The sequence below is a fragment of the Colias eurytheme genome, chromosome 4 (genome assembly GCF_061535395.1).
Source record: "Colias eurytheme isolate Ceu_HAF_F1 chromosome 4, ilColEury1 Martin Lab GWU primary, whole genome shotgun sequence".
Classification (NCBI taxonomy): domain Eukaryota; kingdom Metazoa; phylum Arthropoda; class Insecta; order Lepidoptera; family Pieridae; genus Colias; species Colias eurytheme.
In genome coordinates this window covers 3,510,740-3,612,071 of record NC_142983.1, presented here as the reverse complement: position 1 = coordinate 3,612,071, position 101,332 = coordinate 3,510,740, and the positions used below count along the sequence as shown (strand labels likewise).

The window sequence follows — 101,332 nt, the reverse complement described above, 5'->3', positions numbered from 1 at the left end:
CAATATCTATTAGTGGAGACAAGCTAGGTGCATATCGCCCGATATGTTAATCGTTACTCTTTAGATAAAGATAAGATGGTCGTATACAATGTAGGTGAAGTAGGTTCTTAAGAGTATGAAAGTTGATTAGATTTGGATAAAAATATGGGCAAAAATATGAGCCTGAACCTACTAAGTTATATAAGATCAAGAACAAACAAATTAGATTCGACCAACATTGAACAAACACAGCGCACAAACATTACAATTCGTCCAAAAACAAATGTTTCACTGACCTTTCTAAAAGTCGCAATATTTCATTAGTACCTATAGAGCCCATTGTTATTTCTATTCGGAAACAATAAATTTGGTAAAGTTAAAATATAATACAACAACGCCTAAAGATATATGGATATTTATCCTGTCTTCCCCAATCGAGATTAGAGATTAAGATATCTTGTAAGACAGCTTCCCTCGGGGTTAAAACATTGACTAAAAATATTTATCAGCTCAACCATTATTGTGATAAACAGATATTAGGTATTTTATAATAATTTTTGGCGATCATTATTATTTTACAATAAGAAATGTTTAGTACTAAAATCGGTAGTGGTAGGTATAATTTTTAATTGATATTGCCACTAGCTTTCCGCCCGCGGCGTCGCGTCGCCCGCGTTTTCTTGTTTTTGCCCGCGTTTTTTTTCAAAAACCCGCCCGCGTTTTTTTTCAAAAACCCGCGTAGTTCCCGTTCCCGTGGGATTTCCGAGATAAAATTTATCCTATGTGTTAATCCAAGTTATGTGTGCTAAATTTCATTGTAATCGGTTCAGTATATGCGTGAAGGAGTAACAAACATACACATACACATCCATACTCAAATTTTTGCATTTATAATATTAGTAGGACAGGATTATCCAATTAAATTGATAAATTGTTCGAGAATATTCGAGATAAAACAAACTTAGGATACTACTTAGCCTTTGAGTTATGAATTTCTTATGAAAAACACTTTCGCTTAGTGAAACGAGGAAAATGTTAAGAAAAGGACTCTATCAATCCAAATTGGGCTGTAATAGTGATTAATTCGATTGCTCAAAGACGGCTAAATACGATAGAAGCAGATAATCGAAAAAGATGGTAATTCAACAGTTGTAATTCTTCTTTTAAGGTGATGAATTAATTTTTCTAACATTTACGGCCCTTTTCAAACCTTCGTAATTTTTATATTATTAAAGTTGTCGTGATGAAAATTCTTGACAAGAAAGTTCAATAGTAACACAATACGTCTACCGTTTTAGAAACATGATTCCATGATATTTTCTCGATAGAAAAAAAATACAAAGTTCTCATTGTTATTTTTTTTTAATCTCTGGCATCTTCAAAATAACAAACGTAAAGTTACGACTTTTTGGATATTAACTATAAAATATACAACCTATACGTCTACCGTGTTAGAATTTTGAAATATGCGATGGTTTTGAAATAAACAAGAAATACTTGAAATTAGCGCGCGACCAGCCAATATAGCGAGAGCCGCCCTGTACCTTCCTACCCCGATCGCTGCACGAGTCATTCCCGCTACGGCCGTCACACGGGGAACTTGTGTCGCTCGCGCAATCGTAAAAAAGGGTGACAACACGATAAGACAAAATGAGGCAAATGGGGACAATAAAGAAAATAAGAAGAAGAAACATAAAGGTTGGAGGAAAAAGAATGCTTACAATTGGAACAAATTAATGAAGTAAGTTGGTTTTATTTTAAATTTGATGATAATTGTATTATAGACGATGTTTGATATGTACCCCTGTTTTAAGTACATAACGAATGTGTAAGATTTTTTCATTTATAGCATAAATAATCTGTTCAGAAATCCGGAATCCAGAAGGAAAATAAACCCACTGATTGTTCACAATGTGAATCCACTCCTTCGTAAGTACCTTTATTCAGTCAAAAATGTATGTTATCAAAGCTCTACTGGTTTTATCGCATGATTCCATTTTTAGCAAAAAGCAACAAAGTGCAAAGAAATAAAAAATCATGGTGAACTTAGTGGAAGTATGGCGGACATAATATGGAACAGGAGCTCATTGGAGTAGTATTATATTTAAAAAAAAATACGAAATAATTTCAAGAATTACATTTCTTAGAAGGTGGTAGATAAGTATGTTGTATAAAGAATTTGATGTTGATATTTATTTCATTTATACTTACTACACCTGTGCGGGAAATTGCTTAGTAATAAAACAGGTTTATATTCATATTTACATAGTAATGTGAGTTTTCATTTCGAAAAATTTTGTGTAAGTATATTAAATTGAGTTCCTGGGTGATCTGGAAACACAATTGGGCCGGAAGATGGCGCTGCAGTCACTCCTCCTAATGACATGAACCGATTTGGATGAATATTTGTGTGCACATTTCATTTTTGTGGGATGATTGGTTGATTCGCTTTCACATTAGCTAATATTATGTATTTTTGTTGTTAGAAAGTAAACTTAATTTAATGTTTATAATACATTATTATAGGTATAAATAAGCCAGTGTTCGTCTCACATTGCTGTACCTGCCTACCTACCCTACCAGGGCCTAACTTTGTTCTGGCTATTTTATTTTGATTATTTGTAATGAATAATTACAATTATAATAGAGTGCAAAAAATAAATACATGCGTCAATATATTTTGTGTTTTTTTTAACAATTTTTTTATTTAAAAAAATATCATTCCGACCGCGGCTTTGCCCGCGTGGAATTAGATTATATCGTGAATCCTGTCTTATCCCACAGAAGTGTTCAGTTCGGATAAAAAGTATCCTATGTGTAAATCCAGGCAATTAGCTATATTTTATCAAAATTGGTAATGTAGTCTTGACGTGATTAAGTAACAACTAACAAAAAAATATACAAATTAACATCCAAAGTTTCGCATCAGTTTTACTGTATTAGTGATATCTTCCACTCTTGACTTTGACTGAGAAGAATTAGGGTTTATAACAGCTTCTTTCAGAAATAATACCTTTCATTTCTGGGCATGACGTAATATCTACGTCAGCATCAAATTCTATCTAAATCCATTCAGTAGTCCGCGTTATTGAGTACCATTTCATTTTTTCAGAGTAACAATATTTTTTGTTATTTTAAAGATTATTTATAACCTGTATTATTTTGTAATAAAGTAAACATTACGAAATAATAATAATTATTAATAATGTCTAAGTAGTTGTTAAAAAGAAGATTATTTGTTTATAAGCAAGAAAATAAAACCAATAAATCAACAATTAAATATATATGTATAAGAATATTATAACTGTATGACGACTCCATACATGTTTGTCCCGAGTCGGCCAGCGGCAGCGCGGCGAGTTTGCAAGAATGACTTCGCGCACACCCGCGTTCGCGATAGCGAACTAAGACTCCGCCCGCCAAGCAGTGGATTTTATTTTGTGTATCGTCTTAACTGATTTCTGAAAAAGATGCTTGTTTTGAGTCAAACTGACTCACACACTGAAAAAATATGCATTGGTACGTGTATGGTCAGAGCATGGTCAGAGCTTTCATCTTTATATTTTTTAATGAGTACGATTAAAATGTTTACATAGGTACACCTTATATTCAAAAATATTAAATATGTAAATGCAGATTTCACTACATTTATCATATAAAAATGGATGGATTTCAATTCAAATACGTTTTTATTTTGTTTTTATACAAACATACCAATAAAGCTAATCTATCATATACCATTACACCGTAATGACTCATGCAGGGGTGAAATCAACCGACAATAGTCCAATCAGGACTTGATTTACGCAACTTCTAAGAAAGCTCTTTGTCCATATAAAAATACTCGCCTGCAATTGTACCGGTATGAGTCATCAAGTGTCCCCTTGCATGTTCTTAGCATCCCCCGATAAGGGAACAAATTTAAATGGGAAATGTGGAAATGGCTCACGCTATTGTCCAATACCCCAGGGGGAGATATCGAGGGTCCTTTATCAGCGGATTGTGGATTTTACATGTAGCAACCTCCTAATGCCGTAAATAAATTCCTGTCGTTTGATTCATTGATTGATATGCTAGTTGACTACTTCAAATGTTAGTCGTGGGATAAAATGTGCAATGCAATTTAAGAACGCGTTTTGATCTCAAATAATAAGAAGATGGAATGAAATCAATTTACCATAAAACTATCAATCAGTAAGTGTATCTAAAATGCTGTTGTTTGAAAATAATTTCAAATAAGAGGTACCGTACATAATATCTTAGTAAATACTGTTTAGTTTTTTTGACTAAAAAAAAGTTTCTTTAGAATGCTTTTTTTATCCCGAGTCAACCCCGACGAAGCCAAAGCTAGTAGCTAGTATATAATAAAGCTCTTTCTCATTTACCTTTTATAATATAGCTTCTAACCCGAGCCACAGCCTTGAAGTTAATACCTATATAATAATACTAAAGCCCAAAAATAATTAAATTCTGATTATTTTTCTGAAAAGTTCTTATTTACAACAGACATTTTATACCCTCACTGCTATTAATCTTGTTGATTTTTTTATAAATAAAACAATTACTGGTTTCTGAATATTCCAAGATTGCATATAAACTTTTAAGATTCATTAAAAATATTTGTATCTATAATATGTATAAGAAATAATTTATATTCATCGAACATGTCTACGTAGAAATAAGTATTTTAGTTGTCTCTACGTGAAAAGAAGTATTTTTGTAGTCTATAATGATATCCTAATCTAAAGATAGCAAATAAATCCTTATTTCAACAATTAGTGGGCTGTTTCTATAAAATTAATTTAGGAGAATTCAAACTAATAACCGTACAAATAACAGGTACAAATAATAGGTAAATATTGATCTTCAGTAGCTACAATTATTTGTAGGTATATTGTTTTAGTGACTACGCTTTATTTAATTTAACAGATAACTCTGAGTAATTATTATTATACGATGAATATTTATTTTATTTACAGAACATCAGTCATTAGTCGATCGAGCTGATAGAGTCAATTATATTTCACTTTTCTACCCATATCCGAAATTGATTATGAAACTTAATTACTGATCTATACTATAATTAATACGTAAAAGCAGTATTTTATTTTTATTTACCCTTACGACCTACATATTCGTAATAAAAAGAAAACATTAATGAAAATTTACTTCCCAATCAACGTAGGTCCGTTACTTTGTTATAAATGTAAACAACCAAAAAAATTAAACAAAGGAATATTGAAAACTGTGTACTGAATAGAAATTCAATTTATAAATAATTTGATTTCTTTTATTATCTTCACAATCCCCTCGTACATTAGCCTAATGTGCTGTAAACCAAAGAATTTTCTAAATCATTTGCGGATAATTGAATATCGTCTCGTATTAAACGTATTTCAAAGAAACGAGATTTATAAAATTATTATAGGAACGAGGATGATTTTTAATGTCTGAAAGGAAACGGCTTTATAGCAGTTATTTTTAGTATTTATAGTAGGTATTTAAGGCTAATTTTCTATTTACGCTATGGTGTAATAGTAATTATCTGTTTTATATGAAATAATGCATAATAACACAATTCAATTGACAACTGAATAGCCTTTGCATTATATTGTTAAAATGTTAAAATACAGCTATAGAGATAATTAACGCAATTTCATTTCAGCTCTACATTTCATTCGTGTGGTATAAAACCTGCCCGAATTAAACAAAACCTATTTTTCTTCATAACTAAGTATTTAAGGGATGGCTGGGTAAATTTTGCTTTATAAGAAAAAAAACGAATTATTTATTTGATTCCATCAAAATAAACCCGTAGTTTTAAAATAACAAAAAAGCTTAGCAGATAACATCTAATCCCTATCTTTACTAAAACTTTCCCGCAATACAAAAACGGTTCGTACATAAATCTTAAGCAACATTAACACCGTTTAATCTAAATATTGTGCTGAATCTCGCCCGTTTTATTACATCGGGTAATTAATTATTGTCCTAGATTTGTCCGTCATAACCGCAGGTGTTGAAACACTTCCAATTCACACAATGCGAGATATATTTATAACTGGATTATGAAAACATATAATATTAACGCAACCCTGCATTCGACTCCCGGATTTGAGTAATGGCCGCCAGAATATTACACAAACGGAAAATGGAAAGTAAGCTAGTCTGTCTAGATTATCGTCATTATTTATAAAAGTTATTGAAAGAAAACGGTATGTATTGTGTATATTTTAGTGATTGAGGATTTTTATTGCAATTTAACTCAATAAACCAACTGATTTTGAAAATTCGTTGCTCAGAAGAAAAGTTTTTGCTGCCGTTCAATTGCTGAGTGTCATAGTTATTTTTTATTTACTCGGGTAAAGCCGCGTTTCGCTGGCTAGTAAACTAACAAGACGCCACATTACATTACAACGTTTAATAAAAATTAATAATAAAATGAAGTTAAGATAATATAAGAGCCAAACTTAACGTAGGTATAGCACATAGGTACTTAAATAGTTGTACTGTACATGATTGAAATCAACACACAATACCTCCTAAATTACCATTTTTTATACCAGTAATAAATTTGGATTTATTATATTCTATTATTTTCGCTTTCTTTAAAATAAGAACAAATATGATGTACCTAACCAAAGTAAATGAGAGCAATTTTATGAATCAAGGATATTGGCTGAGAATTTTTCGGAAAGACATTCCTAAAATTTCTGAATACATAGTATTGTAGATGTAAAGACGCCTATAGATACTGTACAGGCAAACATTGATTACCTTTCTGTTTTAATAAATCTTTGTAATAAACTAGATATTAATATCTATACTCAAATAATACAATACTTAATTTGACGAAGAGCAGACATTTATGAAACTATGCGAGATTGTCTTCGGCAAATAATTCCGTAATCTCCCATTGACACCTGGGCGGGCCCCCAATGAATGTTAAACCTTATTAACACCCCGTAGGGGACCTGTTTACTGCTGTACACATAACTTTTGCCATCTCACGGAATTATTAAAGACTAGTGTATACTGAACAAAAGATTCAAATGTCGCGAAAAGAATGACTAATTAGCATCAATTATTGCTTTATCTTTAGGTTTTTAAAATGAAACTTTTATTACATCGTCTCAAACTTTTTGGTCTGTGTAGCGCATGTCGCGTGACGGTCGAACCGTACGAAGCCTAAGTTTCACTTTTACCGTGGTTTCATAAAACCATACAACATTTAAAAAAAAAAAAAAAGAAAATAAATACAATAACAATCTTCCCATTGTTCCAATTATTCTAAGAAACATTTCACCGTTATAAATTCTCTCTCACCTCTGGATTACGCAGCATTATATTTATGTGATTTACGTCTTTTGAGATTTTTTTGGAACGGCTCGCAATGTAATTTTCCCATTATTCGTTCGTCTCGTTTGTATTAAGTTGAATCTTTTATAAAGACGAGGCGTGTCCCGCAAGCGTGGCGCTTCTAATGATGATTTACTGGTGCGAGATCCCGCGGGCGGCGTAATTTTCCCTCAGTGCGGCAACCACACACTATCTACTACACTCGAGCAAAAACAAACCGAGAAGCTCCGTTTAATCATTCATTCCTAGTACAAGTAAGGTCGCTTCATTAGGATTTATTTCTTTTCCCGCCGGTCACGCCGTGTAAATAGTGTTATTTACTCCATGATTTTCTTCGCTAAATAAACAATTTTAATTTCGGAACGTAATTGTTGCTGCCGATAGCATATGTTTGGTCTTTGATTGAATGTAATGTGGGGCGAGGGTCGGCAAACAACAGACCACATAAGTTTGTCCGTCCCTTCGACCCTGTTTAATTAACGCGCCCCGAAGAGAATATGAAATGTGCTCAAATAGCTTTATTTACTGATAATCACATCCTACATTGTTTCTAACTTGTCAAAACTCAAAACATTACCGTATTCTCTTCTCCTATGAGTTTATTTGTTGGATCACTTTTACCTTTGTTATGGAGAAGGTTTACGATAATTATCATTTAGTAATTTATCTCATTCATTGTATTTATTTTGTTTATTACATTACATACGTTGTAAAGTAGAAATTATTTACTTTCTATATAATTTCTTATATAAGGTAAGTAGGTACTTATATAAGTATTTATCATTAATAAAAATTATAATATTTTCATGCTTGGATCCATCTCATAATTAGAATCCGTAGCGGGCCGGAAACTTGTTTTGTTAGTTTATTAACTCTGAAGTTTATTTTTCATTTTATTCATACATTTTCTCCCTTAGGAAGCGTATACCTAGTGCTTGAGTTACGTAAATTAAAAAGACTGCTTTGGCATGTCTTCAGGTATTTTATCATTTTATTTACCTATAGGAACTTAAATACATTTAAATTTAAAATTAATTAGCAATAGCTGTTTAATATTTATAATTTATAGGTTGATTGCCGTTCGCATTGACACGTCTATATTCAAAATGAATAATAAAAAATATATATGTAGAGTTTATTCCTTATTAGAAATAATCTATTAATACAGCGTAAAAGTCGTGTTTATTTTTGCTTAAGACATACAAAAGCCTTTCTAATACACTACACAAATTCGACTAGAGAACGTGTCATTGACCGACAGATGAGCTAAGGCTCCTAGAGCTTATAAAAGATAAATTATACTAAATCGCTTCAATATATTGTATCGTTTCATCATGAAACCAGACCCATTTATTAAGTACTTACATAAATAAACCCAACGAAACCGTGTAGAGTTGAAAATCTCGATCACAAGAGCGCTGCCCTACTACCTGACCTCGATGATAGCCAGCGGACCAAAGTACCTTTCGAAGAATCAATTTCTGCCAGAAAACAATATTATTTCACGAGTAGATACGTTACACCGGCGTACGATTCCCGGCTCCCGTAACATGTGAGTTTGGAAAACATCGGTTATTCATTGTTGTTTTTCAATTTCCGCCCGCTGACGCGTGGAATTGAAAATTGTGAACTTTTGTTAACTATCGTATTTCGGAGCGAATAGTTAGCCCATCATGCACGAAGCGAGTCGACTTGCGGAAACTTGTTGCCCACCAACATTTCCTTAGTGCTTTTCAATAGAATCAAACTCTATCAAAAACTATAAATCATTGTATTCTTTTTTTTGCAGGTGTTTCTTTTGTCACGAAACTTTTTCGATTCTTAGTAACATCATAACTAATTTGTTTAATATTTTCCTTTGTGTGTGTTCAATGTGTTGTATACAAATAATATCTCAATATTTTAGTACCAACAGATTTTTTTTCTCCCTAGCTTAATAATTTACATCATAATAACAGTAACACCTACCCACTTTAACAGCTTCTTAACAAAAGACTCGAACCTACAAATTTAATATCTATTTTACAGGATTATTTTAATTCTATTTCAATAATAATCTTTATCTTTAATGCTTTATCTACAAGAAATTAATTTAATATTGTTATTAATTATATTATGTTATAATTTATATAGAGTCCTGCATGAACGATTGAAAGACACAAATCACGCAGAAAACTTGTATACCTACTTCGCCAATAACATATCACATGCTATCCATACAACGTGACGTACATATAGAACATGCAATATGATTAGAATCCCACCTCTAGGGCCGCCTAGATCATGTATACCTAATTTGATAAATACGCGAATTACCCCAAGAAATAAGGCATTCTCTAGTGTATCCATTATAAACGGATACAAAAAAGATTTTTTATAGAAAAAGCTCAAATAATGATCAGAATAATCAACTGAAGTCGATCTGATATAGATATAAGATAGACTTTCATGTCGTATTATCATTTAAGAAAATGCTTTCTCATAATAACAAATAATTTTCTTTTGGTTCTATAATTAAAAGCAGTTTAGTTTATGCCCAAATAACCTCTTTCATGAAAAGCTTTTCATGGATCTTCTTTGTGTTTGTTAAATTGTCTTCACATCTTGTAATCTTTTTAGTATCCAAAATAAACAAAAAATGTTGCACAATACGTCAAGAAAAAGATCATAAAATTACGTTCTGAATGAATATTTCAGCAACATTATAATATTATCAATGTGCGTGCAACGTCCACTAAAGTTGAAGTATGACTAAAGCGCTGGAAAGTTCAATGAAATCATAGCATAACATTTTTAATATTCTTTAAATTCTTGTTCTATGAAATTCATTTTAAATGAGTCATTGAGACGGGCAATTATAGTATTAACTTCGTCACACTGTTCAGTGACTCCACCTAGGCTCTACACGCGAACGAACCCTGCGATTCTACGAACAATATTTTAAGGGAATTTCACAGAAAATTCAGCACCTATACCTATGTTATTCTTCTACTGTCTGGCTGTTGTTAATTTCAAATGCCGATAACAATATGTGAACTGCAGGATAAAGCTCCTATATCTCATTTAAAGCACAAAGGAATTCTCCTTAAAGCTATTTAAGGTACAGCAGATTTGAGCTAAAAGTAAAATCTAATTGATTAAGATAAGATAAATTTTCTCTATTAAAAATTCTTACAAATACTTTAGACTTTAAGAGTAAGTAAGTAAGTAAAGTATTTTCTCAGTAAAGACTTTTTTTTCAAACATATATAATCTTCATATCAAAATCTTAGAGCATCACATAAATAAAAACAAATTCTTTTTTTAAAATTTTAGGTACAATCATGTTGATGAATCAGTAATTAAGAATCTCATTATGCATGGATGAGTTTATTTTTTTGCAAGCTACGAGGCTTATAATTTCACCCTTTAAAATCCCTTTTACAAGGGTTGGATATTAATAATAATTTAAAAGAAAGGTGCATAAATTACGCACGCAACACACGTGGAAATCTAGCTGCGACAGATCTGCGCATGCGTTGGCCACTCAAGTTTTAAATTTAGACTCGTCGACGGAATTTTGCTGGCCTATTTATTCTGTACCGTCGCAAACCGAAGTTTTAACCATATAAAAGTCATAACAGATAACCAATTGGTTTTATAAACAATAAGATCTATAATTTATGAGTTTGTTTAAATTGATACATAAGTGTTGTGTGAAGTGATGAGGATAGTTCTTGTTTTATATCGTGTGTGATAAATAGTGATGATGGGTGAAAGAAATGTGTGTACAATATTGTTTTTATTGTTTATGAAACAAGGTAATAATAGCAATAGCGATGGCCTCCTTTCCTTTTTTTGTTCTATTTATATCATTCAACTTATAAACTCTTAATTAGTTCCTACATTTTAATTTAAATGTTATTTTCAATAATGTGATATAAAAAAGCTTTTTATAAAATAAGATACAATAAATGATTTTTGATAAATTAATATTAATAGATAATACAAATCGTTGGAGACATAACAAACATAAGCTCTTTATATTTTTATGAGTACTTTATTTGAAAAGCCCTCGCTTTCCATAATTATTTAATAAAATATTACTCATTCAACCAAGAGGTATTAAAAAAAGAAAAAAACTGTTCGAAGTAAAAAATTGTAGGAGAAAATTACATTTTAAATTCAAAGTCAGTGCAGGCAATGTCACTGCAACAGTTTTCAAACTTAGTTGAAGTTCTTATTGGCGTTGACTGCCGGCAAAATGACGATGCCTTCACCTAAAGTCTAAACTTTATCTTGGCCTTCAATATTTACCTTATCTAGCTTTAAGCGCACGTTTTGTTTACTATTTTTTTTATTAGATTAACGTATGTGAATTGTGAAACTAAATGATTATAAAAAAAGGGTTCATTAATATCAATATTTAAACACAATATTGTGTTATAATAATTGTGATCGTAAACGAGTTTTCATTATAGAGCAAAAGCTTTATCTAAAAGCAGCGCGTTCTTAGTCGGTTAGAAAGATAGATGATGTCATTTAGTGGTTTCTAGTTAGCATCGCCAATAAATAAACAGTGATTTCCACGGTGAATACAACTGGGATAGAGGATTTATTTAGGTGTTTATAGTACACGTAGATGCTACGAATTACTTTTTATTGAAACAATTAAAAAATTATGTAAATATGGTCTCTGATTATCAATTTAGTGTTATTATAGTACGTTATACATACCAAAATTGAGAAATTTAACAAATTGATTACATTTTTGAAAGAAAAAATTTTTAGACGCGTAGAGCACTTTTTGATAGAGAAAAGTCTCATGTGTTCGCGTCACTTTAATATACTTACATGATTTTTTTTTTCTTTTATTGGCAGTCTATATTTATATTTCTGCTCCCTTTTTGATGTTTCAATATTGATTTTATTAAAGCATTCGGCATACGAGTGTCTGAGCTCACAGTACCAAGTCATGCAGTAGAGGGCGGGTCTGTCCTGCTGCAGTGCCACTATGACCTCGAAGGTGACATGCTGTACTCTATCAAGTGGTATAAAGACAACCGGGAGTTCTTCCGATACGTTCCCAGCAATAGCGTGCCTTTCAGCTACTTTCCTCTGTCTGGAGTTAGAGTTGATGTGAGTATGATGTTAATTACTATTATTTTTGTAGTGATAATATATTTCATTTGTTTTGTTAAAAACGAATGACAATAAGTATAACAATAAAAAATAGACAGATATAAAAATAAAATAGGAAATAAATTTACAGTGCAATACTAACAGTATTTAAATGAATTTACGAAATAGATCACTGTTTGTCAACTTTCATTACCACAGTAGGTATTAATTGTTAAAAGTGGAGTTTACCGCCGTTACATCGTCTCCACATTATTGGGAAAACTTGTGCGCCCCAGTTCTCATAGACGAGGACCTCTCTAACCGTTAAACACTTGATACCATAAAACAATATTTAGGCAACGCTACTTGTTAAGTGTCTACGGGTTAAACATTAAAATGACGAACGTTTTTCTTCTATTTATGGTGGTTTGGATACACATTATAACGATGACTATTTAAAAATATTGGGAAGGAAATTACTTATTGACGAGTATCGACTGTCTGACAGTGACCTATTTCCAATATTGAGTCAATAAGGTCTGTCAGGATCTGACCCAGTAATCTTAATGTGAACATGCCGACCAATTAGTGAAATATTTGCTACTCTAATTGTTACTAGTCGTGTGTCCCGGTTCCTCTCAGATAACTTAGCTGTTGAAGCTTTGTGCTTGAAAATAGGTTAAGTGGTACAAACAAAAAATCTTTCCTCTTTATTAATAATAATATAGTTAATTGTCGATGTTAACAGTGGATTACGTCAATACTTAAATGTCAAGGAAAGCTCTACTGTTACCTTATCATTATATGTTTTATTAAATTAAATATTTCGTGAACAAAAACTTTCTTTTACATGTTACTACTTTCTTTATTTTCACTGCGATTTACAATATGTTCTTGGGGTCGTGGCTTAGTTGTTGAAATCTGCTCTTAGTGTGATAAAATATGCAGCTTCGTATACACCCTTAACCGTGGTTTAATATTTTTATTTATATCGTGACCCATCTATTTAAATGTTAGGTTCACGTTGTCTATACTAAGCCTCACTAATATGAAGATATTATGCATGCAATGCAAATGCTTTTAAAAATGGGATTTTCTTCATATATTACATAATTCCATACCTATAAGATCGGCATTTTTAGTCAAATATTATAAATTATAAACTCATTTTGGTAGATTATAACGCAATTTGAATTTATGCGGGATACAAATCCATATTTAAAATCTGTAGCTTTAAACATTTACCAATTGAGATTCCTGTCCCTCCTAATCTAAATAACATTAAAAGTTTTATTACAGGAAAAAGATTCATCAAGTAACGTCGTAAAGTTAGTAAATTTGACTCCCGAGTCTGCGGGGCTATACCGCTGTGAAGTCTCCGGCGAGGGACCGTACTTCGTCACTGTTTTTGATGAGAAAAATATAAGCGTACACCGTAAGCACATTTAAAACTTGTCATTCAAAAGATAATCCTTGTATTTTGTTTCTTTGAATAGCTTTAAATCATAACATATTTATTCTGAATACCTATTATACCTACCATTTACAGTAATCGTTGGTTTTAATGCGAAGTTACGAGAACTTCAATAATCCTGACGTTTCAAATTTGGCACCAACTAAGCTGAAGTCAAATAAATTATTCGAACCAATAATTGCGTAATCCGAGCCTGTATTTATGCCTTTGTATCGGTTATAAATTTAAAATTGATTCCTGAGCTGATTACATTACAATATAACATATGGTCATTTTGTAGAGCAATAACATTACCTTTGTGCGAATTTTCCAGAATTTCGCTCGAATATGGTAAATTAGAAGCCGATAATGATCATTATTCAAATTCAGGTTTCATCAATCTTATTACTTTATATATTATAGTTAACGCTCATTTGAAATGTATTACTTATGGGAAAATAATGAATTTCAAATATCATCACGCTTTATAAAATACTTTCAGTGTTGCCTTACGACCGTCCGCGAGTGATAGGCCTACAAGAAGAATACAAAGTGAGCGATATTCTAGCAGTAAACTGTACATCATCAAGATCTCGACCCCAGGCTCAACTAAAATGGCTGATCAACAATGAAGCAGCTCCTCGAAGACATATCACTGGGCCGTGGTACAGAATATCGGACGAGCGGCCTGATGCCAGAGAAACCATATTGCAATTGAGATTTATCTTGAGAGAAGAACATTTTAAAAACGGTCTTCTGCAGATTAAGGTAAATACTAAATAATATAAACTAATAGAAATTTGATTATATGAGAAAATATTGATAGGTTTCAATAAAGTTTTCCGAATGCTTTTTTCAAAACTAGTTTATGTTGAAAAATGCTCGCTGTATTGTATTTTTTTTTTGGCGATGTGCTCATTTGTTAGCAAAGAGAACAGAAAATTTTACATTATTTATACGTACATTCGTAGAATAAACTCCACAATTTTTAAAATTATCTAGTCCAATCCTAAAACTCTTAATACTAAGTTTAATTGCAAATACATATATATAATTGTTTTTGTTCCAGTGTCAATCTGCAATAGCGCCACTATACCAAGACGAAACAGTGCATCACATTATACGAGCAGAGGACAGCTTCTTGGATCCAATATCTGACGAAGTGATAAATGAGGAAGTCAACAAAATGTTCGGCCACACACAGAGAGAGGAGCGGGAGGAGATACCTATAGCAGAGTCACAAAATGATCGAGGTATTTTGAATTACTATAGGTATATTTTGTACGTTTATAATAATGAGTTTAAGCAGTTTGGATGTGATTTAATAAAAAAACGTTGACATTTTTTTGTTTCGATTAATTAACTAGAACTCGACACGAAAATATGTATTATAATATTAATATGTGTAATGATTTGTAAATTTGAGCTGATTTTTGCTATGCAAAAGTTTGTCCTTTATTACTAATTTAGGGACTTTAGTATGAAGACTAATTATTATTAATAAAATGTAATGTTTTTTTTTATCATTTGGTTATACTACTTTTGTTGTAATAAAGTTTCGTTGTTTCAGATTCTGCCGCGGTTTTACATGCGACGTATGCGTCAATTGTAATGATATTTTTACTACAAATTATTCTGTAAATTCATTTGTATATAGATATTTTTGTCCTAATGTAATATTCATATTAATGGAATTTCACGAACAACCCTGTGATTTTTTAAACACGATTGCATTTTAAATGCATTTAACAATAACTTTGATAATGCGTTAAAATACGAAATTTTATTTCCAAAACGAGCACGCATTTAGTGATATGTTTCTATCAATGTGATATTTTACGTAAAAATAATAATTGAAATACATGAAAACAATTATAATTTAAGTATACCAACTGCACAATTTGTAGGGTTTGCTAACATACCTACCAAGCAATTCCAAATGAGCTTTATAAGAATTTTTATAAAATGTAGTTTTGAATAAACGCTTGAATAAAAGACATGTTTCGTTTCATTGTTTATTACGTATTAACAAAGCATAAGTAGGTATTTGTTGAGCTACAATCGTATTGTTATTTAGTATCCAGATCCTCTGGGGCCGTTTGGGCCACCGCTGGGATATCCTTCATCACCACCAGATCCAAATCCGCCTTGTCCTGGGAAACCTCTACCGGGGTAACCACTTTGTCCACCTTGACCAGAACCTCCGAATCCTGGTCCTTGAGATCCTGATCCTCGTGGGTAACCTCCTGCAGATCCTGATTGTGGGTAACCAGAGTCACCACCAGCGAAGGCATTGGCACCAGCATTGGCTCCAGCATTAGCACCTCCTCGTGGGTAACCTTGGCTGCCACCACGACCGCCTCCTAATGAAAATAATGATTTTTAATATGATCATAGTATTTAGCTTTCCTTTTGTTTTTATATAGCGGCGATTTTTTGGGGCTAGTTAGCCAAAAGTTTTAAATTCATTCAATATAATACGAGTAATTTCTTTATGATCCAGAGATTATCTATTTTTATCACTATACAATAATAAACCAATAACAAATACAATATTATGCTAATAAATCACTCAATTAAAATGTGTGACTATAATTTTAAAGATTCTGATAATTTTTAAGGATTTTTGTTTAAGGATTTTGTACGATTCTTAACAGCGCTTTACAGGTGTGAAAATGTATGTCAAATGGAAATTGAAAAGAAAATATAAATATTTACCGAAACCAGATCCAGAACCGGAGCCAGAAGCATCACCTGTCGAAAATTACGAAAATATTTAAAACAAAATGTCAATATTGAGAATTTAAATATTATTTAATACGAAACGTCTCTGAATAGCGACCAGTAAAACAAAAGGAGACCTGGTTTGCAAACAAAGAGATATTTTTTAAAGATCCGTTAAAAGTGTATGTATTTTTGTAAGCATAAGCTGTATATTTATATTTCTTTCTCATTGAAAGTCTGGTTCTATTAGTGAATATTGCATAAAAATTAAAAGTATAAAAAAGTTCACATTACTGCCTGTATTTTGCAGTTGTCCTATATTAAATTTCTTTTTTATTATTTCCCAATCGTACCTAATATAATATTTTAATACAAAATTGATGCTATCCTGAACAAAATGAATAAATAAGCTATATAGAATGCGCAAACAAACCCTCGTATCGTATCTGAGGCTTATATCCATCTTGATCAGCCTCATACTCAACGATTTGTTTCCTACCGTCAGGCAGAACCACATTATATTCCCCTATCGCTACATCACCGTCCCTCTGCTCCGAGTGACCAAACTTTGTACCCGTTTCTGCGTCATCTACCTCGTAACTGAACTGATATTTGGCTGGTTCCTAGAAGGAAAATCTATCGTTAAAACATATCCTTTAGCATTTCTCTAACACGCATTTACTTCATCTTATATATAAAAATGAATCGCAAAATGTGTTGGTAAGCGCATAACTCGAGAACGGCTGAACCGATTTCGATAATTCTTTTTTTATTATATTCCTTGAAGTACGAGGATGGTTCTTATGTAGAGAAAACGTAAACATGTACCACGGGCGAAGCCGGGGCGGACCGCTAGTCTTATATATAAAAATGAATCGCAAAATGTGTTGGTAAGCGCATAACTCAAGAACGGCTGAACCGATTTCGATAATTCTTTTTTTATTATATTCCTTGAAGTACGAGGATGGTTTTTATGTAGAGAAAACGTAAACATGTACCACGGGCGAAGCCGGGGCGGACCGCTAGTATTATATAAATTTAATATTAGTTTCAAAATTACAAGCAATTGTGTTGACAGGTTTAGGAGGCAGTAATTAGTTTTGAAACAAATAACTTTGGCATAATTCATAAGATTTCGAGTGTTCTTTGATGATATATATTATGTTTGTCTTATGAGAATATACTTACATTAGAACCATCTACCCCTGATCCACGATAATTTTGACTTGTACCATCTAAATCATTACCGAAATCAGGGGTTCCATAAGACGACGAAGGCGAGCCTCGTTGTGGTTGACGTCCTCTACCACCCGGACGAGACGAACCAGGTCCAGACAAACCGTCAGAGCCAAAATCACCAGGTGACTGGAAACCGCTTGAGGGTGTTCCGTATGTACTGTCAGGTCGTTGCCCGTTACGGCCGCCGAAGGGACTACCACCACCTTGTTGGTTTGGTGTTCCGTACGACGTTTGAGGACGACCACCAGAGCCGAAACCTGATTGACCGTCACCAAAACCTGAAGGGCCGTTGGGAGTTCCATATTGAGAGTTGGGAGTGTTTCCTTGACCGAAACCGCGGCCAGAGCCTCTTGAAAAACCAGAACCCCGACCAGGTGGGCCATATTCAGAAGACAAGGATTGTCCTGAGCCAGGTGCGCTATAGCCCGACCCAGGCCCGCCCGACTGGCCTCGCCCTCTTTGTCCGAAGCCTGGTGCTTCATATTGAGAGGATGGTCCGGAGCCAGATCCAGATCCAGATGGAGGTAGATAGCTGTTCACAGGTGGCTCACATTTCGTTGCAGTCCACACTAATGCTGTTAGGCAGATTACCCACTGAAAATAATTAAACAAATAATAATTATTGTATTAAACTCATGCATATTTGTCAGGCCTTTATTAACTAAGTCATAGCTACAAGTTATTTACAGAATGGAACTTTTAAAATTTGTATTACCCTAATAGTAAATATGCTATAACCGAAACTGCAAGGCAGTAGGTACTAAATTCGATTATTATCTATTTACGGTTATATTTAATTTTTATTGAACTTAAAAGTATTCAAATATACAAATTAAATGTGAAAATTCAAATATACTTACTAAAATCATTGTGAGAAAAGTTTAAGGCTTTCTGAAATTGATGCACCCTTTGCTCTCACAAAGGGCTATGTATGCTTTGAAACTTGGATCCAGAATGTATTGAACTGGATTAGTTTGGACTTTATATAGGTACAATTGTAACGAAGAGCGTGATATCAGTAGTAATGCAAGAGTGTCTCACGCGTTTCGTGTCCCTATATTTAATTTCGTGCATCGGCCGATAGAAGCTCTTGTATAAATTATTGCGGCATTCAAAACAATTCAATTAGTGTAAAGCGAGTAATTTATTATTTCTGCAAGTTGAACTAAAGTGATCCTTATCATTCTATATTGCTATCTTAAGTTTAATGTACAGTTTTTCTTGTAATAAAAAATATATTCAAAATCTGACTTCTAAGAATTGTTATAATTTATAAAGAACGAGTAAAAGAGTAATGACCTAGACAATCTCGATTATTTAATGAAAACATTTTTTCAATTGCTATAAAAAACTAATGTGGCTCAGAAACTAACTAAGTACTACACTAAGAAAACTATACGTAATGCAATCTACAATGCCTACAAATTAGCATTAAACATTTTTATATCATTCCAATTAGCAATCTGATACCTACACATACATACATATTGAAGATACATATTCGACGATTATTTTTGAAGCGCTACCAATAGCTCATAAGCGTTTGCAATATTTCGTGACATGTGCCGATCTGTGTCATCCCGGTCGTGCACGGCTGTTGCGTCACCACGAAGCCTTCATTAGCTACATTCTCAGATGCATCCTTATATAATCCCTTTTGGCACGAGACTTCGCTTTCGGGAAACAATCTATATAATAAAAAGAATCACCATATGTTGCTTAGCGTTAAACTCGAGAACGGCTCGACAAATTCGGCAATTTTTTTACGTTTTTTGTTTAGGCACAAGAAAGGTTTTTATGGAGATAAATCATGAAAAAGAAGCAATAGGTAAACTCTTTTCTTAACCGTGAATATCTTTGCCACAAAGGACCAAAACCTTCCTAAATAAAAAATACCATTTTATTTTATTCTATGTACATTTTATATTGAAATTGCATATTTCCTTTAGAAGATAATATTATGAAATGAAGTGACCCGGACGCGGATGCAGCCGTAGGATTAAAATCACCACGGCATCCAATTATTGCGTGAGCGTCAGGTAATAGGTATTTATATTAATCTCTTTATAAAAAATATCTAAAAATATATAGTAGGTATATATTCTAGTGACAAACATTTTTTTCGATTACTGGTAGCAGATATATTACAGGTAGGACTTATTTAACAAAATTTAACGAGTAGAAGTAATACGTAATAAAATACACATAGTACGTACCATACTCGTTTAAGTTCAAAAATGTACCTACTATTGTCAAAATCATTTTGAATGAACATTGCGGATTCTGGATTATTCTAATTTTTTTTACTATTAAAAATTTTGAAGTAGATCTATGGATATGTCTCCTAAAAAAAGATCTATAGGTATTATGTACACTAAAAGCTCTAATTTAATTACCGCCCGCCCATTGAGTATATTATTATTTTATATCAGTGCCTTCTTTTAATTTTTTTATTTCATTTATGCTATAAAATAAAACAAACACATATGCGTCTGCACACTTGCAGCGCATCTTGATTAACTTTTTTATTGGATTGGACAGTTTATTGAGGATACAAATAAAAATACAATTGAGATTGAAATAAATATATTTCGTTTATCACATTCATAACTTTCATAGTTATCACATATACACAGCCGAGTAAAATTCTTGATAATTATACAAGTACTTACACTATAATAATGATCAAGTAATCTTATAATTTGGTCCCTTATTAACAAATAAATATTCACAACATTTTTTAAATTCAAATGTATAATAAAGTTTTTTTATTTATATATTTTTCAATACATACAGACTAGATTAACAACAAATATATTTATCACAGGTCACTTAATATTCACAATATTTGAACTGTTTTTAAAGACACATTCGTAAAAAGAAACTTATGTATAATTTTATTTGACAATTTTCAAAGAATCCATTGAATATTTTCATAGTTTTAAATTTGAGCGATCGAGCGATTTTAACAAATTATTTTCATACTTGATGATCGCCTTGATTTTTTGGTGTTATTCAATATAATATTTGTTAAAAATTGCAAATATCCGCACATTAATTAATTCAATACCTACTTCAAAAGTTTTTTTTTTCAATACAATTTCAAATTGAATGTCATAACAATACTAAATTATTTACGAATATTCGAAATACCAATAACATTTTACTGTTTACATATTATATAATATCATTACATACCCAAAAGTGTTAATTTTTCAACGTGCATTTTTATGTAAATATTTCTGAAAACTATGCACCTACTCTTGCAACCAAATAATTTTTAATATAATACGATTATCATCCATAATGATTGAAATCAATTAAGTCTAATTTCTAAAAGTATAATGCCGAAAGAGGAAAAATTAGGTATAAGTAAATTCGAGTTTCACAATACATGAAATTTCATACGACAAAGCTATTCCGGTGAGCGGCAAAAGTGTCGCTATTTATAGTAATGCTAAATTGGTGCTAAATTTTTAGACATTCGTCCTTTTGCTTTAAGCATACTTGAAGGCTTGAGAGCGTTATTATGTATGGGAAAATTATGAGAATATCAATAGATATATGATTAATTTACACATTTATTATTATGGTTAGCTATATGTATTAAGATTTATAGAGATTATTCGTTGAATGTGCTAATTTAAGGAACTGTAGGGGGAATCCGGGAGACTTGCCCAGGTGGGAGAGTTGAACCACTTTCAATAACTTTTTAAATTAGGTGCCAAATTACGCCAAGTGGCAAACAAATGAACGCGCGTTACCCGCCAATCACAAGCAACTCACAATTTTGAGTGATAACAGACGCGTTCGACCGTGAGTTCCGAAAAAGTGGTTTCATCGTCGCGGAGTGAATTTTTTTGGCTTTGTTGTTTTAATTGCTATGCACGCATTTATGAAGGAATATATCAAACACCTATGTTATTGCATTACTAGATTATCATATTTTGTCGTACGTTCAGTCTTGTTCTCCAGTTGATAGTGGATTTGTTGGAAAAAATCAAATGGCCTTGGCTAGGGTGCGGGAGAGTTGAACCAGTCTGCAGTCGGGAGACTTGAACAATGGTTTAACTCTCCCTTTGCAGTTTGTATACTATATAAGTTAGCTTTTGTTTTGTTTTAGAAAGAAAATGCCATTTCAGAATAAGCCTAAGGAAGGTAGTCGTCGCAGGAAACCGTTTAGGTACTAAGTCTAAGATTGAAAGCGCAGTCAGAGAAATAAAGAGTGGCAAATCTATTGGTCAAATTGCAATCATGTATGGGATAGGCAAAACCACTTTACGTTATTACCTGTTAGGTTGTACAAAAGTTAACACCTTTGCAAGACAAGGGGAGCCAATACAAATGCTCCCGGATTTTCAATGTAAATATAGAGAAATTGCTCGTTCGTTACTTATTGACCTGCAGTAGAATGCACTATGGTTTAACCATAAAACAAGTAATGCATCTAGCATTCGACTACGCCAAATTCCTCCAAAGTGAACATCCAAGAGGCAAATATTGAAGAAATAGGCAAATAGGCACATATTAATTAATAGTAAGAAATGTCTTTAAATTAGTTTTGTAGATTTATTTAGCAGTAGATACCTCAAAACGAGTATTTAATTAATAAAAAGAAGCGAATGTTATGTTTAGGAGTTGCTCTGAAAACATTTTTCACTAAATTGTTTAGAAGATGATTATGAATAATCTAGTTATTGTTAAATGTGTCTAAATAATACATAACTAATGAATAATATGCTTTATTTGCGTCATTTCCCCTCTCTAAAAAGGTATAGGCAAGTGTCCCGCACCTGATGGGCAAGTGTCCCGCCGGTTGGGGAGACTTGAATCAAAACTCATTTTTTATTACAACTTAGTTTACTATCTTCTCCTCGCAACTTTTATTTTCAGAATAGTATAAAATCTTAGCCAGATAATAAGGCTTCCATATGGTGTAGATCTTAAAGCTCTCCAGGTCACTGATCACATTTTATAGAGTTTTTAGTAAAAAGCGGTTCAAGTCTCCCGGACTCCCCTACTTGTTCGACTTGATAAATTATTTTTGTGTTGAATAGTCTCTTTCGAGAATGGCTACATCAACACTATGCTACGACTAATAAGAGCGGAGCAGTAATGGTTATTTTCTTGGCTAATATATTTATTGCGTAGCTAATAACATGAACGTATAATCTACGTACAAATTATTGTTACAAATATTTAATTACTCCGAACACACGATCCAATCAATATAGTGCCTTTGTCATTTCACCAAAATAGCTTAGACTTTAGAGGTTAATTACATATTACGTACATTATCGCAGTAAATTTCAAATAAATATTTTATGAGTTTAAATTAAAGAAAGATATGGCTTGTTATTCTTTCTATATACTCTATACATTAGCATAAATTATTAAAAACTAATACAGATGTCATCTAAGGTAGGAATAAGAAATGTAAAACAATCTTATAATAAAACTAGACTACACTTAATTTTACCAAATTTTCAATAGATCAAAAACGCGATTTGTTTCATTATCTTCCAATACATTAATTGTTTACTTATCAATAACTTTTAATTTCAATCATAACACATCTAAAGTTTCCTTAGTGACAAATAATAAATCACGTTTTAAATCTCACCTTTTCTATAGGTACTTTCACAAGCAATTAGGTACTTATCAACTCCAATACTAATCAATTACAAACAAAATCATTATACTTATAAAATTCTTCTAAAACTTAGTTTGTACATTTTGCAAGTCAATATCCTTATTCTTCTTACCTCTAAAGTGTTGTTCTATTTCTGCCAAAGATTTGCCTTTCGTTTCTGGAACCGCGAATAGAACGAAAAAGAAGGAAACTGCGCAGAAACTCGCGTACATCCAGAATGTTCCAGCTGATGTTAGCACGTGCTATATTGGAAATTAATTATATTATTTAAAAAAGAGCGTGTATGCCGAGCGCACGTGTCAGAAGTGAAACTTCTTTGGCAAGATTCGAGGATACCAAAATCGTCGCCTTACACCATGACGTGACGGTATTACCATGACGCGACTTTTAAATTTTACTCACATCACGCCTATAGAAGTTTCACTTCAAAAAATCTTGTGTGCAATGATATTATAATATTACTAGCGGTCCGCCCCGGCTTCGCCCGTGGTACATATGAAAAATAGATGTTGGCCGATTCTCAGACTTACCCGATATGCACAGAAAATTTCATGAGAATCGGTCCACCCGTTTCGGAGGAGTATGCAGACTAACATTGTGACACGAGAGTTTTATATATAAGAGATGTAAAAAGGTGTAGGTAGATAGATTTATAGCGCGGGTAGCACGTTGAAATGTGGCTAATTAGCCAAATTATACTTGAGTTTATAGTTGAATCATACCATCTCACTTTGACGTCTAATCATGTCTGTATGTATATTGTATGTATAAATCGTTTTCGAAGAATTAATGTTGTTTTGGTAACCTTTTTAATTATAATATCATCGCTTGTGTGATATTGGAAATGTTAATTATTATTATTTAAAAATACACATTAATTATTCCTTGATGAAATTGTATGTTATAATTATTTTATTTGATCGATTTATTTATTATATTTATATTTATTTATGTATTTATTTATTTTATTTACGTGGAAGTATTTATGGAAATTATTTTCAAATATATTACTTATTAATGTTATTTATCATTCCTTTTGAGTAAACACGTGATGCTTGAGTTTATTTATAACACAAATATATATTCAATAATATCAATTTAGAATAAGTAAATTAATTATATGTATTTGCATAAAATTGTACAAGCACATATAAAATATGTAATATTGTTCAAGTAGTAAAAGTAAAACAAGACGTGTATAATGTGATATATTGAATGTCGTCGTAAGCTTATTAAAATTATTAGATTATAAACTTATTAACGAGATTGTTATCTGTCGACAAATTATTTTAATAATTAATTTAAATTTAATAATTTCACATCAATAGAATAAAATTTACCGAAAACAATGTATTACTCGTAAGTGGCATTATACGAATCACAACACGTTGTTAGATTACAATCTCGGGAATTTAGCGCAAGATTATAATAGAAACGTCTTTACAATTTTGCGGTGACAAACAAAAAAACATTATTCATACAAACGAATACAATTTTACATTAACATATAAATAAATAAATATTTCTCACCTCCAAAGCATGGTACGACTTGATAACCGTGAACATGGACAGCAAGTTCACAGCACTTGCCATAGCCGATAGTTGCGAACGATATTGTGTGGGGAACAATTCGCCCAGTAGTAAGAATGGTAACCCGCCGAAACCGAGCGAGAATCCCAGCATGAACACCACCAGACTCACTATTGGCAGATACCTGGGTATAGACAAGTTCCTCATTTAAAATTAGTATGGTATAGACAATTTCCACCTGGGAAGAAATTCTACATTTGAAATTTTGCTGGGTATAGACAAATTCAAAGTTATTATAGAAATGCGCTAGTCTTATGTTTATACGAGACAAGTTCCTAATTTAAAATTACTGTAGGTATAGACAAATTCGAAGTTTGAAATTGGCTAGTTATAATTACGCTAATATCATTATAGGTAGTGCGTTGGGATCAACTCATCCAAACAAGAGAAAAAAGCTCAAGCCCCTGTGTCATTTAGAAAAGAATTTTACCTCGAGTGAAAAGTGAATATTAGACATTACAGTTATAAAGTGTTTAATATATCTAAAATACACATTCTTACTCTATATGAAGTAAATAAAATAATATAAATAAAATTACGATCATGAATGAACCACAACACGTTGTATTAAAATAGCATAATAGAATATGTATAAACAAAACATTGCGAATAAATAAATAACCAATTTAAATAAACATTAATTCTGTTATGTAAATATGTTATACAGGGTGTCCCAGCAACGGTATACTAAGCCCCAAGGAGATTATAGTTTTGCATACGCTGACTACGAAAAAAATACTTATAAAATTCCAGACGAATTTTTTTTGAAAAATAGATGAATTCTTAAAACTCTATGTGTACACCCATAACAAGCAACCCGCTCAACTTTACCACCAGCACGTGAGCTATCGTTTAAGATTATGTTTTCAAAGACAAAATGCTCACATTAGCGAAGCGGTATATGCCGGCTGCGCGAAGCTAGAGACGAAAACATGGATTTTAAGGAAAAATGAAGCAAAAAATTTTTGGCGTAATTTTGTTGTTTAAGTATTTTTTACGTGATCAGTGTATGCAAAACTACAAGTAACTTCGCGCTTAGTATACCAATAGTGGGACACCCTGTATATTAAAAACTGTCATAGTCACGGAATCTCAAGGATCGTTGACCTCCGTATAAACAAACAAACTCAATGTCTCAGGAACCAAATTCAAAGAGCACACAAGTGATTGTCACTTCGGTAACTACTAAAAATAGTTCAAACATTGCTCTGGTTTGATGCAGTTTTGGTCGTGAGTTACCGTTTAGTGACATAATGCTCAGGGTTTACCTATTATGACTAGTTTACATAAGTTTTTATAGTGATTTGCAATGTTTATTCGCTAAGTAGGTCAGAGATGTATCGATTTCTATTTTTTGTTGATACTTGAAATTTTTGAGAATGTGCGAATATAATATTACCCAACGCGCTTTCTGTTATTTACTTCTATTAACTATTCTATACAGTTTTTCGAATTATTAGTTTTATTTTTCATCTCTGCAGTCAGAGAGACCGACTTACATAAATAAAAAGCATTATTAGCGGCCTTCTGCCGGCTCTATCTACCAGCATTGTGCTTATTGTGTCAGCTCTAGCCACAGATAGAGTTAGTGGCTCTACACTGGTAGAGCTGGCTACTCACCCGAGCCACGACTCGTGCTCGAACTGGAAGTAGAACGCGACTCCCATAGACACCATAGAGAAGCACATGGTGACGGCGGAGAGCAACAAGAGCGGCCTTCTGCCGGCTCTATCTACCAGCATTGTGCTTATTGTGTCAGCTCTAGCCACAGATAGAGTTAGTGGCTCTACACTGGTAGAGCTGGCTACTCACCCGAGCCACGACTCGTGCTCGAACTGGAAGTAGAACGCGACTCCCATAGACACCATAGAGAAGCACATGGTGACGGCGGAGAGCAACAAGAGCGGCCTTCTGCCGGCTCTATCTACCAGCATTGTGCTTATTGTGTCAGCTCTAGCCACAGATAGAGTTAGTGGCTCTACACTGGTAGAGCTGGCTACTCACCCGAGCCACGACTCGTGCTCGAACTGGAAGTAGAACGCGACTCCCATAGACACCATAGAGAAGCACATGGTGACGGCGGAGAGCAACAAGAGCGGCCTTCTGCCGGCTCTATCTACCAGCATTGTGCTTATTGTGTCAGCTCTAGCCACAGATAGAGTTAGTGGCTCTACACTGGTAGAGCTGGCTACTCACCCGAGCCACGACTCGTGCTCGAACTGGAAGTAGAACGCGACTCCCATAGACACCATAGAGAAGCACATGGTGACGGCGGAGAGCAACAAGAGCGGCCTTCTGCCGGCTCTATCTACCAGCATTGTGCTTATTGTGTCAGCTCTAGCCACAGATAGAGTTAGTGGCTCTACACTGGTAGAGCTGGCTACTCACCCGAGCCACGACTCGTGCTCGAACTGGAAGTAGAACGCGACTCCCATAGACACCATAGAGAAGCACATGGTGACGGCGGAGAGCAACAAGAGCGGCCTTCTGCCGGCTCTATCTACAAGCATTGTGCTTATCCCGTTGCTGAATAGTTGTACCGCGCCCACTATTATGGTGGCTGTCATTGCGTTTAGCTTGCTTCCTGGAAATTAAGTAATCAAAAGTTAATAAATATTATATGGTGTGTACATAAATACTCAATGTTCAAATATTAATAATCTTAAATTAAATCTGTCAAGATCATTTTCAGCCCACATAATACCATTGCAGTCCCTGCAGTATATGCGTTCGTTAAGGGTATATCTACATATGTATATTAAAACCAAATATGTAAATGCAAAGCAGTTGTATCGTTTATAATGTTACCCTATACAAAAAAATGTATGCGTGTACTAGAGTACACACGTAAGAAGTAAAACTTCTTTATGACCTAAAAAATGTCACGAGTATGGCGTAACGCAAAAATGTCACGCGTACGGCGTAACGCAAAAATGTCACGCGTACGGCGTAACGCAAAAATGTTACACTAATTACTTGTCCAACCCCGATAAAGAAGTTTCATTTCACTTCAAAAAAACTAAAATATTCAGTTTCAACCGAATTGTCGCAGATTAGATTTTTTACTCGATTTTCATCATAGTTTCACTGTTGATTTAAATTCCTGCGAAATTATGAAAAAAAAACTGCAACATTGATTGCTGAAAGAATTTTTTATTGACAACTTGAAATACGATCAAATTTCTATTATAAAAAGATATTCTATTATCTATTACAAACCAATAGATATTTGTGTTTTGGTAAAAATAGTTTAATAACCATAAATCATCGGTTACACGGATGAAGTGGTACAAATAGGATAATTTGATTGAAGTCAGTGACTGAACTTGAAAGGGGCACTTGATTCGATAATTGCTTTCGTTTTGCCTGCCTCATCTTAGAATTTATTGTAGGAGATGCTATAAAATGATAAAGATATTGTATTTGTATAGACAAGTGAAAATTGTATAGTAATTAGGTAGGTAATTATTAGTAATTTAATTAACATTACGCGATCTCTTAAAGTAGCTGGAGGATAAATATTTTGAAAATTTTTCAATAAAAAAGAGCAGAAGTCAAACTTCTTTTGCAAAATTCAAACGTTTCACTTCAAATGTTGTATTTATAATTCTGTCTATAATGGACACAAATAATATAAATTTTGTCTCAAAAGGTGTCGCAATAACGAAAAACATCCAGTACAGCCTCGTACTATATACATTTGACATACCCTAACCAATAAAATTACAACGATTAATTATTAACTAAACATTTACAAAACTTACCAGCACTCTGAAAGATCTCAACAGTGAAGAATATAACAGCATCAATACCACTGAACTGTTGGAAGAATAATAGTGCAAATCCAACGATTAGAGGTTTTATCACAACTGACGAAAAGAATACTTCCCGCGAGAATAGACTCTTTGGTTCTGTTTCCACGGGTTTCCTGAAAACAGTTTAAAACCGGTTTTATCATTGACGTCATAATTTTTTTTCTTATTTCACAAGTAAGGTAAATATTTCCACTAAGTACAGCTAAGAACCATAATTATTAATCAGATTTAAATCTAAAATAAATCCCAATAAAATTACATTATCAGTAAATCTACAATAGAAACATTAGAGATATAAGCCTCTCGTTTTTACGTTAGGGCACAAATAATAAAATATACTATTACGGTTAATAAGCGATAGAGCTATATTTTGTAAAATTATGACACGGAGATTCAACTAAACTTCAATAATAAACAATTTGCTATTTCGTACATAAGCATACCATAACAAAAATAACAATAAAAAAAAACTCACTCTTCAGTATCATCTTTAACAACAGCAACGGCGTGTTTAGATAAATGCAACCATTTTATAGCATGCTCCTCATCTAATCCTTGAGTTTTGAGCCATACTGGAGATTCTGGTAGCGGGATTAGTATTACGAAGAGGGCAGCTGAAATAATTATTTATGTAGAGTATGATTTTTTTATTATTTTATAGTAAACTCGACTTCAAGTAGAGTCGTGTTTAAACTCTAAATTTGTAGAGTTTTTGGAATAATGCTGCAATTTGTAATGTAGGTTGTAAAACTGGTGGAGGTACTCTCAAACTTTCACATTTATAATATTAGTACGATATAAAAACAAAAGACTCACCACAAAAAGTAGCCGAAAGGAACGCTAAAGATCTCCAATAGAGCCAATTCCCGGCAACATAAGATATAAGTATGCCCATAGACATAGATAATGTTGGTAAGGACCCAAGTCGCCCACGGATCTCTGGGTCACAACACTCACTCACCTGAAATTATGTACACGACTATTTTAGATAATAGATGTATATTTAAAAAGGATGTTTTAAATTTAAGTCCGTGGATAATTTAATTCATTTGTTTTGAGGTAACCACACTTTTTCAATAAACTGATAGGAAAAAATATTGAAGAATTACGAATGCATAATCCGTGCGGACAAAAATAAACTTATTGGAGAAGTGAATCTATGAAATAAGGACCTAATAAACGTGGACGAATAACGAGGAGAAAATATTAAAATTTACTTCTAAAATAGTTATGTGGTACTACAATTAAATATTCTGCAGGTATTTTTACGCGATTATAAATCTAAATAGATATTATCAGAGTCGAAGTCGATGCTATGTCAGTTCTTTTATTGTAGATAAAACAATTTTCTAAGTTTATTAAAACCAAATTCATTCAGAATTCGAAACTGTTAAAGCAGTTCCGAATTCTCTGACTTAAAAAATATTAATGAAATAAAAATGTATCTAATAGTGATGCAAATATAGGAAGTTATAAATTATCAACTATCATTGTTTATCCTCAATTATAAATTATGCAAAACTAAATATTTTTATTGTAAGCTAAATGAATACAAATTACTTTGAAATTACGCGCTATGCTAATTTGTTCTTCATGACAAACATGATTAACTGCCTTTGCAATGAATGGAATATCAGTGTTTGTTTTTACATTTACAAAAAAATGTTTTGTTGAATGAATTTGTTTAATGATCGTGACGAAAAAATACGATACTTTATTTAATTACTTCCGCTATTTGAATTGAACTAGGTACACAATAATTGATTGCTTTTTTATTTTTTTTAATTAAAGTGAAAGTGACAATACTTTGAAGAATCCTTTAAGAACAAAAATTTCGCCTTCACTAATCGTTTAAGAATGAATTGTGAGGTGTCTTTTTCATTTTCTTTTTACTTTTTTAATATCCGTTTAGGTCTACATTTTAATTTAATTTTTACAAGAACGAAATTATTTTGTATTGTTTTTGAATAAGCTAATTTTAACAAACAGTTCGATGATACATTATACGCTTCCAAGGCCTTGACTATTCATATTGGTTAAATATTATCTAAAAAACAATCGTCATTTAAACCAGCTGTCTTAATTTATACAAATTATGAACGCATTTCAACGCACTTTAAACAGACTTTACATTTTAACATAATATCTGGCAGTCTGGCATTTAATAGAATATGAACATAGCATATGGATTTTACCATTCGGATCTCTTCAAAATATTGTATTAATGGAAACAGATAATTTTCTGTTGTCTATTTTGCATCAGTCAATTGCTACAAGAGGACATTTGGATGGATGGACATTTTTACAATTATTATGTACCTACCTATATTTTATTCTTATTTTTGTTTTAACTATTTAACAATTTTATTTTAACGTTACTATAAAATAAATTGTATGTAGCACACATTCCAAAAAATACAGCCCTATTTGATTTGGGTATTATTAATAAATTATAATAAAGATAAAAACAAATAAGAGGTTTCTCTAAAGTCAAAGCTGAAAAACTACAGACTAAATTATAAAGTTACATAATATGCGACAAAAACCTTTTATACATATAAATAAAATAAAATTCTTTGTTTTTGGGTATAATTATTTTAATCATTCACGCCAAGATAAAGTATAGACTTATAAAACTCGTATAAAAATACGAGGATACGCTATCCCAGCTAATACAAAACTAAAACTTCAAAACGAATACTCACATAAACTTGAGCAGGAGCCAACACGAATCCAACACACAGTCCCGATATAATCCTTCCCAAGAGTACGATAGGAAAGTTAGGCGCGAAGCCCAGTATCAGCCAGCCAGCAGCCCATAAGGGCGCAGCAAGTTGTAAGGTACGACGTCTTCCAGCACGCTGCATTAGAGGTCCAGAACACATGCTACCTAGAAACGCTCCTAACGGTGGAATCGCACCTAGGAGAAATAATAATAATATAATCACCTCTCTACACCCCTAGCCGTTCAGCTGATGTTGCCCCCTTGTTGCCATTCTCGGTAACCTTTTTGGGAGCCCATCGACCGAACTGGCGAGTCACCGTCTGCCATTATTTTCAATTTTTAATATTGAAAAGGCAGACGTCCATAGTCCCCATAGAACCAATATACCAGTCCATCTAACACCCCCTTCCATAACCCAGTTTTGTTTATTCCATTTTTCTGCAATAGTCCTACATTGGCCGCGGACTGCCCAGGGCTGTACCTCTATAGTGCAGTCATGGGCAGGCTGCGGCTGGTGTCCCACAACACATTAAATTCTCTAAAGGGCCTCTGCTTGTTGGACCTGTGTCCCCACGTAAGCCTTCCAAAGGACCGGGTATCTTCCTTCTGGTGGTACCCGTGTATTATGGAGAGAGACATAATAATAAAAATATTTTGCTAATAACTTTATTGCTTGCCCCATAAAAATACTTTATAATTGTACACACAGATGAAATTGACAGAAATTATTACCCATGAGCGATTTCTTCCAGGCAACCAAAAAGCAAAGGAGAGCTGAGAAGTAGGAGAGTAGGCGTGGTACAAGAATGAAAGTTCATAACATGTACAAATATTGAAACAATAAATGGCATGTACAATAAACAGCAACAATTAAAATAAAACTGGATGTAATCGCGAAGCATTCCGCCTGTAGCCTATAAAGATGCAGCGAGCTGTAAGGTACTACGTTTTCCAGCACGCTGCATTACAGGTCCAGAACACATGCTACCTAGAAACGCTCCTAATGGTGGGATCGCATCAAAATTTCTTGAAAATGAAGTAAGTAACGATGTAATCATTATCAAGAGTAGGTACGATAGGGAAGTCAGGCTCAACACCTAGTATCAGCCGGTTATTATCCATACAGAAAATAATAAATAAACATATTTCCTCTGATTTCTCCCCTTTACAATAACAAGCATCGTAATTATATCATGTCAGCGGTTTTAAGGAAATTGTTATAACCAGGTAATATGTATATTATTATGGTTAGTTAACTTCGAATTGCTGGTATGTAACGTAGGTAATTGTCAATTGTCTCGTAGTAATGCTATTCAAACAAATGTTTATGTTTATGTTTAAATTTTTTCTAATTTGAAAAAAATATTCTGATATTAGTTCCTCATGTTGCAGACAATATTACATATTTTTTTTTTAATAATTATACCATGGGTAACTCCCATGGTATAATTATTAATTCAGTCGTCAATTGGGGTTTTTAGAAGTAGGTAGCCGTTTTTTGACCCAGGCATATAAAAATGTATAGATTTATTATAATCTGCTATGATACTCGGAAAAGAAGCTTTTTAACGATATAACAATTATTTGAACCGGCGCGGTCGCGGAGTTTTAGGCTAAACCGAAACCGTTATAAACTAAATAATAATACCGTACCTATCCATGACTTTTGCTCACTATGCTGTATGAGCTCTGGATCGTTTGCTTCTATAGATGGAATGGCAGAGGCTGAGTACCCCCGAACCAAGCCAATGATGAGAAACGCCAACGATGCTCCGAAAGTCAACCATAACTGTAATAATAAATGTGATATACAATAACATATGTTTTTAAATTTCAATGTAAATAATATACAAGTAGTACTTATGACTATTACAAGTTATTCTACTACTAACTAGTAATAGCAAATTGATCATATTATGTTTAATTCGAATTGCTCTACAACTTCATGATATGAGAAATATTGTTTATTCTCAATAATTGAATGCATTATTAGTTGTACATACAATAAATGTAATTATTAAGTGCTATCTCCGACTTGTGAATTCCAATATCTACCCAGGGCCCGTAGACAAAGTAACAATTAAAAAACGATAACGAAGTTAGAAAAGGAAAAATGTATGGGATTGACATTAGATAGACCACGTGATCTAACGCGGCGTATGTCAATCCCATACATTTTTGCCTTTTCTAACTTCGTTATCGTTTTTTAATTGTTACTTTGTCTAAGGCCCCAGGTTATCTATTCCCAGATAATTAATTGTATAGAAACGGCACAACAAGAATTTTCATTGTGGTCTTCTTTATTTTACTATAAGTTAATTAACTACTTTATTATAAAGTGTCCTGTACACAGAATTAAAAACAAATTATGACATGCTAAAAATATAGATATGTACTTAAATATTTTTGCTAACTGCAGCCTCAATTTAGGGTTAACGTCCGAATTTTAAGAAATCACGATTAGACTTATCTCATCTTTAGAACTAATCAAAACTCTATAAGGGCTATAAATTGATGATTTTTTTATCGCATTGAATCATGTGATTGACAAAATCACAAACAATACTTGATAATCACGATGAATATTTAAGATAAATTCAACCTTGTGATACATAGAGATAGCCGATAAAGAGATGCACACGAGGTCGAAATATAAACCATGAACTTTATAAAAACTAATGATGACATAAATGTATTAAATCAATAGAGATAAGATTTGACCCAGGATTTCACTGCATTTTCCACTTCCAGTCCACAGACAAATGGAAATTTATAGGAGAGTAGTTTTGCGTCAGTGAATTATAACAATTGTTCGCTTGACGACCTGATTGATGTAACGGTTTAGCACCTAAGGTCATACCCATCTAGCTGCTAACATCTTTATAGCTCAGGATACGTCCTCAATCTGGCTCGGTAACATATGCATAACGCAGAGTCACGTAGCGGCATATTATATGGCTCAAATAGTGTAACAATCAATCGCTGATCTACGAGGATGCTGTGGTCACCAAGGAAACAGTGAAAATTATTAAAAGTGAAAATGCCTTATATGTATTTATATACTTAGTTTAACTTGCGTTGCTACTTATGTTTTGGTATATTATTGTAGTTTGAGATGTAACTGATTTTGGATTACTGTGCAAAAAAGGTCACGAATTCTACGTTAGAATTACTCAATGAAACGTGTTAATAGTAACCTTTCCTTATTACCAACTTATTTAAATATTTCTTTTTTTTTTAGATACGTAAATAGATGTTTCGACCTGAATACGAATGTTATATATAATATAAATGATAATATCGAGAAGAATACGTAAAGCATATAAAAAATTGTGACCTCTACAAATACCTGTACCTATTGTTAATTATTTTCCGCAGATAAACTGGCCAAAGAAAAATATTTTTGTAACATTGTTTAAAAAAATAAAACATTAGGAACAATCAGTCCATTTTTATATTACCGGCGTGATGTACGTATTACAATAATTCCTATGTGGCCTTTTATCTTTACGAAGTACATAATATGTATATTGAGTATTGTGGTATTTAATTGCTGGTAAAGGATTAAGAATTTCTTAATTTGCATAGATCATTAAAAAATAAAATATTTATTTAGATATCGTTTTCATCCTTAGTTTTCATCAATGAATTCGTTAATTTTTACCAGTTCCGTATTTAAGTTGTTATTTTTTTATAATTTCGATCTTCTTAAAGCATTTATTTGTCTTAGGATACCCATATCCGGTTTCTAAAATTATAGTTGTCACAATATAAGCTAAGCAATATTTTTATCAATTTTCATTGCTAACGGGAAGTAAATCGAATCAAGTTCCTTTCGATGCAACCGCTTAACGTATCGACACTTCCTTAAATAAAAATAGAACATAAACAAAGAAACATAAAAGAAACATAAAAGTACAAGAAAAAATATTAGTACTTTTTTCTCGCTAAACTTTAAATATTAAATTGATAAGAAATATTACAACTATAAAATATAAATTGAAATTCTACTATAAATTCAAGTCATAAATCTGACTTTTTGTGATGATGTTGAAAAAACTATTTATGTAAACCCTTTTGCATTTGCATTATTAATCCTGAAATTTATTTTAAATAGGTAGACAACCTTAAAACGCACTAACTTGTGTTTATAATCCGATAATGTATTATAATTTTTATCATGGTACGATGCAAGTACAATTAATCCTAAATTAAACAAAAGAAACAAAAAATGCCATAAAATATTAAGTAAGTATGTAACAGATATTACCTACACATAAAATTGGTGTAGGTAACTTTTTATTACATTTTAATGAGGTATCTTTTGCTATACATTATTTAATTAACTTTATGTTCTGTTGATATAGATATTATATATTGAAACATCAAACAATTTTTATGTTTATAGAAATTAATTCAAATTGTTATTACGCTTAGTCACGTTTGTTTGTAAACAATTAAAGTGAAACCGATATAAATACGAAAGTAATTTGGTTAAATTAAATAAAATAAAAGTTAAATGAAAAATATTATAAGACGAAATATATTTTGCACATACGTATTTCGAAACATTATTTTGGTATTCGCGAATTTCCCTTGTAACTAAACTAGTTAAGTACCTAAGTTTAGAAATAGAAATAAAAATGGTTAAAAATCAACACATAACCCACCTGTTTTAGGAACGCTGTTGAAATTTTAATCATGTTGAAGCAGGAATATTTTGAGAAGAACCGATAACAATCGCTATTGAATTTTCAGCGGTCGCTTTCCTCGCAATGAAAACTCATCGGCAAGACGCGGAGTTTTCGCGATGCGGATAATGTCACGAAACAAGACCGCTGCGCCTTAGTCCTGGTGGCTGACTGCACCTATCGAGGCTTCCGCCATCTACTTTTGTGATTAGTGATTACAATCGAAAATCTGCGTTTGCATGGACATCAGTCGTCATGTGATATACTACTACTTATCCACTAATGCAATAAATAATCCATGTAATTTGACTGGGAAAACAAACAACACAATTGATTGTTTTTCACTTTGAAATTGCTATATTGTCTATTCTGAATAAAGGTGTTACCTACTATTGTTATCTACCTACAATTTAAACTCGTGTAGGTATGTATATTAGTTAAGTAGTTAATTTTTAATTACAGAGCTATAAACCAGTTTCACTCTAATAAATAGAATTTAAATTAGCCCATAATAGTTAACACTTAAAAAGCAAAGAGCCAGTATAAAAATTTTGTGTATTCGAAACTGTGGTTTCACTTATTCGTTAACCTATTCCACTCAGATTTCACCCTCCAGTAGCGAATCAACATATCGCGATAACTCAGAAATGGTAAAGAAATTTTAAGAAAAAAAAGTAAGACAGGTTTTGTTGATTCTTTTAATTCTACAATTTTTATGCAAGCTTTGATAAAACTTACCGTTTAAAAAAAAACCTCAATTTCAAACCCAAATAACTTTAAAATTTTGCTCCCTATCTATCATTTTTGGTTATCATGAAAAGTCTATTTGGATCGGACTATTTAATTGAGTACATTAATAATAATTAGGTATTTGTGATAAGTACTTATTTATTTCTTGATTTATTACTTAAAAAAAAAACAAAAAAGTGAAAGTCAGTTAAAATATTTTCAACATGTAGTTAAGTTTTATTCATTTAGTTTTTTCATTTAGTTACCTACTATTGAATGATACTAACGAGTATAGTTGTTTTTTTTTCTCTATACTCAATGAATACATGATACACACCTCGGAAATAAAATTTTCATTACTTTTTTATCGTAAGAGGAAATTAAAAACGTTCATACTATACTATAAAAAACTAGTTTTACTTGTAGACAATGCTCTCATTATTTGCGAGACAATTTTGAGCCAATTATATTAATTCAAATTTTCAAGTTCATTGTCTAAACTTATTAAATTTTTGTTTGTTATAATTAAAGAATAAGTCTTACAAAACAAAAAATTAAAACTTGAAACCTGAATCAAAGGCTGTAATGACGCCGGTAGACGTAGAGTGGGTAGAGCCGAAATCAACTTCGCTACTTTCAGCTCTACCCTTAACGCGAGCTACAGCTAGAGTTGCATTTATTTACGCAAGCCAATAAGATATCCAACATCCATGATGTTTTAAGAGGAAATTAAACCTTAACATTGAAACATATAAATCACGCAACGAGATAAAACTTATCTTTATCTTTATGAGTGGTCTACTCAGAAAAATAGGTCTAGAATGAAAATAAACACTTTTTTCCCGATTGTTAGATATCACTCGAGTGTTTGAAGCATGTGAAAGTTGTTAATATATCTAGTAATAACGTTCGTTAATATATTATCATAATTAATAATACCAATAAACATGCTTTTTGTGTACGGGTACTAAAAGAAACATGCATAAAAATCCACTCCATCCAATTTCAATGGAAAATTCTTGGGAATGTTTTCCGTCTATTGCCTCCATCTTTTGTAAAGCGGAGAATATATGGCATAACAGATGAGGTACATAAGTATTGATTTATTTCTTATAGTACATGTATATGACTAATAATATGTGTTACTTTGTTGCTAAAATAATTATGAAAAACTTGTATAATTTCACGCTTTAAATAATTCAGAGCTTCGAATTTAAATAAGCAAGTCATTCCAAAAATGAACAATGTAAAATATTAACATTTTTTATCCGTTACATGTGTGTCGACTTATATACAATTTGAAATATTTAAATAAAACCGAATATAATGCAAATGTTAAGCTTTGTAGAATAAAGCGAAATTCAAATTACCTACCTACTTCTGTATACTAAAATATTGCTTGGGTATTGTTAGGGCCCACTAAATAATTAGTACCCTACCTAATCTCTTACATTTTTAATTTTTATAACTGCACGTCCTTAATTAATATGGTAATAAATTATTGACATAAAATTAGCATATACCATAATATTGCAAATTTGGATGATCCTGAAATTCATAGATAGGTATGAATAACAGTAAGTTCAAATAACTATTTGCAATGTAAATATCTGTGTCAGGTGACTTGGGCGATCTGCCCTTCACACCACGGGAAATTTATTATTTCAATAATATATATTATGTAGTTTATATTTAATGTTAATTTTTATCTCTCAGTTTAAATCTCAGTTATTCACTTAATAGATTAGTTACTTACTAGTAAATTAACAAAATCAATCGTAAAAAAACTTCTCGGGGTCACACCTTCCGAAAACTCGTTAACTAAGTATTATTTATATTTAAGTTAATAAGCAAGTATAAAATAAATTTATTCGATTTATATTGATCATTATTATGTGATAAAATCTATATTTAGCAAAATAAAGGTATATATTACGGATTTTTGTGATTTAAATATGAGGTAATTAAAATCACTACCTACCTCTTGTCAACATTTTGAGTCATACTGATACTGCTAATACGAGTAGTTACATTAAATTCAACATATTGGACCGAATATTATAGTGATAAGATATGAATTAATAAACCTAGATAAGCAATGGCTACTAATACAATTAAATAACTATATTAGTTCTTTCGATGCTTTATAATCGCTATGTTGTTATGCTTGTTGATTTTATCATTGTTTTCACCCTATTGTGTTCAAGGTATAGCATATTATGTATTAAATGTACCTACAATCTTAACTGATTTTTCAAAATTGTCACATAACGTTCGAGATTCATAGATTTTTTTTTCTCATATGATAGATTACGTTGATCATTAGGTATTGTTTGGGAATAGTTTTGATCAGTGCTTGTTTCAATAAAGATATTGCAACCTATTTCTAGTGATTTAGGTTCGAATCGTGTTTTATGTATTGAATTTTTCCTTCTATTTTTCTTTCTATACCTTTATTGCGTAATCAAAATCATATCAACTAGAATATAATGTAATTACAGCACAATATGGTGATTACAAACAAGACTTCGGTTATGTGGACGTCCGTGAGGGCGCCCATATGTTTTATTGGCTATATTATACCACGGCTGACGTCAAGAATTACACAGAAAGGCCATTAATAGTATGGCTGCAAGGTGGACCCGGAGGATCGTCGACTGGTATCGGTAATTTTGATATTCTAGGACCCCTCGATCTCACGTTGCAAGAAAGAAATTATACTTGGGTAAGAGATCATATTTTACGGATTACAATTTTTAAATTTCTAATCTTTAAAAGCATTCGTTAATCATTTATAAAATTTTAATTTTTTATAGATACTTATGATTCAATGGAATCTAGATTTTTTCTAGGAACATTTTCCATGCTTTGAATTTATCATATTATGCAAATAGTGATAGGTCATTTTCATTTTCTATGTATTGTGTTATTTTAGATTAAAAATTTCAATGTACTTTTCGTGGATAATCCCGTTGGAACTGGATTTAGTTACGTCGATGAATTAAGGTTTCTAACCAAAAGTAACGATGAAATAGGTAAATATAATCTTCTTTATGCAACCCAAAAAAAATTCTTTAATACAATTCATCTTCCCGAATAAAAATACCTCATCTAATTTTTGGGATAATATGATTAATCAATGTACTTAATTTTCTAACAATGCGGTACAGAACCTCAGCATTATTTTTGTGTAATCATCCTATTATTATGTAACACAATCACAAAATATCATAATAGCTGTGTTTTACCTGAAAATAAAACACATATTAAATACTTACCTATATTTGAAGCTTACTTATTGAGAAGGCACCTAGCTTTTTCCGCCTATTTTTCCCTCTCTTTCCGTTGTATATATGCTATCTCTCTCGCACATCTCTCCACCAGGTGGCGGGGCGCTCGATAATGTGCGGGCGCTGGATGTTTTTTCATTGAGTCGAAATCCACAACAGGTGGACGTTAAGTGTAAGCTTCAAATATAGGTAAGTATTTAATATGTGTTTTATTTTCAGGTAAAACACAGCTATTAAACACTTGACCGTAATTTGAAGCTTACTTATTGAGACCCGTTTGTTACCCACCTGGTGTAGAATATATGGACGCCAATGTGAATTTGAAAACATAAGTAATTACTTATTTCTTTATTTGAAAGAGTAAGGTGTGCAGATAGTATACCTACCAATAAATCACACAAATTTTTATATTATATAATATATTAACAATCCCAGATGAAAAGTTAATCAAATAAGAACCAAAAAGTTAATCATAATGATTAAAAGTATTAGAACTTATGAGATTGGTTCAAGTGTACCTTAGTTAACCTTTTGGGCTTGAAAAGTTAAAGTTACTACAATTTCCACTATCTTTAGCGTAAATCTGCGAAAGCGCCAGTAACGACTTTCAATTAAGCATTTAGATGTTACTTACAAAATGAAGCAAAAGCTGATCCCGACGAGGCAAAAATACCACAAACTCAAACCTTTATTTATTCAATTAGAACTCTGCAGAAGCACAATTGAATCATCTTAACATAATATTACCACCTGTCTCAACTCACACAGTTTTAACCCAACCTGATACAAGCAGACAAGAAGAGACCTTGGTCCTTACTTTTGGGGTCAAAAATAAATTTAAAAAGGTCACCCCTTGAATAAGGCAATAAAATATCAAAACAGGTAAACAGTTTTAATTATAATACAGATTTTTAACATCCAACCAAACCGTGCGATATCTATTAATGTTTAGAGCCAACGCCACCGATCATAATCTAAACATGGCTAGTACTTTCAGTACAATGCATGAATTATTTATTTAAAACTGATAGGTCATAAACTCTGTACTGAAAACAAAAATATATTGAACTCAAGAGACTAAAATGATAAGGAGCTTATCTGTGTCCCAAAACTACAATTACTACAGCCAAGTACGTTACTTCTAATCAATTCGGTTTTAAGATATAATTATGATTTATATCAGAACTTATATACCGAAAGCCTCGGGACTACATAACGTGACTTATTTATAATAATAGTGTTTGTACATGACACTAGGCAGTCAACAGCTATATGAACGTCAGATAGGAAAAGAGCCTTTATCCAGTCAGTAACAAAGGATTTTAACTATAGGTACTTATTCTAAAACAAACAACTACTACTAGCTACTCCGTATGACTTTTGGGTAGACGGAGGCAAATAGGGTTTTTATTCCAACTATATCATTTGATATTTTGAAAATGTACTCCACATTTTCATACCGTCAGAGTCATTTTGCAGATTATAGTGGTGCGGCACTGAACACTGTCTATTAGTTGGCTGGTGCTGCTGACCGGGCCTTCAGTTCCGCTTTCCAGAATACCTTCACCCTTCTAGGTGCTACTACTACTGAAATAGCGGTACTCTATCGCGTCGTTCAGGTCTGTAACTGACAGGATTTCTCATATTATTGTAACAACCCTCGCTCGTTCTAACGAGAACAAATTATCGCCAAGGAATTCTGCTGCAGGATAATGGCAAGAGAGATTATAAGCTTAACTATGCATTATTATGTTCAGGAATATGGTAGATTTTGAATACTATCGTCGTCTGAAAGTATCTCCTTTCGATTAACTTCATTAAGGATGCAGATCTGATCCCATCTTTGTTCCGTAGGAATGCTTCGACAGTCTAAACGTTACACTGGACAAAGAAAATTGCCCTAAATATAGTCGGTTGTTCCAACATCCGTAATATGGCTAGCCTACCTTGCTAGCCCTTGATTGTAACTGCTACCAATGGAGGCATTGGTCTTGTGTTGTCCGCAGTTGTGCGAGTGCAAAAATGAAGAACTGAGCTCGTGGGGAGCTATGTCAAATGAATCTGTGTTAAGATTATGACAGTATATGACAGTCGGCTGTGGATGCGAAGACAGGACATTAATTTATTCATCCGTAAACACGCGAGGCAGCCACGGACAGCGATATAGCAAGAACTAAACTAGCAAAGTTTAGTTCGCTTACCAGACTTTGTCATGTTTTAAATGCAGTAGGTATATCCTCTGTATAGCATTGCATTTATGACTATGGATAAACTTAATTCACCCGTAAACACGAGAAGCAGGCACGGATAGCGATATAGCAAGAACTAAACCAGCAAAGTTTAGTTCGCTTACCAGACTTATATTTTAAAAGCCGTATAGTCTCTACTGCATTTCATTTATTGCCCCCCCCCCCCCCCTCAAAGCAAAGAAATGAGAAGTCATTTGGCAGAGCTTTCTCGTTAAGGGTAGGGGTTCCAAGTAATATCTAATAATAAGAGGCTTTTGTTTGGAAAGATTGACTTTCCGTTATTTATCCTCTATCCTATGTAACTCAACAGTCAGTATTCTCAGCATTCGTTGAGTACTTAAACGTTTTACGTTTATAGTTGTATATAACTTTATTATACAATATAATAATCCTGGTGGGATGACAAGAAACTTGTCTAACAAACGATTATCCTAATCCCTCAGCGATTTATTGTTTGAGCCCTGAAGAAAAATCTCATGGGTGCAATAATGAGGTTTAAATGGGTTGAAAAAACGAGTCAAATAAATTGCCTACAAGACCGGGCAACTAAAATAGGCCTATGAGAGGTCAACTATACGTAATCAATCGTCATTTGTTACATTCAATCGCTTTGCGATTAAAAAATCTCTTCCGATGTTTTTACATGAAAATTGGTCGGCTAGTGCCATTGAATTACGATACCAAACATACCGTTGACACAAGGCTTGGTGACAATCCTCGAAACCACCGCCACAAATCATCTGCGAGATGATATTTGATCCGAATCGCCTTCCTTTGTTGTGAATAGGCTTTGCATTGGTAAATACGATTTGTTCAATTCCAATTTCCATAATTGGTAAACCAATGGTGGTTTCCTGATTCCTGAAGCGTAAACTTTTAGGATACGAAGTATCAATTTCATGCGCCCATTATTTAACGTCTCTAACCTTTATTGTATTTATTAGGTCATATTGCTATACTACCCACTGTGAAGTAGATTTCAAAACCTTTTTCTACCTACCTTAGAAGAGTGAAGATCCGATACGGTCATATCCAAAACTTCTTTCGTTGGTCCTCGTTGACGAAAGCAAATATCTATGATCATTTTAATGATCAATCCTTTGTATATTTGCACCAATCGCCATCAAAGCCCCGCGAGGGCTGATATATTCCCCGTGGAGACGGTTGCTATCAAAGCCCCGCGAGAGCTGATATATATTTGCACCATGTCTCCGTGAGGTACTGTTGTAATCAAAGCCCCGCGAGGGCTGATATATATTTGCACCATGTCTCCGTGAGGTACTGTTGTAATCAAAGCCCCGCGAGGGCTGATATATATTTGCACCATTTCTCCGTGAGGGACGGTTGTAATCAAAGCCCCGCGAGGGCTGATATATATTTGCACCATGTCTCCGTGAGGTACTGTTGTAATGAAAGCCCCGCGAGGGCTGATATATATTTGCACAATCTTTTCCGTGAGGGACGGTTGTAATCAAAGCCCCGCGAGGGCCGATATATATTTGCACCATTTCCCTGCGAGCGACAGCTGCGCGAGGGATGTTTGTAACTAGAAATAAGTAGGGCCTGCCAAAAAATGCTTAAGAGACACCCTGCGAGGGTGGATTTGACCTGGCTAACCCCTGCGAGGAGTAGTGGCCACATTTATGTATTCTGCTTCGAGCAAGAATACACCTTAGTGCTAATATAAAATTAGCAGTAAATAATCATTTAAATAATATAGCAATTAACAAGGTCCTTTAACTTATTTTCCAATGTTAGCGACAACTGTCCAGGATGAAATAAGAATTGATTTGACAATGGTAATTAATTATTATGTTTATATAAAAAAGGACTAACTATAATTCAAATCAATTCACTAAATTTTTAAAATGAACTTCGATTCATATTTATTTTTATTCATGCAATCGATGTAACATTTAGTTGCTTTATATCCGTTAACATTCCTTACGAACGCAAGAATACCGTCGTAGGACGTTATATTTAATTGCACAAAATAATCTCCACTCACCCGCAATTTTTTACTTTTTGTCAAGGTGTACAAGTTTATAATATTATTCTAAAACGTTAGAAGTGAATTGTAAATCCTTTGAAATAAATGTATCTAAATCTAATTTATATTAAGGTATCTCGATAATTATATTATACGATAACCCTTTCAGCACAAGTTCAGTAAACCAAAGAATTTAATTGTAAAATTTTGGTACTTACTCGTTTTAACAAAAAAGTTGCATCATTTGAAACATAGGAAACGTAATTTTCAATCAAATTAGCCGTGTGTAATATGTCTATTTTCACATAAAAACGGATCAGAACAATACTCATAAAAGGACACGTATAGACTACGGATAGTTTTGAATGTGTGGTACATTCATGGTACGTATCTACTATACATGAGCGAATTCCATCATTATTCAGTTGAGCGGTAACTCCCGTACGATTTATAAAATAATATCACAACATGTTCTGACATGTCGTGACTTCTTGGAGCTGACTCATCTCGTTCGATAATTTTTAGTAATAAACTATGATAGGAATTCCGAACCGTTCCTAGCGATAACGACAATGTAATAAAGTCCACGTGTTTTCCACGAAAAATTCACTTGTAACATTGTAATAAAAACACATTATTAATTATTAAAAATGAAATAAAATATTAAAAATATCTATATACAAGAGAGGGTATTTGATATATCTAGTAATATCAAATAATCACAAAAGTAATATTAACGATTCGAGTAAAGCCGAACGGTAACACCGTTAAAATAGCTTTACTCACAGTATTAAAAATTCAAATATTAATTAGTACATATTGCATAATGAAATATTTCAAAAGAAAAGTTACTATTTCAAGTAAAATGTAACGGTTGTATCGTTAATTTTAAATATCTTTATTCATGCTATTAAGTATTTAAGCATATTGAAAAATAACTATTGCTGAAGGATTCATTAAAAACCTCAGCATTTTAAATAAAGTCCAACGATTATACCGTTGACTTTAAAGATTTTTACTCATTTTTAAGTAAAATATCATAATTCATAAGAATAGATTAAAAATAACTCACTGTACCGATCCGACGGGATACACTTTTTAACACTTTTAGCACTTGCTTTAAGCAATACTTAATACTTAATAGCACCAAGGTTGTAGTCTTGTAGACAACCTTCTCGCGGCGGAAGCTAGACGCCAATGAAAAAACATCCAGCGCCCGCACATTATCGAGCGCCCCGCCACCTGGTGGAGAGATGTGCGAGAGAGATAGCATATATACAACGGAAAGAGAGGGAAAAATAGGCGGAAAAAGCTAGGTGCCTTCTCAATAAGTAAGCTTCAAATTACGGTCAAGTGTTTAATGAATATTATATGCATATAATTATTAATTTCTTAACTTAAGCAGTCAATAATTTTCATAGCCTCAGTTATGAATGATATTTTAAAAAAGAAAAATATATACATACAAATTATGTTTTAGCACTGGATTTCGTAGAACTAATGCGAGGGTTTTATAAAAACAATCCTATGTTTGAAAATGTACCCCTGTACATATATGGACAATCTTATGGAGGTAAAATGGCTATCGACATGGGCATTCGAATGCGCGAGGTAAAAATTTCAATTTTCTTAATATTATGAAGCAACTAATCACCTAATGTTACAATTTAATAACATTACAAACTGCTAATTAAACAAACTTAAGAATTAATCTCATAAAATTTTAATTTCATCAGGCAGAAGAAGCTGGGACAATCAAATCAAATTTAAGGGGAATTGCTATGGGTAATGCTTGGATATCACCTGTCGATGCTACTTTAACCTGGGGCCCACTATTATTAGCCGCTGGTCTTATAGACAAGACCGGTTATGATAACATCCAAAGATCAGCATTGGAGGCTGAAAGGCTATTTAATGCTGGACTCTACCGGGAATCCAGTTTCCAATGGGGAGCGACACAGCAGCAAGTGTTTAGCGCAACAACTTATGTGGACTTTTACAATATCCTCACTAGAATACCACTTAATTGGCTCCAAGATACGCCCAGAAATCTTGAAGGTATTTTAAATATTGCGTATCTAAAACTTTGACTACCTAGGACGACGGAACTAATTATTTCTACACTAGGTACTAATTTTGACGTTTATTAACATTATTAACGAAAAATGTTTCCAGATTTTTTAACGAAACTGACAATAAGAGATCACCCCCTAAAGTTACCAGAAGCACAGGAAGAGATAGATCTAGATGTGTTTATGAATACAGTAATTAAGGAAGCGCTTAACATACCCGTAAATGTTACGTGGGGATCACAATCAAGTGCAGTTTTTGACACCTTGAGAGGAGACTTTATGAAACCTGTTACCGATGGAAGTACGTACCTACATCATAATATTTTGTTAATAGCCGCCCCAACAAAATTAAAAGGTCTTTAGATACTATTTGCTAGTATTGTGTGGAAATGGCTCAGCCGAAGGAAGCGCGTGTGCCGCCATTTCATCTCGGCCGACCCAAGTCCACACTGATAGAGCTGCTTCGCGCAGCAATTGCTTTGCGAGAATGTTCACTTTCTGTGAACCCGCCTATTGATATTTATATGTTTAGTACTTTGAGTATATTCTTTCTTTCTTTCTTTCAAGCCTTAATTCACCCATAGTCGGGTATAGGCCTCCTCATGTTTTTTCCATTCTTTTCGGTCTTTGGCCAGACGCATCCAAGATTTACCCGCTGTTTTAGAAATATCGTCTGACCACCGTGCTTTCGGTTTGCCTGGCTTACGTCTACCACTCCATGGTCTCCATTCCGCCACTTTCAACGCCCATCGTCCGTCGCTCCTTCGGCACATGTGGCCTGCCCATCTCCACTTGAGTTGGCATACTTTGAGAACAATATCAGTAACCTTTGTACGTTTTCTGATAGTTCTATTTGGTATGTGGTCTAAAAGGGAGATTCCGAGCATGGCACGCTCCATTGAACGTTGAGCTACTTGCAGTTTGTGAGTAACTTTTTTAGTCAATGTCCACGTTTCTGCACCGTATGTGATCGAAGGTGTGACGCATTGATCGAACATTCGCCGCCTGAGAAATAGTGGGATCTTCTGGTTTTTAAGGATATCGGCAAGTTTACTGAAAGCCGCCCAACCTAGTTGTATTCTTCTGTCTATTTCATCTGTCTGCCCATCCCCTTCCAGTTGTATGGTTTGGCCTAGGTATATGTATGTTGTTACTCTTTGTATTGTGTGTTCCCTAACGGCTAAGCTGTTCAAGTTAGGGTATTCTCTGCACATGAATTGGGTTTTTTGTGTATTCATTTTTAATCCAACAGCAAGCGAAGCGCTATACAATTGCTCGATCATCATTTGTAAGGCATCGGGTGTGTGTGCGAATAGGATGATATCATCAGCAAAGCGTAGGTGGGATAAAAATTCTCCGTTGATATTCACACCTGTTGATGACCAATCCAATGTTCTAAATACGTCCTCTAAGGCCGCTGCAAATAATTTTGGCGATATTGTATCTCCTTGTCGAACGCCTCGCTGAATAGGGATAGGTTGGGTAAGTTGATGAAGTTTGACCTGGAGAGTAGCACCGCGGTAGATTTCTTTCAAAATTTCCACATATCTCGTGTCAATTTGACAGCGTTGTAGAGCATGGAATACTGCCCAGTGTTCCAAGGTGTCGAAAGCCTTTTCATAATCAATAAAAGCTACACATAATGACTGACAGTATTCTGCGCATTTTTCTATGACCTGGCGTACGGTAAATATGTGATCAATTGTTGAGAAATTGCGTCTAAATCCCGCTTGCTCCACTGGTTGTTCAGCGTCAAGTTTACTAGCAAGTCTATTTGTCAGTAGTCTGGTAAAAACTTTATAGATGTGAAGAAGGATCGATATAGGCCTATAGTTGGCAAGATTGGCCTTGTCACCTTTCTTGTGCAATAATGTGACTATGGCATTTTTCCATTTTTCAGGAGCTCGCCCTTGTATAAGCACACTATTGTAAAGTTGTTGGAGTTCTTTAAGAAATAATGGGCCTGATTTTTTGAGCAGTTCAACTGGAATATTGTCTTCACCGGGCACTTTATCACATTTCATTTGCTTTAAGGCAGTTTTTATTTCGTAGAGACTGAAGTCAGGTAAGTCTTCCGTGTAGTGTCTCGTTAATTTAGCTCTGCAGTCTCCCGGTATAGAAGTAGGTTGTGATGATGAGGTGTATAGGTCGGAATAGAATTTTTCAACAATCTCCATAATCTTTTCTAGATCGTTGGTCTCTTTCCCATTTTCTGACTTCAGTCTACAAATATGCTGGCTACCAATTAACAACTTTTTTCTGAATACTTTGGGGCCTCGGTTCTTAGTAATAGTATCCATTATAGTGTCGTGGATATGATTCCTGCAGTCCCGCCGTATAGCTCTTTTGACTGTTTTGTTAAATCCTGATATGTCGCTTGAGTGATTAGAGAGTAGAGTGCGTCTTTGATCGATCAGGTTTTGGGTGGTCACTGATAATAAATGTAATTTCTTACCGGCTTTTGGTTTGCTAAACTCCATTGCAGCCGTTTTAAGTGCATTTGAGAGATGATCATTTATGTTGTCAATGTCTTCGTCTACACTTTTCTCTCTAAGCAGGTCTTGAACACGCTGTTGAAATTGGTCGGTATTGGCGGATATAGCATTTAAATTATATTTAACATTTCTTCTTTGTATGAGTTTTGAGCGTTCAGACTTTGTATTCAACCGGATTTTGGCTCTAACTATCCTGTGGTCACTGCCCATGTTAATGCAGTTTAAAGTACTGACGTCAGTTATTACGTATTTCTTGTTTGTTAGAATGTAATCTATTTGATTTTTAGTAGTACCATCTGGACTAGCCCAGGTCCACTTCCGGTTATTCTTTTTTTGGAAAAATGTATTCATTGCATATAATTTATGTTTGATTAGAAAGTTTACTAATAATTGACCTCTACTATTTCTGGTACCCAACCCATGCCTTCCTATGTATTCGTCATTTATTGTAGATCCTTCTCCAATCTTTGAATTAAAATCACCCATAACAATAGTATAGTAGCAAGGCGAAGTGTTAAGAGCGTCCTCTAGGTGACCATAGAATTCATCGACAACCAAGTCGGCGCAGGAGCTCGTTGGTGCGTACACCTGCACAACTTTTAGTTTAAGACGACTATTAACGTTAAAAATAGCGTAAATTACCCTAGATGAAACAGGGGTCACGCTCTTTAGAAGATGTGCAAAGGATTTATTAATTAAAATTCCAACACCACCCTGCGAGTTCTCATTTCCTTTGTGGTATAGAAGGTGGCCAGACGGTAGTCTTGTGAGACCTTCACCCTGTCGGCGTGTTTCGCAAAGACCCATAACTGTCCAATTGATTTTGTTCAGGACGCTGTTTTCAAGTTCCACAAGATGTTCATTTTTAAGAAGACTTCTCACATTAAACGTAGCAAAATTTACAGTGTTTTTATGGCAGCCGGATCCCGTCCAGAGATTTTTAGCACCCCCTGTCCTGTCGGATCCCCGACCGCTGCCGTAGTCAGGCCTAACAGGACCGCTGGGAACTGGGGGCCGTGGTTTATTGGCTTTATTCATATTAATCATGAGGGGTTTTAGCCGTGAAACGTATTGAGTATATTATAACTATAATATTAGTTAGTAGAAATATTTTTTTCGTAACTACGACTTAAATTATACTCGACTGATAATTTAATATTGAAAACGTATGAATATTCCCTAGCAATCTAATGCATTAATATATTTTTTTATATAAATTTCAGTTGAGAAGTTATTAAACGAAACGGACATAATCATCACCAAATATAATGGAAATCTAGATCTTATTTGTGATACTCCAGGTATGTATTGTCTTTATTTGAACTAAAAGCAACTATGTAATATATAAGTCCATTCTTGCTATTGATTATTGAACACTTTCGTAGGACAAATACTGTGGGTCGACCGCCTCAAGTGGGCTGGAGCAGAAGGTTATAAAAACGCACCCCGCCAACCAATTTGGGAAAATAATCAGCTGGAAGGATATTACAAATCATACGGAAACTTTAGATTCTTCTGGATCAATAAAGCAGGACATAGTGTACGATTTCTATTTTATAATATTTTGATAAAAGTATTACATATTTATATTTTTTTTTATCCGCAATGTGAGTTATCAGTTAATTCCTTGGAAATAACGATCTCTAATGTTACTTGTAATTTTGCTTCTAAGATCTGATACACTTTTTCACAATTGGCAAAGCGATTAGACAATCTATTTTTCTTCCGCATGACGTCTGAGGACCAATCAATACGCTATCCGGTAAAATTAGTAGACAGACATTTTTTACAAATTACTACCTACTCATCATATTTGGGGTTTAGCGTTTAAGGCTTACTAATCTTCGTAAATGGGTAATAGGTTTATCACAAAAACCAAATAGGTCAGCCAATTGATAGAATCAAATTCGTATAATGTCCGAGCAAATATTTTCACATGATAGTACGTAAGTACATACTTATAAGTAGTTAATATGTATGAGACTACAACAATGCCCAATAGATAATAATGTATCAATATATCACATTCAAACTAAAAGATACTGAAAATAAATTATATAATTATAATATCTAAAAGATCTAAATGTTATAATAATTGACTTGTGTAGATACAAATCTACCAGTAGGTAATGCAACACAAATATGATTTTTAAATTTATTTGCACTTGTTATTTAGTTTTTGCATTAGAATATAGATAACAGAAATAATTATAATACAACAACATACTTGTAACATGTATTTTTAATTCGTTCAATTATGCGATGCGTTTTATTTACGTTATGTTGTGTTAAATTAGTTTTTTTTTTTTAATCTTTATTTTATAAAAGGGGATTTGTTCATAAACTGAACATGTCATCCCCATAGGGACATCTTAACTATTTTAATTCTAAGGTACAAACTAAAAAATATCTATGGTCTACGACTAATTCCTTTAAGTACAAAACTATACAACTTTCTAGTAATATGAGAGATAGGACTTGATAACAAGGAATTTATCAGTCCCACCTCTCGCAAATTGTATATACCATTTACAGATGTAAATGAATATCGCTCCGCTTCATTCCGAACACATTCCACCAAAATATGATACACATCCTCAATCATGTCACACTCAGAACATCTAGGAGTCGGAACTTTCTTCATAAGGTATGCAAAACTGTTCAGTGGGATGTGTCCAGAACGGAGTCGGAACGCCGTAACTAGTTCGGCTCGGTTGAATTTTGCTCCAGCAAACCATGGTGAGCGAGTAAGATCGGGTTGTATAGTTTTGTACCATATTCCTGTTGTGAAGTAATGCCTATATAATGTGATCAATAATTTGAATAATAATTTGCAGGTACCGAGAGATAACCCAGCTGGATCTAACGCATTTCTCCGTGACATGACTACATTTGGATAATAAAAAATAACGTTATTCAAATTATTTCAATATATTTATTTTACCTTGAATGTCCCACTTATACAAAGTTATCAACTTAGAGCATAAGGTCGTTAGAATAAATTATTTTTGCAAATAATAGGTGTGAAGGTTTTTAAAAGAAATGTGAAGTAGTACGTAAGATAAACATACCTTAAAAAATGTTCTTTTAAATAAAAAAAAAATAAAATATATGTGAAGTTGTTAATAGCAATCAAAGGCAATGTCCTAATAAAAATTCATTACTGGCATTAAAGGGAAATAAAAGATTTCCTTTTCCTGTATCACTGTTATTTTTTCATTTCCTTATACATAATATTTAAAATAATTGCTCTTACATTTCGATTGTGTATTATGGATAACAATATTTTTTATACCACGAATTGTTAGTATTTGGTATTTTCCTGTCCACGTTGACAATGTTAGTTTCCTTTTATGCTGCAATGGTATTACATTTTTCTGTAATTTTACACTAATAGCTTTTATGGTCAACGTTGAATATCAATAATTGCAATGATGACGGTATTGCAAAATAGTTCAATCACGAGGTTGGGTAGAAATTTTCTCCGGTATTAGCTAGTTCAATAAAGAAACGAATCTTCAATGGCGGCCAAGGCTGACTTTGACAGATGGTAGGATCAGCAAAAAAGAAAATAAAAATAACGTAAATTGATAATTATTTTATTTATTATTTTGTTAATTATTTTAATTTGTTTGTTGACAAACTGTTTTGTTATGATATTTGTGTATTTATATGAACTATCAAATGATATATACAGAACGCAACAAAATCCCCATTAATACTCGTAGTCTCGTAATTAGCCCATAAACTGAACAACTTTCCCCAAAGAATATATTATTAAAGAAAATATTATTTACTATAGCAAATACATAATTGTCATTCTAAATATAAATGGCGAAAATGTTACAAACTAAAAAAAAAAATTAGGCTCGCCGGTACAATAATTACCCACGATTTGAAACTTGGTGATATTTCTGTGAAAAGTTCATATTATTTCTTGTCCATATTTTTTTTTTTTCAATTTCAAGGCAATTCTCAAAACTTTAAACTCCAATATCTCAGAAACTAAGTGACTCCTCACCCCCCCCTTTGGAGGAGGGATTCCCACCACTCCCCCCTCCCACAAAAACCTTAAATTCGAGGGTTGTATTTGTACACTTCTTCCAAAAATTATAACAGGGAAAATTAAATACATTTTACTTTACCCTATTTTTTTTTGCATACCGTACGGCCGTGTGTGAGCGAGAGGGAATGATAAGCGCCGCCATTGAAGATTCGTTTCTTTAAAGAACTGACTAATACAAAGAATAAGTAAACGATGCAGTTGTCTTACAAAAATATTATTGTTAGGTTAGTATTATGGAAAGTAATTAAAACATACCTACATAAATTTATTAACAAATAAGAATACAAATATCTATAATACTATGTAGAAACATACTTATTGCTAAGTATAATAATAAGAGGGTTGATGTAGTAATTATCGTATTTAATTTATAATTATAATAAGATATGTATATGTAGATTTCAGAATTGATAACTCAATTAATTTTTGATATAATCAATTATTTAAAATTTTGGAAATATGTACCTTATCTCTTACTAACTGGGCGATAATTATAATCATGTATTGCAATAATTATCTCTATTTAAATAGCTCAATAATTGATAGGTACACGAGTAACCTATGTTGTGTCCTTAATCTTTGTTGTAAGTAACGAAATACGATAAGAGGTTGTATTCTCCTACTAAAAGTGGCTAATACCAATCAATAAGTCAATAAATAAACAATGTCTAAAAAGTTTATAACTATTATATCCGTTATAGTCGGCATACTGATATTAGCTGGACTGGGTGTTCTCATTTGGTGGCTAGTAACAGATACTTCAAATGATAAGTTTGAAACAATTCGTAAGTAATCAAATTAATGTAACAAACGTATAAATTTATAAAATAAATGTTAAACCAATTCTATCTTACCTTCCTTTAGTTCTTGAGGGTGATGGGTTAGGCCAAGTGAAATACAATGCAGCATTTACGAGAATTTATGGAGCCGGCGATATTTTCTGGTGGTTCTTCCCATCCACGTCGGGCCAGAGTCGACCAATATTACTATTTCTAGGTGGAATTACAGGAATACCCGACAGTTTTCTCTTGAACTTTGGAGGAATCGGGCCCTTAGACTTTAATCTAAATGCGAGGAACACATCTCTGGTAAACAATAATTATTTATATTCAATTCAAGTTCAGTGAAGTATAAAAACCTAGTGCTAAAATTATTTGTATATTATTTTAGGTAAGCGATTACCACTTGTTATTCGTAGACAGCCTCATAGGGACTGGATTCAGTCAACCAGAAGATAAGGAGTCAATCTTGACAAATATGAACGATATGGGTAATATTTTGTTCTTTAGCTAAATAGGTTTAGATACATTGTATCAAGCTCATCGTTATGTTTTGCTTGCAGTTGATAATTTAAAGTTTACTCTACAATCGTTTTATGGACATAACGATGAATATGAAGATGCGCCTTTATACATTTATGCCCAAGGTGATGCGTCTCTTTTAGCCATTCCATTGGCAACACAATTAGTAGAGGTGGGTACGTTATATAGGATATTATATTCAGCATATTGTTAAAATAAATACGGAAAACAAAGTGATAACCTTTTTTCATATCGCTCATTAGAATATACAATCTATATAGAATCTATATTAGAAGCACTGTAGCATACAGTATTTTTATTTAACAGGATGAGGACTACTCTGATAAATTAAAGGGTATCTTCTTGGGTAATCCTATAATATCACCAGCTCTTACATTGACCAATTTAGGATTCTATTTAGAAGAATTGGCGTACGTCGATGGTGATGGTAGAGCAGCAATAGAAGAATTTTCATCCTCGCTATCCTACTTAGTTTCAACGAAAAATTTAGAGGAAGCCTTTGATCAATTTTTATCTTTGGGCGAATTTATAAATGAAAAAGCTGGTGCTGTAGCGGTAAATATGGGATATATCGTTGAAAAGTTAACTCGCAACTCAGTGAGAGGTACTAAATATTTAGGTTATTTTTGAAATGCCAATTATATTTAATTTGTATAATTATATATCTTATATATAAAATTCTCGTGTCACAATGTTAGTCTGCATACTCCTCCGAAACGGGTGGACCGATTCTCATGAAATTTTCTGTGCATATCGGGTAAGTCTGAGAATCGGCCAACATCTATTTTTCATATGTACCACGGGCGAAGCCGGGGCGGACCGCTAGTAAGTATATACAAATTATACACGTCTCAATCACCCTACATATTTAAATTAAATTCAAATACTTTTGCAGACTATTTTGGACAAAGTGCGTATCTCAACAGAGTTATTCCATCCGACATTGATATGAAGAGGTTCATGAAGGAAACAGTTGGACCGGCGCTCGGGATTTCCAATGATATCAATTATGATGGTAACCGGGATGATGTAGTTAAAGCTTTTAGGCCACTTTACATGGAACCCATAGTAGATAAAGGTACCTAAAATTTTTTAATCAATATTTACTAACATATTGATATCGTATATTATTCATTATTTTCTTCGTGTGCATGATCTATGATGCCTAGTTAAGACGTAATCTCATTTTAATATTAAATTGTTTAGGAATAGATGATTATACAGCTTTTTCTCTAATTCGTCGCTTATCTGTTTCAGTTGAAAATATTTTAAACAACTCAGATGTAAGAGTAACTATTTTTAATGGAAATCTGGATGCAGTATCGAATACACCGGGTAAGAAATAATTTATTAGTTTATTTCTTTATCAAGTACATACTTTAATAATGTAGGTAGGTATTATAAAACAATATAGAAAGTCCTAATCCCTAATATCTACAATTTATATTTATTATTTATTAATATGCATCAATTTGGTTCTTATTTTTTATTTACTTAAAGTTTATTTCATGCAGTAAGGTCTATTACTAATCAATAATAATATTATACCTACCTCTCTCTTTTGTTTTTAAAATATAACGGATTTTGATTTGAGCCGTAATTCATTTCAATGGCATTTATTCATTTAGAAGGTACCTACATAACGATATTTTCTCGAGAATACATCATAAAATATATAACTTGTTAATAAAATACATTTAGTCGAAACATTTCAAAATAATTCACTTTTATGTTATTTCAGGACAACTAGAATGGGTTGACCATTTAAATTGGTATGGACGAACTAATTTTACCAACAGTGAAAGAAATACTCTTGTAATAAACAGACAAATAGAAGGATACTTCCGTGAATCAGGTCGCCTTAATTTCTATTGGATTAACGTTGCGGGGCAATCGGTAAGATTTTCTGTCAGTAATACCTATCGTAAAATGCAAATTAGAATTAATGTAATAATGAAAATAATTACAAGGTAAAGAGAGACTATGAAATGTAAAATGTGTGATCTATAGGTAATCCTGAAAAAATACAAAATATTATTGTTTATCTGAATCAATGATAAGAATATTGAATAATCTTACCACATGCTTACCATTTAGGTACTATGAAAGCAAAATACATAATTTTTATTCGTGGCTACTGCCTACTTCCTTTTAATTATCCTTTTTATGTTTCAGACACTCTTGGACAATCCTGTCGGAACAAAAAAAATGCTAGAACGAATAACACGTGAAACATAATTTTGTGCTTGATTTTATATTTTAAATAAAATATGCAACATACTATCGAAATTACGTAACAGAAAACCAGTAAATAAATTTAATCATGTGTATCCCCATTACTGACCTCATAAAATATAATAATAAGATGGTCTTTCGTGCTTAACGTAATATAATTTATCGTACTATAAGTATTCATGTGATTAATGAGATGATGAAAAAAAAAATACATACCCTTAAATCCTGTAGACTGCAACATTGTCATAATCACCTTATTTTAATTTTGTAGATAGTAATTATTAATAATCTCATGTGAATTCAAATTTAAACAAAGCTGACAATTAATAGGTAATTGAAATAAGATTGAAATATTGAAATATTTGTCCATTCTTTTTTATGTTTTTCAAAAATGTTTTTTAACACCTCCTTAAATTTGCCGCCAAAATTAAATTTCCATAGATAAAATATCACAGACCATATCATGAGCAGGACTATAATCAGATACACATCAGATATAACAAAAGAAAATGTAGACTCAGGTACATATAATAATAATTAATAATTATTAAAATAACATTTTTAATTTAAAATAATAAAACATAACTCTTTAAATTCACTTTTTTGTTTTCGTCATGCAGATTAATTGTATTCTTAGATTGTATTGGTGTACAAAATTTTATATAACTAAAAATTTTAGTAAAAGTGGGCTTGACTATGTTTTTTTTAATTAAATAAAATTATAAATAATTTAGTCAAAGAATATTAAGACTGTATATAGATGTATGCCTTTGCCCACCCTTTGCCGTTTGACAACAACATACGTCATAGAACTCATAGATTACTTAGGTACTCTAGGCTACTCTCTAATGTCATTTGTCAACTAGACCGTAGACGCAGTCACGCAGGTCTTTTTGATTTTTTGAAGTCACTGTCACGGCATTTATGCAAAATAGTTATTGTAATTATTATTTGTAAAACGTAAATGTGTTGTTATCAATTATTATAAGTAGTAATGAACCTTACAGAATATTAACCATAATAATAAATTAATAAACTGTTTCAAGTCAGTGAGTTCAGTAAAGTAATTTACGTAAAAGCGTCTACTTGACGGCGTTTACTTTAAAAAAGAAGAAAGGAATATAATAAGCTCCAAATTATAACTAACCATGGCAGATATCTTAGATATATTGGATATAGAACAGCCTAGTGCTTCAGAGATAACACGTGATAGTATATTACATGGTGATAAAAATAAAAAGAAATATGTTACCGCCAAAGCCGTACGAAGACCAGAGGGTATGCACCGTGAGGTGTTCGCTTTGCTGTGCAATGATAATAAAGAATTACCTCCTCTACTGCCCACAGACACTGGTAAGTATTTGAAATAATTCAGAGTAACAAGGATGATATTATAAATAAACTTACTCACTTGTAAAACATTCTATGAATAGTCACTTTATTTGAAATTATCCCTTGCAAGTTTCAATTTCATCATAAGTATGCATTAAAAGATTGTAGAAAAATCTTAATTTCCTTATACACCAATATTTTACTTCAGGCAAAGCATATAAGCAGAATAAAGCTAAGCTTGGCATGAGAAAAGTGAGGAAGTGGGTCTGGGCACCATTCACAAATCCTGCTAGAAAAGATAATGCTGTGTTCCACCATTGGAAAAGAGCTGCCGATGAGGCTAAGGAATACCCGTTTGCACAATTCAATAAGGTTTGTAATGATCCCGATATACCTAGTGTACCACCAAAAGTTGTGGTATAAATAAGTTATCAAATTAAGTAGAGTATTGAAATTGTAAAGGATTGTAAGCTGTAACATTCAAACAAGATTTGTTGACTGCCAACCTCAAAAATTTTGCTGATAGTAATGACCGGCTTCTTTTATCGTTAAATTTATTTTCACTATTTTAATCTTTTAACAAAAATTAAATTTAAAATGTGTAATTTGTATTTTTATAAAATATATTTTTTGGTAATTTTCAGCAAGTATCAATACCGTCATATTCCGAATCGGAGTACAATCAATACTTAAAGTCGGAGGATTGGAGTCAAGCGGAAACCGATCATCTCATTGACTTGTGTCAACGATTTGATCTCCGTTTCATTGTGATTCATGACAGGTGGGACAGAGCAGCATTTAGAGACAGGAGCATTGAGGACTTGAAGGAGAGATATTATAATATTTGTGCCATATTGAGTAAGGTAAGGTTTGTCTTTGTGTTTGTTTTATTATGACACTAGCTGCTCCGCGCGGTTTCACCCCCGTGGCTCCACCCCTGTTGGTTGTAGCGTGATGATATATAGCCTATAACCTTCCTCGATAAATGGGCTATCTAACACCGAACGAATTTTTCAAATCGGACCAGTAGTTCCCGAGATTAGCGCGTTCAAACAAACAAACAAACAAACTCTTCAGCTTTATAATATTATATTATGTCATTTAAAGCCATGTTTAATGAGAAATACCTTTCTTCTATATGATTATTACCTGTACATATGAATTTGCTAATATGTAGTTTAATAATCTTTTATATAGTATTCAGTTATTTGTTTATGAATTTATAAAAAAACATTTAGATTAATTCATTCATATTGACTTTTATAAAGATTTAAGTTTCAATCTATATGCACTCCTTAGTGTATGTTTATTCAAAGTAAAATAGTGGAAATATTTCTTCAACAGGTCAAAACTAATCCCTGGTCCAATACAGTGACAATGGTAAATGGAGAAAAAAGAGTATATCACTATGATGCTGAACATGAAAGGAAACGTAAAGAACAACTTAAGAGATTATTTGACAGGACACAGGAACAAGTTCGTTAATTTGTTATATTTGTAATGCTTATAATGATGTTCTGTTTCACATTAGCACTAATTGTTATGTTCATTAATATAAATATTTTTTTACTCTACATGTGTGTTGTTTAAAATTTTATATAATTTTATTCTATTCTATCATATGAATTCAAAAATTTTGTAAGATTGAAATAAACCTTCATATCATTATAAAATTTGCTTCCCACCATAATAACTTTAAAAATAATTTTCTATCACAGATTGACGAAGAGCAAATGCTGCTAGCCGAACTCAAGAAAATAGAAGCAAGGAAACGTGAAAGGGAGAGAAAGACGCAAGACCTGCAAAAACTTATATCAAGAGCTGACATTGGAAACGGAATCACCAGTAATCAATTGAATACCACCACAGAAGGTGCAAATACTCCGAACGCATCGTCAAGTATAGCTCGACGACATGACAGGAAATTGCATAAGAAGAAACTGTCCACACAGCAGAGACCTGTGCGAGCAGTGGAAACAGTGGTATGTTGTTTTTGATTAGTTTATATAGATTCTGGTTTAGTAACCGAAATAATGCTAGTGCATTTTAGTCCTCAAAAAGAATATAAGACAGTTCATTGATTTCAATTATCAGTAAAAGTGCATACACAGTATTATGCTTGCATAATATTATTTATAATTCTGCAATATAACAAAAGTAGCTCTATAATGCTTTTAAACAATGTAATAATCTTATTGCACTGGATATTAAAATAAATCAAAATGAACCTAGGCACATTTTATTTCTAACACAACACGGAAAAATTATATTTTTTCAGACTGTAGAGTGGTCTGGTATAAAGTTCCCTGAGGCTCGCAGCACAGGAGTGTGGTTGCGATCACAGCGGATGAAGTTACCTCCTGGAGTAGGACAGAGAAAGACTAAAGCTATCGAACAGGAACTCCGTCTTATGAATATTGGTAATAATCATATTCTAATCTTCTTCTTCTTAATATATATAAATCTCGTGTCACAATGTTTGTCCTCAATGGACTCCTAAACCACTAAACGGATTATAATAAAATTCGCACACCATTGCAGTTCGATCCAACTTGAGACATAGGTTATATCCCAGAAATCCCACGGGAAAGGGAACTATGCGGGGTTTTCTCTGAAGCACCGGGCGGAAAGCTAGTACCTTGTTATAGAAAGTAATAACTTTTGTATAGGTTCAAGAATTACATGTTCTTACTGAATATGATATCCATTTATGCTAATGAAAATGTCGTCATTCCCAAATATGGGTACCAAATGAAAGTATCATAAAAAAACTCTTAAATGTTTGTTTAAAACTCTGTGTGTGTTGATCTCAACACACACAGAGTCAACACACAACATACAAAAACTATCTAGTTTTTTACATTACAAAACTATCTCAATTAAGTTGGGAAAGGCTTCACTATTCATCATCCACTCTTTGATTAAACTGATTGAAACATGATTTGATATGTATTTAATATCTTCAATTCTTTCAGATATTGCACCCACACCTACGGAGGCTGTGTGCAAACACTTTAATGAGCTGCGCTCAGATTTAGCACTTGCGTTAGACCTGAAGAATGCATTGGCATCTTGTGAATTTGAACTACAAGCATTGAGACATCAGTATGAAGCTTTAAATCCTGGCAAGGTGAGTTTTGTTTATATGAAAAAATTAGTTAAATCATAAAAAAATTGCTCCTCTAATTTTCATTTCACTAGCATAAAGCGAATACCACAGGCTTAAGGCAGAAATATTTCTAAAGTAGTCCTAATAATATATCCTTTATTATTAAGAAAATCTACCTAATTAAGAAATTAGGTAGATTTATTTGTTTTCCGCTTTTATTCTGGGGCAAGGACAAGTAAAGTATATTTATTGATTATATTAGCTTTTTATTTCCACAATATTGCGTGACAAAAATTCTTACAATTTGTTACAGACATTAACCATTCCGCCTTCAATCTGTAATACAAGCACAGACGGAGAAACAAAACCAGTGAGTGAAATCATAGATGTTGTCGGCTCCCCGAGTGCTTTGAATAATACTATCTAGCATTAAGTGACTCAAGCATTTACAGAGTTTATGTGATTTGACACTTATATAACAATATTTAAAATTTATCTACAATCCCTGTTGTGTAAATGGATTTAAGTGTAGAATAAGCGTATTATGAAAATAAAATTAATAGAATGTAGCAAATAAGGTGTTTGATTTCCATTTTCCACAATAGTTATGTTAATTATTATTTTGCATGAAGTGTATATTGTATTTGTTAATCATTTAAAATGAATGATAATAATTTTGTTACTGTATCCTTTAAGAATATTTTCATAAAACAGGATGTGTGTTTACACATTTTTATAGCATTGTATCTACCAAAATGATTTAAGAATAATATTAACCCATTGACCACCGAGCGGCCCGATCGGGCCGAGACACAATAGATTTTCTATTGTGTCTGTGATCCTAGGACTGACGGATTAACATGTATTGAAACAGCCAAACAACCATAATACATAAACCAAACTTTGTTTTAAAATTCGAAACTATAAGCTTGAAATAAAAAGCAAAAATTATAATACAGTAATTTTTTTTACATAAAAATCAAATTGCACCTTTGGGTGCACCATAAGCATCAGGCATTCTTTCTATTGTATATTTGTGATCAGCAACATACATGATAGGAACTCCTGGTATTTTTCTAATTCTCCTTTTCAAATCTTTATCATTGGTAGCTACAATATAACACTTGTGCTGGGTTACCCTTTGCACTATACAGTCATCAGCATATGTCCCTTTGTGTAGACATGCTAGCCTCTCAAAACGAGGATCTTTGATTATTCTTAAAGCTACTCTATATTTACGACCTAGCTTTTCTAATTCCCCTAAAACACAATCAGTTATGTATGGAATACACTTAGCATATAAACAGTCCATCATATTTTGAACTATGTCCAATTTATTCTTGATGGAGAAATTGATAAAATTTGTATCAATTATTACGTGATAAGGAGGGCCGAGTTGTGTGTTATATTGGAAGAATAAAGCAGAACTCGTTTGTGGAACTTCTCGTATTTTCACTGCATTTGGATCAGGTTTCTTTTTTTTCTGTATACCACGATCACTCGGTTTTATTCTGTTATCGTTAAGACTAATCATTTTCTTCATTTGTGCGAAACGCTTTTCGACTATCTTTCTTGTCTTCTTTTGCTTTCCCTGTAAATTAATCACAATATAATACGAGTAATAATAAAACAATAAACAAGAAGTTTGGAGAGTATTCGTACCATTTTAATAAGTGCTTTAACGATAGCTTACAAGTTGCTAATTATTTTGATATTTAATCACGTTTTGTAACCCTTTTGTTTATTTCACTATAACAATTTGTAAATATATCGCCGTGTAAGTGTCCCACAGTCCATGCTTTTTTTGACAGTTCACAAATTGACAACCGACAAGTTTGAAGTCCCGTCTTTAATGAACTTCTAATTGCCATAATTGAAAATAAACGTAGTGAAAATCTAAAGCCTAGCATTCACTACACGCACCGCGAACCGTAACCGTACCCATTCGTGGACAAATCCATTGTCAACCACACAATAGCTGCGCACCTGTGCGTGCACCGAATCGAGAACCAACATGTTCACAAGCATATTATTTGCTGCTGAACTGTTCAGTTATCCTGAGTGGCTTCTTTTTTAGCGCACACAACCACAAATAAATTTATGTTTTCTATTACCTTTTATTAATAATTTACAATGCTATTGTTGTGTCTTTGTGTGTGTTGGAATAAATGGTTTTATTATTCCTTCTCGGCACTTTGATATCGTCGTCATAAATATTTATTTTAATTTAGCTTACTATACAGGGTGTAATCGTTAAGTGTGCACAGGCGATTATTCCGTAACTATTACAGATATCAAAAAACTTTATACTGATATCGAAATTACTTAACCTTATGAGTAAAATGGCCATAATAAATGTATAAAAATAAAACGAGGAATATCCAAAAATGTTACATTTTATTTCCGATACATTTTGTATTCATAGCAGATTTTCGAAGTGACGTCCTCATTGTTCAATACAATGAGGAGCTCTATTTAGTTTCTAAAAGAATTTTCCTTCAAATTTACGAAGTAATTAAAGCAGAAAACAAAAAAAAGTAAGAAAAAGCTATAAATCTTTCATATTAAAATGTACATGGGATATTCATATCTCATACTAAATGTATGGGAGTGTTTCATGTATATTTTTTAGATATTTCTCGTTTTATTTAAAAAAAAATATTATGGCCATTTTACTCATTAGGTTAAGTAATGTCGATAACAGTTTAAAGTTTTAAAGTGAAACTTTTATTACATCGTCTCAAACTTTTTGGTCTGTGTAGCGCATGTCGCGTGTATCGCGGCTGCCGAGTAGGTATACCTACTCGGCAGCCGACCGTCACGCGACATGCGCTACACAAAGCAGTGTTCGGAACCGTTCGAACAGTTTCACTTTTACCGTGGTTTCATAAAACCACACAACATTTTTTTGATATCTGTAATAGTTACGGAATAATCGCCTGTGCACACTTAACGATTACACGGTTACACCCTGTATAATATGTTTACACAAATCTACCATTGACGATCCGACATAGTATTTAACTCTGTGCCGCCCTGTGATTGTACGGATATTTATTTTTATCTATGATTTCGATTTGACACTGACAGCTCAAACTTTCATGTGTTATTGTCATTTGTCAAATTTGTAAAGATTCTTCAAAGGTTTTCTAACAAGGGGTGCTACTCAAAAATACAAAAATGAGTAGCCAAATGTCTGCTATTGATCTTATGAAATTAGGAGATGAAGGAAGAACAAAACCATTCTTAAATCAATATTGGCCCTTTATACTGGGTGTAACTTTTGGCGTTGGCACTGGAGTCGTTATGAATTTCGGGACTCGGCGACCTGTTATGAGTGGTAAGATTACATAAGAACAATAAAAAACTTAGTTTTTTCCATTTCGTTTATTATTTGTGTTTAAAAATACATTAGTCACCTACAAACAAAATAAATTATAGAATATTTTGATCTTCCTGAAATTCTAACCCTATATTATAATACTATTACTACATATTATGTTATTCATAAACGTATGTACTCATACGTTTATTATTTACTCATAAGCATAACTAAAACTTTATAAATAAATCATAAGAAATACTTCAGTACTAAAGACAACCCTATTAGACTTGAGAAAAAATATTTCAACCTAACATGTATTAATGTTTACAGGTATTCAAAAGCATGCTATAGCAACAGCTGGATGGTGTGCTATACTTCAATATTTCACAAAACAAAGAGAAAATTATTTAGCTGAAAAAGAGGCAGTACACAGACATTATATTGAATTACACCCAGAAGATTTCCCTGTACCAGGTATCTAAGTGTTATTTTAGTAAGAATTTTGACAGAATTACAATATTAAAAATTAATGGATTTGATCGAATGAATAATTTATATTAATGTATGTGGCCATAAATGATTATCATGAGTATGTGAATAACCAAGTTCTTGCCACAGAGCCAGATATTGATATCTATATAGAAAGTACATAGCATGCTGTTTAGCAATCAACAATTTCTGGGTTTTATTTTATTAAACAAAAACTAAATCATAAAGCCTACATTACTTGGTTCTTAGAATTTAACATAATTTGGAGATCAGATAATAATAATTTGGAGATTATAAACAATATCATTATATTTAGTTACAATAGATTAATTTAATCTTTAAATATCTTTTTTTTTATTTTAGAGAGGAAGAAAATTGGTGAAATTTTCGAACCCTGGATTCCCATTAGATAAATTAGTGTCAAGTATGTAATAAAGAGCAATTAGTCCAGTGTTATTATGATTTTGTTGAAAGTAATAAATAAATATTAAAACACTGCTTTTTCTTTTTAAATATTTTTATTATTCTGTATACCTTCAATCTATAATGATAATTTATGGAGGAACACAGTAAGTACATGATTTTTTAAATAATAAATAAACATATTTTGTAGAATGTAGAAGCTCTGGAACTTTTTATAAATATAGCTTGTTGCCAAGCCAAATGAACCTTATTGCTGATTAAGCAAAATCATTCCTCCATTGTTACTAACTTTTGTTTATTTATGAACGAACTAACAACACTGATGATCTAAAATATATACAGTAGGCGCTTGCTAATCCGGCACCGGCAATTTTTCCTCTTTGCGGGATTGTCGGAAATGCCGGATTATCGAATTAGTATAGGAAATAAGACTTCATATTTAAAATGGTAAGTTGAATTTATTATAAAAAAAAATTACATTTAAATTAATTAAAATATTAATTAATTATGTATTAAAATTACATATTAGGTTCATCATTTGCGACGTTTTCGTTCAGTAGTCCGGCGTTCAGCTATGTGAAATGCCGGATTATAGAGCGGGCTGTCTGAGTCCCGAAGTGCCGGACTACCGAGCGTGCCGGATTGGCGAGCGCCGGATTATCGAGCGCCTACTGTACTATCTTGTACTATTGGGTGCATTACCCGCATTGAACTAAATCAATGACAATTTTCAGCTCAAGATGGTATAAAGCTATTCATCCAAATACAGAATGTGTAAAAATATCTTTAATCCCCTTGTCTTCATATGGCAGTGTGTGGTTTTGGGGTATTAAGGAATGTTCTTGGTTTTTATTCAAATGTAAGCTAGGAAAATGACTTGTTTCCTTTACTGATGACGATGGTAAGTTTTTAACTTCGTCCACATCAACAATATCTATGTTTGTGTTGAAAGCATCTGTTTGAGATTCGTGTTCGTTTGGTACACAATCGTGTTTTCTTATTTTGTGCAGCCGCTGAAAAAACATTATTTGTTATTCTAAGTAACTTAGTAGTTAACGCATTTCTTTGTTGACCAGAAGATAAAACAAACTTTATAAGTAAGTACATATAATGAGAAATACTTCAGTACAATATAATTTGGAATGCAAAATTTATCCCATATTCATGAACGATTTTTTTTTATTATTTTTTTTTTTCATACAACAATAAAATATAAAACTTACTAGGTCCCTATTATGAGAATAACACTTCCCACATATATCACATTTAAAGTTTTTTACGCCTGTGTGTTTTGTCATATGCCTCGTTAATTCACTGGACGTAATAAATGCCTTGTTGCATGCTGGACAAACCTGTTAAAATTATAAAAAAGATAAATAACATTTATTAATAATATCCAATCCTACTAATATTATAAATGCGAAAGTTTGTGAGGATGTTTGTTACTCTTTCAAATACTACTAAACCGATTATAATTAAATTTAGCACACATATAAAGGGTGACTTAAATTAACACATAGGATAGATTTTATCCCAGAAATCCCACAGGAACGGGAACTATGCCGGTTTTTCTTTGAAAACGCAGGTGGGGCTGCAGAAAGAAACTTTGTTTATCATATACAGTGGTGGACGTTCAATTAGAAACACGTAACACGATGAAGTAGTCATCAAATTTATTTACATTTGTGTATTAATGTATTAGAGATTAAGCATTATTTCATATGTAATAGAACACCCGTTTATCTAGTTTTATAAGAAATTGCTTGATTTAATCAAACATTAGCTTAAATTAATAAAATTAAACAATTTTAAGTCAAGTCTGATTTCCGAGTATTTTCAGTCTGGACAATAAATTAGAAACATCTAATCTAGATAAACGGGTGTTCTATTACATATGAAATAATATTTAATCTCTAATAAGTTAATAGATAAATGTTAAATGAATTTGATGACTACTTCATCGAGTTACATGTTTCTAATTAAACGTCCACCACTGTTCACTGTATGTAGATATATAGATAATTTATAACAATTGTAACTCACATGGTCTCTCTGTCCTGTGTGTGTTTTTATATGAGCCTGTAAATTGCCTTGTGCAGAAAATCTTTTGCTGTAAGTAAATATTATACATGTATTAGATTACACCTATATAATTTTATAAAGAATAGAAAAAAATTTGATCACGAAGCGGGTAGATTATACCTGCATACTTCACATTGGAATGGTTTTTCACCAGTGTGCATTCGCAAATGTATTGTGAGATTATGCTTTTGAGTAAATCTTCTAGTACAGAAAACACATGCAAACGGTTTTTCTCCAGTGTGTGTCCTTAAATAAAAATAACTATTTAAACTTTTTTAAGTTTCACTCAAATTACATAAATTGAAAGGTGAGATAAATAATTGAGTAGAGATAAGAAAGAATAGCACTAGCAAGCAACTTAAGTATATAACAATATTTACACTTTAAAAAGTACTGTTTTTTTTAATTCTTACCAAACATGCGTTTCTAATTGCGCTTGGCATCGAAATTGTTTATGACATTCATAACATTCATGCACTTTTTTTGGCTTCACTTTTGGACCTCTTTTAAGTTTATCACATTCTGGTTTCTTTTTATAATTGGTGCGAGATTTTTTTCTTTCTCCCATACATTTACTAAAATCAAATTTTGCATAAATATATTAAGAAATAATTGGGTAAAGGAAGAATATTCAATAAAAAATATTTATTAATACCATTTCTTTATAATTGTTGTTTTAGTTGTAATCTGAAATAGGAAAAACATTTTCATTAGCAAAAGCATTAATTTACATACCAAATGTAAGAAAGTTTAGATATTAATTAATATATGTTATAATTAAATGTAATACTCACAATAGGATCAGTGTTAATATTAGCATCTTTATATCTGGAAAGATAAATAAATATTTATTAATTAAAATTTGAAATATATCAATTACTGTGAACTACGACACTGAATTACTGTACCTTCTATCTTGCTCTTACTACTACTGTTATTTTCTATAATTACAATTTCAGTTATGTGGCCTATCAAAAGGTTCTAATTCTATTCACATGTACATTTATTGCTTGTGTTTAATACTTACTTGCTTGTCAACTCCAGACCCAAATATTGCCTCAATCTAATATCCGATCTCTCACAAGTCTGTTTGAAATGAAATGCTATTCCCAATTTGTAAGCGCAATTGCTACACATTTGTTCTGGCAGTCCATCGTTTTTTTGTATCTGCATAGTTGAATTATTAACGAATTTTAAATAAAAAGTTCAAAAATTATTCATTGTTTAAGCTATATTCCCAAGGTACCTTTATATTGCTACAGTATTCTATCATCTCACATAGCGATAAATTGTAATTTTTCGCAAATATAGACGTAAGTACGCCTTCCTCTAGGCATATTCTACAAATTTTATTCATTACTATTATTAATTGAAAAGTGACAAAAACAATATTCCTCTATGTGGGATAATTTTTTATTTATACTATTGTAGTATTTAATTACTATTATTTCAATATCAAAGATTTTTCTGATCCTGTATTTTGTTATTTGTAATGAGTAATGAGTATGATATTTGATAAGTTGTCACTTGTCAGATATTATGACAATTAACATGTCACGCGTGACGAATGGGCGTATTCAGAAAGAAAGCTTGAAACTTATAAGCGCTTATCGGCGCTTGTCATGTTCATATATTTTCCTGCGCGGGTTGACAGCACTGACAGGAAAATATATGAACATGACAAGCGCCGATAAGCGCTTATAAGTTTCAAGCTTTCTTTCTGAATACGCCCTATGATGTGAGCTCAGAGGAATAAAATCACAGAAATAAAATAAAGGATGTGAGTACCAAAATTCAAAAACGTAGATTACGTAGATACTCTTACCACCACAGACTATACTATTTCATTAAGGTCATCCAACAAAATAAACGTTATAACAGAAAAAGATAGAGAAAATAAAATAAAAGTAAGATTAAACTAGATTACAATAATTAACATTATTTAAAATATTTATGTTATGGATTGCCACTACATGGCATTTTTATAAGAATATCACTCAAATCATACTCGAGACTTTTACATTGCAATGTGGTTAAATTTCTACGTGATAACTGATTGATTGTAATCGTACAATCTTTCACCTACATCTGTAGAAAATTAAGTTGGTCAGTGGTCTAATGCTATAAGATAAAACAATCTGCCTCCGAAGTAGAGTTGTAAAAAACTCATTGCCGCTATTATCTATTCAGGTGCTGTTAACTTAGTGGTGCCGGCTTATTTCGCGTTCTGCGAACAAATAGTTATCTAAATATTTAGGGAGCCTATGAAAAAAAAACCATTGTTACCCGGATGTGGGTTTTTCTTTGAAAAAAACCATTGTTTCAAAGAAAAACCCGCATCCGGGTCGGGATAAAAAGTAGTAATGTCTAATTCAGGGTCTTCAGCTAAATTTAGAAAAAAGATGTGGTAAAATCGTGGGTCAAATATAAAATAAAACCTTATTATTTTTAAACATTTTTATTACGTAACAAAATATAATTGTATTATAATAATTATAATATTTGATTATTAACAAGAAGTAAATAAATAAAGATTAAAAATTTCAATAAGCAACAATAGCGTAAATAAAAAGTTATTTATTATTTGAACACGTTTCGCTAATTAATATGAAAAATAAAAATAAAATATTATTACACTTATTTATTATTTAACTTATGTGTTAAGATTGATAAAAATAGCAACATCATATATAATTTTAGGAAAAAGAATATGCTTTGATGAAATAATTTAATCTATTCCTAGATAGGCAAGGCTCACAGCGTCATAAATTGCGTAGTTAAACTTACATAACCTTTAGATATAATAATTAAAAACAGTAATTATTGCCATGTTCAAGACGAATTGCTGCAAGTTTTAAGCGTTAGCGACAGCGGTCAGTATTTTAACATAAATATCGATTCCTTTGAGGAAAATGTCTGCGTTGAGATATTCATCGTGATCGTGGAGCAATACGGGCGTGTGGTTCATGGGGGAAAAGCCAATGGCGGGAATACCGACTTCGCGGACATATCTACTGTCAGTACCTCCGGGGAAAATACGGCATTCTAGCTTCAGATTTCTGAAAAAAATATTGAAATATCTATTACAGTACTGTTCTTTTTTTTTTTAATTAACCAAAAATTATTAAAATCCGTTCAGCCGATCTTGAGTAAGTTGTGTAACTAACAAAACGCAAATAAAACAGAATAGTTAATTACTTCATCCAAGAAAGTCAATTATGTAATTAATATGTAAGTATTATTATCACCCATATTGTTTTTTATACTTACAACTTGTCAGCAGTCGATTTAAAAGCAACCCAGAAGGGATTGGTTTCATCAATTTTCGTGCATTCAATTTTGTCATTCTTCTGTTCGAATTCATAAGTAACACCTTCACCAGCTTCTTTGCACCATTCTTTAATCTGTAAAACGACCATGATATAGTTTAACGAGAAAAAAAAAGCGAGTGTGCCGGGCACACGTGTCAGAAGTGAAACTTCTTTAGCAAGATTCAAGATACCAAAATCGTCACCTTACTCCATGACGTAGGTATTGCCATGACGCGACCTTGAAATTTTACACTCAACGCGCCTAAAGAAATTTCACTTCAAAAAAATGACGGGTTGCACTCCGGGAGTGCCGGCAGAAGTGAAAACTTGATTATTAACGTTCAGCATGTTTGATATCCATCCGTCTTACGCTTTTTCGATCAGGCCACGTGTCCTGACGCGAGTTTAAGATTTTATACCCAACGCCGCTAAAGAAGTTTTCACTTCAAAAACAAAGAAAAATAGAGAAGAATATTTTCTGTTTATAATAATAATATATACATACCCTATTCTCAAATTGTTCATGGTCGACGGTAACAGCCAAGCGACAATCAAACACAACGGTTAGTTTCTCTGGAATCACATTCGATTGGACACCACCCTGTATAAAAGCAGATAATAAACAATAAAAATATGTTTAAAGCTGTATAAAAAATAAATTACTTATAGGTAACATTTTGCTGTATAACTAAATGATATTATATTAAACTAGCGGTCCGCCCCGGCTTCGCCCGTGGTACATATTTACTTTTTCTCTACATAAGAACCATCCTCGTACTTCAAGGAATATATAATAAAAAAAGAATTATCGAAATCGGTTCAGCCGTTCTCGAGTTATGCGCTTACCAACACATTTTGCGATTCATTTTTATATATAAGAAGATTAAATAGAGAACTGAGTTATTAGAAAAAAAAGCACAATTAATTTCCTCTACCTCATTTAATTATTATTAACTAGCGGTCCGCCCCGGCTTCGCCCGTGGTACATATTTACGTTTTCTCTACATAAGAACCATCGTCGTACTTCAAGGAATATAATAAAAAAAGAATTATCGAAATCGGTTCAGCCGTTCTCAAGTTATGCGCTTACCAACACATTTTGGGATTCATTTTTATATATAAGAAGATTTAAAACAAGAGCCTTGAACAATTTGATACGTAGTAAATCAATAAAAATTAAAAATAAAAAAATTTACATTTTTTGATACTTACATGCACTTGTGTCAAATTGATAGTGGTCACATCTCCGATGGTCAGTTTGGGGTCATTGTCCAAAATGCTCTTCTGTTCTTCGCGCAATGTCATGAACTTGTTTATGATGAACCTTAGCTGAAAAAAAACAACGCATTAAAAAAAATTGTTTCAATAAATGATGATAGTTATTGGCTTTATAATTGACATTTTGGGTTAATTATTCAATAGCTAATTACAAAGATAACTTCTCAGGTATTTATGTATTTTGTGGTAGTCAAATAGAATAGACAAAAGTGAAACCAAATATATTAAAACTCTTCATTTTATTACAAATATATAAAAAATAATACATAAGTTGTTTTTTTTTATAATATATCTACATATTATTATCAATATAGAATGCCTGATTCTGATTAAAGTTTTTGTAAATTTGTGTTCATATAATTAATATTAAACACTAATAATTTTAAAATTATTACCTTTTCACCTGCCGTGTTTGGGAATAAAAGAGAACCGTGGCCGGGCTGCCCCGTACAATGCACGTGGATTTCTGTTAAATGTTGTTAGCTATTAATATAAAGGAAACTATACAAAATTGGAAAGGATCGAGTCTAAGATGATGTAAATTTGCAAGCAATACATATTAGTAAGTGTTAATATACCCTTTTTTGATGTACTAATCTAGCAACACTGGGCAAGGCAAGATTGAATGTTGCCTTATAATAAATCGGTTTAGCAGATTGTAGAGCTTATTCAATGCAGGGTTGAGGCAAAAAAAATCGTTGAAATACTTACGCCATATGCTTCTTTCACCATAAAATATAATGAATTCTTCAGTGGGACTCGCCATGCCCTCGTCTAAAGCGAAGGCAACGTTCAGAGCTTTGAATTCAGGTGTATGGACAAACTTCCTCATACCGTCCACTCCACCGATCTCTTCGTCTGTTAACGATTTTAATTATAATTCTTAGAATATAGTTTAAATATGTTAAAATGCAATATGTATTATAAAGACTATGTCATGTAGTATTGGAAAGAATCGCGATGTCACTATTAGATTTTTACTGATATGGTCGTGGGTCTTGGTCATATTTTATATTTATTTCGATTTATAATATTTTCAAGAAAATCAAATCCATTTCAATATCATTTTTATAAGTAATTATTCATACAAGATTAACTCAATTTACAGGACCTTGTTTCATAATATAATACACAGAAGGTCGTTAGGGTACATACGCCTTGAATTTGGCCTACTAAAAATGTTGTGGTATATCCAAGTCCAAGTCGATATTTGATACGTTATAACTTATAAGCAAAATATAAGAATACAAAATATGATCTAGCTAGTTAAAGTGCAATACGCAAAGTTCCTATATCGCGTTCTTACTAATCTCTTACTTACCAGGAACAAATGACAGATGAAGAGTTCTCTTCAAAGAAACTCCAGCCTTTTTCAATTTCCTGATCGCCTCCATGTACTGGATACCGACACACTTCATATCTTGCGATCCGCGGCCGTAGATCTTACCATCTTTGTCAATATGACCACTGAACGGTGGGAATGTCCAACTATCCTGAAAAATTATTACACATAAGTTATTTTTGAAGTTTCAGGATTAAATGAAAAAAAAATTATACAAAGCCACATTCTTTTGTCATACAAACCATTAGTAAAAGCTAAAAAGAGAGACATTTAAATTAAAACTTACCTCAAACACAGGCACTACATCCATATGAGAATTGAGAAGGACCGACGGGAGAGAAGGACTTTGTCCCACCCATGTTAACACTACGATGGGCTTCTTAGGTACTACTTTGTACACATTAAACTCTAAATCCAAGCTTCTCGCTTGTTTTTGGAGGAAATTCACGCAGTCATCTGTAAAAAAAGTCAGCCTGAAGAAAACATCGCAAAATCTAAGTATATCTCGCTATGCATAAATGTTATGTTTAAATTAAACTTTTATATTAGCTCTGGTTTCCATATACTAATTATAATAAAAAAATGCAATAAAGGATTTTTTTATGGAGCTGAAGATTTTAGTTCAACAGGTATCCGCTAGGGGTGCTGCAGCATTGCTGCAACTGCATTTTTGTTATCAAAAGAGCATCAAAAATTTACCGGTAGGTAGGTAAATTGTTATTTCGTAAACAAAAAATATGTTTGAATTATAAAGAACTACGCAGTTAATTTTTATCATTTTGCCGTCGAGTACGGAGTACCTAGGCCCTAACTAACTTGTACAAAGATCTCGATTTACAGCCACATTATTCAATTTAAAATAATTGAGGACGCGATGTCAATCTGCAGCGTGAATTATTATTGCATCCTTCTATCACCCTATCATCTATACATAACATGAAGTCTGAAGATATGTAGGTATAATATGTGAAGACATTTGCAATGTTGATGGGACGAATGTTTGTGAGGACGATGGTCTGGTAAGAATGTACCTACGTTTACACTTTCACACGAAAACTGCTAACCGTTTTTTGATGCTACTTGGCATTGTTTATATTATGTACCAAAACACCACATAAACTTTGGAAACTTCTTTTGCCTGCTTGATTCTGCGGCGGGTGAAATCGCGTGGCATAGCTAGTGTACCTACACAAAATATTTGTACCTATTACATATTTTCATAATATTATCTCAATGATTATTTTAGATAAAATATCAGCTATGTCAATTTAGGAGTTTAGTTATCATAACTAGTTATCTTTTCTTTTCGGAGTGTGAATCTAAGGTAGGTACTTACCTAAGGTATAATCTGCTTCAGACAAAAAAAGGTTAAAATTACAATCGACTTGTTTTTGTTACATATAGTTTTCTCATTATTAAATGCAATTGCTAATTCAATAATTTGGAAAATCCAAAAGTGCACGCCTCATAATTTTTTTTTAATAAATATTTATTAATTATTATTTTTGTTTATTTAATAACAATTAAACCACATCGAATCAGACCCTGAAAAATGAAAGGGTTCTATTCCTGAGCATACTCAAGCGTAAGAGAAAAAAAAAGACTCGATTAGTAAAGTATTTCGGTCGCTATCGTGTTAACAAGAAAAAGGATCCGCACATACAGACACCCGGACGTCCAAGACAGAACTTTTTTAAACTGTTTTTTAACTAGTTTAAATAACAAAAATGACATCAAAAATATCATGAACGTTAAAAATAGTGTTTTTTCTTAATATGTGTGTGTATGTATTATCTTACAAGTGCAATGTATGATACATAAAGATATTTTAAGTTTGAAAAATCAGATGTTTTGCGCGAAGTGACAGTAGTACCCACCTCAACGCTTCGCTTATGAGGCGTGCAATAAGTCCCTGTTAGATGATCCTACATAAATTTAGAAAATATAGACATAAAAATTGACTATAAAAAATTGACTATTTATGCCTAAAATACTGATGATTTTGGCATAAGTAAAATAGATTGGTACCTACCAACTAGAAAGCTGGTTATCGTGACACAAAAATTTAAATTGTTTAATACTAGCTATCGAAATCGACAGTAGTCAGTAGGTAAAGCGATAGGCGAAGAGCTAGTTAAATAAATAAAAACATAATGAAATCAACGTAATCATTTAAAAAATTCTGTGTTAGTTGTTATGTTTTAAATCTATGTTAAAAATAATGTGATGTAAATATAAAATTCGTGTATATTTCTTAATTAACTTACCATAATTAATATTCGGTTGAACACTCGGTATTCTCAAATATTCCACGAAATTCGCTACGGCCGGATTGCTACTATAGTCGACGGACATTTTCTTCGCTGTAACAAGATATATACGGTTATCAGCGTATGAGTGCCGCGCAAGACTGCTCATACACGCATATACGTTATTAATAACAATCTGTGGTACGCCGTACGAGTGTATAGCGATATGCAAATAATATGATTACAATTAAATGTTATGTTGTTTGAAGTTTGATATCACGATATGATTTATTTATTAGACTTTATTTACATGGGTTCATCCAAAAAATTCCTTAGGTAACTACCTACTTCATTATTTTCCCATAAAGAATAGTAGTTAGGAGGGTAACTCGCAATAAAGGGCAAATTTCGACGAATTCCATAATTAAGTAAATAGTATTAGCACTGAACACAGGTAGGTAGTGTTTATAAAACTGAGCATCGCAAATTTATTTTATTTTTGAAATCAAATCGTTTAGTCGACCGCTTCATTTTTGCGCGAGAGGAACGCACCCTTGCGTCATAAGAATAGATACAGGATTGCATGGTGGGAAATGGTTGGTTTATTCAATACAATATTCATGGTATTCATTTTTCTTCAAGAAATATTTTATATAAGTACCTTTTTTACTATCAGTTGCAAGACTATTATCGGATTTGTTGCGAGAGATAATACTGATAATGTTTACGGCGGCAGCATCACAATTTATGTAGAATTACCGTTATAACATCAGAATACAGATGTTCAAAATTACAAAACCAGTTAGGTAATTGCCTGTGTAGGTGACGAATATGGTAGTATGTTTTATATACAAGAGAATAATAGAGCGCGCGTTATAAATGAGAGTTGTTGTTTTAACATAAATTATTGCTGGTGTATAATCCATCTTTATTTTTGATATGGTTAAGACTGTAAATTTGTATTCTATTTATTATATAGTATAGTGTTATTCATATGAATAACACTTATATTTAATGGAATTTGAGTCAGCTCTTGGTCCATAATTGATTGAAGATTTCCGGTGGAATTTATTTTACAGACTCAAAATAATGTAAATTGCTTATATTAGTTTAACTAAACTAGTTACAGATACTTTACCTTTAGATGCCATATTGTACTTGAAGTCTTGTTATTTCTTTAATTGTATTTATTGTTTATTCTTCTTTGATATGTTCCTATATTTGTGCTTTTCAGACTTATAATATTTATTTATGCAATTGGACAAGTAGTCTTGATTTTTTAAAGTCTGTGTTTAAGTACTTAAGTTCCTGTTTTTAATCTGTAAAGAAAAAGTTATTATTTAGTAATGAAAACACTATAGCACTAGAAATTTAAGACTACCTTACGAATTTTAAATGCGATTTACTCAAATTCAATTGATAAATCGCGTTTTAATCGTTAGACTTAAATTTCTAAATGTAAAATATTATTGTTAAATAAATCACAATCATAAAACTATTTGAATAAATACAGGAAGCACCTGCCATTTGTAATATGGTTAAAAAAAAACATATTCAATGTGCACTCAGTCTTTATTGGTTATAATAATCATGAAAAATAAAAATAAATTAAAAGGAAACCATTTTTACATGTTTAAAAATTTTTACAGAGGAACTAAGTATAAATTTTATTTCTAGGCTCACTAATATTTTACTCATACTATTTTCAACCAGTCTTCCTAAAAGTAAGGTTCTCAATTCATGCAAGAAGTATAATAATAACAGTTTTAGCTGATCAATCTCATCCCATTAAAATATTTCTTGTATCATCGAGTATTTGAAATCCAAATTCATTTATGGAGGTAATGAGTTAGTATTTCTCTCTTTGATGAACCTTTCACAGCAGTCAGCATTTCTTCTGCCGAGTTTCTATCCTGATAACAAAATTATCATTATTTAAATTCATACATCCCATCTTGATTTGTTTCTTTGACTGTTGTGTAGATCTAAAATAAAGCAAACAATTTTTAAAACAATATTAAATCTGCAGAAATTATCATAAAATATGATATTTTAATACTTAAATTGCGAGATAATAAAAACTACTTACTTACTTTAATTCTGTATAAGTTATAATCTCACACATTGGGGGCAGGCTCAGCCCACTAGCATTAATAAATTCCTGAATCTCACATCCTTGAGTCCTTGTTATCGTCCCACAACTTCCTTATATTTAACTATCATAAAAACTGCTATATTAGTTACACACTTTTAAGATTAAATGCAGCATTATTTGGGGCATATCCATTCCATATTTTTAAATTGTAAAATTAAATTAAGACAGAAGACGATAAAATAAAATGTAGCTTTTAAAAATCATTTTATTGGGATAATCTTTATCTCATAAATCTTAATATTAGAAATTCGCATTGTATATATTTGTAGCTTAAAGAAAGGTATGTAAAAACAAAACATTTTCCCCATTGTAATAGTATTTTTTCTACTTTTTCTACACAATTTAATCTGTAAAGGGTATCCAGAATATCCAAAAATGTCTTGATATAATGTTCAACTATTCGGTAGATATTTACTTGTTACACGAAAATGAGCATCACTTATATAGTACACTGCAGTGAAATGTTTTGATTGACACAAAGTTGACCTACTTTAAAATGTACAAGAGTCTAAATTAATTTCAACTAGAAAATGTAAAGAACCAACCGAAGTTTATGCTAGAATTATTAATATTGCTTCTTCGGGATAGTGCATACTACATTTAAAATATTTTTCTTCACTTTATGAAATTAACTTTTTCCATTTCATGATATAATTTAGGTTTAGGAACTATTATTTTAAATGAACCTAACCCGTCATTTTAGATACGGACTGGAGCTAGTACACAGAGCTGATGACACTTAATGTCAAATGAGTGTCAAATATTGATTTGACAGTTGACACAGATATTGACATAAATGCATCAGATGCATTCATGTGATTCATTTACAGTTGTACAGGTAAATTAGCTTGGAGAAATTTTTGCGTTTGTAGTAGTGTATGGTCAGCAAATAAAATAAAACAACATTTTATTTTTAGTTTTTATTTTATACAGGGTTACTTGTAAAACACCAGCAACCTCGCAGGACAAGATAGCTAACATCATGAGTAACAACATTTGTTCTACGACTTTTGGCATAACGCAATAAATTATTTTTAAATGATTTTTTAAACTTTTATTGTACTCTCCTTACATTTGTAAGTCTATGTTCTATTCATTATCGGATGGACGACGCGTCACGCGACGCCCCCTTCCCCCTCTCGTTCGCTTTTTTTTTACGTAATTTTTGGGAGGCGTAGAGTTTATAATATTCAGACGGAAAATTAAATGAATATTTATTTTTGTATGAAAATAAAATCTAACAAATTATCAAAAGTCGTAGAACAAATGTTGTTACTTATGATGTTAGCTATCTTGTCCTGCGAGGTTGCCGGTGTTTTACAAGTAACCCTGTATATATAAGGGATTTTAAATTAAACTATATGTGTTTCTCCTCTGAAAAAGATGAGACTTTATTTTAATATTTGCACATTTAACATACATATAACTTTTACATTAACAATGTTACTAAAATGAAAAATTTACTAACCTGAAAAAGAAACGACATTTAAAGTTTAATTCTTTAGTTTGAGAAGTCAAAGGCTTGCCTCGACCATGTTTTAACACTGGAGCCATATTGAATTAACAATATAAAGTTACAACACTTACACACAAATTAAACACTAGTTATGGCCCTGCCTTCATACAAAACTGCTGAATACGCCGTTCGCACGGGAATAGAATGTGGATGCGATTTCCCTTAGTTAGCATCCAAGCTTACGTCTTTATAATTATTAAACTGTATAAATTCATTCTTTAACTCCGGTCTGCATCGTGCAGACATGGGTGTAAAAGTCTCATTTTAGCTATTAACTGTAGTTTTTAAGTACATCTGAGTTTTCATTTGGGGCCTCCGGCTGCGGGACATGTAATTCACTTCAACAAATATTATAACAATAATAACAAATAATAACAACAATCAACAAATACAAAATTTATCAATTAAACTACGTACATAATAATTATAATTTTTGAATGAAATGTGCTTTATGTTCTAACGCTACCAAACGACTGCACGTGGCACCTGCGGACAGCGTAAACTGGTTTATTCTGGTTTTGTGCGTGTTTCCACTTTCCACTATCAAGTGACGATTTATTTATTTGTTTTGTTTCGTAATTATTATGGTCAAATATTAATTATGAAACAAATTATTATGGACACGATATTTTATTGTTTCACGGTAGTCGCCTTGTCGTTTGCTCAAGGGCGTAAAATTGAATGATATATTTTTTTTATAAAGTCAAAACCATTTTCTTTCAAATAAAAACTTGTTTTTATTGAAAACAAAAGTGTTGCTAGGAATAAGTATAAAATTAAATAGTAATGTTAGGATATCGAAACATTTTTGTATAGGCCAGAACGATATAGTGGAAACGCGCTCTAAGATCTGAGTAATATACACACCACTACATATGCAAAAATTTCTCCAAGCTAATTTACCTGTATACTTAGAGTATAGATATAGTATAGAGCGCGTGTATTGCACAAATTGCTTTGTGCACATCAAGAAGCTTATATCTAATACACTGGAGATTGCACTATGACCATTAACTTGTCACAAGAAAATATAACCTTGAATGACGTCAGTGTTGTTTTTTGTCTCTTTCTGTACCCACAGAACGTGACCACACTGGTTTGTATATTCAGGATTTTTCGAAATAAAAAAAACTAAAAATCATGGTCTATAAATAATAACGACATATATTTTTAACAGTATTTATAGTACGACATAAAAGAGATGAAATTAATTATTTTGGAACTAATTCATTTTTCATTACCTGGCAACCCTGAATTGGCAATGTAGCTGTCAAGTTGAATAAAAATTTGTTGTTTTTTTCGTGAAGTGGAGAATTATTGAGATAAAATTGTTATTTAGAACAAGAAATTTAAATAAAAAAGGAGACATCATGAAAAAGGTTAAACCTAGCGGTGTCCGTGATGTGGTGTATAAAGTTTTTATTCGGTGTTTGTCCGAATTTCAAGCTGGAAATTTATTGACTGATTTGGAAAACGTTTACAAACGTACAGCAGAATATACCGGTTAGATTCCATTTATTTTTGCTCAGTACTACGTAAAATAGAATATTCCATTAGTAACGAGTGTTTAATGTACGTATGTATGGCGATTATTACGTTTTCGCAAATTAATTTGAGGTTATTTGTATGTAAACAAAAACTAGTTTTTATAGTGCGACCAGCACAATTTGAGTCAAGAAGTTATATCCAATCCAACCAGCCTCAAATAAAGTACCTAGTTTAGATTTTACTACATAGTATAGTGATAACTGTTTTCATACAGCTATCTATCTTTTAATCAATCAAACCATAAGAAAAAAAATCATATTTACTGTATCATATTTACAGATACTGAAGATGCCCCGTACCCTCTTGCCAGTACTTCGAAACAGAGTGATGATCAGTCCTTTGAAGGAGTAGAATATTTAGATTTTGATGAATTATATTAATGTACAAAATTTATCTACAAAAAAATAAAAATATGTGGTTTTCAAATCGCCTTGTTTTTTTCTACCCGACGGACCCAGAAAGAGGGTAATGTGTTTGAGCTGCATGTATGCTTGTTTGTTTGTATGTTTGATTCTATGTGCGCCTCTGCAGTCTAAACACTTGACCGATTTTTATAAAATAACTAATTCCAAATACATTTAAGTAAAATTTGACCTAGGTAGGTCAATTAAAATACTAATGTATTTTTGTCTTAAATTACTCTATTGCTACACTGAAACAATTATAACGGTTTAAATCGCGGTATTTATTTTAGATTATATTATATACATTTTTGGATTTTTATTCTATAGTATCAAGATCGTTTGCGTCGCAGTATCAGTGTTGCTATATGAGCGACGGTGGCGCCCTCATTTATTTTCATCTCTTTTGTGTCGCACTGTATATTATAATATTACTGGTCAACTTATATGAATAATTATCATCTTTATAGGTACATACCATTTTAATTGGTAGAGAATGATAGTTTTAAATAACGCTTGATAACTTTTGATCTCATACTACGATTTTTTAATTAAAATGAGTGCTACATACATTAAAACATCGTTTTGGTTACTCAAGCTTCAGTCTAAAACTTTTCAATATTCCAAAGGGAGAGTTGCATCGCTAGTGTTGATGTGTGGTAACGATATTACAGTTCTCAGAAATTCGTATGTCTTTCAGGAGCTGTACTTACGGTTACTAATGGTTTCATGGTGGTTAATTATAATATAATTAAAATTACTTTATCAGTGGAGACGCAGTATCAAGAATGTGGTAAATAAAAAGGTATAGCACTTTTCAAAAGGTATTTTTTTTCTGGACCGTAATCCTCAGGCTTTAAATGCAAACTGCATATTCTGGCATGTTGATAAATTTTACCCTTGATAGGCACTATGGACAGCCATTTATTTCTTTTTATTTCATTTTTGGAAAGCTGAAATACGTAAAACAAAAAAATATTAGGTTAAAAAGTATAAATTTCAATGTAAAAAAGAACAAACCACAATATGTGAGTGCAATACCGATGTCGTGTGTTGTTTCATTACTAGTATAAAAATTTTTAAAATGGTGTTCTAAATGTTCATCATAATATTGTTTAGCAATATATTATCGTCGCTATCCGTAAAAACCCATCATCATGGTTACCTTACTTGTTAAATTTGTTTGTTGAAAACTTGTTGAAAAATGATGAAAGTATTAGGAAAAGAACTTATTTAACATGATTGCTTAGTAAAATGATGATAAATTTGACGATTTTTGCCATTAAAATGATTCTAAACAGGTAAATGCATGAGTATTGAGGAATATTGTAAATAACGTAAATATACACTTGCCTGTGAAATTATAGGCCAAAATTTGGTGTCCTAAAACTTCTGCAATTTTTCACAATGCAATACATTATTAATATTCGGAAAATATTTATTAAATACGCAACAATATTAACTTAAATATTCGAAGCGACGCAATTTTTTTGACACTTATGTCATACTAGATTTCCGCCCGCGGCTTCGCCCGCGTTTTCAAAGGAAAACCCGCATAGTTCCCGTTCCCGTGGGATTTCCGGGATAAAACCTATCCTATGTGTTAATCCAAGTTACCCTCTATATGTGTGCTAAATTTCATTCTAATCGGTTCAGTAGTTTTTACGTGAAAGAGTAACAAACATCCATACATCCATACATCTATACATCCATACATCCATACATCCATACAAACTTTCGCCTTTATAATAGTATTAAGATATTAAGATTAAGATTAAGATTAAGATTGTCAAAGTGAGAGTTGCTACAATTTTATTATGGTAACTACCCATAATCAGGGAATATCGCTTTTCAATAATTGGTTCAGATACTTATTTTATTTAGCATAAATAATAATTGTCTCATCCAACAATGCTTCTGAATGACGTTGTTGGCAATTTATCAACAAACTCATGTACAAAAACTAACCTTTTGCACAGAATATTACAGCATACATAGTAGCCTTGGGAAAACTTCGTATTAACAGTGGCAATACCAAGTTAGGTGTGAAAGTGATAGAACACAACAATTTTCTTGTTACACGTCAAATGTTCATACCGAAATCTCCAGTGTATAAGATATAAGCTTCTTGGTGCACATCGTAGGCAGATGAGCTATAGATACTATATAGATGTGTGTGTGACAAATAGGGATGGATAGATATCAATTGCGTGATGAGCTATCGATAAGTTATGTAAAGAAATATGTATCATATGTAAATTTTATGTTCAATATGTTATTAAAGGAGAAATGTATGAATAAAGTATAAATATGTAATTTTAAATTTGTTTACCAAGTGAATAAAGTGTGTTTATTCCATTTGAATATTTTTTTGTATTAATTATAAGTACTTTAAAAAAATATGTTTAATTGGAATATCAGAAAAACGTATGCACTTCTTAAATATTAAAATTAATAAAATAAAAGATCGGGTTTAGTGCTATTTTTTCAATAATAAATAGAACAATAATAATAATGTTTTAAAATGAGAAATAATTAATAATTTAAAATATAACTAATAAATAATATTAATAATTTTTTATTTAATTTTATCCATTCTATACCTACCAAAATCTTCAAAATCAATTTAGCGGTCCATATATCGTAACATTACATACTTTTCATTTACACTATAATACATTCGCATTCATAATATTAGAAATTGTATCATACCAAACACACCACAAAATTATTTATAATACATTTCTAGAAGAGTTTTAATTTTAAAGTAAAATAAATAATAAGTTAAAATATAGTTCTTCTAGTAAACTATCGAGTACAGCGTTGGTCAAGTCACATCACTACGATCACGTGAGTTGCGCGAGCGAGCCTGCGCGGGTCCCCTCCCACTTTCCCTTCACCCCCGCGATGCTAGATTTATTTTCATAAAAATAATTATAACAATCGACTTACCGATGAAATGTGATACTGGATTTCAATTTTGTGATTTTTCTAGTATCGTTTTTGCAAGATAGCACTGCACATTTCAGCATGTTTATTCGTAAATATGAATAAAATTCCAGAGCAACGCACTTCGTCAGCACTCAACCACGACTACGAGCGCGCGCGGCGGGAACGTCGTGTTGTTCCCACCTGTGCCTACTGTTCCCACTTGGTTGTTCGCGCTCTATAGATATCTATACTCTAAGGTTGTATACGTAGTATATTATTATTAGTCTGTGATTTATAGCATTTAAGGCACACATTTCAGCTACAAGATTTTTATTTGAAGAAAGATGTAAGTATATTTAATAAAATTATTTGGTAAGAGTTCCTTTTGTCTGTAACATGACACATGTTATGATAAATATGTGCCATATAATTCATTAATTATGCGTTATCGACAAAAGTGGCAACAGTAAATTAAGTTTAAATCTTCGAAAACATAGAACATAGAAAAAGAAAATAGGTGGTTTAAATATAAATTTATTGTTATATGATGCGATTTAAGCTATTAAAAAATTATTCTAAAATATTATCCGGATTAAGAACAGATAATAAAATATTGTCTATGAAAATTGGAAGATGTCATATGAATGTCAGAATTGGCAGATGTTGTTTAGCGTAGTTTAGGTTAAAAATTAAAAAAAATATATTTTTAGGTTAGAATTTGCAAGAAACAAATCGAGTACATAACAAGAATTATGAATTGATAAAATATTTTTATTCATTATCAATACGCATTAATTTCAGATTGCAAAAATATTAAACAATGACATCCTTACTTATCAATGCTCTTAAAAGAATTCACATATCTTTGCCATCTCAAATCGGATCAAGTTATTTCGCGACATCGGCCATAAATTCAAATTCTTTAAGTATTATAAAGAAGGATTGGAAATATCCTCCTCAGTATACCAAACCACGAGAGGTATGGATTGAAAATTTAGATTCTGTAGAAGAAAAGAAACTGGGACTGTTTGAACTGCATCCATTGGTATATGCAGCGACACCGCGAATCGATATCATTCACCGCAATGTAATATGGCAAAGAAAATTTAGATGGGTATCGTGGGCCCACACCAAAACTCGTGCAGAAGTAAGAGGAGGAGGAAGAAAGCCATGGCCTCAGAAGGGTTTAGGTCGAGCTCGTCATGGGTCGATAAGATCTCCACTGTTCCGTGGCGGTGGTGTCGCCCACGGGCCACGATCGGGAAAAACTCACTTTTTCATGCTTCCATTTCATGTTCGTATACAAGGACTGACATCAACCCTATCAGCTAAATTAGCACAGGATGACTTACATGTCGTTAAAGATTTAGAGCTACCAACAGATGAACCAGACTTTCTTAGAGAATTAATTGAATCAAGGAATTGGGGTCCATCTGTACTCATTGTTGATGAGTAAGTTATTATCCTTTTTAAATTCTTATTTAACTAAAATCTAGCAATACTGCATGATACATATTTTACCATAAATTAAACTCAAGTAATCATTCAAATACAATTAGCAATATACCCTGTTATAATTTACTATCCACTATTGAGTTATGAATAGTGTATCATTATACCTATTTTTGTTACAACCAACAACAATCAATCATCATAGTCTCAAAAACAATCTAATTAACAAATTTTTTTTCATTTACAGTACTGATTATGCACCAAGAAATATTACAGTTGCAACGGACACCCTCCCACATGTAAACATCATGCCTGTTTATGGCCTAAATGTTTATTCTATGTTAAAATATGACACATTAATATTAACACAAGCTGCGGCAGAGAAGATAGAAGAAAGAATACTTCACCATCTACATTCTGACTGTAGAAGCAGAATAAGTGAATTCAAATTAGATCAGATTTAAGCAGATGAAAAAATAAAATAGTTATAGTGGCTGAATGGATTTTATTTATTAAATTAATTAATAATAGTAAAGATACAAGTTGTAAGCTTTCTGGAAAAAAAATGAAGCACATTACATATTAATATGGGGGTCATACATCCCTTTTTGTCCAGTTTTATTAAAATTGTTATGCAAATGAAGTACACTTTCTACGAGAGTAGAAGTTATGTCAAAATTAAACTATCCAAAAGGAAAATTTAAATGTTTTAAAAGTTATTTTTGTATAGATTTCAGTATGATTTTATTATCTTGGAATTACAAAATTCAGCTAGCTTCAGTTGCAGTACTCCAGTCAGATTCATGATAATAATTATTTTACTAGGAGCATTGGAAATTTCAACCTTAATAACTATTTAACTGGACCATAAACACTTGCTTATGAGTTAACATAAGTTTTAAAACCCTGTTTTAGTTAATGCCTTTACAATAGGACTTAGCATTACATTTTTAGCACTAAAAACTATTCCTGTAGTTAGTCATGTATAAATCAGCTTGTATTTTTATTTTCCTTAGCATTCTTTTTGTGATGTACTGTAGCCTGAAAGGAAAAAAATTCGACATGAGAACAAATTTATTTACCACCAAAATTAAATCTACAGAATTCGGAGAACTAATTTTACTAGAGTTCAACTTCATTCTTAAGTAATGTGAAAAAAGTTAAATACTTTTTTCAGAAATGTTTCATTGATAAAACTAAATTCTTTGTGCTTACTAAAAGGTTGCATATAAAATATGAATGAAATAAGTGATATTCTTACTTTGCTGGAGGATTGTGTATCACATCCCACCATTTTTTGCCTGATTCTCCATCTTATATCCGCCCAGTCATTCTCCCCTGGTACATTTGGTTTGTATTTTTCCCATAATGAAGAATAATAATGATATAAGCTGACGGGGTCACATTTTTTCTTCGGTTGTAGCTTAGGCACTTTTATCACTAAAAATATACGTTAAAGTTGTATTTGTGTGTATTATAATGAAATATGTTCCAGTAATAATGATCTACTACTATGAATATTTAAGTTAGTAAATAGAAAAATATGCATTTCAATACACTAGAGAAATTCACAAATTATTTTACAAAATAAGTCTAGACGTAAACTTGAAATGATGATCATTAAAACAGACTTCCTAGTAAAACATAAATTTTTAAAAACTACATACAATTATCACTTAAAGTAACAGTAGTTTTTGAAGGTTCCTTGCTAACTTCTGTTTTCTTTTCCACTCTGACACAGGAGCATGATCTCCTTGGTGGTATTTCTTCCTCTTTTTGTCCCAAATTTGGAGATGATTGTACATTACGGACAGTAAGTGGTCTTCTAGGTCCTCGACATTCTTTATTGCAACATAAGACGCCATCATAGGCTTTAGAACGACTTCTAGATGAAAAAGTGCTTGCACTATGCAGTCTTTCTGGCCCATCATGTTTCATATGTTTATTCCCTGACTGACTCTTCTGTTGCAAATCATATTTTATAAGCTTTTTAAGATCTGAAAACATTAATATAAATGACCTTAAACCATTTTTAGACTATGAAGAGTCGACTAAGTTTGATCGGCGTAATTGTTTACATACCTGTGATAAAATACTTTAAAACTTCACCACTTATGTTATGTATTCCCAAATAATTTAAATATCTCAATATTTCCCGTGCATCCAGCTGGGATGTTAAATCCACGTAATCTTTATCATCCATTGTTTGTTTTTTTTTGTGTAGTTAAAATTGCCTGACGAAACTGGGTACTCTTTAAGAGATACTCTGCGTATTTTTAATTAGTAAAAAGCAGCTGCTATAGCTGATTCTATAAAAAATAATATTAACTTCAAATCAATGGATTAATAAAAACTTTTAGTTTAATTTCAAGTTTTCAACTTTCAAGTTTCGAGACTTCAAGTCTTGAAATAAAAATTAAAATATAAATACTTCAATGTCAATGTCAAATTTGAAAAATAACGTTCCTTTATTTTGACATAACCGCGTTGCCTATTCACGATCCATCAGAGATAATATTATCGATTCGAATCGTTTGCGGAATTACACTTACCGAGCTGCTTTGCGCGAAAAGTTCTTAGCGAAGCTGCTGGGCGCTGGCTCAGTATGGATCGGTCTATTGCCGAGGTCTATTGATTAATACTATATACCTATCACTTAAAAAAAATAATAATAATTCATTGTCTCACTCTGTAAACATATTAATTCTAATGTAGTGGGGTGGAGCGTTCTTTTACAATTTAGAAAATTAAAATAGGTACAAAAACTATTAAGGAGTAGGTATTATTAGAGACTAGCTTTTCGCCCGCGGCTTTGCCCTCGTTTTCAAATAAAAACCAGCATAGTTCCCGTTCCCGTGGGACTTCAGGGATAAAACCTAATATAAAAATGAAACCCGTTTTCCTTGGTCACGGGTTCACGCGTGAACGGGTAGACTGATTTCGATAATTCTTTTTTTATTATATTCCTTGAAGTACGAGGATGGTTCTTATGTAGAGAAAACGTTAATATGTACCACGGGTGAAGCTGGGGCGGACCGCTAGTAATAAATAAAAGTAAAAATTGGCGCACTGGTCGCGTTCACCCTTTTACCCGCTGTATATAAATTGTATTGCAGCCAAATGGTATGATTTCGCCAACAACAAGTCAAGAATCGACGTTGTCAGTTTACAAAAGCTCGGCATTTTCTATTATTATGCAGAGAATTATTAAAATATACTTTTTCCAAACGTCCACAGGAGCCAGTTGCGAGTCGGCAGATACTACTATTTTTTATATTTAGTTAGTAAAAAAATAGAGCTTTAATTAGTCCATAAGTACAATACATATAAGAAATCAAAAACATCATAATATTGTTAAGTAAATAATGCATGCAGCTTGAACATTTTGTAACGAAAATGGGACCTGTAGCTGTGGTTATATTTTATTTATTCAAAATAACAAAAGAATCACTGATTGATATAATTATCATCACTCATATTTTACAACACAATAAAATATTTTAATGTCATTTTATAGATGTTCAAAATTCAAATTATATTTTCATGCCTTATAATGGGTCGATCTTCATCGAATAATGTTTAATATCTCCTAAATTCTAAATGATATTATATTCGCGTTGTAACATCGAGTGGAATGACCGAATTCGGATTGTGGGTAATATTGACGTGTAACATAAATTGTGCATTCACAAACGGTCAGTGATACGGAAAGAAGATCTGTGCCAACGGCAGCGAGGTTGCGGCCGACAGAGTGGCGCCAACTACCCTTCATTCATAAGTAACGCATTCAGCCGCTTCAAGCGCTTTGTATTTTGTACGCGCAATAGAAAACCTTTTATTTTTGTCGAAATTGTAAAGTTTAACTTTTTTGTATAGTAGTTATGAAGACTTTTTAACGGATTTTAAACGAACGAATGTATTTGTAAAAATATCAGCGTCCTAGCTATCAAGGTTTATGAGATACAGCATGGAGCCAGACAGACAGACAGATAGAAGACGAAGTATCAGTAATAGGGTCCCGTTTTACCCTTTGGTTACGGAACCCGAAAAAGTAACAAAAACAAAATGAGATCTTTATTAAAACATTCCGTACCTAAATCATTTAGCATTGCTGTAAACGCATTCTAAAATTGCCAGACATTAATTTCCATAATGTATAAAGTATCCGATCTATCCAACTAATTTGTAAAATAAATACAACAGCTTGATAGAGCGCTTTACATCAGCTTTGTTTGTATAGAACTGTTTGCTTTGGCTGAATGGGTCGTCGGCCGGCAAACAGGGGAGAGGTTTGAACTTGCATCGGGGTCCAGACGAGACGCAGGCTTTTTGCAATCTCCTAAGATCTTTATCGCCCCACAAGTGAGGGTGAACAATGTACTCTGCTTAGTAACACGCACATTTCGCTACGTAATCAGGTTTTATTTTCTCAATGGGTGCTTTAAATAGACGGAATATTCGTCTAGACGTGCTATGAGTCAATATAGTTAATTTATTCTAAAATGGCGGTATAATTGGTACGGGGTCAATGAATTAGTAAAATTAATTCTATCAATAACATATTGATATTTCTGCCTCTACATAATAATTATATCGACATATAATAAGATCTATGTAGGTACCTACTCAATAAATTCTGTCAAACAATAAACTTTATTTACGTACTTGTTTATAATATTATAGTTAGCATGAAATACTGTAATTAAAATGTTTTTTGGGACGTTCAGTTACATATAAGTTATTACTTCAACCCTAAACGAAAAACGTCTTAAAAATAGAGCCGGGTGAGTTTATATTATAAGTATGCATGATGTAGATTTCTCTGGTATAGTATGTCGTTGCGTAATAGCCTAGGGTCCTCCTTGATCTACTTTTAAAATCTTTGCATATCTAATCTGTGATATCGTGCACCATTTTTCGATGAATAAATATAAATATAATAACTACTAGAGTTTTATTATGAATCACTACGTATATATATTATATTTTCTATTAATTTATATTAAATTCAAATTATTATACATTAAATATAATATTAAACATATAAAGAAATATAGGTAATGTTTTGCGAACTAGGTTTCCAGTAAATCGTGAATATAAAAGCTGTATAATATCAAGTCCGCAATTTTTAAGAACTACGCCTCGTTAAGTATGCTTTTTACCTGTGTATTACGGCGAAGAAAACGTAGTCAAACAAAGAACTATAAAGAAAATTCAAACCACAGAGATTGTGGAATTGATTTATCAAGAAAACTAAAATAGATCTACGGACAGTTTTTCTTAAAAGTAAATTTATTGCGAGAGTAGAGGGAGAAGATCATAAACATTATATACGTATAAACTAAGTAGTAGTTGTTACATGCGGACAAAAGCAATAACTTCTTAGTTCTTAGGTTATGTTTTAATCGGGTACATAAACTACACCGCTGCCAAGTAATATCAAAATCAATGGTTTTCGCATCATAAATTGATTTCAGCGATTTCACCGAAAGATTCTTACAAACTTTCACGTTTATTATACTTTAATAATAATCTAATTGATACTTATCAATTAGAGGACTGAGAATACAGAAATATAATAAAAATAATACAAATAATTCAAGTTTCAACAAAAATATCTTGTAACAGTTTAAAATCACATAATAGGTACATACTTCTAACATTTGAATGGCATTAACTAAGGCATTAACAAAGTTAAGTTTCTTTGTTTTATTAAATGTAAATACGACAAGGACGTCCCTCTCTGATTCATGTAGACAAAGGTTGGATCACAAAAACCTTTTGGACACAGGATTAGGGTTGCATCGTGAGGTTAGCGTAATGACCTCGTAATGTGATCCTTTGGAACCGTTGTGAATTCTATTTACTCCCTATTTCTTATGAAGAGATTTAATGACGAGGTATTTAAACTGTTTGTGCAAAGTAATTGCATGAGAGAGTCGTTTGTCATATTAGAAACTAATTGAATGTGTTTTAACAGGACAGCATTTAGTATAATTTTTAATTAAGTACTTATGTAATTGTCTTTTTTATAAAGGGAAAATGAAAATCGATATCGATTACATATAAGACGTTGGTCTTTCATTTATATTATTGCTCTACGTACATACATATATAAATAAATATGAATCGCATAAATGAATTCATGATATTATTACATATTTCATAAAGCATATTCAGTTATAGATATTTTTTGCGAAGGCTGCGAATGTTCTTACTCCAGCTTTTATTGAATGTCACTTATTTATGTCATGATGCAATATACGGTATTGTCACGTACGCATTTCCCTGACGTTTATGTCTTAATAAAGTGCGTCTCAACTTCCAATGGCTGGCTTCCATATCAATAAGCGAGAACAGAATTTAATGAAATTCCTTTTAGAATTCCTTCGCGCTCTTAGGTGGTTGAAATGCCAGCCTCCGCGCTATGTATGTATGTCTTTTATTAGAGCTTCGTTTGAACTAGTAAAGTGTGAAATTAATTAAATGATATTCTTTAATGTTTTTGTTTTGTGTGGTTAAGTGAGATGGATGGTGAGTTGGAGCATGATAGTGATCGGAATATAATCCACATATAATCAATAATGTGTACTGCAAGATGATATTCATCAAATTATAAATATTAATTTGCTTTTAGGTACATTCAAAAGCTGTATATAATATCATTTTCACACAAAGGGTGCAGATATATGAGTACTTGTAATAGCAAACTCTACATATCAAGCGAAGAAGAAGATATCTATACTAATATTATAAAGAGGATAGGTTTGTATGTATGTATGTATGGTTTTCACGCATAAACTACTGGACCGATTTTGATGAAATTTGACACAGATAATCTTTAGACCCTGAGAAAGAACATAGGCTTCCTTTCATTGCGAAATATGTACCACGGGCGAAGCCGGGGCGGACCGCTAGTTCATTAATAAATCAATAGCAACATCTTTCACATCTTTCCTTAATAATTTTCATGAAATCCTTTCAATATAATGTTTCCATAAAATTAATAACAAATAATCAACAATTGAACAGAGAATATAACGGCAGTATAAATAGAATAGATAAGTTTCCTTAACTAAGTTTTACATTTACTTTTATTAATTTCCGTTCAAGCCTTTATTGGAAAACACATCATGTCCCTAGTTAAATATATTTTTTCCAACAATAACGATAGAGAAATTCAATTTCCTGTAGCAATTAATGAATTATTTATTGAATATGAAATAAATAGCTATAAAGTTGTATATACACATTACACTTACATTGAATCCTTACTAGCGATTTCCGAGTATTGGATCGAAATTATGATTCAGCGTAAAGGATCTTTTGAATCATACCGTTGGATAAATTGGCTGTCATTGTTGGAATTAATGATCAGTAACATTGTGCAGGGAGGGCGCCGCCCTCGTAGTACTTAAGAAACTCGGATTAACATAATACTCTGTATTTCTTTGTGAATTTATCTTGGTAAATGTATTTATTATGAACGTATGGTATAGGTAGGTATAGGTATCTATTTCTATTTAATAGAAGTCGTTTTAGTTAAATAACTTTAAGGCGAAAAATTACTTACCTAACGGATTTTTGTTTTGCTGGATTTGTTTCCATTTTTTATTACAATTATATCTGGTGAAAATTTGAAAAAGATACAAAAACATTCAACTCAGGCAGAGGCACTACTAGCAGCTAGTATATTTATTACAAAAACGATGTCAAAAATCTTTCAAACTATTCTTATCCGGAAACCAAGCGAGCGAAGCTGCGCGCTGATGCTATGCATCTTAATTGCCCCATATCAACCCGCTATCGATTGTTGAGTAAGTGGCTCTGAAATAGATTCATTACACATTTTAAAACTAAACATCAATAACCATGATCATCATAATATTACTATTCGTTTGCTGAGAGCCTTTAGGTACCTACCGCACAAATCAATCTCCTATTTTATTTTTAATTGCATGTTGAGTAGGTGTCACTTTATAAACGTTGTTATTATTATTAATCATACGGTTACTTTTAAATAATTTCTGTATCCACTTTGTGTTATAAGTTTAACGTGTTTTGAGGTAATTATGGCGTTTTCTTTGATAGGTTTGTATTTTGTAATAACTCACGAAATTGGTTCGGCCATTTGATGTTCGCTTTTCCACGTTATATTGGGAGCTATACCTAGTACAATAAAGTATCATTTAATATTGTTCCCAATACAATAGGAAGCTCGTAAGAGATAAATTCATAGTTACGGTTACATAATATAGATTGTGGTATTCATGAGATTTATTCTCTAAGCGGGGTTAATAATTCACTGTGTTACATCGATTGTATTGTAGTTTTGTTGAACTTTTGATCTAATTCCGTTGGTTAACTGTAATTACTGGTAAAAATTTATGTAAAATCATTCCAATAACAATAATGTATCTATAAGTTGTATGTACATATATAAGTTCATAAACGCTGAAGTTAATTAGTTGGTGAATTGATTGCGTATTGATAAATTAATCTTTCATTTCATATTTCTTGTCAAAGAAAGTTCTTAGCTGAAAAGCTTGCTTCTTTGTTTTTTCATGCCCTAATCCCAGAAAAAAATGTTTTTATGTTAATTTATTTATCACTAAGCTATGATTATATACATACCGACTTTTATCCAATTATAAAGATTAGGTACCTATTAAAGCAAAAAGTTGCGCGGCAAGATCAATTAATATACCTACCTTTTGAGAAGACAATATTACGCAACTATATAAGTAAATATAGATACGTACCATAGAATTTATCCGTGTTATATTGATTGTATTAAATACAATCACAAAGTCTTGTTATTAGGCGTTACGTCCTGCTCAAGTTTTGACATCGATATTAATATTAAGTTAAAAAGTTGCTAAATAGATTCCTCGTTGTCACGATGTATAGAAAACTAGTGTTGGTAAACCGGCGTTTACTAAAATGATTGATGATAACGATACAAGGTTGAACAATAGTTGATCTATCCACCTCAGGACCGTGATCGATGGCGGGCTACAGCGGACCAATTACACTAGTGTGTACCTAAGATTGAGTTTCGGAATTGAATTGTATACAAGCGTGAAGTACAAGATAATGCGTGTATCTTAGTAGGCGGTGAAAGTGGAACATCTTATGGGTTGGTTTATTTTTTAATGATTTGTTAAAAAAAATTAATAGATAACATGAAAAAAAAAATCTAATCGTATTGGATATCGATTACCTATTTAATGCAGAGATATACAAAATTGAAAATATGAATCAAGAAATTTATAGAGAGCGTACCAAAAGTAATTTATATATACTTAATTTAAGCAAAATTCCTATACAATAATTTTATTATATCGGATACCTTTTAGTAATATTTATTAAAGTATAAATTCTTAGAAATGCTTGAAGTAGCTTGGCCGTTTTCGCAAGTGTTTTTCCACAAAAGAGAAAGAGCGACATGACATTGTTGATTGATTGCGTGGGCTTCAATCTGATTACCATCGACTATCCGATTATCTAATCCACCACACCACATTAGAGGAAAAATGTGCTACAAAGGGAATGTAGTTGTAATGTAATAAGTTCATCGTATACATATAGCAAATAATTAAGTTTAAAGCGTATTGTGTTACACTAATTAAAATTGCTTCAGGTTATATACAATTTAATTAATGTAATGTATATATTTATTAAATAAAGACGTTGTTATGCTCTTACTATTTTGTACAATAATGTAAGAATCAAATTTATTGGAAGAGAAAAAATGTGAAAACCTTTTACAGGTAATAGCTTCGACGTCTTTGCGTTCGCCTGAATAAAGTAAATCATAATAATAATAATTCACAGACTTTAAAGTGAACTTAACGTTTTTTTGGAGATTAATTGTTATTATTATGAAGTCCGTTCAAAAATTGTAAAAGTTGGTTTAATAATGAAGGTGCGTTCAATGTTCATATATAATATTAAAACAATGTTTTAATGGCCGATAGAGCGGATGGTGATTTAAAGTGTAATAAAAATAATATTTAAAAATACAAGTAGGTATAGTAATGCTGTCGTAGTATAAATTGAATTATAAATTACGTGTAGGTATAATACTTACCCAATTAAAATAGTTGTTGAAATGACTGTACCTAATACGGATATACCTACTACATCAAATAAATGGGTTGTTACAAACGTTCGCAAATCTATAGAAAAATTATACAATTTTACGTTTAACGGTATTACAAATGAAGCACAACATCGTCTAGTATTGCATTCACAAACAAATCATAAATGATTTACTCTAGGAATAGATCGTCTGTTTATTTTGTTAAGCGATAGCAGCTGTTCAAACGTATTTAGGTAACTGTATACCATTAAACTTCAATTACATGTCCAATGACTAGTTTTAAACAGAATACCTTCATCAATGTTTATTGACTCTGTAGGGATATTATGTGCGACATAGGTAGGTATATAGATTTAATTCGTATTGGGTATTTAGTATTTACGTCATATAAGAATGTTTGTCGTATACCTCTTTTTGTATTATAATTATTGAAGCATTATTTATAAGTTTCATTGTTTTTATTGAATTACATAAATTCTCGCTTATTTAACTTAATTGTTGGAATAAATAAAATCGAATCATTGTCCTGACTCACAACTAACATACAAAGAAATAGTAATAGTTGTATACGTAGTATATTATTATTAGTCTGTGGTAATAGTCTTCTAATGTAAAATACTAATAAGAATAAAAAAAATTGGCGATCCTCCGATAAAAGAATCGAATGAGTTTTGGGTGAGTTCCAGATGAATTTATATTTTTGGTTTAATGGCATTCAAATGCTTAGTTCCAGATGGTTTCGATTTTTGATGGAGACACAAAGTCTAGCAACAGTAATGTAATTAAAATAAGAATTTAGGAGAGAATTTTATTTTTAAACTAATTTTTAATAATGTTAATGGCTTTAAGTAATTATCCATAAAAAACTTCAAAAGGTTCGAGAAGTGTATCACTGGACAACAAAAGTAAAGAGTTATTTATCAGATCTATATTATTTACATGATATTATTTTAAAATATGGAAATTCATCGGCAGAACGTAATAATTTCCGCATATGAAAATTGAAGTGGCTCAACTGAATAAATGAAGGAAGTAGGTTGTGCAGTTTCCGTGCTATTTGTATGCTTGGGAATATTCCACAGGGGACCAATTTACCAAATGTAATATTAGTATTTATGCATACTTTAAGTTTATATTACCTTTGACTTTTGTGAGTCATTTGCACGCTCGTTTTTTTCGTTCTTCAATCCCCTGGAGAGGAGATAAAAAATATCGTAAATAATAAGGTTGGAATTTTGTTATGTTTTGTGGTTTTTACTCTGTAAAAACAAAATAAACCTATCAAGACTTCGTCTCGATAAAGACCATCGATCGTGATATTCTTTTTAAAGCATAACAAAGCTTAAACCGTGACTGTTTGTTTTTACTCGATTTCAGGATATATGCAAATTGCAATACGTTTAAAAAATACGAACTTTTTTCAGATGGACATTATACCAGTTACTATTCCAGGAATGTTAATTTTAGTTGTTCAATTCTTGGTTGTCTGTGGTCACTTCACAGTTTTATTTATGTGTTTTAGGTTTGTGTTTAATTTAATTCAGTCTAACATTACGGTACTGCATACTATAGTAGGTAGATATAATATTATGTGTAGTACCGCTAATGAGCATTTATTAAACTGTAGAATAAGTATTTATTTTTAATTATAGTGTCATTGATTGATGTTATGTATTTAACGTCACATAATATAATTTTATGAACCGGGTAATGAGGATATATTGTGTGAAAATGAAGCGCTCTGTTTAACGCACGTTATACATTTATACTTCTCTTACAGGTCACGTGGGTCTACCTAGAGTCATTTTGACAACTATTATATTTTTCGTAAAAAATACTTATTATAATTACTTAATTCTAGAGTTTTATATATAGAAAATTATTAAGGCACTAAACAAAATTATCTCTAAATATAATATGTCTCTAACATCGGAAATCCTTAGTTTTATGTAGGTATTTATTGTTGTTATTGTACTATTTCGTTATAGTAGAATGATAATAGAGTCAGATTACATAAACAATAGGCTATATTTATATTGGAGTGATAAGGTAAATATACTAGTATATGCTACAGCAATTCAGGATAATTGTCTGGCGCTTTAATTAAGGTAAATCATAATGCCGGCCACTCCGGCATGACTCTCATTTGAAACTTAAATCTTATTACGCAAGATGTCCGTCATTAAATGTTAAATTATGAAGATTAGACCTTGCCCTACATTTCTTATAAGTTCCAACACATTCCTTAATATTAATTAAAATCTATGTTTATGTCTCGGGCATGAAAGTGAGTAAATGAGTCACTTCAGAAGCGAATAAAGACCCCTTTTCTATATACGTTTTATGTAATTAATTTGTTTGAATGAGATTACAAGAAAGAGTTATAGATAGGGGCGCCGGTTTTTTTCTAACTTTTATGAATATTTTAAAAACAATATCATCGTAAATTTAATTCAACTTTTACTACTCTGTACATGGTTTATGCGGGTGTCGCCCGATTAGATCTGATCATGAATCTTAAATTTTCAGCATTAAAGGTATTTTTCTTGTTTTAGTAGTAGGTAGGTAAATTTGACTAATGACTTTCCTTAGTTTTTCACTTATTTTTAGACTTTTTTTAAAGCAATCATTTTTTTAAATAATTTTAAACCAAACAAGGGCTTTGAAAACATGCTCATAATTTTTGAACATAGTAAATGTATTAATCTATTAATAAAAATAATTATTATTTTGACCTTTGTTCTGAAATTTAATTGAAGATATTTGCTATAAATGTATCTTATTTAACTAGAATTATAAATACTAAACTAATTTTCTTTGGAATGGATACTTTTAAAACTTGTTTTTACGATAAAAATTTGTAAAACATATTTTTGTCTAGTTTTCTGGATTTGATTGTACAAGAGTAGCATGAAATATTTCTTGGAATATCGGTCTTTGGTATTATGTTTTTGTACTCTTTACCTTGAAATAAAATTATGAAACATCTTTAATATAAAAGCTTTTGTTTATAAATCGTTTCATCGATCAGCCCGAGTCTATTTAACTACTAGTGGTGCCCCGCGGTTCTACCCGCAGTGCTCCGTTCCTGTTGGTCTGGCTGGCGTCCACTAGGCGGATCGGGCCGGGCCGCATCGCAACGCAAAAATACGCCGGCCTATGTTTTGTATGAAACATCGTCCATTAGCGACGGATCGGGCCGGGGCGGGCCGCAACGCATTGGCGGATATCGCTTCGCAGGCGGATTTCTGCCGGCGGTGCGCTGCGGCCCGGCCCGCCCCGACCCGTCTAGTGGACGCAGGCAGGCGGATGTGAGCGGCGAGCGTCTGTTAGATAAAATCCGCCTAGGCGATCCGCCGCGCCCAATATCTAACACCGAAAGAATTTTCCAAATCGGACCAGTAGTTCCTGAGATTACCGCGTTCAAACAAACTCCTCAGCTTTATAGATAACAAAGATTTAATATATACTATAAGACAATTTTATATCTGTTTGTTTGACCTGCCATGTAATGAGAAACCTTTATAGTTGAAATCCTTATGTTACTCACGGCTTACATAAAATTACTATGTTTTGTCCATTATTCAATGGTTTGATCCTTACTTGACCGCTTGTCCTCCTTACTTGATCCTTGCTTAAAACAACGTTAAATTGAGCAGGGTAGTATTGTTATTTTCAGTTCGTGATGTGTATTTGGTTCGCTAATTATGTAGTTTTTGTTTTAATAATTATTTTCTAATATGCTCTGCTTCGACAGAGAGAGAGAGAAAGTGTTTCGTATATTAATTAGTTGGCTGGTTTTTTGTTAACTAATTATTTACTATTTTATAATAGTAGTTTACTAATTAGGTAGAGAATTTCAGCATTAAATCATACAAAACTTGCTTATATAAAGCACGTTAAATTGCCGTTCTAAAACACACTTATATTTGAGAACTTAAAAATATGATGAGGTACAACTTTTTAAGATATCTATCGATTTCATGCGATTTTTAGTAAAACATTTTTGTAACGGTAAAGCAACTTTACGATACATTAGCATTCTTAATGTATAAAGTATGCCATAGGCAGGAAAATAAAATGACGTCCATAATGAGGGATAGTTATTGATGATAGGGAAACTTTGTGTAAAGGGCCAACCACTTTCCTCACGCATGGGTATTTATTGACTGTTAATATTGTTAATGCGTAACTGTGGGTGTGTGTGTGCGATACACACACACAAATGCGTAACTGTGGATGTGCGATACACACACATACACAATTACAAAGTTACGCTTAGCGCGTCTGTTTACACGCATGCCTTTAAAATTATTTTTATTACATAATTTCATCAATGTAGTGGAAACCTGTTATCTTTTACTGGTTTGACATCTTACATGGTAATCTTACGTATCTTGATTACACAGGCTAGTAATTATTTATTATCAATGTTATTAACGGATTATAATACTTACAATAGCTAGGTATACGGATACCTAGCGATTTTCTTAACGTCTTGCTATGTAACAGGAAAATTAGAGAATAAGTGACATGAGCTATAGCATTTGAATAACACTATAACAAAAACATATTTAAGTAAGATGACAAGTCATCAACCTCTTCTATTGTAAGGATCGGTTATATGCGATATCTAAGATAGTAATGTGTGAAGTTATAACAATTTATTACTTGGTAAATCCCACAACATATTACTATACTACATAATGTTGTATATAGCATGTAGGTCGCGTATTTTACCCCAGAGCTTTGTCCCGCGTTCGCCCACGCGCTAACTGTCCTTTCAAAGTTATGTTCTTACAAAATTTTAAATGTATCTATTTCTGCTGGGAAGCATCATCTACAGATAGAATTATCACGATAATGTATATGTTATAAATAGTGGATTAAAATGCATTTCATAAATTGAAAATACAGAAAAAAATATATAAATTCAAATATAAAATATGGGATCTAAAGCACAGAATATGTTTTACATTTCTCCGCAAATATGGATGCTATTATATAATGGATGTAATATCAACTTCAGTCTTCAACACATCTGCATTGAAATTAAGCGGGAGATATGAAATTTCTCTTCGACATACTTGCGCTTAATCGCATGCTTGAGTGTAAAGGTGATGACGTCACGAACCACGATGTTATAGAAGTATGTCGTTTGCGCGGAGTGTGTGGGGTCAGATAAATCGCTTGCTATTCCGCAAATCTGTGAGAACTGGCTGGCCAACCATTGTGCTAGTTGCACTTGAGATTCCATTTAACTACCTCACGTTTTAAAGTTCTCAATTCTTTTTTGAAAAAATATTTATTGAATGAGAAATATAATTGAGGCATTGATATACCTATAAAATAATAATCTAATTATTAACTTCATATTTGATACAGTTTCAAGTATTTCTGTTGCAATAATTAGTTCGAAAATAAGACGAAGCAAGTCATGAAGAATCTAATATTTTGTTCTATCTACAAACAATTGTATAACTCTTAATATGTCTTTGAACCTTATTT

General features: G+C 32.2%; 12 protein-coding genes across 16 annotated transcripts; 6 read left to right on the top strand and 6 right to left on the bottom strand.

Moving 5' to 3' along the window:
* The first annotated feature begins 10,894 nt into the window (after positions 1-10,894).
* LOC149908837 (junctional adhesion molecule 2A-like) lies at positions 10,895-15,886 on the top strand. 2 transcript variants are annotated; one of them, XM_090120409.1, is made up of 6 exons: positions 10,895-10,951; positions 12,254-12,456; positions 13,738-13,873; positions 14,394-14,659; positions 14,961-15,144; positions 15,462-15,886. In XM_090120409.1, exons 2-6 carry the CDS (start codon positions 12,349-12,351, stop codon positions 15,530-15,532), a joined length of 765 nt encoding a protein of 254 aa, XP_089976535.1. In that variant the 5' UTR covers positions 10,895-10,951; positions 12,254-12,348; the 3' UTR covers positions 15,533-15,886. The 2 variants fall into 2 exon arrangements, with proteins under 2 accessions (XP_089976535.1, XP_089976534.1); XM_090120408.1 differs by having other exon boundaries at positions 10,902-11,138.
* Positions 15,887-15,941: 55 nt separating this feature from the next.
* Positions 15,942-18,801, bottom strand: resilin (pro-resilin). Of its 2 annotated transcripts, XM_090120402.1 has the most exons (5): positions 18,715-18,801; positions 17,804-18,448; positions 17,049-17,238; positions 16,610-16,645; positions 15,942-16,254 (listed from the first exon to the last, which is right to left on the bottom strand). In XM_090120402.1, exons 1-5 carry the CDS (start codon positions 18,721-18,723, stop codon positions 15,965-15,967), a joined length of 1,170 nt encoding a protein of 389 aa, XP_089976528.1. In that variant the 5' UTR covers positions 18,724-18,801; the 3' UTR covers positions 15,942-15,964. The 2 variants fall into 2 exon arrangements, with proteins under 2 accessions (XP_089976528.1, XP_089976529.1); XM_090120403.1 differs by lacking the exon at positions 17,049-17,238 and having other exon boundaries at positions 17,863-18,448.
* Positions 18,802-23,568: 4,767 nt separating this feature from the next.
* Positions 23,569-36,485, bottom strand: LOC149908835 (facilitated trehalose transporter Tret1-like). Its single transcript, XM_090120422.1, has 9 exons — positions 36,308-36,485; positions 33,291-33,426; positions 31,618-31,832; positions 29,729-29,873; positions 29,388-29,526; positions 28,862-29,025; positions 27,486-27,681; positions 25,038-25,221; positions 23,569-23,749 (listed from the first exon to the last, which is right to left on the bottom strand). The coding sequence occupies exons 1-9, from the start codon at positions 36,338-36,340 to the stop codon at positions 23,570-23,572; spliced, it is 1,392 nt and encodes a 463-aa protein (XP_089976548.1). The 5' UTR covers positions 36,341-36,485; the 3' UTR covers position 23,569.
* Positions 36,486-39,197: 2,712 nt separating this feature from the next.
* LOC149908834 (retinoid-inducible serine carboxypeptidase-like) lies at positions 39,198-52,077 on the top strand. Its single transcript, XM_090120400.1, has 9 exons — positions 39,198-39,264; positions 39,559-39,782; positions 39,993-40,092; positions 46,067-46,197; positions 46,323-46,644; positions 46,762-46,959; positions 50,377-50,454; positions 50,539-50,693; positions 51,991-52,077. The coding sequence occupies exons 1-9, from the start codon at positions 39,213-39,215 to the stop codon at positions 52,051-52,053; spliced, it is 1,323 nt and encodes a 440-aa protein (XP_089976526.1). The 5' UTR covers positions 39,198-39,212; the 3' UTR covers positions 52,054-52,077.
* Positions 52,078-53,802: 1,725 nt separating this feature from the next.
* On the top strand, positions 53,803-57,071 carry LOC149908833 (uncharacterized). Its single transcript, XM_090120399.1, has 9 exons — positions 53,803-54,004; positions 54,084-54,307; positions 54,390-54,489; positions 54,562-54,692; positions 54,848-55,145; positions 55,437-55,619; positions 55,799-55,876; positions 56,283-56,437; positions 56,717-57,071. The coding sequence occupies exons 1-9, from the start codon at positions 53,884-53,886 to the stop codon at positions 56,777-56,779; spliced, it is 1,353 nt and encodes a 450-aa protein (XP_089976525.1). The 5' UTR covers positions 53,803-53,883; the 3' UTR covers positions 56,780-57,071.
* Positions 57,072-57,664: 593 nt separating this feature from the next.
* Positions 57,665-61,788, top strand: DMAP1 (DNA methyltransferase 1 associated protein 1). Its single transcript, XM_090120398.1, has 8 exons — positions 57,665-58,129; positions 58,317-58,480; positions 58,753-58,971; positions 59,453-59,584; positions 59,827-60,090; positions 60,387-60,528; positions 61,084-61,238; positions 61,531-61,788. Exons 1-8 carry the CDS (start codon positions 57,925-57,927, stop codon positions 61,642-61,644), a joined length of 1,395 nt encoding a protein of 464 aa, XP_089976524.1. The 5' UTR covers positions 57,665-57,924; the 3' UTR covers positions 61,645-61,788.
* A 357-nt stretch (positions 61,789-62,145) lies between these two features.
* On the bottom strand, positions 62,146-63,045 carry Bka (FCF1 rRNA-processing protein Bka). The gene is made up of 2 exons (XM_090120417.1): positions 62,880-63,045; positions 62,146-62,808 (listed from the first exon to the last, which is right to left on the bottom strand). Exons 1-2 carry the CDS (start codon positions 62,880-62,882, stop codon positions 62,197-62,199), a joined length of 615 nt encoding a protein of 204 aa, XP_089976543.1. The 5' UTR covers positions 62,883-63,045; the 3' UTR covers positions 62,146-62,196.
* A 1,279-nt stretch (positions 63,046-64,324) lies between these two features.
* Positions 64,325-65,526, top strand: ND-B14.5B (NADH dehydrogenase (ubiquinone) B14.5 B subunit). Its single transcript, XM_090120419.1, has 3 exons — positions 64,325-64,557; positions 64,873-65,016; positions 65,395-65,526. The coding sequence occupies exons 1-3, from the start codon at positions 64,398-64,400 to the stop codon at positions 65,442-65,444; spliced, it is 354 nt and encodes a 117-aa protein (XP_089976545.1). The 5' UTR covers positions 64,325-64,397; the 3' UTR covers positions 65,445-65,526.
* Positions 65,517-69,024, bottom strand: LOC149908829 (uncharacterized). 2 transcript variants are annotated; one of them, XM_090120406.1, is made up of 9 exons: positions 68,783-69,024; positions 68,564-68,703; positions 68,331-68,364; positions 68,192-68,223; positions 67,950-68,111; positions 67,657-67,782; positions 67,498-67,564; positions 66,678-66,806; positions 65,517-66,467 (listed from the first exon to the last, which is right to left on the bottom strand). In XM_090120406.1, exons 1-9 carry the CDS (start codon positions 68,891-68,893, stop codon positions 66,210-66,212), a joined length of 1,059 nt encoding a protein of 352 aa, XP_089976532.1. In that variant the 5' UTR covers positions 68,894-69,024; the 3' UTR covers positions 65,517-66,209. The 2 variants fall into 2 exon arrangements, with proteins under 2 accessions (XP_089976532.1, XP_089976533.1); XM_090120407.1 differs by lacking the exon at positions 67,657-67,782.
* Positions 69,025-69,995: 971 nt separating this feature from the next.
* LOC149908828 (aminoacylase-1-like) lies at positions 69,996-78,584 on the bottom strand. The gene is made up of 11 exons (XM_090120401.1): positions 78,417-78,584; positions 76,855-77,035; positions 75,735-75,830; positions 73,754-73,923; positions 73,447-73,618; positions 72,837-72,983; positions 72,521-72,591; positions 72,060-72,176; positions 71,353-71,448; positions 70,807-70,940; positions 69,996-70,595 (listed from the first exon to the last, which is right to left on the bottom strand). Exons 2-11 carry the CDS (start codon positions 76,865-76,867, stop codon positions 70,391-70,393), a joined length of 1,221 nt encoding a protein of 406 aa, XP_089976527.1. The 5' UTR covers positions 76,868-77,035; positions 78,417-78,584; the 3' UTR covers positions 69,996-70,390.
* A 6,355-nt stretch (positions 78,585-84,939) lies between these two features.
* mRpL4 (mitochondrial ribosomal protein L4) lies at positions 84,940-86,214 on the top strand. 2 transcript variants are annotated; one of them, XM_090120414.1, is made up of 3 exons: positions 84,940-84,977; positions 85,069-85,719; positions 85,967-86,214. In XM_090120414.1, the coding sequence occupies exons 2-3, from the start codon at positions 85,088-85,090 to the stop codon at positions 86,181-86,183; spliced, it is 849 nt and encodes a 282-aa protein (XP_089976540.1). In that variant the 5' UTR covers positions 84,940-84,977; positions 85,069-85,087; the 3' UTR covers positions 86,184-86,214. The 2 variants fall into 2 exon arrangements, with proteins under 2 accessions (XP_089976540.1, XP_089976539.1); XM_090120413.1 differs by having other exon boundaries at positions 84,946-85,719.
* Position 86,215: 1 nt separating this feature from the next.
* Positions 86,216-88,128, bottom strand: Hyls1 (Hyls1 centriolar and ciliogenesis associated). Its single transcript, XM_090120415.1, has 4 exons — positions 87,802-88,128; positions 87,387-87,716; positions 86,981-87,159; positions 86,216-86,760 (listed from the first exon to the last, which is right to left on the bottom strand). The coding sequence occupies exons 1-4, from the start codon at positions 87,920-87,922 to the stop codon at positions 86,710-86,712; spliced, it is 681 nt and encodes a 226-aa protein (XP_089976541.1). The 5' UTR covers positions 87,923-88,128; the 3' UTR covers positions 86,216-86,709.
* Positions 88,129-101,332: the final 13,204 nt, after the last annotated feature.

What these genes read in the sequence shown, in the direction of transcription:
- LOC149908837 (XM_090120408.1), top strand. Translation starts at nt 11,084, where the DNA reads ATGATGGGTGAAAGAAATGTGTGTACAATATTGTTTTTATTGTTTATG. An exon ending in TTTATTGTTTATGAAACAAG is followed by an intron (nt 11,139 to 12,253) that starts GTAATAATAGCA and finishes ATTTTATTAAAG; the next exon opens with CATTCGGCATACGAGTGTCT. An exon ending in TGTCTGGAGTTAGAGTTGAT is followed by an intron (nt 12,457 to 13,737) that starts GTGAGTATGATG and finishes GTTTTATTACAG; the next exon opens with GAAAAAGATTCATCAAGTAA.
- resilin (XM_090120402.1), bottom strand. An exon ending in CAGGGGTAGATGGTTCTAAT is followed by an intron (nt 17,239 to 17,803) that starts GTAAGTATATTC and finishes TTTTCCTTCTAG; the next exon opens with GAACCAGCCAAATATCAGTT. An exon ending in GCCTCAGATACGATACGAGG is followed by an intron (nt 16,646 to 17,048) that starts GTTTGTTTGCGC and finishes AATTTTCGACAG; the next exon opens with GTGATGCTTCTGGCTCCGGT.
- LOC149908835 (XM_090120422.1), bottom strand. Translation starts at nt 36,340, where the DNA reads ATGATTAAAATTTCAACAGCGTTCCTAAAACAG. An exon ending in TGGCTCCTGCTCAAGTTTAT is followed by an intron (nt 29,874 to 31,617) that starts GTGAGTATTCGT and finishes ACATAATTTCAG; the next exon opens with GTGAGTGAGTGTTGTGACCC. An exon ending in GTTAAAGATGATACTGAAGA is followed by an intron (nt 29,026 to 29,387) that starts GTGAGTTTTTTT and finishes AACTGTTTTCAG; the next exon opens with GAAACCCGTGGAAACAGAAC.
- LOC149908834 (XM_090120400.1), top strand. Translation starts at nt 39,213, where the DNA reads ATGTTGTTATGCTTGTTGATTTTATCATTGTTTTCACCCTATTGTGTT. An exon ending in AAGAAAGAAATTATACTTGG is followed by an intron (nt 39,783 to 39,992) that starts GTAAGAGATCAT and finishes GTGTTATTTTAG; the next exon opens with ATTAAAAATTTCAATGTACT. An exon ending in TACGCCCAGAAATCTTGAAG is followed by an intron (nt 46,645 to 46,761) that starts GTATTTTAAATA and finishes AAATGTTTCCAG; the next exon opens with ATTTTTTAACGAAACTGACA.
- LOC149908833 (XM_090120399.1), top strand. Translation starts at nt 53,884, where the DNA reads ATGTCTAAAAAGTTTATAACTATTATATCCGTTATAGTCGGCATACTG. An exon ending in AACTCGCAACTCAGTGAGAG is followed by an intron (nt 55,146 to 55,436) that starts GTACTAAATATT and finishes ATACTTTTGCAG; the next exon opens with ACTATTTTGGACAAAGTGCG. An exon ending in GGAACCCATAGTAGATAAAG is followed by an intron (nt 55,620 to 55,798) that starts GTACCTAAAATT and finishes TATCTGTTTCAG; the next exon opens with TTGAAAATATTTTAAACAAC.
- DMAP1 (XM_090120398.1), top strand. Translation starts at nt 57,925, where the DNA reads ATGGCAGATATCTTAGATATATTGGATATAGAACAGCCTAGTGCTTCA. An exon ending in TTGACAGGACACAGGAACAA is followed by an intron (nt 59,585 to 59,826) that starts GTTCGTTAATTT and finishes TTTCTATCACAG; the next exon opens with ATTGACGAAGAGCAAATGCT. An exon ending in AAGCTTTAAATCCTGGCAAG is followed by an intron (nt 61,239 to 61,530) that starts GTGAGTTTTGTT and finishes AATTTGTTACAG; the next exon opens with ACATTAACCATTCCGCCTTC.
- ND-B14.5B (XM_090120419.1), top strand. Translation starts at nt 64,398, where the DNA reads ATGAGTAGCCAAATGTCTGCTATTGATCTTATGAAATTAGGAGATGAA. An exon ending in TCGGCGACCTGTTATGAGTG is followed by an intron (nt 64,558 to 64,872) that starts GTAAGATTACAT and finishes TAATGTTTACAG; the next exon opens with GTATTCAAAAGCATGCTATA. An exon ending in AGAAGATTTCCCTGTACCAG is followed by an intron (nt 65,017 to 65,394) that starts GTATCTAAGTGT and finishes TTTTTATTTTAG; the next exon opens with AGAGGAAGAAAATTGGTGAA.
- LOC149908829 (XM_090120406.1), bottom strand. Translation starts at nt 68,893, where the DNA reads ATGAATAAAATTTGTAGAATATGCCTAGAGGAAGGCGTACTTACGTCT. An exon ending in ACAACAATTATAAAGAAATG is followed by an intron (nt 68,112 to 68,191) that starts GTATTAATAAAT and finishes ATTTGATTTTAG; the next exon opens with TAAATGTATGGGAGAAAGAA. An exon ending in ACACAGGACAGAGAGACCAT is followed by an intron (nt 66,807 to 67,497) that starts GTGAGTTACAAT and finishes TAATTTTAACAG; the next exon opens with GTTTGTCCAGCATGCAACAA.
- LOC149908828 (XM_090120401.1), bottom strand. An exon ending in TCAACCGAATATTAATTATG is followed by an intron (nt 73,924 to 75,734) that starts GTAAGTTAATTA and finishes CTTTTTTTACAG; the next exon opens with ATGACTGCGTGAATTTCCTC. An exon ending in TCAATTTGACACAAGTGCAT is followed by an intron (nt 71,449 to 72,059) that starts GTAAGTATCAAA and finishes GCTTTTATACAG; the next exon opens with GGTGGTGTCCAATCGAATGT.
- mRpL4 (XM_090120414.1), top strand. Translation starts at nt 85,088, where the DNA reads ATGACATCCTTACTTATCAATGCTCTTAAAAGAATTCACATATCTTTG. An exon ending in TCTGTACTCATTGTTGATGA is followed by an intron (nt 85,720 to 85,966) that starts GTAAGTTATTAT and finishes TTTCATTTACAG; the next exon opens with TACTGATTATGCACCAAGAA.
- Hyls1 (XM_090120415.1), bottom strand. Translation starts at nt 87,922, where the DNA reads ATGGATGATAAAGATTACGTGGATTTAACATCCCAGCTGGATGCACGG. An exon ending in TTTAAAGTATTTTATCACAG is followed by an intron (nt 87,717 to 87,801) that starts GTATGTAAACAA and finishes TAATGTTTTCAG; the next exon opens with ATCTTAAAAAGCTTATAAAA. An exon ending in ATACACAATCCTCCAGCAAA is followed by an intron (nt 86,761 to 86,980) that starts GTAAGAATATCA and finishes TTTTCCTTTCAG; the next exon opens with GCTACAGTACATCACAAAAA.